The sequence below is a fragment of the Wolffia australiana genome, chromosome 11 (assembly GCF_029677425.1).
Source record: "Wolffia australiana isolate 7733 chromosome 11, ASM2967742v1".
NCBI classification, from domain to species: Eukaryota; Viridiplantae; Streptophyta; class Magnoliopsida; order Alismatales; family Araceae; genus Wolffia; species Wolffia australiana.
The window spans coordinates 8,154,261-8,298,439 of NC_135845.1; the positions used below are offsets into that span (position 1 = coordinate 8,154,261).

The 144,179-nt window shown below is 41.7% G+C and overlaps 6 protein-coding genes and 2 long non-coding RNA genes across 16 annotated transcripts; 6 read left to right on the forward strand and 2 right to left on the reverse strand.

The window, feature by feature from the left end:
• The first annotated feature begins 44,359 nt into the window (after positions 1-44,359).
• Positions 44,360-47,211, forward strand: LOC144709844 (cytochrome P450 85A-like). Of its 2 annotated transcripts, none has more exons than XM_078583494.1 (8): positions 44,360-44,602; positions 44,674-44,995; positions 45,081-45,230; positions 45,740-45,988; positions 46,057-46,143; positions 46,512-46,697; positions 46,773-46,897; positions 46,980-47,211. In XM_078583494.1, exons 1-8 carry the CDS (start codon positions 44,409-44,411, stop codon positions 47,065-47,067), a joined length of 1,401 nt encoding a protein of 466 aa, XP_078439620.1. In that variant the 5' UTR covers positions 44,360-44,408; the 3' UTR covers positions 47,068-47,211. The 2 variants fall into 2 exon arrangements, with proteins under 2 accessions (XP_078439620.1, XP_078439621.1); XM_078583495.1 differs by having other exon boundaries at positions 46,773-46,891.
• Positions 47,212-47,683: 472 nt separating this feature from the next.
• Positions 47,684-53,842, forward strand: LOC144709872 (uncharacterized). Of its 6 annotated transcripts, none has more exons than XR_013583126.1 (5): positions 47,684-48,079; positions 49,096-49,157; positions 49,217-49,334; positions 49,828-51,788; positions 53,577-53,842. It is a non-coding gene; the product is annotated as an uncharacterized LOC144709872 (long non-coding RNA). The 6 variants fall into 6 exon arrangements; XR_013583127.1 differs by having other exon boundaries at positions 51,625-51,788; XR_013583128.1 differs by having other exon boundaries at positions 47,685-48,079; positions 48,910-49,157; positions 49,234-49,334.
• A 19,982-nt stretch (positions 53,843-73,824) lies between these two features.
• Positions 73,825-76,434, forward strand: LOC144709420 (uncharacterized). Its single transcript, XR_013583023.1, has 3 exons — positions 73,825-74,250; positions 75,740-76,117; positions 76,202-76,434. It is a non-coding gene; the product is annotated as an uncharacterized LOC144709420 (long non-coding RNA).
• Positions 76,435-79,038: 2,604 nt separating this feature from the next.
• LOC144709231 (la-related protein 6A-like) lies at positions 79,039-83,865 on the forward strand. The gene is made up of 10 exons (XM_078582699.1): positions 79,039-79,342; positions 79,452-79,533; positions 80,442-80,539; positions 81,751-81,825; positions 82,521-82,600; positions 82,698-82,764; positions 82,862-82,909; positions 83,000-83,068; positions 83,431-83,544; positions 83,624-83,865. Exons 1-10 carry the CDS (start codon positions 79,103-79,105, stop codon positions 83,777-83,779), a joined length of 1,029 nt encoding a protein of 342 aa, XP_078438825.1. The 5' UTR covers positions 79,039-79,102; the 3' UTR covers positions 83,780-83,865.
• A 263-nt stretch (positions 83,866-84,128) lies between these two features.
• On the forward strand, positions 84,129-88,095 carry TRANS11 (translocase 11). Of its 3 annotated transcripts, none has more exons than XM_078582697.1 (8): positions 84,134-84,365; positions 84,440-84,514; positions 84,596-84,831; positions 85,799-86,246; positions 86,336-86,400; positions 86,544-86,737; positions 87,219-87,427; positions 87,735-88,095. In XM_078582697.1, exons 1-8 carry the CDS (start codon positions 84,249-84,251, stop codon positions 87,915-87,917), a joined length of 1,527 nt encoding a protein of 508 aa, XP_078438823.1. In that variant the 5' UTR covers positions 84,134-84,248; the 3' UTR covers positions 87,918-88,095. The 3 variants fall into 3 exon arrangements, with proteins under 3 accessions (XP_078438824.1, XP_078438823.1, XP_078438822.1); XM_078582696.1 differs by having other exon boundaries at positions 84,150-84,365; positions 84,437-84,514; XM_078582698.1 differs by lacking the exon at positions 84,440-84,514 and having other exon boundaries at positions 84,129-84,365.
• A 7,764-nt stretch (positions 88,096-95,859) lies between these two features.
• On the reverse strand, positions 95,860-96,515 carry LOC144709415 (uncharacterized). Its single transcript, XM_078582966.1, has one exon. The coding sequence runs from the start codon at positions 96,417-96,419 to the stop codon at positions 96,027-96,029; it is 393 nt and encodes a 130-aa protein (XP_078439092.1). The 5' UTR covers positions 96,420-96,515; the 3' UTR covers positions 95,860-96,026.
• A 13,607-nt stretch (positions 96,516-110,122) lies between these two features.
• Positions 110,123-111,915, reverse strand: LOC144709706 (polyphenol oxidase I, chloroplastic-like). The gene has a single exon (XM_078583325.1). The coding sequence runs from the start codon at positions 111,913-111,915 to the stop codon at positions 110,257-110,259; it is 1,659 nt and encodes a 552-aa protein (XP_078439451.1). The 3' UTR covers positions 110,123-110,256.
• A 17,158-nt stretch (positions 111,916-129,073) lies between these two features.
• LOC144709061 (polyphenol oxidase I, chloroplastic-like) lies at positions 129,074-130,720 on the forward strand. Its single transcript, XM_078582465.1, has one exon. The coding sequence runs from the start codon at positions 129,074-129,076 to the stop codon at positions 130,718-130,720; it is 1,647 nt and encodes a 548-aa protein (XP_078438591.1).
• The last annotated feature ends 13,459 nt before the right edge of the window (positions 130,721-144,179 follow it).

A 144,179-nucleotide genomic window follows, 5' to 3' on the forward strand; every position in this document is an offset into this window, starting at 1 on the left:
AAGATTTAAAGGAATTTTTGGACATTTTCACCTCAATTTATAGGGGCCACCAGTCAATTGGAAGAGTGGGAACACAGCAAACTACCAAACAAATTCAGCCGCAAAATCCTCAGGAATGAGCACTTAGGGCCATTTAAAAGTCACCTCAAATTTCCATTTTTAGGCATTTTCCAAAAAATTTATTGCCATTCTCTCAATTTTTGATGATTGGATTGATCCTCAGCCATTCGATCATCTGATCGTCAAGATGAGATCGATTTCAACCAGTGGGTCTTCTTCTTCAAATTTGACAAAGTGCTGTTCTGGCCATCTGGTGTAGTTCCTTTACATTCGGATTGGTCGTGGACTGTCGGATCGATGTGCTCCTTGATTTGCAGAAAAATACAAAAGAAGATGAGGTAAGTTTACCTCTCAAAATCCTAATTCGATGGCTCTAATGCAGCCATGTGACACAGTTTTGCAACTGAAGCTGGTTCCATATGGAAAAAATTTGAAAATTTTCAGTCATAAAAAGCAGGGCATATGATAGCGTTTGAAATATTGCACATGCGCGCCCCTTAATTCTCAATTACACACACACATATGCGCACATGTGTGCCCACGTGTGCCCGTGAGTGCCACCTGTGATCCTTGTGTACTTACATGGCCCACCGTGTAGGTACACCTGCCACACCAGCCTTTTGGTTACTGAACCCCTTTTTTGCGAATTTAACCTGAAAAAACACTTAGAAAATATTCAATAAATTCAGTAGAAATTTCAAAATTCAAAATTAAAGACCTTTTGATTTAAAACTCCTTTTTATTTTAAGTTTTACCAAACTAAATATTGTTTTAAAAATCTATTTTTTTGTTGAATCATGAAACCTAAAAATATCATCATTTGAATGTAGAGAATGTATCTTTAAGGGTTTTATCTAATTTTGGTTAAAATTACTGAAAATTAATTAGAACATGCATAAATTTTCTTAACCTCTCTCTAAAATGCATGAAATACAGATGAAGTATCAGGCTTATTTGCGTGTTATCAATTTTGTAAAAAATATTCAGCTGGCACTACTACAAACTCAACGTTATCCCCAAGATGGGTTTGCCCAGCACAATCTTCTGTTCACAATATCAAGAACAGTGTCTAATACTGCATGTTGCCTGACTTTTCTAAAGTGACTCTCAAAATCTTAGCCAACTAAGTATCAACCATTACAGAAATCTGATTTATGGTAGTCTAGTTGTTACTCTCTTTGCTCCAACACATACTTCTAGCTTTCTTTATTGGTGTGCAACCTTTTGACCTCCAAGACTATGACGATTAGATTGTGATTGTAAGCCAATTTGGACTGTTTGTACTGCCCCCTCTATGGGATCCATATCTACTTGTCCAGGCCTCAATGTCAGGCTTCCTAGATAGTCATTTTTGTTGGCTCCTATGGTCCTGAAAGGTTTGGTTGGTGGCAACAAAAAGGAAGGCAATGGTCTCACACAACAGGCAGTGGCTATGCTATCTCTTTCTTGTTGTGAGCTTGTCTCAGTGATCTTTTTTTCCATCACTGCTCAAGTCGGAGAGCCCTCCTCTGCGTCAACTTGTCATGCCCCTAATCTCTAGATGGATTTTGATGGTGGTGACAGAAGCCGAGGTCTTGGCCATGTCTTGAAAGCTTTGTTTTGACCTTCACATTGAATCATATCAAGTATTGGAGACCCTTTCAACATTTTTACCTACAATACGATGATGTTTGGATCCCTATATTCCAGAATTATGAGATTATACTCTTGAGCCTTCCAAAGGAATTTACCATATCCTTTAGTGTCGACCAACTTCTATAAGCCAATGGGAAACTACGCACTTTCACCACAACCACCATTTTCTTCTTCCCTTTAGTTCTATCGATAGGAAGGACCCTATCCATCGTCTCTCTATTATTTAGAGAACTTTAATGTCCATTCATGCACAACAACACATGCTTCCATGGATACTCCTCAAAGGAGTATGGTGCTGGTGGGTAGTCTGCCCAATTCAGTCTACCTCAATGCCAGACATTCCTTCCATAAGCCTTTTTAGATCTGCTCAACCTCTAGGGGGCCCAAGGTGACTTCCACTACCAAGCCTTTCAAGAGGTGGCTATTTCATAATACCTTCTCTCACCCAACTACCACGCTCTCTTGTTGTCTTGGGTCTGGGATCTATTGCCTCCTACTGCACATGGAGCCCTTGTGATCGCAATTAAACTAAAATTAGCCAACTCTATTGGGCATTAATCAGCGCCCCCACCGCAGGAATGCGATAGAGGGGGCATAGGAATTGAGGCACACCCCTTCTTCACTTGTCCTTTTATGAGGAAATGGCCCATTTAGGGGCCCATTTCTCTCATAAATGGGTGTTCACCTCCTTTTAACTCTAATCTGAATTACAGCCCTCAAGGGTTTTTCTGTTGTTTACTCTTATTTTCTCTTCCTCTTTTCTCTTCTCTCTATTTCTCTCTTGTTTATTGTCTTAATCACTCGTACATGGTGGTTACTCACTTGGCTTGGGAGTTCAAGTAGAAGTTGCCCAAATGCACCACACGAGAAGTCAGTGCCCTGACAAAGAGCCTTGGACGTTGGCGTCAGGCTGATAACGTAAGGAGGTTCTTATTACCCATCTCTATATGTGGACATAGTTATTCTGTACGAGTTAATTTTACATTTTTACCGTAGCATCTTGGGTCTGGTTTTATACCATCCGGTCATTTTCTTTAAAAAGTGGTATTAGAGTTATTTAGTTGTTTTCTCATTTTTGAAATGGCATCATCTTCATTTCGTTTTGAAGCGGAGAAGCTAGAAAGTTCATCTAACTTTACCTTGTGGTAGTAGCAAGCATACGATCTGTTGATTTATTAGGATTTGACGTCGACCTTAGGCGGACTGAAGCCTAATAATGTTACAGTAGGTGATTGGCACAAGTATGAGTAGACGGCCGCAAGCACCACTAGGTCTTGTATTCGATAGTGATCTTTATCATGTTCTCGGTTACAAGTATCCTACAACAATTTGGGATAAGTTGGTAAAGCGCTTTGCATCAAAGTCGATGATGAGTAAGTTGGTATTAAAGAGACGATTGTTCGGGCTACATATGGCTGAAGGTGCTGATTTATCTATTCATATTGATAATGAGTTAATTATATATTTGATCAAGATTAAGGAGGTGCTCTATAACAAGAACAAAGTGATATTTCTGCTTATTTCACCTCTTGAGACGTGATCACCTCATGACGACCTTGTTGCATGGAAGCAAAGCACCAGGTCTTGAGGAGGTTATTACAACCTTGATGGAGTATTATTATGGAAGAAAGGATCTGAAGATACACATGGCAAGGCACTCTACGTGAAGGATGGGAATGAACATGGAAGGCAAGAGGAGAAGGGGAAGTCGCGAGAGCTGAACCCTCAGTCCAAGTCTCAGACCAATTGATTGAAGACTGTGACATGTCACAAGTGTAATGAGCAAGGACATTTGATGATAGATCATCCAAAGTTGAAGAATGGGAAGATAGATGTTGGTGAGACGAGCATTGCTAATGTTGGGAGGGTTGAGGTAGATAGTGATGGAGACGTCTACTCTGCCTTGGTCTTCGCTGATGAATTCGTACACTCTTGGATTCTTGATACTAGTTGCTCTTATAGTTTATGTGCTCATGCTGATTGGTTTCACTCATATGCGAATGCTTTAGAAGTCATTTCTATGAAGAACAATGCTCCTTGTAGGGTCGTTGATGTTGGAATGGTGAGGATCCAAATGCTTGATGGAGCAATCAGAGTATTGGAAAATGTGCAGCACGTGCTGGGCTACGGCAGAATTTAATTTCTCTTTGCTATTTGAAGGCAAATGGCTGTGGCTGCACATTCAAGGCTACGGACTGAATATTGAAATTTTGCAAGGGAGCACTCATTGTGTGGAAGGGGACACGTATAGGAGCCAATATTTACAAGCTTCAAGGGAGCACTGTGATAGGTGGAGTTGTAGTTCCTACATCACATGAGCCAATGATGGACGGCACAACTCTTGTGACACTTGCGCATGGGCCATATGAGTGAGATGGGTATGCAGAAACTACATGCACGAAGATTACTACCTGGGCTGAGATATTGCAAATTGGATTTGGATGGAGGTGGAGAATGTGAAAATTCCGCCCAATTCAATTGACCATGGAGGATTGACTAATGATGTCGCTGAGAATTGTCAGAGCATTGCTGTCATGTAGGCGAGGTGTGAGACGAAGCTGCATGCACGTCTTGTTAATTATGGGACTGTTTCTTTGTTTTCACAAGGGGAAGAACCAACACAAGAAACAAAGATGGTTTCGAGTGATATCTATCCAATGACGCGCATCCATGGACAAGAACCAAGTACGGGAGTTGGTGGAGCTTCCTCATGGAAGTGAGCTATCGAATGCAAGTGGGTGTTTAAGAAGAAGGTTGATGCAGGACGGACGTGGTCGACGTCCTGCGGCGGGAGCGTGGGTCCGTTCGTCCGGCTCGGGGATGATCATCTTGGACTGCATGTCCCGCTTGTCGGTGGGTGTCTTGGAAAGGTCCTGTTCGGGGCCTCAATCCGTAGAAGCCGAGGGTGACCGTTCTCCACTCGGTCAACTCCCACGTGGTCATCGTAGAGGCATTGGTGGGCCTAACGACCGGTGGGCGGATAGCTTCAGCCGGCCGGATGACGAATACGGCTGCGAATGATACATCGACTTATGGCAGCCGAGGGGCGCGGCGTGGCGAGGCGGCGCGGGGGACGGCGAGGCGGTGCGGGGGGCAGCAAGGCGGTGCGGGGGGCAGCAAGGCGGCGTGGGGCGTGCGCGGCGCAGCGCGCGCGGCGTGGTGGGGTGGGGTGGCGGCAGGGGCGCTGCGCGGCGGCGCGGCGGCGGCGTCCGTGGCGGACGGCTGCCCTGCACGGCGGGCAACTGCCCGCAAGGCGGGCTGCCCGTGCAAGGGCGGCTGCCCGTCTGGCGGCGGCGCCCGTGTGAGGGCGGCGCCCTGCGTGCGGCAGGCTACTGTGCGCGGCGAAGCTCTCCGCGCGACGGGCGGTGGCTCTGCGAGGTGGGGGCAGCCCTGTGGGCAGGCGACGGGCTTGCGACCGGGATCCCGGCGGCGGCGGCGCTGGCGGCGGCCGCCTAGGATTCCGTGGGGTGAGGCTGACGGAACAGGAGGGGGGGGGGGCGGAACGGGATGGGCGGCCAAGTCGTCCCCGTTCCGTTCCACCCTACACTCTCTCGTCCTCTTTTCTCTCTTCTTCTCTCACGGAAATGGGACGGGATTTCTTTCTTTTCCAAAAATTCAAAATGGACTTCTTCTTGCTCTTACCCTGGGGGTCCTATATATAGGCCTCTTGGGTTACAAAGGAAAAACCCTAAGCGAAAACAGGAAATTTTAACCTAGACTTAGAAAAACAAAAAAATAACTAGATAACTTGAGGGCTACGCCATCAAAGGTGCCACTTTCTGATGCAGAGAAGCCATCATACAAAGCACAACTAGTGGAAAAGGTCTTTGCTTAGAAACAAGGAGTTTATTGTAATGAGGTATTCTCACCTGTAGTGAAACATACATCTATTTGCATCGCGTAACCCATTTTAGCGTATGAGAACATGGAGTTGGAGAAATTGGATGTGAAGACGACATTCCTTCATGGTGATTTGGAGGAAGTGATCTACACATAACAACCTGAATGCTTCATTATACCGGGGGTAGAGAACCTTTGTGCATGTTGAGGAAGTCCTAGTATGGGCTGAACTAGTCCTCAAGATAGTGGTGCAATAAGTTCTCATATATAGTGTGTATTGGCTTTTCGAGGTGCCAATTTGATTTTTGTGTCTATATGAGGATGTGTGATGATGGTTATCCTGTATATTTGATGCTCTATGTAGATGATATGTTCATTGTTTCAAAGAATTTACATGAGATCGTACGGTTGAAGACATTGTTGAGTAGGGAATTTGAAATGAAGGATCTTGGAGTTGCAAAGAAGATCATTGGAATGAAGATTTATAGAGATTATGTGGAGGGTACTCTATGGTTGACTCAAAGGAGCTACTTGAGAAGATTGTTGACCTGTTTGTCATGAGGAATGCTAAAGCAGTGAATGCTCCTTCGGCTAAGAGATTCAGGTTATCTGTTTCTAAGAGACCTGAAGCCGATGAAGACATCACTGAAATGAAGCCAATTCCCTATGCAAGTATTGTTGGTTCTCTCATGTACGTTTTGGTTTGTACAAGGTTGGATATTGCTCGCACAATTGGACTGGTGAGCAGGTTTAAGAGAAATCTGGAAGAGGAGCATTGGAGTGCGATGAAATGGATTCTTTGATATTTGAAGGGCACAATTGATATGGGAATTCTCTTCGATAAAGGGAATTCACTTTAAGTACGTGGTTATGTTGGTGCTGATTTCGCATGTGACATCAATAATTGAAGATCTACGACTGTTAGTACATTTACGATGGCAGTGGACCTATGAGATGGAAGTCGACGCCATAGTCGACTGTTGCATTCTCTATGACAGAGGCAGAGTACATGGCACCACCTGAAGCTACAAAGGAAGCTTTGTGATTGAATGAGTTTTTAATGAACTCGGTATTTCCAAAGGCGGATTTCCTCCGGTATGCGACAGTTAGAGTTCCATTTGCTTGGCAAAGAATAAGGTCTATCATGCACGATCAAAGCACATTGATGTGCAGTATCACAAGATCTGGGAGCTGTTAAGTTATGATGTGACTATTCTTCTAAAGGTGCACATGGAGGCAAATGCAGCTGATATTTTGATGAAGATCCCTCATGACACAGAAGTTTTAGCATTGTTTGGACTTGGTGCATGTTGCAGATAAATTGATGGAGGTGGAGCGTCTGCGACTTGGAAAGCGATGGGGACACCTAGCTTGACTGGGGTGTCTGCCAAGGTGGAGTTTGTTGGGGATTTGTCCAGGCCCCCACTGTGGGAATGCGGGAGAGGGGGGGGTTGACTAATCAAATCCCCCTCTAAGAGAGGGCATGAGAATCGAGCCACGCCCCTTTTTCTATTTTCCTTTTTATGAGGAAATGGCACATTTATCTCTTATTTAAAGGGGAATTCACCCCCATTGAACCCTAATCTCAAGTACAATTGTTAAGGGTTTTTTTATTGTTTATTCTTCATGTCTCTTCCTCTTTCTCCTCTCTCTCTCTCATGTGTTTATTGTTTTAATCAATCCTTGGTGGTTACTTCCTTGGCTTAAGAGTACAATCAGGAGTTGTCCAACTACACCACACAAGAAGCCAGAGCCTTGCACCGAGAGCCTTGGACATTGGTGTCACGTCAGTAACGAAAGGAGGTTCTTGTTATCCATCTTTATGCCTCAACATAGTTATTTTTTCTAAGTTGATTCTGCATTTCTACAGTACAATATTGGGTTTGGATTTATTCCATCTGGTCATTTTATTCAACAAACTCTTCCGCAACAAAGGCAGATTATTCGCTTTGTATATGCATACCCTTATTTTTTTTGCTCCTTAAATGCTTGGTGGAAGAAAAGTCATCTAGAGCCCCCTAGAGGTAGGAGATACACAAAAGCTCATGGAAGGATTGTTTGACTTTGGGGTAGTGTGAATTGGGGAGTCTAGACACCAGTACCATACTCCTTTGAGTGGTATCCATACCAGCATATGTTATATTCTGTGGCTGGACATCATAAATTTCCAAAAATTGTAGAGTTACAATGGCCTAGGGTCTTCCTACTAGTAGGACCAACGTGCGGAAACGGTGACAGACATGGTTACAGTGTGCGGCATCCCATTGGCTTATAGAAGTTAGTTGACACTAGTGGATACGATGAATTCCTTTAGGAGGCTCAAGGGTATAATCTTGACGGGTCTAGAATATGGGGATCAAACAAAGTCATACTGGCGTTTGCAATGTTGGAAGGGTCTCCAATACCTTATGGTGTCAAGGTGGAAAATATGTTTTCAAAATATGGTCAGGACCTTGACTTCTGATACTACCATCAAACTCCACTTGCAGGTTAGGGGCATGACAGGTGAGGTAGAGGAGGGCTCCACCACTCGAGAGTTGATGGAATGGAAAATTATCAAGACAATATCACCACAATAAGGAAATAGCACTTCTGCTGATCACAATGCGAGAGTGGTGCCTTATTTTTTGAGAACAGTGTCCAAACTTTTTGGGGACAATATGGCTGGACAACACTGATCGTCTACATAGCAATGACATTAAAACATGTACGAGTTGAGACAGATCCCATAGAGGGCATTACAAAAACTCGACCTTCTGAGGAGATGTGTGGAGAGTGGGCACGCGACCCATTAGAGCTGACGAAAAATTTTGGCAAGTTAAGGGGCTCAATCACAGGTAGAGGAAAAGGGGAGCATGGTGGAGTTTGCAGGAGAAACCCACCCAAGACCGCAATAAAAACAACCAGCAATCGAGTTCATGTATCGATGTTGTTGGAGTAGCAACCACTACCACTCTTCCCAATTTCTTCTTCCTCTTTCTAGATCTATAAGTTCCCAAAAATTCGAGGCAGTATGACACATGAGCGTGGGTCGTCTATCTATTGTCGGCGGCTTGTGGGCATTCATTGATGGAGATTTTGGATGATTATTCACTTCTTATGAAGTTGACCGTTGACTGATCGAATAGGTATGACGCAAGAGAGGTTACCTGGAGATAGAAAGATTTGAGTGGGAGAGAAAAAGAGGGAGAGACCAGTAAAGAGACAGAAACATTAGAAGAGGAAAAATATGATAGAGAGTGAGAGAGAGAAATAGCAAGGAAGGATGCAGTAGAGGGGGAATAAGAGAGAGAGATATAGCTGAGATGGAGACTAGGAGCCTTAGGGAGAAATAAACATTGGGATTTCTTGGTCGTTGCACACAATCTTGAAAGAGAAGAAAACGGAAGAAAGAGGAGAGAAAGAAAGAAGAAGAAGAGTAAGAATACCAGTTAGAATCATTTTATTGCCGCAAAGATTACCGTAACATTGCTTGGAAATTTATACTGTATGTAGGTAGCTAAAAATTGTAACTACAGTAACATATATATCTGTTGTAATGTTTTACAAAAAATATATATATTCGAATTACAGTTTTTAATCTTGACCATTATAACGCTTTGGGTTTACCGATCACAACTGTTGATCGATGCCATAAAGCCTTACATTGTAACGGATATATGTATTTAATCTCGACAGTTATAATACCTTGGATTCATCTATCACATCTGTTGATCTGTTCCGTGGACCCATCATCTGTAATGGATGTGTGAGATGTAATCCCGAACGTTATATCTATCTAACGTGTGATCGTGATCATCTATGTTTAATCCTATTCTATATTTGAACTTGTATTTAATCCTATTGCTAAGTCTCTAACGAGTATATAATATTTATTTAATCTACTATCTAATCTTGATTAAGTTCCTAACATAAGATCGCCAAGTGTTGAATCTTCAGTGTTTGACTTGGCAACTCAGCGAGTTGAACTGCTCTTTACACCCCCGGCAAGATCATCGCCGTTGAAGATGACGTTGAGCTTGGATCTAAGAAAAAGAAAATGATTTCTAGCAAGAGGTTTTGTTAGTGAGTGAGCTAACTGATTATCACTAATGGAACTCTTAGAGATTTGGCTGCCACTTGTTCACGAATAAAGTGATAATCAATTTCTATGTATATCATCCTGGCATGAAACACAAGATTGACAACCAGATATGTGGCACCAACATTGTCAAATCACAATGTTAGTACAGATGCAGAATTGATTTTGAGTTCTTTAAGAAGTGACTGAATCCATAAAATTTCAGCAGTTGCATTGGCAACTGCTTTGTACTCTGCTTCGGTACTTGATCTGGCCACCATAGACTGTTTCTTTGAGCTCCATGAAACTAATTTCTTTCCAATATAAATCAGATAGCCTCCGATGGATCATCGATCTTCTCTATCCCCTGCCCAATCGGAATCATTAAATGCATTGATGTTACGGTCAGAATTTTTATGAATAAGTAATCTATGTAGAATACTGCCTTTTAGATATCGAAGAAAATGTTTAAGAAAGCCCCAGTCCCTAGAATCAGGTAAATGCATCTTTTGGCATGCTTTGTTTACAACAAAGGTGATATTTGATCTTGTAAGTGTAAGATAGACGAGACCTCCAACTATTTGTGTGTATAAAGTATCTCTTGATGGATCTCTTTGTTTGTCTTCGACTCTAGTTGTCGAAGTCATAGGAATAGGTGTTGACATTTGGTTTAGAATTTTCCATATTTGATTTCTTGAGTATAGACAAAAGATATCTGGATTAAGTAAGGACAAAACCATTTGGATGTTGAACTAATTCTATTCCAAGAAAATATTTTGCTGGTCCTAAATCTCGTATTCCAAATTCTTTATCCAATTCATACACAATGTGATTAATATTGTTAATATAAGGAGACATAATCAAAATATCATCAACATATATTAAAATAAACATCGGATTTCTATCATTTATCAAAAATAGAGACGTATCTGTTTTGGATCCAATGAAACCAAAAGATTGAAGCGAAGAAGATTATTTATGAAACCATGCTCTAGGTGATTGTTTTAAACCATATTTCATTTTCTAAGTAAACAAAAAAAACCAGCATGTGAAGAATCTTTGAAACCAGGAGGTTGTTTCATATAGATCTTGTCTTCTAGCTTCCCTTGAAGATATGCATTTGATACGTCTAGTCAATGAACTTTCCAGCTTTTACTAATGGCTAATGACAGAAGTAACCTTAGTGTAGTCTGTTTGATCATAGGAGTAAAAGTTTCTGTGAAATCAAACCCTTCTTTCTGAGTAAATCCTTAAGCTACTAATCTAGCCTTGTATCGATCTATAGTCCCATCAGGTTTGTATTTTAATTTACAAACCTATTTACACCCAATAACAAGAAGATTTTCATTTCTTAGAACTAAGGTCCAAGTATTGCTCTAAATGAGAGCATTATATTCAACTCTCATCGGTTGCATCAAATTATTATCTTAGGATGCTTCAGTGTACGTTGATGGTTAACTGTATTCTAAACTAGATAGTAACCACATTGGAACTGGATGTTCTATTACTGAGAAAGCTAAGAGATTCCTATCATGATTATAAATATCACTAAGTTTTCTCACTTCAAAAGGTTCTCCTGGCTCAGGCCTATGATCAAGAGTACTAGACAGATCTTAATATTAGAATTAGTTGATTTTATATTTGTTTCTGTCACAATAACTACTTAGCACTGATGTCAACACATGGTTGACCTTGTTTGTTCTGTGCTAAATTTTCCATGGGTAAATGATGTATGTTATTATCATCCATTACTGAATTATGTTCAGTAGTTGATGATAAAAAAACATTAGTTTAATCTAGAATAGGAATATTGGTTGATAATCTTGGGCATGATGTCATCTCTTCAGTCAACTAGCCACCAACCTTTCTCTTTCAATCTTTATTCTCTTTCCACTGACCTTTCTCCTTCTACCGTATTTCCTTGCTCAATCTTCTCTTTATCATTTGCCTTTCTCTCTCGCGTCATCCCTCTTTTCTATGAATGTTTCTCCCCTGCTTTCTCTCTATCTATAATACTGTCTATCTCTCTCTCTCTGTTCTGTAGTCACTCTCACCGTATCTGATGTAAAGAATGTAAGAAGCTTTTCTCACTCACTTAGAAAGAGAAAGTCAACACGGTGGAAAAGAAAGAAAACACTTCTCGTCTTGATTTATCATTGGTCTACACAAGATTTATACAGCTCATGTGGCTGCCACCATGGCAGACCTCATAAGCATGCGGAACAAAAAAATAAATTATTCCAAATATATTTCCTCTCGATGACTTCCATCTCGAAGCGTATTTACTTTCTAAACTCAGAGTCTTGCTCTGAGCTCAATGAACTTTGGTTTCCTAGAGGCTCCATAAAGAAATCTGCCAGCTGCTCCTCTATACAAACATGTTCCAACTCGACCCATTTTTCTTCTAAACAGGATCCGATGAAATGAAATTGCGTGTCTATGTGTTTTGAGCGACTATGAAACACACACTTTCTGCTCAGAGTAATCACAAACTTGTTGTCCACCATTATCTTTACCTTTATTTGGGGCTGGTTTGTTAACTCTCCAATGAGTCATGCAAGCCAAAATCTTTGGCAAGTAGTTCCAAAGACATCTATATACTCTGCTCACATGAAGATAGAGAAACTTTTCTTTGCTTTTGTGGTCCCCAACTAACAAGAACTTGACCAAAAAAGAATGCCATACCTGTAGTATCCTTCCAGTCATCCTCGTCACCTGCATGAGCACTATCACTCTAACCTTCAGCTCACCTTCCCCTTCCTTATAGCGTAGTACAAGGTCCATAGTGGCTTTTATATTTTCTCAAGATCCTCTTCCCTACTCCTAAGTGATCGAAGCTTGGGGAATCCATATATCTGCTCACACTACAAGCTTGGGGAATTCCGTGGTTCTCTCTCCTATGTCTAAATCAGTTGACCAGGGGCAATGCTAAATCACTGTATTTGCCAACCTATGGGCGTCGATGTTGCATCGATGCCACCACAAAGACAAGATCGACGGGTCACAGACTGCCCTTTTCAACCTACTTCTCTCTACTCATAACTCGCGCCTGCTATTTGGAATCGACAAAGATCATGCTAGAGAGCATCTCATCTAGAAGGTACATCATCCTCCACTCATTTGTTATATCACTTCTTGTTGTATATGTTCGATTTCACCCCACCGCACTCAGGCTAGAGTTTGGTGAGAGGATAAAGATAACTACGAAGTTGAGCATCTAAGTGGTATGGGTCAAGCTTGTCCATTCTGTGCAAGCCCCTATGGATTTATTCTGTTTGGTGCCGTCGACGCTGTTGTCCCTCCAACGCGGATTATGAGGCCACCGTCGTTGTCACCAGACATCCCCTTTTGAGCTTGAAGTTTGGCACAGGTCGTCGAGTTGGGGCCTACAAGTACATCCACGTAGGACCTTCATTTTGTAGTTACATCCACGTAGGACCTTCATTTTGTAGTTACATCCACGTAGGACCTTAATTTTGTAGTTACATCCCCATAGGTATTTTGACTCGTCGGATGACGTCGTTGACTGCAATTGATGCCGCTATCTAGGTAAATGAGCATCATCTCCGTACCAACTGGACGAGCTCCTAGACAACCTGCAACATTAAATTGGTATAAGAGCCAGGTTGTGGTCACTCACAGCACGTCTCTGTACCGCATCACCATCATTTCCATTTCATCATTTCTTTTGAAAACCATCTAGGTAACCCGAGGACTAGATATGGCCATAGAGATGCGATCGAGCCGAAGGGCACCACAAGGAGGTTCGACCTCCCTATGAGGCAACGACCCGTTGTCTGAGGAGAGAGGCAACCCTATGCCCCTCTCAGAACCCCTTCCTACGAAACCAGAAGACGACGCATCACCTCTCCCTTCAGAACCCAGACAGATCACACCCACCAACGAGGGTGCCGCCGGATCGTCCAGTTCACGTGGCCACACTCGCGCCCACCAAGGACACCCCTGATTATGCCATAGCTCCCCAAAGTTACTAGGTGTATCGTCACCCAGAGACAATTAGGAGAGAGCGACGACTCGTCGCCTACACGGGAAAGATCCCGCGGAGAAGCCCACACCTTGGGCCCCTACCGCACATGGCCGAGGAGCAGGTCGTAGCCGAGGAAGATACCACCAGAAGCATCAACTCTGAGAGGACTCATCTTAAGAGCATATCTCCGCACACTGACTATCGTCACCAAACGCGTGAGGCTACTTCTCGCACGCCCCGCTGTACATCCAGAACTGGCGCCTGTGGCTCTAGAATGAGCCCCCACCCGCCTCGGGTTGCGGGACACCCAGAGGGTATGAGGAGCCCATATGACGGTGACAAGTACTTTGATCATGGCCGAAGGCAAGACAAGGAACATTGAAATCAACATCACCTAACACCCCAAAAGCGACCCACATGACAGCCATACTTGGGATAGATGATACCCATGGGACGACTACGACCGTGGGTATGAGGCAGGTCTACCGGCCCACCAAGACAAACCAGTCTAACACTACAACCGTGTGTACGAGGCCGACTTGACCTACCGACCCCCTATGACGATCATGTCCAGGAGTACAGGCAAGGATACGAGACCGACCTAACAGCCCACTGAGATGACCACGCCTTGCACTACAAGCATGGGTACCACACTGACCTATCGGCCCGCCGAGAGACCACGTTCAGCCCTACGACTGTAGGAACGAGGCCGACCTATCGGCCCCATGAGACGACTACGTCCGACACCAATACCCCAGTATGGGGAACCTGATGAGGTTCCCCAATACCCGCTGTGCGCAATACAAGGTGTTCGTGCATCGTATGATGGTGACCCCCGACGTTGGGCTGACCACGACTGCTACCTAACCCCACCTTGATGACACGCCGGCCTACGTCATGGAGACTACCCGGTGCCCGAGCGGCTTCTAGATGGCTATGGGCGATGACTAGAGGAATATCGTGCCCCGATTCAGAAGAGTGTTCAAGCCAATGTCGTCGTCTTTGAAGGTCGAGGAAGCCAACGGAGTTCATCGACTAGGAGTCAAACATGAACTCCTTTTTTTGTTGGTACCGCATGGATGACGAGTTGTGCATCGAGTATGCGGAGATGAGACTTGGGCATCTTTTTCTTCATTTGAAATTACATCACTTGGAATAGAAATTTCATTATCAACCACATGATTGGAAATATCAACACATTTGCTTGTATCAGATTGAACTAAATCTTCTTCATAGTAGTCATCATCTGATTCTTCATATGAATATGGTTTAGCAAAACAAATCTCCATTTTTATCTTGTTCATTTTCCTTATGAAATAAAATTTCTCAATGTCACTACATTCTTCGAACAATTTCGGCAATAAAGAATTAACATCATGTAAAAAGTTCATAATCTTTTCATGATACTCTCCTTTCTCGTAAATGTCTATTTCAGGAACTATATTTCTAACCATATTATGAAGTACTGTCATTCTGAAAATACATTTATATTTAAATTACTCGTTGTACTTTTTAAATACTCTATTAAATATTGATCACTTTCATACGAGTCATCAAGTTGCGAATTTTTTTTAATTGATGCATACTCATTATGCCTACTTTTAGAATATTCATGCATTTGGCTAGTATGAAAAGATTGAAGATGGTGACAATAAGAAGTTTTGCGATTTTCAGAATCACCAAGCACATTAATAAAATTTTGTCGAGAGGAATGAAAATTAACATGAAAAGGTTCACTTAAATGTAGATCAAAATTTCTTTAATGTATCCTCTCATCAAATTCATAAGTTCTATTAGGAAGATTTGAATTCATAATATGCTATGTAACACAAAATTACAAAAAGACATCTACGAGATATCTTCAGCATGAGGAAAAAATTTCGTACTGGGAATGATGATTTCCTTGTCCTTTGATACCTAATAACCTGATAAGCCAAAAATAGTGGTAGAAATTACACAGTTTTTAGCCCTTGTCGTTGTGAATTTTGGCTTATGCAATAAAATTTATAAGAACTCCACTTAAGACGTATAGTGATAAGTACGAGTGTCGTCCAAGGGAAGCGAGTAAGAAATTCAATTCGATGATCTTTTTGGTGTTTTAATCCTAATTGGAGTGAGTTTGATCTTCAATGAAGATCAACTCACCCTAATTAGAAGAGGAGTTTAGAAACGGGGGTAGAAGAGGTGAGATGAGTAGAAGAATTATGGAACTCTAAATTGGCTTCTTTGATCCTAATGAAAGGATCCAAGAGGTCAATTAGAGAGGTTAAAAGGGAATTTTTAATTTGAGTTTGGGTTGTTTTTGTTACTTTGGTAATTCAGAACTGAAATGGGGTAATTCAATCTCCTAAGAATTAAAACTAATTTTTTTAGAGTTTTTCTTTGGGAATGCAATTGAATGCCTGGGTAAATCCCTCAATTTCTCCTCTCAATCCTAATCAGGGCTTGTACATGCCGCTCAAGCCAAGCGATTTAGAAGTTCAGATCAGAACAGAGAAGAAGAAACAAACAACTTATCCAATTTCATTCAAAATGCATCAAAGTTCAAATACAATGAAGGGGAAAAAGTACCAAAAAGATTGATCCAGGCTGGGGCTCCTCTCTGTCTTGCAGCTGTGATAGAGAACCATCAAGAATGACCCCCCTTCTCGAAATTTGGCTTTTATACCCAAGTAAAATGGAAAATATGACCATTTTACCCCTAATTAGTAATTCATTAATTTATATCAAAATAGGCTTGATATCAATGATCCAACCATATAAATAGAAAGAGGGGGTCATTACGAGAAAATGCATAAAAAAATCATCTCAATCGGAGTTCTGGATCAAAAGTTATGAATAAATGAATTTAGACCAATGTTAGCCATTGGATTAATTCATTTATTCATTTATTTATTTCTCCTAACCGCAGGCTGACGTGTCGCTATTCTATTGGCAGCGACTTTTCAAATTCTCTAGGCAGGTGCTCTCCTGTTGCGCCACGTACCCCTGGCGAAAAAAAGAAAACCAAAACGAATATCAAAAGTCGGGATTTGCGTACATATTGATATGCACCTTTGCGTGCGTCTGAACTTGTAAGCTCCCACTGAGAATTTGACACGTCACCGCCTGTGCGTATGGTTAGCATGCATCGCACGGTCGGTAATCTTACCGCAACGGGCCTCTATCACTGATCGCCGTCAGATTTTCATCTGGCGGTCATGATGAGGCCACGTCGTGGCTCCAAGAAATCACCCTGACATTTACGCATAACACTTTGGCAAAATAAATATTTGCCATCCGACGCCGCCCAAAAATATTTACAGATGTACCCCTTTGCGCATTCTCTCTCCTCCGCTTTTCTCTAAAATATTAAAACAATTAATAATATATTTGCAATAAAACCCTGTACGATATTAAATTACATGTTTACGCCTGCATTGGCGACAGAGAGCTGTTTTCAGGGTCTTTTTGCAATGAAAGTTTGCAAATCGGCCCTTTAATGTTCAGAAATTATAAAAAATTTTGTTTTTCTTATAAATATACCTTTTTTCCTTGAAATAAATACATTTCCTCTTCAAATAAATCTCAGAAAAATCGTAAAAATTCGTAAAAAATTCTATAAAATTCATTGATTCATCCCATGCTGATAAATGTCCAAATTAAATATTAAATTTGCCATTTTCATTCAAAAATAGCTATTTCAAGCTTCAATAAATCCTTTAAAATTCATAGAATTAACAGAAAATTAGGGAAAAATCAGAAATCACTTGAAAACACTATTTTCATGTAAATATATGATAACAACCCCATTTTAAGCTTTTTAAATGCATAAAATTGTGCTAATAACATGAAATAAAGACAAAAATTAGGGTGTTATCATAACCCTTAGAAGATACTAGAATATGACAAAAAAATTACTAGAAAGGAAATAAATCCCTATTGGCCACCGTTCCCCGGCGATGGCTGTAGAGTGATAATCTCAATTATATGGTTTTAATTCGCCATTTGGAATTGAGATTATTCAATAAAAATATTTTTTAACATACTTAAGAATACGTAGTTTGTGATGCGTACGGATCACCTCCAAAGGGAGTGATGATTAACGAATTACTTTCTTATACCAGGGATGATGGACAAGAGGATCGATGAAAGCAAGATTTGAGGACGTGAGGTAGTGATATCAATAAAAGATACGTAATTATAAGCTCATTGAACTTAAAGAAAAGAGTAAGTGACTGTGATGGATATGGCAATGAACGATAGTATGAACAAGGATAGTGGTTGGATTTGGAGTGGTACGATGGCAAGGATGGAGAGATGAGAAACGAGAGTGAAATGAGAGTGCAAGTTTCATGATAAATCCTAATTGTGTTAACTATAGTGATGTGAAAGAGAAAATGTAAGGCAAAGACGCTTACCTTAGATTCTTACGTTCTGCCAGGATCACGGCAATTTACGAGTGCCGGTAAGCTCCCCCTCTTCTCCAATGCTTCTTCCCACACACTCAGGGCACCAAGAATACTCTTGATGGATCTCAAAACTCACTATCTTTCAATCAGCCCACAAAAGTAGCAAGCAAGTTCAAGATGAATTTCACAATGATCCATGCGATCTATTTATAGGTAAAAGGATATGGATAGAAAGAGGAGGGGAAGACGAAGCAACGCTCAAAGTTTCAGCCCAATCGGAGTGGTAGATCAAAAGTTATGGCCGTTTGAAGTTGAAGCAATCCTAGCCTTTATTTCTTCTCTCTCCTCGTCAATGTCATCGGTTTCGTGCCTGTTAAGAAGTCAACACACTTGGTATTCTGTGGCTTTTTATATTCCGTGTCTGTTCATATTATGTGGCTTCTCATATTCCATGCCATGTGTACAAGACAAAAGGACAAAAAATGAAGGAAAAATCACTTTCTCGACGTTGACGTGGCGGCGCGTCAGCGCGCCACATCACCGTAAGCCATAAAAAACCAAAATCCTTAAAATTTCATATTCAATAAAATAAAATGCCACAAAATATGTATAAATATATATTTTGACTAAGAAAATCATATCTTTCCAAATTTAGTGTCACAGTATTCTAGAAAAATCATATTTTGTGTCAAATATTATATTCATTTAGAATCTATTGTTAGAAAAATCCCAAAAATACATAAAATTCAGAAATTTTTTCTAAAATAATTAAATCATTTTAAGCTTGATAACATGCAATTATGAGTAATTTACTGCACAAAAAACATCTAAATATAATCATATAATGCACTAAAAAATGCATGTTATCATAGAGGTCGACGGAGCCTTTCACATAATGGAGCATATGGAGCATCTGATGGAAATATATGTGGCCGGCAAGCCAATCACACATTCCACATCTCGTTCCATATTCATTAATAGAACATATTCATTATAGTGCATGTGTGATGCGTATAATGAAGTCCATGAATACATGATCGGACTTAGTGAATTATGATGAGATTGTAATGCGGAGATCACTAGTCTTTAAGCATGTGTTCTAAACATTCGTATTCGAAGGATACAAGAGAAGGACATCGAAGTATCCGGATAGAATAGCACTATCTAGCCTCATTCATATGATGAGTATGGCCGATCCCGTAGCCATTAGTGTGGCGACATTAAGGATAGATAGTGGGTGCTCTTTAGTGGAAAGAGTTCACTAAATTGATCCGTACGAATCACTGAATGGTATTATACGGAACTGTCAATCAGGTTGATTCACGTCACGGTTGTGTAAGTGGTCCTTAGACCTGAGACACCAAAGACGTCTTATGGACGGATGGTTGTACTTTGGCTATGGCCAACGAGTCTCTAATCATGGTATTCTAAACGATCTTAGTTCGGGTGCATCAAGAAGTACACGAAGGTGATTGAGTGGTCAAGATGGGATCGTCCACCCTCGGTATAAGAGGTGACAGCTCAAGGAAGACGATGCAATGAAGTCCTTGGCCAAGGCAGTAAAATATTAGAGAAGAGTTCTCCGATGATTTCCGAATGCATCAGTACTAACTCGGATGACCGATTAGGGTTTGACAGTTGACCATACCCTAAGTCGTCCAAGGAGCGTCAAGTGGATGAGGGATTATACATACACGATGACCGATGATGAACAGGTTCCATGAGTGAGTCGATGCACACTCCTTTATATCGTCTAGGACACGAGGTGTAGCTTGGCACCCCACGTGTCAGAGTCTCGACCTATCGATTGGGTTAAATCGATTCGACATTAATTAATCTATATGATGATATAGTTAATTAATTTGGAAGGCCAATAAAGGTTATTAGGCCGCTGGAGTCGTTAACTAGACTAATACATGGGCCTAGAGGGTCACACGCAAATAGTCTTTTGGACGTTGGAAGATATACTTAAGTTTTGGGAGGTTTTATGAAAAATACCCACTTAGTATAAATACGGGAAGGCCCTGAACAAAATTCACCCAGGCCAGAATTGTTCAGGGGCTCTTCCCCTTCTTCTCCACTCTTCCCACACTCCCTCTCCATCCCTGATGTGATCGGGACGACCTAACGATGCCGACGGAGATAGAACGGGGCTCGTCTACGAGAAGGAGGAGATCTGATACACCGAGGACCATGTGGATACGTCTAGAGGCTGCACACTTGAGCAGCTCGACTTGTCTCGCTCCAAGAATGAAGAAATCATGAATAAGATTCGTGCAAAGGTACACCGATTCAATGGTTTTTGTCGATGCCGTTCGATTCGCAAACGTCTTCCGCTGTGCATCTTTTTGATTTGTTCATCCATCTCAAGGCCTCTAGAACCCAACAGCATCCAAGCGACGAGGTCACAACCCACACTACTCACGTTGCTTCTTGAGCCACGCTGGCCCAGACTACCCCATCCATGACTGCTCGGGCCTTGCCACCTTAGTGGGATGTGCCCAACCCGAGCACCCGTAGATCGTCATCCTCTTGCATTTGCCTAGCATGCTTTGCCCTTGCATCATCATCAACAACATCTTCATACTAGAACCATGAATCTACATGCATTGTACAAGCAGGCTACGGACATGCATCGCCGACCCCGAGTGTTCGATGTGGGAGATCAAATGATGGTGATATTCAGGCCGGAGAGTTATTCTCCCAGGTTGACTACACCACTAAATGTTTGTAGTGCTGGCCCGTTCTCGATCCTCCAATGAGTGGGCGATCACGCCTATGTCGTAAAAGTCCTTCCTTCATGGGGGACCAGCTACATGTTTAACATGGCAGACCTAGCTCTTTACCGAGCCCTTCTCCCCCCTTGGACTCAAGCTTTCTAAACCCCTTCAGTGTGAGTAAGTTTCCCACAACCACTCCCACGATGATATCGCCCGATTGGCACGAGTCATTTGATCCTATAGTGCAAGGGGTAATTAGCAATGCAGGGGATGAGGTATCGCGAAGGCTTTTGGTGCATTGGTAGGGACGTGCAGGTGCAAGTGCCGGTGACTCTTGCATCGTGGAGGGCGAGTTATGCCACCTACGATCAGGTCTTCTTCCACCGCCACTGCTAGCTACCCCAAACCGTTGGAGCCGAGTTCTTCCAGCTCCTTGAGGATTGATGGAGCATGTCAGCTTGCTCCCACAAAGATGTCTTTGCCACTGCCATTCTCATCATCGACGGCCCGGCGGCTAGCGTTCCACGCAACCGGCATGCCAAGGCACCAATGAAGACACCCATATTTGAATATCCCAGGTGAAATCACGCTTGTATTTTTTATCGCTTTTTGATTTCTTTTCGCCCTCTTCATTTCGTTGCGTTTGTGTTTTAAGTCTCATCTAGTCGTCTTTATCGTGTCTTAATGTGTCCATCTTGTCATGTGCCCCTACCCTTTTTATGTTTTTCTTTTTCTTTTATTTGGTTGTAATTGGGGCCCCTTATATAAGGGCCCCTTAATGGACCATTTTTCCCCTTCCCCCCCTTTATGGACCACTCTAGGGCCCACTTGGCTCCCCCTTTATAAGGGAAGGGGTGGCACCTTAGGAAAGACAGACCAGGCATTATCGAGTAGAATTGTTTATTGTTGCTTGGACTCACAAAGAAAAATGGAAGGAGACAACAAGGCAAGGAACGCGAAGGTCAGGGAGAAGAGGAAACGGGAAGAAGAGGAAGCAAAGTCTAAAAGTAGGGAACCTCGCGCATCGCGGCATCTCTCCACCAGGTCATCCCAAAATCGTGTGGTTCTCTCTCTTACATCTGAATAAATCGACCACAGGCATCGCTGAATTGTCGTCTTTGTCAACATATGGGTGTCAATCCTACATCAACACCGCCACAAAGAGAAGATCGACAGGTCACAGCCCACCCTGTGTGACTGCCTATGCTAGTGGGAGGTTGTGGTATTGGACCCGACCACTTCTAGTCGATTGACTTCTTCCTTGGCAAAACTTCATCTGATTGCGACGCTAGACGTGGACAATGTCGCTATCGGTTGACACAACTCTCAAGATGTGTGACCCACGCCAAGGTGAACTTACGCTGTGATGTTTCTAGATACCTGATAACACCCTAAATTCGGTCTTTATTTCATGTTATTAGAATGATTTATGCATTTAAAAGGCTTAAATTTGGGTTGTTATCATATATTTACACAAAAATAATGCTTCCAAGTAATTTCTTATTTTTCCCTAATTTTCTGTCAATTATATGAATTTTTAAGGATTTATTGAAGCTCGAAATAATTATTTTTGGATGAAAATGGCACATTAAAAAGTTTATTTCGACATTTATCAACATGGAAATTAATCAGGGAATTTTCTAGAATTTTATAGAATTTTTTACAAATTTTTAGGAATTTTCTGGGATTTATTTCAAGAAGAAATGCATTTATTCTATGAAAAAGGGCATATTTATAGGAGAAAAAATGTATTTATGCAATTTCTAGACTTTTCGGGGCCTTTTTGCAACGTTTCGTTGCAAAAAGACACTGAAAACAGCTCTCTGTCGCCACGGCAGGCGTAAAGATCCTATTTAAAATCATTCAGGGTTTTATTGCAATTTTTAATATATATTTTTAATGTTTTAGGAGAAATCGGAGGAGAGAGAGTGCGCCAGGGGCATATACGCAATTACTTTTGGGCGGCATCCAAAAGCAATTCCAGGCTTTTTAAGGACTTTTCTGCAAAAAGGAGGATTCAAAATGCGCCAGCCAATGAGAGAGCGACACGTCATTGTGTGTTTAAAAACGAAACTAATAAATAAATCAATTTTAAATCCAATGGATTAAATTGGTTTAAAATTGATTTATTAATAAATTTTGATCCTGAAGTCCGATTGAGATGATTTTTTTATGGATTTGTTCGTCTTGATCCCCTCTTTCTATCTGTTGGTTAGATCATTCAGATCTAGCCTACATTGATAGATAAATATTAAGTACTAAACGGGGGTAAAATGGTGATTTTTACCCTATAACCTAAGTATAAAAGCTGAATTTCGAGAGGGGGAGCTCATTCTGGAGGGTGCTTCATCACAGCTGCAAGACAGAGAGGAGTCCCAGCCTGGATCAACAGTTTTGGTTTTTTTTTCTTTCATTGTATTCAAACTTTTGTGCATTTTGAATGAAATAGGTTAAGTTGTTTGTTTCTTCATCTCCATTCTAGTCTGAACTTCTAAATCGCTTGGCTTGAGCGGCATGTACAAGCCCTGATTAGGATTGAGAGGAGAAATTGAGGAATTTTACCTGGGCATTCAACTGCATTACAAAAGAAAATTATAAAAAAATTTAGTTTTAATTTTTAGAAGTCTCAATTTACCCCATTTTAGTTCTGAATTATCAATCTGAAAAATCAACCCAACTCATTTTAAGAACCCTCTTTCAACCTCTCTAAATGATTTCTTGGATCCTTTAATTAGGATCAAAGAAGGAAATTTAGAGCTCTTAATTCTTCTAATCTTCCCATCTCTCCTACCCCCCTCTCTAAATTCTCACATAATTAGGGTGACTTGATCCTCATTGAAGATCAAATTCACTCTAATTAGGATCTAAAACACCAAAAATTAAATCAAATTGAAATTCCTACTTGCCTCCCTTGGACGACACTCATACTTATCACTATACATATTAAGTAGAGTTTTATAAATTTTATTGCATAAGCCAAAAATTCACAACGACAAGGGCTAAAGATTTGCGTAATTTTCACCCCTATTTTCGGCTTATCAATACCTCAAAGGGGCAACCCCAACGGTCTAACCTAGAGGGCTCGCTGACCACCAAGGACCTGATCTGACGACGTGGTGCTCATGTGTCCATGCCTAGTCTCCCGTCACATGGACGTTTGTTGGGCTTCTAGAGTTGTTCATGGATGTCAGCAGGAGTCTGACAAATGGGGTGATACTATTAGCGTTAGGGTTGCCTTTCGGCGCTGTGGATGACTGCGTTGACCACAACAGGCACCCTCCCCAGACCGTCCTCGGCACTACCACTCATTTGTGCACTGCCTGATAGCCTACACGCGTCGAGGTCCGCATCTGCTTGCACATCACCTAGTGGCCCTGCTGCCACCACCCTACATCCATGGACTACACAGCCAGTCGCTATCCTTGACGCCGCTAACGAGCGCTAGTCCCCTCCCGCTCTGGCCTACCTCTGTACACAATAGTGCCGTTAAGCCTCCACCGTACGCTGGTGCCGTTTCGTATTGCACATCTAGCAGTTCGACCCCTCACCTCGCATCTCCGCCAACTGCTCGTGCCCAACCGCTGGTTGAGGCACGTTGATCCCTCTCTGGCTCCTCTCTACCCGTAACCCATACCGGATTTTGCAATCAACAAAGATTGTGATAGGGAGCATCTCACCAATGAGGTACATTGTCCTCCGCTCACTTCTTATATTACTTCTTGTTGTATACATTCTATTGCAGCCCATCGCACTCGGGCTATAGTTAGGTGAGAGGATTGAGATAACTCCAAAGTTGAGCGCCTTACCGGTATGGGTCAAGCCCATCAGTTACGTGTGATCCCCTATGGATTAATTTCGTTCAGTGTTGTAAACATTGTCATCTCTCCAACGAGGGTCAAGAGGCAATTGTTGCTGTCACCTAAGATCCCCTTCGAAGCTCGGAGTCCGGCACACCTCATCGAGTCGTGGCCTACAAATACGTCCATGTAGGTCCTTCATTTTGTAGTTACATCCCCGTACGGATTTTACTCGTCAGACAACATCATTGACGATGTTTGACACCACTATCTAGGTAACCAAGCATCATCTCGGTACTGATCGGACGGCGTCGTAGACGACCTCTGACATCGTTCATGTTCCTCACAGTTTCCCACGTCTTTTTCCTAGTTTTTTGTATCTAATTGGGCAAGTATATCATTAGTAAGCATAACTTGAAGAGCAAATAGAGCTTTTCAATCTGTTTCCTTTCCACTGTAGCACCACTAATGGCGTCCTAGAGCCTATGCGCCTCTAGCAACATCGCCATCCTCATTGACCAAAAAGGATAGTTGGTCTCTGTCCAAATTGGGAATGAAATTGGCATTGATGACTCTGTTGCCACTCTTCCAGTTCCAATGGCAGTGGCTTCCTAGTCCACGAAGAACCTGGATGCAGGCTTTGACGAGTTATGTGCTCTCCTCAACATCTTTCCAAGTTTTCTTGATCTTAACTGTAGCTCTGATAGAAACTTACTGAAAGAACACAAGAAGATAATGCAAGAAGCCTTTCTTGCTCACTCGAAAGAGAAATTCAAGACACTGGAAAAGAAAGCAAACACTTCTCATCTTGATTTATCATTGGTCCACACAGAATTTATACAGCTCATGTGACTGCCACCGTCGCAGACCACATAAGCATCAGTTAGTATGAATCCCCTACATGTGATCATCTTAGCCGTCCATTCAGAAAGAGGAAAAAATGGAAGTAACAAACGCGGAAAAAAAAATGAATTCTTCCAACAATCTTTATTCTAGATTACTTCCATCATTTCTCATTGGAGTTAAGTGCCTACCACTGTGCCAAAAGCTTTAGCCATTAGTAGGGGCGCTCCTTCTTCTCTTTAACTTTATCAAGGTAGGGTGTTGACTCCCAACATTCCTCCCTTCAACACCCACTGCTGCTGCTAGCCTGCACACGCAGTTACGCCACACGTGGAATTTGCCTTGCACAACGTGTCCCCGCTAGGATTTGAACCAATTACCTGGGCTCTGATACCACTTGTTGGAGTTAAGCACCAACACCTATGCCAAAGCTATAGCCATTAGCAAGGGCGCTATTTCTCTTAAACTTATCAATGCAGGTTGTTGATTCCCAACGTAGTATGTATATACTTCTCTTAAACTTATGAATGCTGGCTGTTGATTCCCAACGTAGTATATATATATATATATATTAAGTTCACCCTCTTTGTATATCTGTCTCTCTACTACGTTCACTCTTGCCCTATCTCTTTTTCCCTCCACTGTGTTCTCTCTCTCTATGTTGTGCTCTCCCTCACCTTATCTCTGTCTTCCTCTATCTCTTTCCTAGTAATGCTCTCTCCCCCTTTCGTCCTCGCTACATCTCTCGCAATCGCACTCTCTGTTCAGATTTTCTCTTCTTTCTCTATCACACTCTCTTCTCTCTCTACCGTGCTGTCTCTTTCCCTCTCTCCATCTTTCTTTCTCTACATGTAATTCTCTCCCTTAATCATCTCTATCTCCAATTCTTTCTCTCAAACTACTTTCTTTCTAGATCTCTTTCTTCCCTATTTTTATTACTCCCTCGTAATCTCTATCTCTCTCTCTCGCTTGCTCTCTCTCTCACTCTCTCTCCCGCTATTATTGTTGGCTTCAAAAGAGTGAATGAGGGTTATATGGGAGAAGCTAAGATCACTCAGGAATGGAAGAGACTTTGATTCAGATGAAATTTGAATAAGAAAAATGAACGAAAATCGGTGGACATTCAAACTTACTCACTTGTTCAAAACATCAAACAGTTCACGGACATTTATAAGCCCTGATATTTTGTTACAAAGAAACAGACATCTACACATCAGTCCACATAGCCCAATTAGAGTTGAAATAATTCTAGCTTGCATGAGCAGTTCACAACCATTCATCTTGATCGAACGAACCACAAAAAAACCCTAAAATAACAAACTAAAAGAAAGTCATTAAGTTTGTTCGAAATCTCGGCCGATCTTTCTTTCTCAATCATCATAATCACTGCTTCCTTCAATCTCTTCCTTGTCCTGATTGTTCGGATTTAGAGCTTTTAGACCCATCTTCTCACCAAACTCAGTAATTTTTAGTCTTCCACGAGCTTTTTTGAAAATTTCAACTATCTGTTTTTCAGTTCCTACATGCTTCAGTACCATGCTGCCATCTTATAAACATTATATGATAAAGTGATATCATGTTTCAATATGTTTTGTGAAATTTTGATAAAGCGCATTCTTTCTTAACTCAATTGCTGATTTATTATTGTAACATGTATCTACTGTTTTGGGAAATTCTCCTCTGAGTTCTCCTAACAATCTACTTAGCCATATTCCTTGACATGTAGGTGAAGTAAGAGCAATGTACTCAGCTTCACAAGAGGACCATGCTTCAACCTTCTGTTTACTACTTCCCTAGCTTATGGCTTTTGAACCTATAAAGAAAATCTGCCTTGATGTACTTTCTAGATCATTGATGTCTCCAGAAAAATCACTTTCACTAATAACCAACCAATTTTACTGACTTCTGCCCTTCAACATACTCTAGACCAAAATGCATAGTACCTTTCACATATCTCAATATTATTTTTACTTCCATCATATAATTTTTAGTCGGCTCCTCCATAAATCTGATAACATGTCCCACACTGTACAACAAATCAGGGCAAATGTGAGTTAAGTAACTCAAGCTTCCAATGACTTTTCTGAATGCAGTAACATTCTCCTCTAATCGTTGATCATTCTTGAAAGTCAAAAGAGCTTCCATTGGAGTCTATGAGGGATTACAATCCTACATATTCAAAAGTTCAAGAATTTTTAAACCATACCTCATCTGCTTCAAAGTAATCCGCAGGTGTTCTTGACTTACTTCAATACCAAGATAAGAGGGCAATACTCACTTCGAATTCTTTCATCATTTGTTGGTTGAAAAATTTTATCACATCATTACTGGACCTTGTACTGATCATATCATCCACACATATCCCTGCAAGTAAATAGAATTTCTTTTAATGCTTCTGATATACTATATATTCTAATTTACTTTTCTTAAACCCAAGAGATTGTAAAGCTTTGTCAAATCAGAAATACCAGACTCGAGGTTCCTGTCTAAGACCATAGAGAGTCTTCTTCAGCTTCAGAACATATTCTTCCTTTCTCTGTGTAACAAGAACTTTAGGTTGCTTTACATAGATCTCCTACTTAATTTCTCCATTTAAGAAAGCAGACTTTACATCAAGATGATTTATACTCCAATTTTCTTCAGCTGCTAAAGCAATCATTAATCTGATAGTCTCAATTCGAGCAACTGGAGCAAAAATTTCATCAAAATCAATACCAGGCTTCTCAGAATAACCCTTGACCACCAATTGGGCATTATGCCTGACGACTTCTCCACTGCTATTCTTCTTGACTCAGAAAACCCATTCCCGTGTATCATTTTTCATAATTACTTCCTTTTCTTCCTTCATAGCATTCACCTAGACTCCTTCTCTTTGAGCTTCACTATACGTGGTAAATCTTCACACATCACAAAACAATCTTCAGCTGGTGCTTCTATGGGAGCTGTCCTGTTGACAGATTTCTTCGAGAGACCTCATTCTTTCAGGTCTGTTGGGAATAGACTCTAAAGAATCCTGACCAAGATCTCTATTGGCAGAATTTTCTGATAAAACTTCAGGTTTGTCAGAAATGGATTCATCTCTGAAAACACTTTGCTCTAATGAGTTTGGCAACAATAACTCATCTCCTCTTCTTAATGCTTACTCATTTTCAAGCTTCAAGTACTTTCTTCTACAAATATCACAACCCTGCTCATGATTATTTTCCTTTTGATGGGATCATATCATCTGTAAGCTTTACTTCCAATTTCATAACCTATAAAGACCATGGGCTGACTTCTTTCTTCTAGTTTCTTCAGATGGCCAGTCGCATTCTTCCCATATGCAAGTGCTTCGAACACGCTTAGGTGTTCTATGTTGGGCTTTCTTCCAGTCCATCTTTCATATGGATTCATCTTTTCCAAACTTTTAGTGGACAATCTGTTTAGTACATAAACACATGTTCTAACTGCTTCTGCTCAGAGCTCCAAGGGCAAATTCTTCTCTTTGATCATGCTTCTTACGAATGACATAGTCATGCAGTTTCTCCTTTCAACTAGTCCATTGTGCTCGGGAGTATATGGAGAAGTCAATTGCCTCTTTATTCCACAGATGTCGCAGAAATGTTTGAATTCTTGTGATAAGATTTCTCCTCCCCTGTTCTTTTTGAAACACTTGATCTTCTGATCTTTCTCATTATTCTACCAATGCCCTAAAAGTCTTGAAAGCAGAAAATGCATCTGAATTCGCTTTTAACATGGAAACCCACTTGAACTTTGAAACATCATAAACTATTAGCAGAAAAAACTTGTTACCTCCAGCTGATGTTGGAGATATTGGCCCTGAAATATCTGCATAGACAAGCTCAGAGGCTTCCTTGTGATGGTATAGCCTGAGATTGGAAATGTTTTTCCGACCTGTTTTTTTGATGATACAACTTTTGCAAGACTTGTGTGAAATGTTTATAGCAGGTAATCCATCCACTATTTTATCTTTTGACATCAAATTTAGAGTATGAAAACTTATGATAGAATCTTTTGTGCCATAGCCGTGTTAACTTGTTAGATTCAGCATTAAAATAGCAAGATTCAACAACATTCAACTTAATCATATAAAGCTTCCCTACTTATTTTTAAACATTTACAAGTAGAATTTCGGAGGCATTATGAATGAGAAGTGTGCCATCCTTCATACACACTTCACACCCATTTTCATCAAACTGACCATGACTGAGTATATTTACCTTCAATGTTGGACTATACAACACATTCTCCAGTTTCACAATGTCTCCATTTGAATATTCTGCTTCAATTGTTTTCTTTCCTTCATACCTGATTACTAAACCATCTCCAAACCTGACTAAGCCACTTTATTTGAATCAGGATAAGCAAAAAATGTTTTGTTACCTGTCATGTGAGATGTGGCACCTGTGTCAAGGTACCATAAGCCTAAGACTGAAGATTCACCACATAGTCCTTGAAGAAGGACATCTTCATCTTCATCAGAGATGGCATTTAGAAGAGCTGAATCCTCTTTCTCCTCTTCTGTTGAATTCATCTTTTCTTCATTCCATTCCCTCTTATTGTCTGAAAGTCATTCAGATTTGAAATGGCTGAATTTCTAGCAGTTGTGGAACTTGATCTTTGATTTGTCAAATGGTTTTTTGACATACTCATTGGAAGAATTAGAGGAATTTCTGCATTAACTTCTTCCTGCTCCTCTTCCTCTTCCTCTTCCACTTTGACTCATCTTCCTTCTCTTGCTGATTGACCAGGATCATTTTTCTTCCTCCTTGCCTTTGCCTACATCAAAAGATCTTTCTCCTTCTCTATTGATTCACATTTATTGAGCCTTATCTCATTAACTTTGAGAGACCCAATAACTGCTCTCATGGTCATAGTATTAAAATCACCAAATTGTTCAAGATATAATGTCAAAGAATCATACTTTGATGGTGTAGCTCTAAGAAGCTTGCCCACCACTTTTCTCTCCGGAAGTCTTTCTCCAAAACTCCTCTATTATCCCAGAACTTGTAAATCTGAGGGAAAATTCTGCTACACTTTCCTCCTTCATTGAGAGGTTCTCAAACATTCTTCTAAATCCCTGTATGCTGGATTGTATTACCCTTTACTCTCCAAGATTTCCCAGTTCTCTTTAGCTGCCTTCTTGACATCCTACTGATCTATTGCATCATCTGAAATAGCTGAGAGAATAATGGAAAGAGCTTGATGATCTTTCTTTAACTACATCTCCTCGCCTATGAATACTTCCCATAGTCCATAGGCTTCAAGGTGCACTTCCATCCTCCTAGCCCAGTGTCTATAATTCGTATTAAACAAAATTAGTAGAGGTGACAGACCTTTTGAAATCTTCAGTGTCAGCTTCAACAATAGCTTGCTTCTATGTAGCCACCATTGTCTCTCCTCTCCTCGTCATCTCCTCAGGTCTCAGAGATCACAAAGCTCTGATACCACTTGTTGGCTTTAGAAGAGTGAATGAGGGACCTATGGGAGAAGCCAAGATCACTCAGAAATGGAAGACTTGGATTCAGATGAAATTGGAAAAATAAAAATGAATGAAAGTCACTGGACATTCGGACTTAATCACTTGTTCAAAACATCAAACGATTCACGGGCATTTATAAGCCCCGATATTTTGTTGCAAAGAAACAGGCATTTACACGTCACTCCACATAGCCCAATTAGAGTTGAAATAACTCTATCTTGCAGAGCAATTCACAACCATTTGTCTGGATCAAACAGTCCACAAAGAATAACCCTAAAACAACAAACTAAAAGAAATCGGTTAAACTCATTAGAAATCTCGGCCAATCTTTCTATGCCGATCATAAGGATCACTACGTCCTTCAATTGTGCACTGTGTACAGCATGCACCCTCTCTCCCAAATCGCTGTCCCGCCTGCTCCCTCGCACAATCATTCTTGCTCTCCCTATCGTGCCCTCTTTCATTCAAGCGCCTGATCAATCTCAATCATACTTCTTTCTCTCTTCTTCTCTCTCCCTCTCTCTCCGTATCGCATGCTCTCTTTCTCTTGTGGGGTCTTTATCGATGTCTTCTCTCTCTCTCTTTATCACGCGTTCTCTCTCCCCCTCTTTCTCAAATGCACTTTCATTCACCCAATCCCTCACTCAAACAGGTTTTTTTCCCTTATCGCTCCCAGTCTAAAACTTACCTATATCTCTATTTTTCACTCCCTCTCAGCTGCATCCTCAATGGATATTTATCTCTCTCACTCTCTATCATATTTTCCTTCTCTATCATCTCTGCCTCTTTACTGCGCTCACCTCTTTTTCTGGCCTACTCGAATCTTTCTATCACCAGGTAGCCTCTCACTGGTCACACCTATTCGACCAATCAAGGGTCAACTTTATAAGCCTAAAATTGGTATGCAAGTATGTCAATGTTTGGTCTTTTAGACATTATCAATAAAATTTATAAATTTCCCTTAATCACTAAATACTAGCTATAGAGCAAGCAAGGGGTTGAACCACATAGAGGCAATCTGCAAGAATTATGTTTAATTCAAGAATGAATTAATTTTGCATTTAATATACTTTAATAATGTTTAATTCTATTTATAGTTAATCAAAATTAAGTAGAAACTTAATTTTGATATTAATATTTTTGGTCAAGATACTTTTGGTAGAATAATATTGATTATTTTATCGGACCAATTCGGATTTCCAATATTCAAAGTAGACTAACTTATGAAAACAACTTTTATGGCTTGAAATTTGGGAATTAATGAGGAAGAAAGGGATTTTTAAAATTAGACTTGAATATGACCAAATGTTTTTATGAAATTTTAGATTTCTGTAATTTAGATGTTTAGTAGAATTTTCCAATACTCAATTTTGAAATCTAGAGAGAGATAATAGCGATCTTACCTAGAGAGATAAAGTAGATGAATTTGGGGGAAAATGGATTAGAGAAGAAATTCGACCCTAATTTTAAGATCTAAGATCCAAAATGGGATACGAATCAATGTAGAAAAAGTTATTAACAACCATATCTTGAATCAAAAAATCAAAATGCAATACTAATTTCATTTCAAATCAACTTCAAGGGCACATACATTTTGCCCATGCCATGGCATTTTAGAATCTTTCAAGAAGAATTTCAAAAAGGAAATTAGAAACTTACAACTTTCAATGATGAATCAGGATATGTCGACTTCCAAAGCAACTCTTGTGTCCTTCACGGACAAATCCTTGGGGAGCGCTTCAAAAAGTAATTTTCCCCTTCTTCCCTGTGTCTATTTAAAATCCCAACCGTATGAATCGTAGAGGGGAAAAGACAAACATGCCCTCAAAATTTGGGCGCAATCCAACGGCTAGATGTCAAGATATCGCAGATTAAATAGAGCTTAATCCTCGCCATTGGATCATTTGATTATTTTAAAAAGATGGCTTTTTTCTTATTGGCTGATGACTTTTCCTTGTTTTCTCACCCTTGGATAGCATTCTGACATGTCTTTGCGCTTCCACAGGCTGCAATCATTGCAAAATGATGCTGCATTTGAACATCTAACAAAACGCCACGTCACCCTTGTCAGTGCCCTTTCGAATAAAAAAAATAAAGAGGTAAGCTTACCGAATTTTTAAATATAAACAGAGTCGATTTCCACTTGCACTTAATGCACGCATCGAATTGACTGCCACATGTATTAAATACAGCACGAATCCGCTTTTTTATATAAATGCACGTGGTGTCTGTTAGCCGTGTGCAATCAATGCACGGGGCTAACCGTCTGTGGGTACGAGGTATATTCTAATTTTTTTAAAAATGCATGCGGCGATCGATTCTCCGCGTGCATTTATTGCACTAAAAAATTACTAAGATAAAAAAAACAAAACTTAACTTTTTCTCGTCGCCGGCATCGGCTGTTCCTTCCAAAAAAATGATTTGCTCATAATGGCGTCGCGCTTTGCAATTTCATAATGAGCCAATAAAGGGCTCATTGAAGGCATCCAATCATTTGTCCAAAATGTATTGGCGAATGATGTGGATGCCACAAAATTCATTAAATAAGCCTTTTAAAAAATTAAATAATCGTAAAAAATATTCTTTTACTTCTAGATTCATTTCTTGGCTAAATAATGGTCAGAAAATTATTAAAAATATGAACAAATTCCATAAAATTAGTAAAAGACCTTAGCAACCTCTAGCCAAGTATTTATGCCCTGTATAAAATATTTCTTCAATGCACTAAGGTTAAATTTCATGTAAAAATACTAAAAACTTAGAAACAATAAAAAATCAAAGTGTAAGTCGTTTATCTCCATTTATATATTTTGATAACATGCAAATATGGCCATCAAAACACATTTATAAATGATAACATTTAAAATTGCATTATCCAGATTTAATACCTGTATAGAGATAACAAACTTCAGCTACACATTAATCGAATAACATACAAGCTTAGAGAAAAACCATGTTTATAATCATTAGCCGAGGTCTAGTTTCGGATCAGTGTTATGAATGTTCAGTCCCTATGAGGAGATCTTTCGATTTCTAGGGCCATATATGGCGTTCAAAACTAGAAGGAATCGACAAAAACACAACAAAGAATATGTCGAAGGGGGGGGGCGTTGACTCGGCAAAATACTTGAAGGCCGGTCGGTCTCTCCATTTGGCCACGATCGGTGAGCTAGTTGAGACTGGTCTTTGGTGTTAGTCTGTTCCCATCAATGAGCGATTTGGCCTAGTAATACAGGCGATTCCCTTTAAGAAAGGGTGGTGGCCCATTTAATGGGGCGCCGCACATTTAATATTGGCACCATGTTTAATGTTGGGCCACATTTATGTAGGTTGTATCACATTGATGTGCAATGCATAACATATAGTACGAGCTGCTGAAAAGTTAAATAATTCCCTATAGATTTGGCAGTCATAGTATTTGATATCAGGATATGCGCATGTTGGTTTTGATGCCTTGCTTTGTCCATGGAAAACACGTTCAATGGATGCGGAAGCAAGTCGATTGATTCACAATCGATGTTTAAAATGAATGATCGAATGTACCTTGTGGGGAAATCATTCCACCCTTAACTTTGCCGCTCTGAGATCCTTCTGAAGTCATTCACACGTCCGACCTCTAGAAGTATCCACGCAATCACTCGATGCTTGGATCTCCACGTCTTCTTCATCAACTTTTCTTGAAAATCTTGAAGATCTCCTCACCATGAAGGCATTCTTCCTTGAATGAGTCGAGAAGATAGTGGAGAAAGGGTGCGACTCTCAAGTTAGGTTTGCATGGGTGCTTCAAATGAGACCCCTTTTCGTCTTTATATTTTACTTATGGTTTTTCTCTAAAACCCTACACAGTAATATATATCTACCAATGCCCTTATGACCTTGTGCGCGTGACTCTCTAGGGCCATGTATCATTCTAGTTAATAACTTTAGTGGCCAATAACATTTATTGACCAACCTGATTAATTAAATAAAGGTCGACTTAACCCAATCGACAGGTTAAGTTTCCAGCCCGTGGGTGACAAGCTGCACCTCGTGCTCTAGAAGATACCGAGTAGTATTGAACCTCTCATGAAACTTTTACAGTTATTAGTTACTGTATACATATAATCCATCATCCATGCGAGACTCTCGGATGACTAAGGGTATGGTTTATCATGAAACCCTAATCCATCATTCAATTATTATTGATGGATAACGGAGATCATTGGAGAATGCCTTCTCCAATATCATCACTACCCTGCCCAGGGATTCTTCTATATCGTCTTTCTTGAGTCAGTCATGACCATGATACCATTAATCTAGAAATCAACACCAGAAAATGCAATGAAAGACTCCAAGAACTTTTTCCTCTATATGCTCAGCTGTGGATGGAAGACTCCAGAATGGTCGTAGAGAAAAGAAAAAAGGGTTTAAGTACCGTGGGTGAAAGGGTAAAGTCAATTTCCCTTTTGCCCTTGGTCGTCCCTTCATTACAAGAGTTCTAGAAAATTTCTAGTAATTTCCACCATTGGATTGAAAGTAGATAAAGTGCACAACCCACCATCAAAATGTGAGCTTGAGCCAACAGTGGAGTTGCGAGATATGAGGGTTCGAAGTGGGCTGTCTCCACATCTCATCATTTCTCTCTCCTCTGCCTCCTCGTGTTCTGTGCTCGTTTTGGCTTTTCTTTCTCCAAATTTTCCAATCTCCTGCTGAAACCTATTATCTAGAATATTTAGACCCAAATAAGCCTTTTGACAAATATAGAAATATATTCTGATAACAAAAAGTTCTGGAAGAATACCCAAAGAAAATCAGAAAAATCATATACTCACCAAATTAACTTCATTTTGATTTAGTGCTCAATAAGTGGTTATAATGCAGATAAATGATAATTCCATAAGAGAATATGCATTTAGATCACTTTAATACCCCCGAATAACACACATTTAAATCATTTTACCACTGAATTTGTGAGTTATCATACTCCCACGCTTGAATCATTGCTAGTCCCTAGCAATGGCGTGCATGAAATCGTTACCATACCATTTGATATCATTTCATTGTTACACCTTGCATCTTTAGGAGATGGGACTTGGAATTCTAGAGCCATGAAACTCATCCTCGATCGCACATAGTAACCTTTAAGGGTGTCCCCCTTAACAATTAGAGTTTTCACTCCTCAACAAGTCTTCCAAGCCCACAATGACAATGCACTTCCTCTCTCGTCTCCAACCCCAATTACCATCCTTAAGTACCAATGTTTGGCCTTGAGATACTCATGCCTTGATCATTACTCATGCTTAATATCTCTCAGTAAGCTTCCTCTTTTGTGAAATAGCAGGGTGCCATTCTTCTTCTATTGAGTACCCGTGCAGGGTGAAGCGATAGAGATGAAGTGGATGCAATTGCTATGGGTGTCATAGGAAATCTATTCTACTATAATAGGAATTGGGGTACCCTTCAGGTTGATGACTGGCTGAAAAGAGAGTGAGAAATAAGAGAGAGAGTGAGAGACAAGAGGGGGCTTGCGTATCCTTCCCGCTCTGCATATTCAACCCACTCCGCGATATCGTCCTCGAACCCTAGGTCTTCTAACTATTTTTTTCTTAATTTCTTCTACAATCACGAAGAGGATAGCAGCCATGGCGACCTCCATGGCCTCTTTGATTCCTCTTTGTCAGGGATTGGGGAACACGAAGATGGAAATCGTCGCTAGAGTTGGCAAAAGACATTATCGAGGAGGATCGGGGACAAGAGTGGCGTCGTATCTTGAGAGGAACACCAGTTCGATCAGCAATAAGGGCAAGGTCGGGATGATATGGCTGATTCATGTAAGTTTAGACAATGGGTGGGTAAGAAGTGCAGCGTCAATGAATCCCGTGTCGTTCTTCCAGGGAATCGATTTTCTCGAGTTAAAGAAACGTGGGCAAGACCTTTGATCTTCTCCATTAAAAAATGAAGCCACCCTTTTCATGTATATGTGGATGGGGTCAAATGTCTTGTTGAATTGTTGTGAATTATTGATTCAATGTGAGAGATGTCTCACTTATTCTCTCTGATACTGATTGGATGAGAGCCTAAACCAAATTTTCACATATGCATCATTCGTTATTCATTTTTTCTTTCTTGGGTAGGAATTACAGGACTGTGGTGCATTGGGACTTCCTTGGTTGTAGTTGTCCAATCATCTTTCTGAGCGGTTCCACCTGACTAACGTTTACATAGATATATGTGAAACTATGAATAACTCTCTCTCACACGGTTAGCCCATTATATTTTCCTATTTTTACATCTTTCTGGACTCTTTTTCTTGGGCCTTTCTTTCCTTCATCTATCCGTTAGTTTAAATCCCCAAGTTAAATTAACAGGTTCTTTTTGCTGCCGTGATCTTGAACAAAGTGCCACTTATCGAATTCATTAGAAGGAAATCATGAATGGTGATTTTTTTCTATTTGGCGCCGGATAGGTAAGAAGTGAAGTGCCAACGAATCCCGTGCGTTCTTCGAGTTCCAGGAGCGACGAGGTCGGGTGATTGTCTTTCATCTTTTTTCCTTGGTTATTTATTTTGATTTTTTTTCATCTTTATAAAGGACCCGGCAGAAAAATTGTGTTTTTTTCAGTTTCGGGTGAGAAGAACGTCATAGTTATTTGGAATCCTCTGCAAGATTCAAGACGAAGTGACACTTATCAAATTCATTTGAAGGAAATCATGAATAGTGATTTTATCTATCAACAATCTCTCTATTCCCCGCGTTGTGAATCTTTTGTCAGATCAAATGTCCTCCTGCTCGAGTTGTGTGGTGATTTTGTGTAAATTCATGAGGTTTAGATGAGGTGATGATAAAGTGATTGTGATGTAGGATGACTAGAGGAGACGGGACGGGTTGTTGCATGATGATTAGAGGAAACAGGGTGGGATGACAACAGGTATAGGATATTGGACAACTAAGGAACGGGTAGGATAAAACCAGACCACAAATCACTCGATCGATTCTGAAGAATTAAATCTGATGAAAGATTGATGGTGCAGCCCTTTCCTCATCAAGGGAGGGATTAGTGTCTTCAACCACCGTGGCAAAAACAAAGCAACGCGTTCAATAAATCCAGATGGCGATCGCTAGAAGATTGAAAGGCCTATTCAACTAGTCGCTTGAAGATTCAAAATCCAAATCAAATCCGACGGCGGTGGACAAACACTCGAAGAATACTGGATGAAGAACACAATCACCAAAGAGTGGAGAGAGTACCATGGCCCTAGAGTAGTGCGTCGTGGCGATGCGAGAGATTCTTGACGCGTCATTGATGCTGGCGATTGACGTGCGCTTTGACATGATGTCGCGGATCCATTTGTATGCGCGGCGGCAAGTGGCTGCGAGGGTGGCAGGGGGTACAGCAGGGGGTACAGCAGGGGGCACTGCAGGTGTGGGCGGGCGGTCAGGAGCGCAGTGGGCATAGGCGTCCGGGGCGCGACAGGCACGGGCAGCCGGGGGCGCGGGCGGCCAGGCGCTCGGCGGGCACGGGTGACCAGGCGCTTGGCGGGCACGAGTGACCAGGCGCTCGGCGGCACGGGCGACCGAGCCCACGCTGGGCGTGGGCAGCGAGGCGTGCGCCAAGCGCGGGCAGCCGGGGTGTAGGGCGGCCGCCAAGGGTGAGGACGGCTGAGGGCACGGACTGCACGGGCAGTTGCCTGCGTGGGCATCGGTCTGCGCACGCGACTTGGCTGCGCGGACTAGCGTCCTACACAGGCAGCTTGTTTGCGTGGGCAGCCGGCTTGTGTGGGCGGCGATCTGCGCGGGCGACTTGCCTGCGTGGACGGGCGGCCTGCACAGGCAACTTGCATGCGCACACGGCGATCTGAGAGGGCGGTTGTCTGCGTGAAGAGGGGCAGCGGTGGCAACGACGAGTGGCATCAGTGGGAACCCGAGTAGGGAGAGAGTTAGAGCAAATATTCCAAGAAAAATAAAACTTCAATTCTTGAAAATAGATTCACCAAGTGTATCGTGCAACATTGGCCTACATATAGGCCTTGGACGAATGAGAAAATACGGGAAATAAGATTAAATAGACGACATGTTATCGTGTCAAGTCAAAGGGCAGTTTTGGGTCTGACATTGACGACATGCCATGAGGAGTGACGTGTTGTATGTAAGTGGAGACGAGTCTGATGCTGGCGGGTTGACTTGGTTGTTATCAGGGTGGTTCTAAAGTTGATGCTGGCGACGAGTCAGGATGCGGGACGTCTCGAATGACGGTGGTGGCGCGTCCAAAGATGGTGCGTTGACGCCATCACCACCAGATTGATAATCTATCATTTATTTCTCCCCAGCATTAGGGTGACCTTATATAAACTGCGCATGAAATTTTGATGAATGAAAAAATCAGAAGAAGTTATGTGATAAAATCCCTAAATCTCCTTAAAAAAACTCTTTCTGATGTTACTAAATTGCAATAAAATTAACAGGTAGATACTATTCACTAGATCATTGTATAGAATACTATTCAGTAGATCAATGATATTTTATTTCGCTTTTTGTTGAGACAGTCAAACGAGCATTGAGAGCGGGCCCCCCCAGTAATAATCACATAAATTTGTATCTGGAAGATTAATAATGAACGAACATAAGACTATCTGAGACTTCATCACCCTCGCCATATTCTTTGGGTATCACAGTTAATGAAACATCTTTCCTCTGCGGAGCGATGAAACATTTAGAGACAACCAGACAAAGGCTATAGGAAAAAGGCCCTATTGTTCAGTGTCACGCGGTCAAATTCCGAGGTAACACGACAAATGCTCGATTCTGGCGCATGCTCGCCCAAATGCTTGGAGCACAACACTTAGAAATCTTGATGATGTAACACATCGTGCCGGGGTCGAACGACTCATGTTACATAACAAGGAGAGGAGGGCTGATCGGTCAAGCGGCAGCACATGGCGGCCACGTAGGTAATGGTGATGGGGTGTGAAGACGAATAGTGGCTATGTCACTACGCCGTTGACCAGTAGGACATTAAAATAACTTAGAGTAGTAAGAACTGAATATGTATCTATACTCGTTATGAGAAATAGAGATTCAGGATTGAATATAGGAAAACATAGAAGACTAGGATTAAATCTAGTTAGGATTAAATATAGTTAGGAGAAATCTAGTGGACAGGATTAAATCTAGATAGGATAATCGAACCGTTACAGAACAACGGTCAAAATTAAATCTGAAAAGAGAAGTTACAGATCTCAATTTGTAACTTCTCTTTTCTAACCGTTTACTACTTATCTATAGTGTATAAATACAAACAAATGTGTAGCTAATCTCACTAATGAGGAAAACACGATCTTGTCTATTGTCTCTTGTGGCCTGTGCGATCTCTGCTTCTCTTCTCTTCTATCTCTGTTCTTCTTCTTCTATTTGACGTAGGACGACTACGGGGTAGGCGAGGAAGGGTGGGACGACAGGACTAGGGGTAGGATAGGCGTGAGGGATAAAACAATCCACAGAAATTCACGGTCGGGTCCGGACTTTAAAACCGATGAAAATCTGGTGGTGCAGCTCCGACCCTTATCGAGGGCGGGAGTACTATCTTCCCCCACCGCGACGATGCCTAAGCACCAAAATCAATACGTCGAATTCGCGTCCCGAGGAAACACTCGAGAGGTAGGTTGAAGAAGCAGAGAATCGAAACCAATTCAGATTTCGACGAATGTGGAAACTTCCCGAGAAAACACTGGACGGAGAACACGTTAACACCAAAGAGTTCAGGCGTACCTCAGCACCGCAGTGCATGAAGAGGTTGCGGGCAATTCTGAACGTGACAAGGCTGGGCGAATCCGGGCGTTGAGCGGCCCACTAGACGAGGACGAGGCTGGGCATTCCGGGCGTTGAACGGCCCTGGTTAAGTGCGGTTGTCATGGGCGCAGCGTCAAGCATGGGCGAACACCCGTGCGCGCTTCGCGCGCACGGCTTGAAGCGCCGACAGCATCCGGACAGGGGCAGCCGGAGTGCGGTCTCGGGCGGCCCTAGAGAAGGCTGTCGGGGCAGGCGAGGGCGGTGCACGGGCGAAGCGCTGGCGAAGCGCGGGCGGCGCGGCGCGGCGCGGGCGGCGCGGGCGGCGCGGCGGCGCGGCGGCGCGCGGCGCGGGCGGCGCGGCGGCGCGGCGGCGCGGGCGGCGCGCGGCGGGCGGCGCGGCGCGGGCGGCGCGGCGGCGCGGGCGGCGCGGCGGCGCGGGCGGCGCGGCGGCGCGGGCGGCGCGGGCGGCGCGGGCGGCAGCGGCGCGGGCGGCGCGGGCGGCGCGGGCGGCGCGGGCGGCGCGGGCGGCGCTGGCGAAGCGCGGCGCGCGGCGGCGGGCGGCGCGGCGGCGCGCGGCGCGGGCGGCGGGCGGCGCGGCGGCGCGGGCGGCGCGGGCGAAGCGCGGCGGCGCGGGCGACCGCGGGCGCGACGCGCGGCGGCGGCGGCGGGCGCGGCGCGCGCGCGGCGGAGCGCGGGCAAAGCGCGGGCAAAGCGCGGGCAAAGCGCGGGCAAAGCGCGGGCAAAGCGCGGGCGAAGCGCGGGCGAAGCGCGGGCAAAGCGCGGGCAAAGCGCGGGCAAAGCGCGGGCAAAGCGCGGGCAAAGCGCGGGCAAAGCGCGGGCGGCGCGAGCGGCGCGGGCAAAGCGCGGGCAAAGCGCGGGCAAAGCGCGGGCAAAGCGCGGGCAAAGCGCGGGCGAAGCGCGGGCGGCGCGTGGGCAGTCTGGGTGGCCCCCTTGGAGAGAAAGAGAGAGGAGAGAATGGAGAGAAAGAGAGAGAAGAGAAAGAGAGAGGAGAGGGGAGGTCGACGTCGCAAGGCCGCAGCAGTGGGGGCAGCGGCGGCGGCGACGGCGACGGCGACTAGGGTTTGGAAGGTGGAAAATAGGGGAGGCTGGGCAATCCTCCAAGAATAGTTAAACAAAAACTCAATTCTTGAATTATGATTGCCTAATGTTTCTTGAAAACAATGGCCTATATATAGGCCTTGGAGGAAAGAGAAAATGACGAGAAAATAAAGACGAGAAAATAAAGACGTGCGCCGTGTCACGCCAAAGGGCAGTTGTGGATCTGCCTTTGGCGTCGTGTCATGACGCGCGTAGGGACGTGCGTGGGTGGAGACGTGCTTGTTGACGGTTGTGGCATGTTGACTTCGGTTGACTCCGGTTGACCGTGGTGACGCGTTTGATGCTGAAGTGTTGGCGTCCTCGCCATCACTATTTCCCTACTCTTCTTGAGTAATCATCACAAGGTGAACCTCGGCTATGATTTGCTACATGCGTCGGCGGTGCAGAGCGGCAGCTATATATCCTGCGGCGGCATGTCATCCGGCGATCGCCTCCCTTGAAGCTACTCTAAGAGATTATAGCGGTGGGCGTAGGGCGGCTACAGCAAGGTATACTGGGAGACGGAGGTAGGCATCGGCGATGACGATTCATCTTGCGGCAGCGTGTACTTGGAGGTGGTGAAGTGGCACAGCGGGTCGTCCGGCAATTGCTCTCCTCAAAACTACTCTAGAGAACGCTAAGCGCGCGTTCGGGTGTGTAGCCACGGCAGCGGGCTTTAAGGCGAGCGTCCTGGCGAGGACGGTGACAGCATAGCTAGGCGCGATGATGGGCTTGGAGGTGAGCGCAGCGTCGAGGACGATGGTGCAACTAGGCACGGTGGCGGGCTCAGAGGCGAGCGTAGTGACGAGGTCGATGGCAGCGCAGCTAGGCATGACGACCGGCTCGCACCTGAGCGCGGTGGCACGAATGGCCACGTCGCATGTAGACGCGGCGATGGAATTGATGGCAAGCACAGTGACAAGGTCACCAGTGCAACTCGGCATGGTGACGAGCTCAGAGGCGCGCGCAAGGGACGAGGACGATGGCGGCACGGCGACACGTCATGGTGATAAGGCTGGCGGCTGCAGCTGCGGAGGCTACATGGCTGCGTGATTGCACGGCTGCACAACTGCATGACTATGCGACGATGCGTGCTGCCTGGCTGCACAGCTGCGGTTGTGCGGCTACACGATTGTGGCAGAGTGGCCGCGCGGTTCCGCGGCTGCGTAGCTACACAGCTGCGGCTGCGGCTGTGAGGCTACGGCTGCAGCTGTGCGGCTTCGTGGCTGCGGTTGCGCCCCCTATGGCTGCGCGGCTGCGTGGCTGCGTGGTTGCACTGATGTGACTGTGCAGTAGGGCCTGCTCGGCTACCCGGTTGCCCGGCTGCCCAGCTGCGCTGCTGCGTGGCAGTGGTAGACGGCTGTAGCCTGCTCCGGCGACTCCGGCCGGCTCCGGCGGCTGTGGCCACTTCTCGAGGGTGCGAGCGCTGCTCGCGGCTGCGGCCACTGCTCGCGGCAGCGGCTGCGGGGCTGCGGCCTGGTATGGTGACGGCAGAAGCCCGTCGATCCGGCGCCGGCGTGAACAACCCGCGGACGGTGCCGGGGTGGGCAGCGAAGGCGGCTGTGCCGGGGAAGGTAGCGGCGCCGGCGAAGGCAGCGCCGGTGGTCCGGCGAACTCATGACCAAACCCTAGTTTCCCTCCCCCCCCCCTCGAAGGGCAATTTCGTAATCCTTTCAAATTCTAAAACTAATAAAAAACATATAAAAAACCAGAAAAATACCCAATGGACTACATCTTGACTTTCCTTTCTTTACTTGGCTCTTCTGTTTCTACGATGGACACCCCTCCCCTCCTATATGGGAAATATGGGCCCTGCCCCTTACAAAAAATGGAAGAAGGCCCAAAAGTTAAAAGAGGGGGCCAATTTAGGAAAATAAAATACACATACAGATGCATGAGAAAACGAACATTGAAGCTACGTCTTCAAGGCTGGATGGCCCCCATTAGTAGGTCAACGCAAGTTTTCTTGGACCACCAGATCCTAAACCCATTGCTTAAGGATCATGAAGTTTGATGAGTTGAAGAGTTTCTCCGCATTCAACTGGGACGATGAAATCTCATTTCAACTACAAATAGAAATACTATTAGCTATGACATCATATCCACGAAGGCATATGGTGCTAGGCGTAAGCTTGCCCATGCTACAGGAGAAGGTCCACAGTAAACTCCCAACACGTGATTTATCAAAGGAGAGAGAGATATATATAGTATAGAAATGAAGAGAGACGAAGGAGATGGCCAACTGCTTGATAGAGACTACCAGAGGAAAACACTAATAGTTGATCCAAAGAAAGGTCAACCCAAAAGGCTTAAAGAGGAAAGGAGAAGATGCAGTATGAGAGGGGGAACATACCCCTTAAGGATCATGGGCATGTTCGCACTTAGAAAAGACGTGTTAAAAATAATTTGGTTGATACCCTTGTTTAATAGGGCAATGGGGTACCTGTTGCTTGAATAGTGAGATACCCCCATCAATTCACATGGCCGGCTATAAGATACTGTTAGCTAGTCAAGTGGACGAGGTTATTATAGAGAAATGTCAAACTAGTTTTTTATGGGTTGAACTATTCTCGGGTCCGGTTGATAGATTTAGAAGGTCCAAGATTTTGGATTCCGATCTTCATATTTAAATTCCTCGGTTCTTTTTTTTCTCCCACTTTCCATCTCTTCGGCCTTTTTATAAGCCTCGAGTAGGCGTCGGACAGGAGAGCCTATAGATTGCAGAAGGTCATGGAGGAGGACTTGGGATGGGTCTTTGCTGGAATGCTGGGATTAATATTCGTCTGCGTCTTCCTTGTGAGACGGAACGAGCTCATGTTCAGAGATAAAGGCCTGCCGCCTGGAAGCATGGGATGGCCGCTGTTCGGGGAGACAATTGAGTTCCTGAGACAGGGATGTAACTTTTCGAAGATCCGCAGCTCTCGGTCGCTCTCTTGTTCTTGTTCACTCTCTCTCTTTATCGCTCTATCGTAAGGCATAACTTATTCTCTTGTAGGCATGGAAGTCTCTTCAAAACCAATGTTCTTCGGTGCGCGCTTGTTGTCTCAATGGATCCACAGGTAAACAAGTTCATTTTGATGAACGAAAGGAAGGGCCTGGTTCCTGGCTATCCCCAATCGATGTTGGATTTTGCGGGGACGGGGGCCCTTCCCGCTATGCATGGCGATCTCCACAAATTCATGAGAGGAATTCTGCTCTCTCTCTTCGGCCCTAGCGCGATCAGAGAGCAGCTCCTCCCGAAGGTTGACTCCTTCATGCAGTCTTATCTGGATGGATTGAGTGGCCATATCGTTGATATTCAGGAGAAGGCGGGCGAGGTTGGTCGGCTTATTTCTTAATCCTTCGTTTCTGCATAGGGATTTTTGAACATTCACTGTGTTTCCCGCCGTCGGTATTCTTCAGATGACGTTTCGTCTACCCCTGAAACTATTCGCCGGGATCGAGACTGGGCAGGCTGCCAACATCTTAGTTAACGAGTTTCGTAAACTTGTTCGTGGCGGTTGCTCTCTACCCATCAATATTCGGGGAACAAGCTACCACCGTGCGCTCCTAGCAAGTGCTCTCTCTCTCTCTCTCTCTCATTCAGACCTTATCTCTCTCTTTCTCTCTCTCACGCTCTCTCTCTCTTTCTCTCTCTCTCTCTCATTCAGACCCTATCTCTCTCTTTCTCTCTCTCACGCTCTCTCTCTCTTTCTCTCTCTCTCTCTCTTTCTCTCTAGCTCTCTCGCTCTCTCTCTCTTTCTCTCTCTCACGCTCTCTCTCTCTTTCTCTCTCTCACGCTCTCTCTCTCTTCCCCTCTCTCTCTCTCTTTCTTTCGCTCTTTCTCTCTCGCTCTCGCGCTCTCTCTATCTCTCTCTCATGCTCTCTCTCTCTCTCTTTCTCTCTCTCTCTCTTACGCTCTATCTCTCTTCCTCTCATTCTCTCTATCGCTCTCCCTCTCTCCCTCTTGCTCTCTCTCAATATCTCACTCTCTCTCTCCCTCCCTCTCCCTTTCCCTCCTTCCTCTCTTATGGACCCTCATGGGCAATCATGCTAATCAGACCACGACTTCCGATTTACAGGCGAAAGGGAAAATAGTGAGCATCTTTGAAGATATTCTACGAGAAAGAAGGTCTTGCGCCTGCGACGGAAAAGATATATTGGACGCATTGCTCCACGGTGATGAGAAGGCACAACGCCAAATCACGAACGAACAGATCATCGGTTTGCTTATTACGATCATATTCGCGGGCCATGATACCGTCACTGCGGCATCGATGATGGCTTTTAAATATCTCCACAATCATCCAAGAGCTCTTCAAGAAGCCAGAGTGAGATGCTAAGATGGATCCGGTCGTAAGAAAACCAGACGCTAATTTGTTTCTCAATCGGTCCGCAGGAAGAGCACTTGGAAATCAGGAAAAGAAAGTCGAGTGGCGAGGCTATTAATTGGGAGGATTACAAGTCTATGACCTTCACTCGAGGGGTAAGAACTGTTTCTCTCCATTGGTTATGCTCGACGAGGTAGTGTGGTATAGTTTTTCAAACCAGAAAAGAATCGCTGCTTTCTTTAATAGGTTCTTCGACTGAATCTTCTTTGATATAACCCTCGATCTCCTTCAGTTTCATTCAACGTTGACTGCTGCATAGACTAAAAGATCGGGTACACAGGATGACGATTAAAGGAGGAAAGAACATTCCTCTTATCCTCTTCTACCTCCCTCGTCGAATGGGACCTTGATATTCAGCGTTTCTGGAAACTTTAAGAACTGCTCCATGGAAAATATGCAGCTATTCTCTGCATAACGATGCGTTATCGATTTAGAAGTTTCATGGGTTCGCTGATCGTTGTAGGTAATTTTGGAAACCTTGAGACTCGCGTCCATAATCCCCGGAGTTCTGAGAAAGACGACAGAGAATCAAGAGATCAATGGGTTCACCATTCCACGAGGGTGGAAAGTCTACGTCTGCACAAGGGAATATAACTACGATCCTGTTCAGTACCACGAACCTCTCGCTTTTGATCCATGGAGATGGCAGGTGGTTGCCTTGTTTTTCTGAGTCAGGGTTCCCATTAACTGATACCTGACGTCTTCTCTATCGTGTGTATAATAGGATAAGAGCTTGGAGACACATCAGTTCTTCACGTTGTTTGGCGGAGGCACCAGGCTATGTCCAGGGAAGGAGTTAGGAATTGTGCAAATTTCTATGTTCCTTCACTACTTCCTGACAAGGTACAGGTGAGCTCCCTCCTCCATTTTAAAATTATTCTTGTTTGTAGTATCACCTCGCCGGTTAAAGGTCTTATTCTCCTTGTGACAGGTGCGAAGAAGTCGGAGACCAAAAGATTGTGCAGTATTTGAAAGTTGAAGCTCCCAAAGGTCTCCGTTTTAGAGTTTCAGACATCTAATGACATTCTACTGTGTGTATGTGTATGGGGTTTGTGAGACAGTGGTAAGCACTTGTGTAGTATCGTCGACGCTTCACTGAGAAATAATACTCAGAGTAATTTGTATCTAAAATATTAATAATGAACCAACATCTGAGCCTTCATCACCGTCGCCACCTTCTCAGGGCATCACAGTTAATAAAACATCTTTTCTTCTACGGAGAGAAAAGATTTAGAGACAACGAAACAAAGGCTGCAGGCAAAAGCCCCTATTGTTCAGTGTCATGCGGTCAAATTCCGAGGTAGGACAAATGCTCGAATGTGGCGCATGCTAGGATCAATGCTTGGAGCACAACACTTAACAGTCTTCATCTCTTGCGCAATAGCTTAAGTACACATAGAAGGGGTTAGAGGTTAGGGAAGATGGTGGGGAAGCAGCCCCATCACGGAATAGGTTCAATGAATTAATATCATCAAGATGTTGCATTGTAGTACTTGGCAGGTTCGGGAGGTTTCTGATGAACTCTAGGGTTTTTTCTCACTCCTAACTTTGTAATGGCATTTTCATAAATATGACGAAAACTCAAAGAAACACTAAAAAATAGGAAAGCTATTGATAAGCTGATTTTTTGGGTTATTAAGATGCCTTAATTACTGTCATTGTTCCATTCAGATTATGCAACTCAATTTATAAATTTGCCGCAATACTTAGATGTATAGTGTGAATAGCGGTTGCTCCAGAGAATCCCGTGGGTAAGAAATGCAGCGTCAATGAATCCCGTGCCATTGTTTCGGAAAATAAATTTTCTCAGGTTTAAGAAGCGTGGGCAAGGCCTTCGGTCTTGGATCCGAGTCGACACCGCCCCCGGCAGCTCGCAAGCCATGGAGGTGGACAAATTCGCCTCCTCTGCTGGAAGGATACGCGGAGCGGGAAGGATATGCGGAGCAGGATGCGATCTGCCCACGCGAGATGCTGCTTGCAGCGACGAACATGAGGATCGAATTTAGAGTGCTGGACGGATTTCTCGCTGCGGTGAGTAATCTTCTTCTAGACCCAATCATACGGGAAGATTTGTTTGATCGATCGATCAAAATGGGAATGTTTGATCGATCAGAGAACTGGGTCTGATCGAGGCGGTCGATCAATCAGATCGTTCAAGTGGGAATGTTTGATCAATCAGAGAACTGGGTTTGATCGACGTAGTGAGTTGATCAAATGGGCACGGATCGTTCAAGTGGGAATGTTTGACCAATCAGAGAACTGGGTTTGATCGAGGTGGTCGATTGATCAAATGGGCATGGATCGATCACATGGGAATATGTTAGACTAATCGGAGAAATGGGTTCGATCGACGTAGTGAGTTGATCAAATGGGCACGGATCGATCAGATGGGAACGTTAGATTAATCGGAGAACTGAGTTTGATCGAGGTAGTGAATTGATCAAATCGGAATAATTTAGATTAATCCGATAACTGGGTTCGATCGAGGTAGTGAATTGATCAAATGGACAGGGATCGATCAAATGGGAATACGTTAGATTAATCGGAGAACTGGGTTCGATCGAGGTGGTGTATTGATCAAATGGGCAGAGATCTATCATATGAGAAGGTTAGATAAATCAAATAACTGGGTTCGATCGTAGTAGTAGATTGATCATATCGGCACGGATCGTTCAACTGGGAATGTTAGATTAATCGGAGAACTGGGTTGGATAAAGGCAGGGATCGACCAAATGGGAATATGTTAGATTATTCGGAGAACTGGGTTCGACCGAGAAAGCCAATGGATCAAATGGGAAAAATGGACGAGATTGATGATTGATGGGTTGAAAGTTGATGGAGATTATGTCGTTATCGTTCAGGCTGGGGTTGGGAGGGAGCAGTGTTCTTCGTTGTGGGGTGATCAGGGAAGGCAGCAGCAGAGTTGGGAAGATGGGACGGGTTGGTGAATTTGTCCAGCACAGTTGTGAAGATGCGGCGATGCGATCTGCGTGCGCGAGATCTTCGGCTTCTGGATCATCTCTTTGTTTATCAGTCCACTATTCTAGGTCGCCAGAACGCGATCGTCGTCAATCTGGAGCAGATTAGATGCATCATCACCGCCGATGAGGTCTTTCTTAACTCTCTTGATAGTTATGTGCTTCAGTATGTCGTGGAGCTTCAAAAAAGGCTCGTTGTGCCTCCAGTGGATGCCTTCAGCGGCGCGACGTCGCCTGATTATATTCCGTTTGAGTTTCGCGCGTTGGAGGTAGCGCTTGAGGCGGCTTGCACTTTTCTTGAAACCCAGGTTTGCACTTTATCCGCTAGTTTTTGTTTTAAAAAATCAATCATTGGAGGTGGAGTTTGCCCTAGCAGATGAAAATTGGGATGTGTAGACCACTTCAATTCATGAATTAATGAAAAGTTTAAACCCTCCCTGTGCTTGATTTGTCTAGCCAACCGTCGGTTCCCATCTCGCGTTATGTTATTTATTTATAATGCAGGATGATTAACTGTAGGCACTATAACTCTAGGCTTTTAGATGATTAGTTTTTGGATTTTGTTGTCATAAATTAATTTCAAATTTAGCACGAAAGCTTACTCTTCTCCATTAGAAAACGAGGCCACCCTTTTCATGTATATGTGGAAGGGATCAAATGTCTTGATGAATTGTTGTGAATTACTGATCCACTGTGCATAGATGTCTCACTTATTTTCTCTGATACTGATTGGATTAAAGCCTAAACCAATTTTGCACATATGCATCATTCTTTATTCATTTTTTTTTCTTTCTTGGGTAGGAATTACAGGACTGTAGTGCATTGAAACTTCCTTGGGGGTAGTTGGCCAATCATCTTTCTGAGCGGTTCCACCCGACTAACGTTTACATAGATATATGTGAAACTATGAATAACTCTCTCTCCCACGGTTAGCCCATTATATTTTCCTATTTTTACGTCATATCCATCACGATCACTCACTCTTCTCTTTAAGTCAATTTAACTTATAAATTACGTAATTTTTATTGATGTCACTAGCTAACATCCTTGAATCTTGTTTTCGTCAATCTTCTCATCAATCATCACTAGTATACGAAAATAATTCCATAATCGTCATTCCTTGTGGAAAAAATCCGTACTCATCACTTGCTAAGTATTTTCAAGTATGGTTAAATATATTTTTATTGAATAATCTCAATTACCAAAGACAAATTTTAACCCTAAAATTGAGATTCTCAATCGGTGCCATTGCTGGGGAATGGTAGCCATTAAGGATTTAATTTCTTTATTTTATTTTGGTAATTTTATTTTTATTACTAATTGTGATCAAAATAGTGCAATCAGCTCCAAGAGACTGACAAAGACATGAAGAAAAGGTACAACTCTTAAACTCTATATTTTCTTTAGTTTAACACCTCATCATGAATGGTAGACGATCACAGAGACAAAATGAGAATGAAAGTGAAGGAAATAAAGGACAGGATTTGAATAATCAAAACAACCACCCTGAGAATTGTGTTATAAACGAAGGAAATAGATGATGTAGATTAAACAAATTTTCTGTTCCTTAAGGATATGAGCCTCTTACTAAGATTTATGCACCTATCAATGAGGGTTCAAACTTCAAAATTGATCATCATATGATTCAGTCGCTCCCTAATTTCCATGGTTTATCTCAAGAAGAGCCATATAAGCATTTGGAAGAATTCACTTTCGTAATGTTACGAATGAAGTTCTTAAAATGTGGTTATTTCCGTTTAGTCTTAGAGATAAAGCTAGAAGTTGGTTTACATCTCTCTCTCTCTCAGAATTTTGATTCATGGAAAGAGATGGAAATTGCATTCCTAAAAAAATTCTACTCCCTTGGAAAAACAAATTTATATCGACGAGCAATAAGAGAATTTTGTCAAGGGCCAGACAAATCCTTAGGAGAAGCATGGGAAAGGCTAAAAGAATTAACTAGAAAATGTCCACACCATGGCATAGAACAATGGGAGATAGTACAAACATTTTATGCAAGATAACAAGATCAAGATCGGAAGATGATCGACGCAGCTAGTGGAGGTACCTTTATGCATAAATATTTAGATGAGGCATTAGACATTTGGGAAACACTAGCTGAAAATGGTGCATACTACGCTGCTTTAATCATAATGGGAGACATGCAAATCCTAAAAGGGGAGGGATGATTGACGTGAATGCAGTTGAACTTGAGTTACGTATTGATCAATTAGTTAAAATCGTGTCTGACCTAACTAGTCGATTAGATACGATAGGCATTCACGAGGAACCTCGACCATATCAAATTGAGATGACATTATGCCATCATTGCTCTAGTGTCGATCCCGTAGAGGTAGATTGTCCTTTACATGAAAAGGTTATGGCTATTGATCGACCGAGAATGAATAGACCTATGGGTCAAAATTCTTGGAATCCTAGGGATAATACATACAACCAACCTAACATCCAAAGGCCATCTTATCCATCTAACCCATCATCTTTCCAACAACAAGAGCAACGGAATTTCTATCCGCATGGTCCACAGAACTCTTTTCAGCCTAACACTAACTCTAACCCATCTTATGATGAACTGTATAGAAATGTGCAGGAAAAACAAGATAAGATGGAACAAATGCAAGCTCAAATGTTTGGAATGATACAAGAGTTTAAAAAAGAGATGGAGCGGATGCAAGAAGCGCAAGCGGCAAAGCCGGATTATAAGGGTAAATTGGACAATAATGGTCCCCGCAACCATGAACAAGGTCAACTCCCAACTCAACCTGAAATTAATCCTAGAAATTTACATTATATCGACAATAATATTTCTAATGAAAATCATCATGAAACCATGCATGCTATCTCTAAGCTAAGAAGTGGTAAAATTCTTCCTGATATTTCTGAAAAAGTAAAAGTAGAAGAATATCATGAAGATGTAGAGGATAACCAGGAAGAACCTGATCCTAAGGATCATGTGCCATCCATTCCCTTTCTCGATGCCTTGATAACTTCAAAGATAAAACCGAATGCACATGATGAGCAACTTTTAGAAATTTTTAAGCAAGTTACAATTAAAATTCCTTTGACATAAGCAATTCAACATATTCCCTCTTATGCTAAATTTTTGAAAAATCTGTGTCCACCTAGTAGAAAGCAAAAGCGTATCCAATTATCCATAAATGTGAGCTCTATTTTACAAAACCTTCCTGAAAAACGTAGAGATCCTAGAGCTCTTTTGATCAAGTGCGAGATAGGGGAATGGTTTTCTTCAAATCTCCACTTGACTCAGGAGCAAGTGTTAACATTTTGCCAAAGCCTTATATGATAAATTTCAGTTTGGAGATTTAGAACCGAGCTTTTTAGAACTGCAATTAGTGGATGTGTCTATTAGGCGACCTCATGGATTATTGGAAGATGTAGTAGTTAAAATAGAGCATTGTTATTTTCCTGTAGATTTCACAGTGGCTGATATGAAGGTTACTAAAGATCTTAGGAATGCTCCTATAATCTTAGGGCGACCTTTCTTAGCTACAGCTAGGGCAAACACAGATTGGAAAAAGTGGTTTTTGAACTAAAAATTGGAAAAGAGAATATTGAAATGAACATGTATAGGCTAATGAAATATCCAGAAAAAGCTTGTGAAGATATTTGCTTGATTGATTCTCATTATGATTTTGATATTATGTGTTCTTCATTTCATGATTTTGAAGATGATTTTGAGCTAAATGTTTGTGCTATTGATTCAAAAATTGATTTGAAACCTTTACCATCTACCTTGAAATATGCATTTCTAGGAGACAACAAAGATTTTCCTGTTATTATATCACCATCATTATCATCGCATCAAGAAAGTAAACTACTAACCATGCTTTGAAGTTATAAATCTGCTATAGGTTGGTGTATTTCAGATATTAAGGGAATTAGTACATCTGTATGTCTTCATAGAATCTTTACGGAAGATAATGGTAAGCCTAATAGAGAGTGTCAATGAAAATTAAATCCTATCATGCAAGAGGTAGTTAGAAAAGAAATTTTGAAATGGTTAGAAGCAGGATTTATCTATTCTATTTCAGATAGTCCATGGGTTAGTCCGGTGCAGGTTGGTCCTAAGAAAACTGGGATAACCGTGACCAAGAATGAGCAAGGGGAAGAGATCCAAACTAGATTACCAACTAGCTGGAGGATATGAATCGATTATCGGAAGCTGAATGCGGTAACAAAGAAAGATCACTATCCCTTGCCCTTTCTTTATCAAATCTTAGAAAAATTAGCAGGACAAAATTATCTGTTTTCTTGAGGGATATTCAGGATATAATCAAATTGAAATTCATCCTAAGGACCTAGAGAAAACTACTTTTAGATGCCCCTTTGGGACATTTGCATTTAGTAGAATGCCATTTGGATTATGTAACGCCCCTGCCACATTTCAATGATGCATGAGTGCCCTATTTTCAGATTTAATCAATGACTTTTTAGAGGTTTTTATTGATGACTTCTCTGTTTTTGGTCAAGATTTTGATTCATGTTTCTCTAATTTGGAAAATGTATTGCAGATATGTGTGGAGAAAAAGATAGTGCTCAGTTGGGAAAGTCCCATTTCATGGTTCAAGAGGGAATAGTTTTGGGACATCTAGTCATCAACCGTGGACTCGAAGTGGACAAGGCCAAAGTGGAAGCGATCCAGAACCTTCCACTTCCAACCAACACATAGGCTAAGAGGATTCCTTGGCCACATAGGCTTCTATAGACGATTTATTAAAGATTTTGCTAAGTTGTCTAAACCGTTGGCCAATTTATAAGTTAAAGATGTGATTTTCGAAAATAACGATGCAGGGAAGAATAATTTCATTCATATTAAGGAGGCTCTAGTGTAAGCACCGATTCTAAAAGCACCAGACTAGAGTCTTCCCTTTGAGCTGATGTGGGATGCTTTCGACTTCGTGGTGGCTGCAGTCCTTGGTCAACGTATCGAAAAGAAGCCGGTGGCATCTATTACGCTAGCAAAACCTTAGTAGATGTCCAGTTAAACTACATTACAACTGAAAAGGAATTCCTAGATATTGTTTTTGCCTTAGATAAATTTAGATCTTATTTACTAGGAAGTAAAATAGTTATCTTTTCTGATCATGCTGCTATTAGATATTGAATGAATAAGAAAGAAGCTAAACCTAGGTTAATTAGATGGATTTTATCAATGCAAAAATTTGATCAAAATTAAAGATAGACGTGGATCTGAAAACTTTGTTGCTGATCATTTATCTAGATTACACGTCGACACTTCAACCGTTATATCTGAAAATTTTCCAGATGGACACATACTTAGGGTTAGCACTAAAAGAATCCATTGGTTTGCACACAGAGATAATTATCTCATTTCAAGAAGAACCCCTGATGATTGGAACGAACAAGAGAAAAAGATATTCCTTAGAGAAGTTCAGTTTTATTTTTGGGAGGATCCTGAACTTTTTCACCTAAGTGTAGACCAAATATTAAGAAGATGTGTGCCCTAAGAAGAACATAGAAGTATCTTAGAATTTTTGCATTCATCTTGTTGTGATGGATATTTCTCTTCTAAGATTACAGCATCTAAAGTGCTTCAATGTGGTTTCTTTTGGCCAACTTTATTTAGAGATTCCTTTGAGTTTTGTAAGAATTGCTTAAAATTTCAATCGATGGTAAATCTTAAGAAGAATGATGCTATACCACTCAAACCTATTATTGAAATAGAATTATTTGATTTGTGGGGCATAGATTTCATCGGACCTTTTCCACCATCACATGGGCAAGAATATATTCTGATGGTGGTTGATTATGTGTCTAAGAAGCAATTCCCACGAGGACAAGATATCATAAAGTCGTACTTAAATTTTTAACTCAGACTATATTCTCCCATTTTGGATGCCCTAGGGCAATCATTAGTGATGGTGGATCGCATTTCAATAACTCACATTTCAGGTCCCTCCTCAAGAAGTATGGGGTCCATCATAAGATGAAATCAAACAGATCCTTAAAAAGATCGTATGGCCGGATGGTAAGGATTGGAGCGAAAGATTACCCGATGCATTATGAGCTTATAGGAAAGCCTATAAGGGACCCGTTTGGATGTCCCCTTATAGACTCATATTTGTAAAGGCATGCCATCTTCTTGTTGAGATTCAACATCGAGCTTATTGGGCAATTAGAAAATTGAATCTTGCTATGGAAGATGTAGGGAAAAAATTGCATGCTAAAACTCCAAGAATCCAAGAATTGCAAGAACTAAGAAATGATGGTAAGAAAATTCTGTAATTTACAAATCTAAAATGAAAGCCTTTCACAATAGCAAGTTAAACAGAAGAAATATTTATGAAAATAAAAAAGGATGGCTTTACAATTCTCGATTAAAATTGTTTCTAAGAAAGCTTAGGAGCAGATGGGACGGTCCATTTATCATTATTAAACTTTTTGATTGTGGAGCTGTTTTGATTTCATATCCAAAGACAGTTAGACAGTTCAAGGTGAATGGATAAAGGCTAAAACCATACTTGGAGTTAGAACCCCAACCTATGGAAGCAATGATAGACCTTGAACTAGGGGTTTAGTCTTGCATTAGTATATTTTGTTTCGTACCTAGATTTGCTGCTTTCAATTTTTTCCTTTACTTTACTTATTTTCCATTTGATCTCTTTTAACTATATTTAAAGATAATTTTGAGTTTTTAGGAGAATAAAACACGGAAGCAACCATATCATGCACAAGGATCCACGGCAAGATAGTGACATCGAAAGCACAAGAATCACAGTAAGACTATCCTCTTCCTTATATTTTTTCTTTTCTTGCATTAGGGACAATGCATATTTTAAGTACGGGGAGGGGAACTTTGGTTCAAAAAATATTTTTATTCCTTACATCTTTTGAAGTTGGGGGGTAGCATATAATGGTATGAATTTAATCATGCCCATCTTGAAGAATCAGTCACCCCGTGTCTCAACAACATGAGTATAGAAGTTACGCTCCTGTAGTGGATCAAATACATCTCTTAATGGTATGAACCATGGTCTAGATGCATGTGTTTTTCCCATGATATTCATCCATAGAAATAACATTTTGACCATCAAAAAATGACATCTGAAAATCAGAAGTATCAACACAAGCATTGTCATCTTCATTTTCAAAATATTATTTTCCTTCATGTGAGTTAATATCATTTCTATAGGATTCATCCGTTTGAAAAAAAAAAGGCAGCCTAAACATGGATATGAGAAATATTATCAAAAGGGCACAAAATATCTTCATCAAAATATACTTTTGTTGAACATATATAATTTTAGGAAGTTTTGTCCATAGACGGAACATCTGCAAGTAGAATTTGAACATTCAAAGTTTCAACAAAAGGATATGAAATAGTTTCATTTGAAAAACTTCTTCTTCATTTTAAATTATATCATTTGGAATAGAAATTTCATTATTAACAACATGACTAGAAATCTCAACAAATTTTCTTGTATTAAATTCAACCAAATCTTCTTCAAAGTAGTCCCCATCTGATTCTTCATAATTAAATGAATATGGTATGTCAAAACACATCTTCATTTTTATCTTGTTCATTTTTCTTATGAAATAAAATTTCACAATGTCACTAATTTCTTCAAACAATCTCGGCAATAAAGAATTGACATCTTGTCAAATTTTCATAATTTTTTTATAGTATTCTCTTTTCTCGTAAATCTCAATTTCAGCAAAAATATTTCTAACCATATTATGAAGTACTCTCATTCTGAAAATACATTTATATTTAAATTCCTCGATTTACTTTTTAAAATACTCTATTAAATATTGATCACTTTCATGTGAATCATCAAGTTGTGAAATTTTATTTTGCATAATCATTATGCATACTTTTAGAATATTCATGCATTTGGCTGTTATGACAAGATTGAAGATGATGAGGATAAGAAGTTTCATGATTTTCAAAACTAGGGACATTAATAAAATTTTGTCGAGAGGAATGAAAATCAGCATGAAATGGTTCACGTAGATCAAAATTGCTTTCATATATCCTCTCATGAAATTCATAAGTTCAATTAGGAAGATTTGATATCATAATATGCTATCTAACACAATTACAAAAAGACATCTAGGAGTTATTTTCAGCATTAGAAAAAAATTTCATACCTGAGAATGATGATTTCCTCGTCCTTATCATACTTAATAACCCTTGGAAGATATTAGTGTATAAAAAAATACTACAAAGAAAATAAATCCCTAATCATCTTTCCCTGTGGAGACGATCTGTACTCATCACTAACTAAGTATTTTCAAGTACGGTTAAATATATATTTTTTTATTGAATAATCTGAATTACCAATGACAAATTTTAACCCTAAAATTGATATTATCAAGCGCTCAAAACGGTAGAAGTTTCGTCTTAGCACCGAGGCAAAGTATTGGTCCTAAATTGCCCACTAACTGGGGTAGGGACTCGAGGTGCGATGTCCCTAACTAGGCATGGAAGTAAGTCAACCTCGGCTTCATAAGGATGCTCATCATGGTAGTGACCACATTGGGTCGAAGATCCACTATGTCAGGATCGTATACTTGATCCTCATCATCATAGGGATAAGTTTGTGCATAAGGGGAAGTGTACAGGGATGGATATACAACATGGATTGGCTCGTACGGTCACCGTGAGAGTCATAATGGAACTCACTTCTATAATATCCTATTGGAGAGGTTGCCTCCTCTCGGGGTGGTTAACTCGCCTTGGGATAGTACGAAGGACTATCTTGGGGATAGTATCTATCATCATGGTCTCGCTGTGGGATATATCGGCCGGGTGGTGAAGACCGACGTGTCGATGACTCCCATAGTTGTTGATGAGACACACTAGGTAAACTATATTTTCTATGAGAAGAATTTCTAACAGTTAGAGTAGGTACCTCGAACGTGGCAAGATCAGATGGTGTGTTCTGATAATGCTGACCAAAGAAATCCTGCGGTGGAGGATTAGGAATTTGAAGATCATACTCATGATCCTTGTAACAATATCCGTCACCTATGGTGGACCGTGTCGAGCCACGTGTTCGAGGCATACTCTGGTCGATTATCTCGTTAAGTGTTCAATGAATGGTCCTATATGATCCTATATGATGAAATGATGAGATAGTGAAATAATATGATGTGTGTATGCAATGAATTTCAAGATATGAAATTCACGATGTAAATGAAAATCCAATTAAAATATCCAACCAAGCGTGTAAGTGAAAGCTAACACAAACTGGCTCTGATACCAATATGATGTAACACGAAAGCAACCCAAGAATGGATTTCTTGAAGAACGGCTTCAAGAACGTCTAAGGGGTGTCAATGATGGTTCCTCCACGGAGATTTGATGTGGCTTGGATCTGCAGTGGACGTACTCCACGATCTACTCTAGGAAAGCGATAAAATCTCCCATAGGGAAGATAGGTGGGAGGCAAAAAATGAAGAAACCTATCAAATTCAAATTCAACTCCAAAGTGTCCTTGTGGGCATGCCGGACTTTATATAGGGTCGAAGGCATGCCCAATCAGCTATAATGAGAAGGAACCATCTCTTGACGGGTGGCTTTCCCAAAACAACAGAATGATGAACAGTTCAAAAGGACGAGACCCAGAACACAGAAAGGCCTGTCCTTAATTTGAAAAGAAATTACATTCAAAATAAACAAGAAAATAAAAAATGCTTGTTGACGTGTCGTTAAGCAGAGTGCCTAAATGACGGGTTGTGGGCATCAGCTTGTGTTGCTATATGAGGTTGCTGACGTCTTTCCGTGTCGGTGGCAAGATGGTCCCCCATCACGATGGTCGAAGCAGATTCTCTTCGCGGCCATCGTCGACAATTGGCCCTCGGTGCCTTGCCATGTGTCGATCTCCCCTCAGTTGTTGTCGCCAACTGTTTCCTTGGTGCTTTGCCATTGGTTGACCTCCTTGCCGTATGTTCATTTCTCTGAGCACGACCGATCCGGGTCGGTAGCGGTGGGTTCCTAGGCGCCATCAATGGTAACGGACTAGCGGACGGTCTTGGTAGCAAGTTGCCTCCAAAGCGCCCTTCTTCCAGTGAATTTTTCAGTCTGCTTGGTACAATTCTTCTGAAACTATCGCAAGATTGTAGTAATGCTTGTGTTCTATGTAGAGAACTAATTCACCCGTCGCCTAGCCAATGGAATGCTTCTCTAAATAATCTACATTACCATAATGTATGTACAAATTGACGGTGGACGTTGATCAAACACCTCCCGTGAAGATCCTGCCAAGTAAAACCTTGTTATGTGTGGATTGTTTACCGTCCTGCTCTCTCACACCCGGAACAAAGGTGGACTGGTGGTTTGGGGTTCTTGACCCTATCATTGACGAATCATACAAGACTTACTCAGTGCATGATATTGCACCCACAAGTTATCCGTTCTCCTTATCCTTTTCAGTTTAAGTGTTGATTATTTCTTCCAGTCATGATTCGTGAATGCTCCGCTGCCTAGAGAGAATTGGAATGTGAATTTAGAATAGCCACCAATTACTATGGTAGTTAATTTTCTTTAAAGGTACTTGATCCGTTCGTACTCATCAACGGTGCGGATGTTTACGGACGGTGACATTCCCTACCTCGTCAACCTCAAGCTGAACACCCGGATTAGTGGGAACTTGGTCCTGTCAAAACCCGTAATGTTTTGTCCAATTTAGCTGCATCTCGCATCATCTGATGATTAACGTACTTGCTCCTTATTTCTTAAACTTACGCATCATTTCACATCTTCATTTAGACGTAGGACGGCTACGGAATGGACGACTAAGGAATGGACGACTAAGAAAAGAGCGACTGAGGAGATGGATGGGTTGACGATGGGTAAAGGGTGATAGACGGGTTTGTAAGGAGAGATAAAACAGTCCACAAAAAGTCACACGGTTGGATTCGGACTTTAAAATTGATGAAATTTGGTGGTGCAGCTCCGACCCTTATCGAGGGCGGGAGTATTGTCTTCCCCCTCCGCGACGATGCCTAAGCACCGAAATCAATACCCGAATTTGCGTCGCGAGGAAACACTCGAGAAAGAGGGAGAAGAAGTAGAAAATCTATACCAAATCTAATTCTGACGGTGGTGGAAACTTCTCGAGAAAACACTGAACGGAGAACACTTCGACACCAAAGAGTTCAGGCGTACCTCGGCACCGTAGTGCGTGAAGAGGTTGCGGGGAATTCATATCGTGACGAGACTTGGTGAATCCGGGCATTGAGTGGCCCACTGGACGAGGAAGATTCTGGGCGTTCCGGGCGTTGAACGACCCTGGTAGTGAGTAGATGTCGTTGTCGTAGAGTCAGGCGTAGGCGACTACCCGCGCGCGGGGTGCGCGGAGTGCGACAGAGCGCACCCGGAGCACGCGTAGCGCGTGTGGCTCGAAGCGTCGGACGGCGTCGACGACGACCGATGGCCTGGGGTGCTCTAGGCGACGGTCTAGGACGTGGCTTGGGTGACCCTGGCAGGGGCGGCCTTAGGCGGGCCTGCGGCTGCCCTGTTGGGCAACCTTGGCGGGGCTGCCTGAGGGCGGCCCTGGGCGTTCTTGGGCGGCCTTGGCGGGGCTACCAGGGGCGGCCAAGGGCTGCCCTGTTGGGGCGGCCTGGGGGCGTCCCTGGGCGGCCTTGGCGGGGCTGCCTGGGGCGGCCTAGGGCGGCCTGGGGCGGCCTGGGGCGGCCTGGGGCTGCCCTGTTGGGCGGCCTTGGCGGGGCTTCCTGAGGGCAGCCCTGGGCGTTCTTGGGCGGCCCTAGCGGGGCTACCAGGGGCGGCCAAGGGCTGCCCTATTGGGGCGGCCTGGGGGCGTCCTTGGGCAGCCTTGGCGGGGCTGCCTGGGGGCGACTGGGGGACGTCCTTGGGTGGCCTTGGCGGGGCTGCCTAGGGGCGTCCCTGGGCGGCCCTGGCGGGGCTGCCTGGGCAGCCTTGGGTGACCTTGGCTGGGGCGGCCTGGGCGGCCCTAGCGGGACTGCTTGGGCGGCCTTGGGTGAGAGAGAGGGAGAGAGGGAGAGAGAGAACGAGAGAGAGTAAGAGAGAAAGCGGATGGAGAGAGAGGAAGGAGAGAGGATGGTAGGCCGACGTCGCGAGGCAGCTAGCGGCGGCAACGGCGGCGGCGGTGGCGGTGGCGCCGGCGGTGGTGACAGCTAGGGTTAAGAGGGATAGGGGAGGCTGGGCAGTCCTCCAAGAAGAGTTAAACAAAACTCAATTCTTGAAATTATGACTGCCTAAGAGTTTCTTGAAAACAATGGCCTTTATATAGGCCTTGGAGGAAAGAGAAATTGACAAGAAAGTAAAGATGTGCGCCGTGTCACGCCAAAGGGCAGTTGTGGATCTGCCTTTGGCGTCATGTCATGACGCGCGTAGAGACGTGCGCGGGTGGAGACCCTGCTTGTTGGCGGTTGTGGCCTGTCGGCTTTAGTGTTGCCTTTGGTTGAACGTGGCGGGTTGACTTCGGTTGACTCCAATTGATCGTGGTCCATAGCAGGTGTGTTGACTTTGGTTGACCGTGGTGACGCGTTCATCGATGATATATTGGCGTCCTCGCCATCACATTTTGTGTTTTGTGACCGACACCTTTTGTTCTGTAACATGATCCAAACAATTCGCATCCATCATGTTACATCAGAGTAGCTCAATTTCATGGTCCACATTCCCCCTGGGGGCCAACTTCCTTGGGAATTCCGTGGGCATCACCGTGTCAAACTCTCGTAATACGTCCACTACTGGTCCCAATAGTCCAGCTGCGGCAGCAGCAAAGTTATTGTCATCAATGTCACCCCAACTATGTGCAGCCAAATGGGCTGTTGTACACCTCTGCCTTCCACCATTTTTTGGGGTTGTTGGCCCTCATATGGTGACGAGGAATGTCTTTTCCCTTTTCCTTAAGCCATCCTTGATTTGCATCGCGGATGAGGGTGGTGTTCTGAGGTTACTGGACCCCTTGGTTTCTCACAAAACAACTGAGATCCCTCGAGATCAGTACGATTGGCCTAAATTTGATGAGGTTAAATGCAAGTTTAGGTGTGTCGTTTTGATTTCAGTCTATGCAATAAATTTATAGCATTCCCTTTTTCAAAATATTTAAATTTTAGGAAGATAAATAGGTCAAACCATAAGGAGGCACTTCTCAAGAGTTTTTATTCTAATCACTATAAATTAAATCAAGGATGATTTATTTGCATTTATTAGTTTTAATTGTGTTGGATTTTATTTTGTAATTATTCTAAAGTAAGCAGAAGCTTACTAAGAATCCTACTACTTTCAGTCAAGGCACTCTAGAACGGATAACTTTGTTTCTTGTGTCCGAGTAATTAAAATTTTCGAGATAAGAATCAAGATGATTTATCAAAAAACTTTATGTATTAAAATTTTGAATTTATAAGATAGAAAGAGATTTTAAAATTGGGATTGAAGATGGATGAATCTTTCAATGAAATTTTCTATTTAGGTATTTTAAATGTTAAATTTAATTTTAAAATAAATAATTTCTATATCTAGAGAGAGAAAGAATGTGAATTAACCTAGAGAGAAAAAGTGGAAATTGGGGGAAATGAACTAAAGATAAAATTTGGCTGTAATCTAGGGATCTTAGATGCAATATGCCATGAGAATCAATCTAGATATAATCATTCAAAATCATATCCAGAATAAGATTCAAATTTCAATGCATCTAATCATTCAAAATCATTCAAACTCTAACTCTCTCCTCCTCAATCAGCAATTTTGTCATAACGTTTGCTATAGAGCTTGGATTGAGCTGATTTTTGTTTCATTTGATTTGGAAGGCCTCCCTCTATAGGAATCCACCACAAAAACATCACAAATGGAGTTCTATACCTCTGATTTGAGGTCATTGAATCCTTTAGGTATTTTTTCTAAAAAAATTTTAATTTGCAAAATTTTCCAGATTCGGATGAGATAAATAGATCGAATGTATACTTATGTTGTTTGCCTTAAGGAGATGCATAGATATATATATTTTTTCTCTCATGAATTTTTTTCAGCTAGTTTTTTAAATAAAAACTCCAAATTATGGTAAAGGAAATTTGCAGCCCACAATCCGATGTGGTCTGTCGAGTCACAAGGGTCGCCCGCTTTACATAGCTGCCACGTCGATGGCCATGTCAACATGGCTGCCAACCCCCCAGCCTAGCTGGTGGGGAAACAAGAATCCGCTGATGTTCTAGTGGACCCCATTTCTACCACTTCAATAGTCAGATGCGCCTTGGCGTCGGGTCCAATAGCTTGGATGCATCTGACAGTTAACCCAAAACAAAAAAAAAACAAAAAGAATAAAAATAAAAAAAACAGAAAAGAGACGTGATGGTGCTCCGACAGCATTAAATGTTTCGGGACCATGATCAATGAGTCCATCTAGACCATCAGATCAATGAGTCCATAAATGCACCATTTTCTTCGGAAGCGATGACCTAGTGATGGCGTAGCCCTCAGTTATCTAGGTATTTTCTTTCCTCTAATATCTAGTTTAATTCCTAGGTTTAGCTAAATTTTCATGTTAAAATAAAGTATGTACTAGTGGGCTTAAGAGGGGACCCTTTCCTAATGGGTTCCCCCTCTTATGATCCCTCCTTAGGGACCATTACCTTCCCTACATAAGGGACGGAGAGGCCCCCGTTCTACCCTAAGTCTAGTTGAATTTTTGGAAAAGAAGGTCCTATCCCGTTCTGTTTTGGGACAAAAGAGAAAGAGGGTGAGAGAGAGTTGGGCGGAATGGAACGGGGCCGATCTGGCCGCCCGTCCCGTTCCACCCCCCCCTCCTGTTCCGTCGGCCTCAGCCAACGAAACCCTAGGCGGCCGCAGCCGCCGCAGCGCCGCCGCAACGCGCCGCGCGCAGCGCGCCGCCGGGAATCTGGGTCTCAGACCCATCGCCGCCCATGGGGCCGCCGCCACGCACGAAGCGCCGCCGCGCGACACAGCCGCCGCCGCAGGGGCGCCGCCGCAAGGCACAGCCGCCGCAAGGTGCAACCGCCACAGGCGCAGCCGCTGCAGCGCGCAGCCGCCGCAAGGGCAGCCCGCCACAAGGCAGCACCGCCGCCACGGCCGCCGCCGCGCGCACCCGCGCCACCTCGCCGCCGCGCCCCGCGCCGCCTCGCCGCGGCCCACGCCGTCAGCTGTTGTAAGCCGTTGTATCGTTCGCCACCGTATTCGCTATCCGGCCGGCTGAACCTATCCGCCCACCGGTCGTCAGGCCCACCAATGCCTCTACGACGACCCCGTGGGCATTGACCAGGTCGAGAACGGTGACCCTCGGCTTCTACAAATTGAGGCCCCACGCAGGACCCTTCCAGGACACCCACCGACAAGGCGGGCATGCCACCCAAGATGCACATCCCCGAGAGGGACGAGCGGACCGCACGCTTTCGCCACAAGACGTCGACCGCGTCCGTCCTGCATCAATCTGGTATCAGAGCCTAACTGTGGTTGCTCACGAATGCACAAAGGGCTTGACGAAGCTCGTCGCCCTTCGAGTCCGATGCTAATGGAGGAGAGCTGCCGTTGCCATAGTCGTTGCTGCTAACAACGCCCGCAGGCAAAGCTGCCAGGGAATGCAACCTGCTGCGATGGAGGCCGCCGCGAAAGACGTAGTCGCCTCATCCGATGCCGCCATTGCTGTGCTGTAAAGCGTAGCCGCCGACAGCTACAAAGGCAGACACTATCGCACGAGGCCTTCACTCCACCAAGACCTCTTCAAGTCCGCCACAGGTTATCCATCTTCCACAAACTCGACGGAGTTGAGTTCTCCAAGAGGGGGCGAGTTGATGGCGTAGCCCTCAGTTATCTAGGTATTTTCTTTCCTCTAATATCTAGTTTAATTCCTAGGTTTAGCTAAATTTTCATGTTAAAATAAAGTATGTACTAGTGGGCTTAAGAGGGGACCCTTTCCTAATGGGTTCCCCCTCTTATGATCCCTCCTTAGGGACCATTACCTTCCCTACATAAGGGACGGAGAGGCCCCCGTTCTACCCTAAGTCTAGTTGAATTTTTGGAAAAGAAGGTCCCATCCCGTTCTGTTTTGGGAGAAAAGAGAAAGAGGGTGAGAGAGAGTTGGGCGGAATGGAACGGGGCCGATCTGGCTGCCCGTCCCGTTCCACCCCCCCCTCCTGTTCCGTCGGCCTCAGCCGACGAAACCCTAGGCGGCCGTAGCCGCCGCAGCCGCCGCAGCCGCCGCCGCAGCGCGCCGCCGCCGGGAATCTGGGTCTCCAGACCCATCGCCACCCACGGCCGCCCGCCTCGCGAGCCGCCGCCACGCACGAAGCGCCGCCACGTGCAGCTGCCCGCCGCAGGGGCGCCGCCGCAGGCAGCCGCCCTTGCAGCGCGCAGCCGCCGCAAGGGCAGCCCGCCGCAGGGGCAGCAACGCCGCCACGGGCCGCCGCCGCCGCGCCCCGCGCCACCTCGCCACGCCCCGCGCCGCCTCGCCGCGGCCCACGCCGTCAGCTGTTGTAAGCCGTTGTATCGTTCGCCACCGTATTCGCTATCCGGCCGGCTGAACCTATCCGCCCACCGGTCGTCAGGCCCACCAATGCCTCTACGACGACCCCGTGGGCATTGACCAGGTCGAGAACGGGGACCCTCGGCTTCTACAAATTGAGGCCCCGCAGGACCCTTCCAGGACACCCACCGACAAGGCGGGCATGCCACCCAAGATGCACATCCCCGAGAGGGACGAGCGGACCGCACGCTTTCGCCACAAGACGTCGACCGCGTCCGTCCTGCATCAATCTGGTATCAGAGCCTAACTGTGGTTGCTCACGAATGCACAAAGGGCTTGACGAAGCTCGTCGCCCTTCGAGTCCGATGCTAATGGAGGAGAGCTGCCGTTGCCATAGTCGTTGCTGCTAACAACGCCCGCAGGCAAAGCTGCCAGGGAATGCAACCTGCTGCGATGGAGGCCGCCGCGAAAGACGTAGTCGCCTCATCCGATGCCGCCATTGCTGTGCTGTAAAGCGTAGCCGCCGACAGCTACAAAGGCAGACACTATCGCACGAGGCCTTCACTCCACCAAGACCTCTTCAAGTCCGCCACAGGTTATCCATCTTCCACAAACTCGACGGAGTTGAGTTCTCCAAGAGGGGGCGAGTTGATGGCGTAGCCCTCAGTTATCTAGGTATTTTCTTTCCTCTAATATCTAGTTTAATTCCTAGGTTTAGCTAAATTTTCATGTTAAAATAAAGTATGTACTAGTGGGCTTAAGAGGGGACCCTTTCCTAATGGGTTCCCCCTCTTATGATCCCTCCTTAGGGACCATTACCTTCCCTACATAAGGGACGGAGAGGCCCCCGTTCTACCCTAAGTCTAGTTGAATTTTTGGAAAAGAAGGTCCCATCCCGTTCTGTTTTGGGAGAAAAGAGAAAGAGGGTGAGAGAGAGTTGGGCGGAATGGAACGGGGCCGATCTGGCTGCCCGTCCCGTTCCACCCCCCCCTCCTGTTCCGTCGGCCTCAGCCGACGAAACCCTAGGCGGCCGTAGCCGCCGCAGCCGCCGCAGCGCGCGCGCCGGGAATCTGGGTCTCCAGACCATCGCCACCCACGGGCCGCCCGCCGCTGGAGCCGCCGCCACGCACGCAGCGCCGCCGCTGCGGTGCAGCTGCCCGCCGCAAGGGCGCCGCCGCAGGCACAGCCGCCTTGCAGCGCAGCCGCCGCAAGGGCAGCCCGCCGCAGGGGCAGCAACGCCGCCACGGGCCGCCGCCGCCAGCGCACTCGCCACTCGCCGCCGCGCCCCGCGCCGCCTCGCCGCGGCCCACGCCGTCAGCTGTTGTAAGCCGTTGTATCGTTCGCCACCGTATTCGCTATCCGGCCGGCTGAACCTATCCGCCCACCGGTCGTCAGGCCCACCAATGCCTCTACGACGACCCCGTGGGCATTGACCAGGTCGAGAACGGTGACCCTCGGCTTCTACGAATTGAGGCCCCGCGCAGGACCCTTCCGGGACACCCACCGACAAGGCGGGCGTGCCGCCCAAGATGCACGTCCCCGAGAGGGACGAGCGGACCGCACGCTTCCGCCGCAGGACGTCGATCGCGTCCGTCCTGCATCACATTTGCCCTTTAGCGGTAGTAGATGGATATGATACTCAAAGTTGTACTAAAGTAGGAGAGACTCACCTTAGTGCCCCACATGCTACTTTGACTTCCTCTCCCCCTAGTTCCTCTTGGCCTATATCCTCAAGCTCCACACAACCTTCTCTTCATCATCCATCCCCATGCCCTTTAACCCCATCATCTGTTGTCATTATCCATTACCTTCTTACACCTTCCCCACCTTGTCCTCCCTCTCCTTGACGTCCGCCATCGTCCACCACACTTACCCCTCATCACCCATCTCCCAGCCAACCAACTCCTTCCTCTAGCCGCCTAACCTCCCTCACCTCTTGCCATTCCCACCATCCATTTTCCCACTCACGCCTAGTCATTGATCCACATCCCCACCTTCTCGACATTTTTTTTTACCCATAACCCACCCACTTGACATACCTACCACGCCCTTCCCCACCCACCCAACCCAGCCACTCTACTTGATCCCACCCACCCCATATACCACTTGCTATGGAGGAATGCTTGACTAAACGTTAAGCCTCTCTCCGTAGTGATGACCTATGTGGGAACACTATTGGACATGCTTCCATGGGCGAGGAGAAGGACGATGTCTCCATATCTAAGGACTCAAATACAGACATCTCACCACCTCTTGGGCATCACTCAGATACACCTTACACTTCTTGCATGTATAACAACGAATCTAGGGTGCGCAACGTGAGCTGATAGTTCTATGATTCCAAGTCTCATTTGGAATTGTCGAGTGATAGGTAACCCTCTTACCCAATCTCACCTCCTATCACTCATCAATAGGCACAAACTAAGAATAGTTGGGCTCATTGAACCGATGACTACCCCAGATAGGGCACACTTTATGATAAGGAAACTCAGAATGGATCACTCTACTACCACTCCTCCAATAAGATATGGCTATTTTGGGCACGAGACTATTCGTTTGGAGCACATGGATGAAGGAACCCTGTATGTCACCTTCGTCGTTCAGCCCTCCTTGATGCCTTACATTCTCATGGTAGTCTATGCATTAGTTCCCTATGGGAGGAACTAATCCAGCATTTACACATCCATCCGCGTTTCGTTGATCTCCCCTGGTTTATAGCAGGGATTTCAACTACGTACGAGCAGTCAATGAATGCCAGGGAGGTTGGGCGCCTAGATTGAGATCCATGCAAGCGTTCAACGTCTTTCTTCATTAGGCTTCACTAGTGGAGCCCCCTCACTATAGGTGAGAGATGGACATGGTGCAATGAGCACCAAGCAAACATGTGTATGTATGAATGACTTGACTGCTACTTCACAAAGCACTACTACAATGCAATATTATTATCGACCTTTTGTGGCGATATCACTCTGATCATTGACCAATTCTCCTTCTCCTGGATACATGTATTCACGTCCGCACGCCGCCTTTCTGATTCCAAACTATGTGGCTAGAACATGAAGCTTTTCAAATCTTTATGTGTCACCACTGGCATGGGGTGATCTCTACGTCGCCCATGGATAACCTCAATTACAGACTGAGGAACCTCAAGTTACACCCTAAATGGTGGAATAGACATGTATTTGGGGACATGCACACACCGTTCGAAGAACTCAAGGCAGTGTTTTTAGCTATCTAGCGATAGCTATAGGATGCTTGGATAGATGAAGCGGCAGAGCGCAAGCTTAGGCGTAGTGAATAGCTCAAGGATGCCACATGATGATAGGATATTTTCTACCTATAGATATCATGTATCCAAAGGCTACAAGGAGACAAAAACACATGTTTCTTTCATGCCTCTATTGGTCACAGAGTTCATCCTAATTATGCAACCCAATTAGGGATGCATAATCAAGACCCAGCCGAGCTAGCGACACACAAGGTCACATACTATAGTACACTCCTTGTTTTACAATCGACTACTACGAGTAAGGATTTACTAGATTCCATTCCCCACATGGTAATCGACCAAGACAATGTCCTACTCACAACCCTTCCTACACCATCACAGGTAAAGGACGTGGTCTTCTCCTTTTGTTAGAATAAGGCCCAGGACCGCATGGGTTTTCTATAGAGTTCTACATATCATGTTGGGATATAGTAGGCATGGAGTTTGTTCTTCCTATCAAGGAGATGTTTACGCTTTACCTTTTGGCTCTTCGTAGCATGTTGGGATATAGTAAAGTCCTACCTAGAAGTTGGAAATCCATTTTTTTTGCGCTTATTCTAAAAGTGGACACTTCAGCTTCTTTTAGAGACTTTAGCCCTGTTAGTCTTTGTAATGTATGCTTTAAAGTTGCATCCAAGATCATTACAAATCGATTCACAATCTTCCTTGATAGACTTATCTCACCTGAATAGTGTGGTTGATGGCGCACTCCATCAAAATTCATCAACGATGTAATCCGCGCCACGTGCCCTCGATGTTGAAGATTGGGTGAAGTAGCTCGAGTTATCATTTCTGTTTTTTTCATCTCTCTCTCTCTCTCGTGTTTTTGCATTTCCCCCTCTCGCTTCGTCGTGTTTTGTCGCATTCGCGATGAGTTTTGTCCGTCCACCATCTTACCGTCAAGGGGGAGGGGCCTTCCTTTGACCCTCTTCCCCTTGTCTCTCTCCCTTTCTTTCCCCATTTCCTTCATTTCCCCTTTGTTTTCTTATGTTCTTTCTTTGTTTGTAATGGGGGGAACCCATTTATAAGGGCTCCCCTAATGGACTCCCTTCATGGCCCATTAGGGGCCCATCCCTTCCCCCTTTATAAGGGAAAGGGTGGGCGCCCTAATCCCTTAGACCAGGAATTGAGAGTTTGTCATTTTTCTGTTCTTGGTCTCAACCCCCCCCCCCTCCTTCTCTAGAGAGAAATCAATAAAGGGGGGAGGGGGGGGATGAGAGGATCCTGCCGGATCCGCCTGGGAATGGAAGCTATCAGAAGGAGGTAAGGGAAGGAATCTACAATCCCTCCTCCCTCGCCCCTTCAACTCTTCCTACCTGGCCCCCCCCTTTGGCCGTGTAAATTCCCAATCCCCCAAATTCACGCTCGACGACTTAATTCTGCATTCGGGAAGGTGATTGACTGAAAGGGGGAGGGGGGAACGAGCCAGGATTGCCCCTTTGGCTCCCCCCCTCAAAGCCCTCCTGTCTGATTCTCACTTCTGGGGAGAAATTTCTGAACTACGGGGCTCTTGGCAAGCTTTCGCATCCCTGCGACTACTGGTCAACGGCCGCCCACCGTAGCCACCTTATTGTCGTTATGTCGAGGGAGTGCAACTCCCCGCGGTACTGATGATTTGGGGCAGCCATTAGAAATTTTCCCCATGGCCTAAGAGAACTACGAAGGGGATATCCATCATCGGGACTGTCCAGAGGCTAGAAAGTCCAAGTCCTGCCATCGTTTGGTGAATTTTGCCAAAATCAATCTGGTCGTGATCTCTCTGGTCAGCCGACTGGACTTGTTGGCCGGATTTTCTTGCTCGGCAAAATACTCGCTGTGAACTCTGAAGATCGGATTGTTCAGACAGGATACTTGATCTTGGTCTTGACCAGGAGTCGCCCGGATCAAGAGTCCCTTCAATTGGTCCACCGGTTGTGAGACGCTCTTGACCCAGGAACTGCCTTGGACGAGAAGACAGCTGACCCAGGACCTATTGATCGCCAATCCCTTGTCCAGGATTGGACTTGGACGGGAACACCCTGACTGAGGACTACCTCTGGACCCATCCTCGGCGCTGAGGCGACAACCCTGCTCCCATCAACCGCCTGCTTGTGACGGTTTGGCCCGTCTCCGGCTACTGAACCTTACCAAGATTTTCTACCACGCACTGTGAAGGGTCAATGCCACTCGCACCTGTTACTCGATCCGTCGAAGTTGACTAGTGCCTTTAGCTCCAACGGTTCCTACAGAGTTTCTCGAGTTACAACACCTCGATCGACGCTCCACCGTCTCCTCTCATCTGCCCCTTTACATACGCTCTAGCACCATCACATCGCTCGTTGAGCCGCCGTACGCTCTCCAGCGCCTCTCTGCCCCTCCCACTTTGACCGCCGCCGACGTCGACGAAATTCTATGCCACGAGCCACACCGACGAGGTACGACGTACTCCCCGTTGCTCGTTTAATTTCCGCTTGTAGTATAGTTTCGTCTCGACTCCACCGCGCTCGGGTTAGGTAGGTGAGAGAGGTATTGAGAGAAAACTAAGACGTCTTTGAGTGTCTTACCGGTACGGACTCGACCGTCCGTTACGTGCGAGCCCTAGGGATTGATTCCATTTGGCCATAGTCACCTTCGTCACTCCAACGAGGTTCGAGAGGCCACCATCTGCGTCACCCGGCAACCCGTCCAAGCTTGGACGTCGGTGCCTCCCTTGAGTCAGAGCCTGCACGAATGACACGTAGGACATTCATCGCATCGTAGTTACATCGACCCGTTAGGGTTTTGTTCTGCCAGACGATGACATCGTCGACATTCGATACCATCATCCATTATCGGCACTGAGCCATCATACTCGATATCGACCAGACGACGTCCCCGCCAACGTCCAACACCAGTGGTTTTGTCGAGAGTCGACAGATCTAGGACAGTTTCATGCTCGTTCACGAGTTAGCCCAATCACTAGACACTCATATTTGGGACTCAAATATCATCATCAAACTAGCTATGGAGAAGGCTTTTATCGAGTCAAGTGGAGTTTCCTTACCAAAGTGTTACGTCACTTTGGGTTCACGGATGCACTCATCGCTCTTGTAGATGCCTGCATTAGAGAGAATCATTTATCTCTTTTGGTAGATAAACTCCACAGGCTTTTCCACAGCCACGAGAGGTCTATGGCAAGGTGATCCCATCTCACCCACCCTTTTCATATTGGTGGAAGATGTCTTTAGCCGTACGCTCACAAGAGCGATCGCCCGCGTCCTCATCCAACCATATTTTATGAAAAAGGGATGCATGATCATCTCGCACTCTCAATTTGTAGATGATAACATCCTTTTCCTCAATGGTTATAAAAACTCCGTTAAGGAACTTATGAGTGTCCTCATTGCGTATGAGCGCGCTTCTAGCCAACTATTCAATGCCTCAAAGAGCAGCTTTATCGTTGGTCTGTCCACCAATGTAAAGCGCTTCAGATTATCGAACACTAGTCCATGTACTTACGAGGATATCTCCCTTTCGATTATCTCAGATGCCCTATCTTTCTTGGACCCACTAGGCATCATTATTTTGATGCTTCGCTGGCCAAGTTGAGATAGAAACTAGATGGATGGAAACTTATTTTTCTATCCCTTGGGAGATGCATCCAACTTATTCGACATGTCCTCATGAGCATCCCCCTACATACCCTTATGGTCCACTCACTATTGCTCACAGTCCTCCACTCGGTGGAGCGACTCTGCACACATTTCTTATTGTCCGATCACCTCGTGGGAGATAGTTGCTACCCCTAAATTTCTTGGGAGAAAGCTTGTCGACCGATGGACAAGAGGGAACTAGGGATCAGACGCCTTCAAGACGTCTAAGGCATGCTTTAGAAGAAGCTCATGTGGCGTATGCGTACTATGCACTCCCCATTGGGGAATTTCATCTCAGCCAAGTATGGCGAATGGACTTGTAGAGAGATGGATATCTAGGGCCATTGCAGACGGTAGAGTTGGCAGCAACACTAGCTAGCGATAACCAAGGTCACATGTTGCCATGTCGGGCACGGTGAGATTAGCCCCTAGTATGATACATGGATAGCTAATGCGCCCTTAGGTTGTCATCCACACTTTGAGCCTCATAGCCTTCGATTGACCATGGCATAGCTGCTCATGAGCAACACGCGTCAACTTTGGGAGCAGCATGGCCTCCCCTTAGACATGTTACCCTAGACCTAGAGTACTCTCATCAGTACCACTCATGATCATCATATTTGGATGCTTACCCTCGATGGGTCCTTCTCCTACTGATCTTTATAAGAGCATTTTCGCAAGAAATCCCCCACCTAGCACACGGTTCGCCGCATTTGGCGTCCGGTGATCATCGCTCACGTCTCCTTTTTTCTTTTGGAGACTCATGTATCGTGGCCTCCCAACTGATGATTGAGTGACTCGTATCGATCATTGCCTCAATTTGCATTGTCATTTTTGCCCCACATCTCCCCAAGCTGAGACTATGGAGCACCTTTTCTTCCATAGTGAAACAACCCTAAACTATTGGTGCCAAATTACACATCATTGATGCCCAGTACTATGTACCCCTTCTACTCTAGCACTGTTAGAGTGTTTTGGCAAGTTTTTCTCTCGCCAATGCACTCTCAGCAAAGCCCATTCCTTCACGTCATCATAGCTTACTTACTATGGGAGATCTAGAAAGGGAAATTTTCATCTTGATAACATTCAAATATGAGCTAAATAAATGCTAATTGCCTCACATTTATTGGGTTTTAATGCTCTAAAACACTAATTTTTAATGCATGTTATCATGATTTTATGTTAAAAGAAGAATTTCCTTAAAATTCAAGTTTAATAATACATATAATAAATAATTAGGTCAATTTAAAAATTTTAATGGTTTTAAAATGATGATTAGGACAATTTAAATGAATTTAATTGACCTATTTCTATAAATAAAAATAAGCTAAAAATTTTTTTTTATTAAAACTGGCTTTTAGTGGGCCGATTTGAGAGCTAATAGTTTTCTTTAAAAAGCGCAACGCGTATGAAAGGATGCACCGCACGCAGTGAGGCGTAAGCGAATCAGAAGTGCCGTTTGTGCCTTCGGTGTGCGACACGCATGCACGAAATTTCGTGTGTGTCGCGCACAGAGTATAGCCACATAAAGGCCCGAGGAGCCAATCCCGTCGCGTTGTACGCTCTGCGTACAAGAAGAAGAAAATAAAAATAACAGAATCGGAAGAACAAGTTCTTCTGATTCTGCGGCGATAAAAAGCGATAAAGGAAGATTATTCCGGCGTTCTTGATTTTTTAAGCTGAAGGAAGGATCGCCTAGCCTCCCTCAAGACTAAAGAATCAGCACGTGCGATTCGAAGACCGATTGGGGCAGGAATTCGGCCCATCCGTCGCCGCCGTTTTTCATCGAGTTCAAGCCAAAATCAGTGGAAAAACTTGGCGTTCATTGTTCGGGATTGGCTCAGATTGATTCCCTGATAGCTCCTGGTACCTCTAGGTTTATTCCTGTTTGATTTTTGCACTTTATTTCATACTTGATTTTCTGAAATTCGCATTCCGTTTATGTTCGTCGTCGTTTTTTTATGTTCTGATTTTAATCATTTTAGCTCGTGAATTTTAGTTTGATTTCAAATCAATTATCCTAGATCGATTGTCCCTATCCTATTTTGAATCACATTTGTTCCTTAAAATCATAAAATCCATGCTCATGCTGCTGAAAATTCAGCGAATCGTGAATCAGATTCACGATTCGCAATCATAGGATATTTTTGCAATTCCGAATTAATCAGGGTTAAATAAAATATAATAATAAAAAAAATTCTTCTTAACATTCTAAATCCGTGAGAAATCAATCAAATAAGATACAAATCACTAGAAAATATTACCTTAGGCCTTCTAGCCTATGAGAAATTTGAATACATCCTTATAAAAAGACTGGTAATAACTATTGTGACAGATTTCTTCTCTAAATCATTTTCAATTGACTAAAAAGAAATTTTAAAAAAAAATATTCAAGCTGCATCAAGTATTCAGGTTAAACAAACGCGTTAAGCACACTTCAAGCAAACTGTTGATCTAGATATTTGTTACACTGACATCCTAAGAATCTAAGATCCATTGGATACTTAAACAACCTAGTAGGGGATTAGTTAGTAATTCTTGTCAAGGATTGCTAACTAATCATAAAATCTATTAAAAGTAAAAAAAATCATAGCTATTAAAACTTGAGTGCTAATCCCTAATTTGAGGAAAACTGAACTTTCCTATCGCCTCCCTAGGGTTCGACCCCTTACTCAAGCATTAAGGGACATAAAAATTTTAGCGATTAAGCTCAAAAAATCCCTAAATAACGACATATATACACGCATTTTTTAGCTTATCATTTGGCGCCGTTGCCGGGAAGGCAACAAAGCGTGCAACGCGATGGGATTGGCTCCGCGGGACTTTATGTGGCTATACTCTGCGCGCGACACGCACGAAATGGTGTGCGTGTGTGTCGCGCACCGAAGGTGTGAAAAACCCTTCTGATTCGCTTATGCCCCCCTGCGTGCGGTGCGTTCTTTCGTGCGTTCTGCGGGTTTTAAAAGAAACTGTTAGCACTCAAAACAGCCCACTAAGGGCCGGTTTAAATAAAAAAGGTTTTTTTAATTTTTTATTAAAAGAACACATAAAATAAATTGTAAAAATCATTTCTAAATGCATAAAAAAAACTAGTTTGTTCATTTCAAAAAGACCTTTAATTTTTAGCTTCTTTTTATTTATAGAAATAGGTCAATTAAAATCATTTAAATTGTTCTAATCATCATTCTAAACCATTTAAATGTGTAAATTGACCCAAATATTGATTAAAGGTGTTATTTAACTTGAAATTCAAGGAATTTATTATTTTAACCTAAAATCATGATAACATGCGCTACAAAATAAATGTTTTATGCATTAAATGCCCAAAAAAATGATGAAATTAACACTTTCTCAACTCTTATTAGCATGTTATCACATCTCATTTGCAAGGACCCAAATGCGACCACCGGATATCATGTGACGAGTCAAGTAGCGGATACGACACAACCACCATCTCATTCTGCCATGTGCCTGCAGCTCAGCCCTTGTGTGTGATCTCCTTCATACTTGGGGCATTACGGTGACCCTCACCTCCATCACTATTCGACTACAACTTGTCTACTTGCATCCACCACCAATTGGCAACCTCAAGTTGAATGTGAATGGTGCCGCAAAAAGGAACCCAGGACTAGCTGGAGGGAGTGGTATCCTCTGTGGTCACACAAGGAGAATTCTCTTTGCCTTCTCCTCCTTTTATGGTATCCAAACTAACGCATCAGCCAAGGCTATGGTGATATGTGATGGTTGACTCCTCTGCAATGAATGAAACCTTCACAATATCGTTGTAGAATCGAAATCAAAAGTGTTAGTTGACATGTTTCATGTAGGTTTTTGCTCCTAGCGGCTGTTGCAGCGCGTATGGGAGGACATCATGTGGTGCTACCCTCGTTTGACTAGTGTTCATCACTAGTTGTGCGAAGACAACCAGAAAGGAGATGCCCTTGCCAACCACATGGTATGCAGCCTGCATCCTTACAGCCTGCATTTGTGCAGCCTTTAATCACAAAGCCTTCTCTGTGGTTCGAACCCTTATTCACCAATTTACATTAGTAATAATTGAATTCTGTTTAATTATAAATATTACTGCATGTCTTGAAATTACACATCGACTAGGTTAATTGCCTAAATTTTGACTTATTAGTGACAGTGGTACATGAGGTGATGCTAGGTGATGATAGGTTCAGATGACGATGGATGTTGATGATGGATAGGGGTGCTACATGATCTACCTAAATATGTTGAAGTGAATGTAAGGCAAGAGTCAAACCTTATATCCCTATACTCTATCAAGATCAAGCCATCTTCCCGATGCACATCAGCCTCCCTACTTCTCTATTCACCCTCTCCAAGCACTAAAGACACCAAGAACAACCTTGATGGACATTGAAAACTTTACTTTCTTTCAATCTGTCTCTCTAGGAGGAAGTGAGCTTAACTATGTTTTTTTCTAGGGTTTGGGAGGTCAATTTATATATCCATGGATGAATAGAGGACATAAAGAAGAAACTGCCCTTAAAATTACAGCTTAATCAGAGTTTTGGATCATTAGATATCAAGCCCGAAAATTGGATGATTCCTACCTAATGATTTGATCCAACGATTTTTCTCTCCTCGTTCCCATTGACATTGTCATGTCATTCAATTAAGATTTCATCTTGTCATGACATTCACTGCGATGATTGGCTCAGATTCATCCTCATCATCCACGACCTATGGTCCTTGTTATGCTAAGTGTTGCCTCTCGAAAATGACAACATCAAAAGATAACAGTTCTATATTATAATATTCATTTTAATAAGTATGTCGTAGTTGACGTGGTGACGCATCAGTGTGTGCAACATGAGGCCGCTCCCTTTTAAGAGCCACTGATAGGATGACTCAGGTGTGCCACATGTACATGTGCTGCCATGTGTCTCATGACATGCCGGACATGCTGCAACTTTTGACTAGTTCAACTGTTAAAATTGTTATTTTGGTAAATTTGAGCATTGGCCTTCATGTAGCATTTATCGCAAAAAGCTCATCCTTTTTTGATTGGGGCACGCCTTCTAGCGAGAATAAAATTAAGAGAGATAAAGCATTAGTCGTACATGCCATTATGGCATCCGTATTGCGATGCCATAACAGTTTATGTCAATGATTGGCTGACGCCAATCATTAACCTTAACCATTGGTTGGTCGCCATTGGATTTGTCGAACAGCAACAGGTGGCATTGCGCAAAGAAAATTAAAATAATATTTTGAAATTCATGTTAATATAATGTTGAAATTTTAATGGAAAATCATATTTTGACTCAGAAATTATTTTCTTTCAGAAAATGTTGTCAAAAAATTTGTAAAAATGCGTAGAAATGCATAAAAAAATCAAAATATCATTCTAAAATAAATTTAATCATTTTAACCTGATAATATGCACATATAATCAACTTAATGAGAATAAACATGTAAATATGTTCTGATTAGGCAACAAAAAATGCATGTTATCAGTAATTTAGTGTTGTGATTTTCAGATAGTTTGATGTTCATCTTGATTGTTCTTAATAATATTTAGAAGAGATATTTAAAGGAGAGGAATCATTGTATTCAGATCTTGTCCTAATTCATCAAGTCATTTTGTGAATGCAGAGACTTCATTATAAACATCACAATATTAAGATTTGTTTTATTTAAATTAAATGATGACATGGAAGTTTTATTTGGTTTAACGACATCATAATATCCATCAAAACTTCCGTTATATTTTTATAAATTGAAAAGCCATAATATTTTATGTTTGCCTTTTTATCAATTGATGAGATGAGCATGAAAGCATGAAACATTATTATACTGAAGAAGTTTATTAAAATACATAGCATTTGATGGAATCATATGGATTTTTAGGTTCTATCCGAATTAATTATGAACAAAAAATAAAGTTAGCTTCATCCATATAGAATGAAAAGTGCATGTTGCGATACACTAGCCCAAATATTATATTGTCGTGATGTGACAATACACACGTTTGAAGATGTCATCCTTGCATTATCTTCATCGTCTACTCACTATTGTCTTTGTAAACCTACAGCCATTTCTCTAAAGCCCTCCCTTCCGCAGATGAATGATGAGTTACCATCATAATCATCATCATCATAATTACAAAAAAATTGTGATAGATGTATGATGATAATGAGTTCTAATCATCTTCACCATCATCACCGCCTCCACCACCTTCATCATCAACATCGCCACCAGCACCATCACCATCAGCAGCAGCATCACCATCATCATCATGATCACGATTACTATTATCATCATAAGCATCACCTCCGGCACCAGCATCATCACCGTTTTCTACTCCTGATATGACCCAAACCCTAAAACATATGATTTTACTATGTTAGGAAAGGGAATTCGTACATGAAAGAGATATCATAATCACACTGAATCATAACTTTTAACTATTAAAATTGTAAACCCAATGAAAGACCAAATAATCTGCTTTTAAGTAATGCCATGACATTTAAATCTCAACCATGGACAAGTCTATTCATCCACATCTCCAATGCCCATGTATCATTTAATGGCATTATAAAAGATGTAAGATTGGCCGATCTTTTGTAATATTCTGTGATGGTCTCGCCAGCTGCCTTCTCCAAGGCCCACTATAAAAGCTAGAGCAGAGGGACAATGAACTTTGTGGCGGTGTTTTTGAAGCGCCGTCGCCGCCTTTTTCTCTCGGTTTCCGGGAGATGGAAGGCCAGCCGGAGCTCGGCGGAGATCGATCTGCCCATTTCGAGTCTTTTGAAATCATGGGTTTGGATTACAACTCGAAACCCATCGAGATTTCGTCGGTTCTTCTTTCTTCTGGCGATAGTTCTGTTCTTGCAACCTCCTTGGATGCCCAAGAATCTAAAGAAATCGTTCCAGAGATTACCCCTGTTCGACCATCGTCTCCTGCGACGGATATTATGCAAAAGATTGTGCGCCAGGTGAATGATCTTCGTTTTTATATTCCATTTTTTTTCTTTTTTTTTCCCATTTGTTGAATAACATTTGATGGTCCTTTGTTGATGTCGATTTATTTTCATGGATTTGCAGGTGGAATACTACTTTAGCGACGAAAACTTGCCCACTGACAAGTTCATGTTGAAGTATGTGAAGAAGAACAAAGAGGGATACGGTAAGCCTCCGCGGTATTTATTCCTTTTGCTAGTTTCATATGTATTCTTTTTTTTCCAAGTGGAAGATTGAGTGGTCATGAGGAAGAAGGTTTGATGATGGATGAATGGATGTTGGGAGACGATGAAGACCGCAGCATGATGATAATCTCACCATGGGTGGATGCTAGAATGATTTATTTTCTTACTCATCTGAGTCTTCTGAATTCATGTTTTCATGAATTTCATCGAATAGAATGCTGGAAAATGATGAAACTGATGAGATGAAGCAGGTACTTACGACAGAAAATTTCAAGATAGAAGTTTTCTTGGTTCTTCCGAAGAACCCGCCTGTGCCGGACTTCTGGTTTTCTATCATGATCATGAAAACTAGTTGCTATCCATGGCGCTGCTGGTTCTTGGTTGTGCCGGGCTCCTAGCTTGATTCTGTGTGACTAATCAATGACTTCAATCTGATTCATCTTTCAAGTGGTATTTATACCATTTTCGTCTCTTTCACGAGCTTCTATCTTGATCCTGGCATACTGCTCAAGGATTTCTATCTGGCCAATCCTCAATTTTTTCTGTGTGAACCGTTTCTGCTAACTATGAAGTTGATTTCTTTTCCGTCATTGAGAAATGTCTCCTACCTTGATTCTGAGTGACTAATCAGTGCCTTCTACCTGATTTTTCCTCTCTTTTGTTGGATCCAAACCTAAACCCTTCTAGGGATTTGTCTGTCATTTCAGCCCTGTAATTGTGCTGAGCCCCTAAGTTGATTCTTAGTGACTGATAAATGGCCTCTGTCTTATTCATCCTCTGTTTTTCAAGAATCGAACCCCAGAATTTTTTATACTTCCAGATTTTGCATGCATAAAGACATGGTTTATCTTTTTTTGGGGTTTTGGGCTGAACTGATTTTTCTTCCCAGTCCCCATTGGGGTGATCGCATCTTTCCGGAGAATGAAGAAGCTAGTTGAAGATGATGATGCACTCATAGCCGCCGCCCTTCGGACGTCATCCCAACTGGTGAGATCTCCTCCGGTGACATGTGACTAGTTGCGGCTGCCGCTTCGTCCATTAGGGTTCTGCAGGACTGGGGTGGGGTGGTCGGGTGGTCAGGCCGGCTGGGCCATCGACCGGACCCATAGTGGACCGGACCCATAATACGATTAACTGGATCAAATATTCGTCATGTATGACTATGTACGTGCATCAATTTTAATTGAACCAACCAGATATGGTAATCTGACAAAACTAGAGGGCCACATCAGATATGAAAACGATATTGTCGGTCCCGTAAAACTTGATAGCTTCTTGTTGGGCTCTCTGGGTCAGGTCGGTTCTTAGTGGTCTCTTAATAAGACTAATTGCATCAAATATTTGTCATATGTTGTTATATACAGCTATCAAGTTTTACGGGACCGACAATATTGTTTTCATATCTGATGTGGCCCTCTAGTTTTGTCAGATTGCCATATCTGGTTGGTTCAGTTAAAATTGATGCACGTACATAGTCATACATGACGAATATTTGACCCAGTTAATCGTATTATGAGGCCACTAATGCTCGACCCACCCTAGAGGGCAGGTCAGGGGCTGGGCTGACCTGGGGTCAGGTCGGCCTAACCAACCTGACTATTGGGCTAATTAACCTGATGCCCAACCTACGTTGTGGGTCGGGTCAGAATGCTACCGCATATGACTAATTGCATCAAATATTACTAATATATTCTTTATATACATCAATTCTTTATGGAATTACCTGATCTGGTAATCTGATCCAACCAACGAGCCTAGCTGACCCAAATGAAAAATTGGGCTTTCTGGGCCGACGAGGCCATGTATTTTGCCCTGACCTGCTGGCTCGGCTGAGCCAGTATGGCCGTTTATTCATTTGGGTCTCACAATAGAACTAATTCCATCAAATATTAATAATAAATTATAATGTGCACATGTCAATTCTTTCAGGACTGGTGTGATCCGCTAATCTGACCCAACCTGCCAAACAAAATGAGTAATTGGGCTTACTGGGCAACCAAGTCAGGTGCTGGGCCCTGAGCTGGCCAACCTTGTAAGCCCACTTATTTATTTGGGTCTGGTGTGTTGGGGGGTTGGTTCGGGTCAGATCAACCGATTCCAGACAGCTCAATTAGGGGTTGGCTGACCAGACCTGTTTGTAGAATCGTCGCCTCTGGTCACTTGATGATATCATGTATGTTTTTCGCCCAACTATGCAGGTTGTCAGCAAGGAGGGGAAGAGAGTAAAACGATTGCACCCACTTCCTCCGCCAGCAGAACCAGAAGACAGAAGGGTAATTTAGTTTTTCGTTTTTTACATTTTATGTTACTTTCTCCCTTTTTGACCTGTAGCTTGGCTCTGGGAATAAATAAGTACTACACTCCTTTTATCGTTTTAAAATTTAATTTGGCTCTGAAAATAGACGGTTGTCATTATTATCTTTCCTTTTTAAACTGTTATTGGCCCTGAGAATAGATAAGTATTATTCTCCTCTGATTTGTACTTTTTCCTGAGAATTACTCTTATCATTTTATCTCCTCTTTTCATTTTAGATTGAAATTTGGTTATCTGAATAGGCGCCGTCATTATCTTTCCTTTTTAAACTGTTTATCTCCTCTTATTGTTTTTATTTGTAATTTGTTTCTCAAAATAGGCGGCTGTCATTAATATCTTTCCTTTTTAATTGCTATTTAGCGATGGTAATAGATAATTATTCTTCTCCTCGTATTTTTTCTAATTTTTTGGCTGTTATTACTTTGTTTCCTTTTCAACTGTAATTTAGCCATGAGAATAGATAATTATTATTCTCTTCTTATTTAAAATTGTAATCTGGCTCTGATGATAGAGCATATTTCGTTATTTTATTCTCGTTTCAAATTGTGATTGGCTCTGAAAATGGATAGATATTACTTTTATTTTCTTCCTATTTTAAAAAAAATAGCAAATACCTTTAATTTTGTTCTGAAAAGGATGGGTGTTCTTCCACAGCCGTGCACAGTTGTGGTGGAAAACCTTCCTTTGGACTGCTCTGAGGAGAGCCTCCAACCGACATTTGGAGCATCTGGCCAGTAAGACTCTACGATCGCCGAAATTACAAGTGTATCCTGCATTTCATCTTCTTCAATAAAACTCATGGGAGGAGTTTTTTGGGTATTTTTCTTGAAGGATCCAGCGCATCTCCATCCGCCACCCTGGCAGCACTCAAGAAGAGGACTCCAAAATCAGCTCAAAGGTTCTTTTTTTCCTCTAAAAAAGGAAAAATAAGAAAACAAGAAAAATATACCCATTTATTATTACCGAAATTTCTAATACTCTATGTCGTTCCTCAGTTGCACGCGCTCGTCGAGTACACGACACCTGCTGCTGCTGAGCATGCGGTAAGTATTTAGAAACTTTTTATTCTTATTTTAATTTATGAGTTAAAAATATCTAGTAGGGAAATATCTTTCTCTTGCCGGTGTGCCCAGGTGGCCTCTCTCAACGATGAGAAGAATTGGCGCAGCGGCCTTCGTGTGGAGCTCCTTCTCAAGCGAATGGTATTTTCTTTTTTAATTTTTTATTCTGAGGCTCGGGGACGGTTGACGGCCAGTCATCCGTCCCCTCCCGTCTGTCTCGGCAAGGTTCACAGAACCAGACGAGACGATTATTTCGCCCCGGTACGAAAAATCATCCCGTCTAAAACCTTAGACATTGGACGAGAAAGAAATTCGTCTTCTGGACGAAGGACAGGACGAATGTACTAAAATTCCATTTTACAATGTTTTTCTTGAGTTTTAGAACATCTATGATTCGGAGCGTCTATCTTTTTCCGTTCCTGGACGAGACGAAAACCGTCCCAAAGTGTCTTACATCCCGGTCTCGGACAATTGGGCACCTTACTGATGGCCTTGGTCTGCAGGGAAGGCTTGGGCTCGTGCCGAGAGCGCGCCGGCCCGGACCATCGGGCCATGAAGCGCAACCCGGCGGGGACAACGTGCCGGGCCTGGATGCGGCGGAGGCGGCGGGGCCAGAGGTAGAGGCTGACGTCACAGATTTCTCTCTTTCTGTATGGTCTAGGCGTGGGCCCACCAGACTAATGGGCCAGTCTGCAGGCCCAGCAAGGGAGGAGGAAAGCGCGCGGGAAGGGCGGCCCAAGAAGCCACCAGCCGGTGGGCCCCACCAAGGCCCCCCCGGTGGGGCCCAGGATGCCCGACGGGACACGTGGCTTCACCATGGGCCGCGGCAAGGCCTTGCTCCCCGCCCCATAAAATATCTTCTTTTTCCCCATATTGTATGTACACTCATCTGTACAGCGCCTCGGTGATGACGAAATATCTTCGCGGTTCGAACTGTACGTAACGGCCGGTCGAATGTGTAACGGTTGATCCCGAGCGACCCGTCCCGTCCGAGACATTCTCTTGCCCTGTCTTATGTCTGGGATAAGGCAGTGCATTAGGCCTCTCATAATTTGACACGTGGCAAGCACGTATCGGGGAAATCTCACGCGGAGATGACGAAAAGCAGACAGGCAGATGGATGAACGGATAACCAAAAGAACGGCCTTCATTCGTTAACCGTCATTCGTAAATTGGGTTAAGTACTTTTCAAGGTTGGAACGAATGACGGATTGATCCGTCCGATCCGTCCGATCTAACTGTGGCTTCGCCTATAAATAAGGCCTTCTCTCACACTCTGCTAGCTCTTCGTTCTTCCGTCGTTTTCTGTTGTTCTTCGTCGATGCGGCTTCTGCGGAGTTCTTCCCCGACGGTGTTCATGGCTTGGAGAGGTATTTCGATTTCTTCGCACTCTGCTTCATCCGCGGTAGCAATCCTCAGGCGATCTCCCCGAGTCAAGGTATAGCTGCTCAAATCGCGCTTTTCTCCCTACTTTCCGGCATTTAGGTTAGTTGCATTCTGTTGTTGCAGCAGTGCTGGCGCTTTCGCCTTGATCGTCGCGGCTCCGGCGGCCTGTTGATCGTGAGATCGGCTGATTTTGGTGATGATGTGCGCGCTGACCGTGTGATATTTTCTTTCTGATCATTTTTCTGCGGCTTTCGTAATTTTGCGATTTTGATGATTTTTTAGGATTTCGGCGGTGTGGCTCCCTCGTTTCATGATGTGTACGGCGAAATGGCTGACGGCCGGCCTCTTGTGATGTCATCTTCTAGCGAGGGAGAGGAGAGTGATGCGGAGATTGTTTTTGATCCGAATTTGGATTTGGAGATGTCTGCGAGTAAGGACGGCAGGGAATCGCCCAAAACCGCGCTTGCTGTGGCGGCGCATCGGATTGCGGCTTTGAGAGGTGGCCGGAGGAGAGATGGGTACTGCGCTCTGAGCTACATTACTCTAAAAGTGTTGAATTTTGTTTCGAAATCTGTTGTGATTACTGTTGCATGGTTGACATGACTGAAACCGGGTGCATTAATTAAATGTAGAAGTTTTAGGCATGTTTATTTTAATGAAATCTTGATAATTTTTTTAATGTGGATCCTTTGATCTGTCTTAGTCCACTTCTGTCCATATTTTAGTTGGTCGATCACAAATAAGTAGAATAATTGATCGTCATTTGTGTGGGGCCATGAATATCTTTGACCCATTACACGAGTCAAGTTCTTGATTCGGGAAAGTTCTTCTCTGTCAGAAATGCATTTTGTTGACGAGGATTATCTTATTTGTTTTTCTTTTAGGCAGCATTTTCCGTTTCTCACTTTAATGTATTTTCTGTTACTCATTTGTGGCATATATTGTTTCGTGCTACAATCATAAGATGCCCAGTGATTATCTAGCAAATTAAGGACATTTTGATATTTCCGTCTCTCATATCTTTCTTTCAATAGATGTTACTCCGTTGAGATAACAGCCAAGAATGAAGAATTATGATATACTCCTCTGGATGTATATCAGGATGTGACTTGTCCGTCCCTTCCTCGTGTCCCCCTCTCGGACGCAGCAAACCCAATCTTCCTCAGTCACCTCACTGGATTTTCAGCTGGCTTGTCTCGTAATAGATCATTGTCTCGTCTCTAATTGGTCTCTCCTGGACTGGCTCGTCTGATGACTGATCCCGGTCTCATCTCTGATTGGTCTCTCCATGACCCCAATGATCATACAGCCTTCACTGGACTTCCAGCCATTACATCCCTGATCAATCCCCACCATCTTTGATTGATCCCTCTTCCTCCTCTAAGAAAACTCCTTCCTGAAAATAAATCTCAATCAAGGATCTTATAAATTTGCATTTTCCATTTTTATGAGGATTTTGCCTAATAGCACTTCTTAAACCTGCAGGATTATGACTGGGGTCTGGCTCAACGTGGCACTATTCTCCTTCTTGGCTGTGATTCTTTTATTTGTGGATTGGTGTTCCTGGCGGATTGTTAGACTGCCGCTTGAGCCGTTTTACTTCTCACGGCCTTTCTGTCTTTCAGCTGCATTTACGACTCTGACGGGTTACCTTTATGTTCCCCTCGCTCGTTGGGCGACGATCCATCACTTACAAAGTAAAAGGCCCAAGATGGGCCTACCAAAAAGAGAACCCCCTTCAATGGGTGGGCTTTTCTTCATTCCCATCAGTCTTTTAGTTTCAGGAATAACCACTCAGTTCTCTTCAGCTGAGGTTTTTGGTGCTGGGGTAATCACTTTGGTGTTTCTTGTGATTGGATTGCTTGAGGATGTGCTATCCATTGACGAGAAAAAGAGTCATTGGTTATCTGGATGCATTAAGTTCACGTTGCAGGTGAAAAAATAAACTGGCCAAAGGTATATAGTTTCCTTGCTTTATTTCTGTCAATAACTTTTACCATAGATTTTGTTTTCTTGTGACAGATCGCTGCTGGCACTTGCTTCTCTCTTTGGTTTTCCTTCTCAGAAACATCATCGTGTTATAACATGTATGCTCCTGTGGTCAATGTTTCCATTAGTAATTGTGTCACCATGCATATTAATCATGTCATTTTATGTGGACACGTTTCCATTAGACTTTAGATTGAATCCTCTATTCTTTTGCTGACTATTTTTTATATACTTGATGAAGGAAATTCTTGGTCCCCCTTCCTCAACCTCTTGGGTTGGTGTACCTGGGAAAGCTCTATTTGCCTCTCACAGCGTTTTGTTTCCTTTCCATGGGAAACGGAGTTAATTTGACTGATAGCCTCGATGGTGTTGCTGGAGGAATAAGTGCACTGGCTTTCATAGGGATGTCTATTGCTGTCCTTCCTGTTAATCCAGGTACATATCCCATGTTTACAATTCATTTTTTCCTTAAACTCTGTGCGTAAACTTTGAAACTTTATTTCATGCAAATGTGCTAGGATTGACAGACGATGATGAATTCTTCATTGCCATCGTCATCCATGGGACAGTTAGGACAATGACAATGGCCAAAGTTTCAGCAACAGATGGATGAGGATGATGATGACAATGGCTATTTGTCATCCTCATCATCATCGTCCACTCGTCATCGCTTTCATGGACGCCAAACCCTACCCCCAAATAGGACTGATAGATGATAACAATCATCGCCATCATCCCCATGTTCTGTCGCTGCCATCCATTTTACGGCAGCGGCTGTTGTATCAAATCGTCCTCATCATCAATGTATCAAACTAATGATGCCTAGAAACTGTATTATGATAACACACCGCCATCATTATTGTGTATATTAGACCCTACAATTGTCTGCGTTTAAAATATATATATTTATTTTCAGAGCTCTCAATTTTTGGAGCCTCGATGGCCGGTGCGTGTGCTGGTTTTCTTGTACACAATCGTTTTGAAGCATCTGTTTCCATGGGGCACAGTGGTTCCTCAGCGCTGGGTGGAGCACTTGCTGCCATGGCAGCCTCTTCTGGAATGTTCTTCCCTTTATTAATTTGCTCTGCTGCCCTCCTCTTGGAGTTATTTTGTGCGGTAGTGCAGGTAATGTCTCAGCAAGGTTTATTTTTTATTTTTCTCACGAACGATTTATAATGTTAATTTTTACTTCTCTAAAATATTTTTTTTCCATGTTGGTTAAAGTAATTAGTTGGGTTCAGCCTGATCCTGATCGATCAATGGGATCAGAGTTAGATCTGTCAGTTTTGGTTGGATCAAATCTTTTGTTAGACTGTATGGATCGGTTTGATCGATCGGGATTACAGTGGAGCATCGCGCAAGACTCTGTCAATCCGATCACGAATATTTGATTCATGGACCTGCACTCTTAATTTACTTTCTCTATGCACAGGTTTTCTGCTGCGTTGCCTCGAAGATATTCTCTGGAGCTGGGGGTAAATTTGTCAAAACGGTCCCTTTTCATCAGATCCTGAAGTGTTTTGGTTTTGGCGAGAGCGCAATAGTTGCTTGGTTTTACGTCGTCTCTTCAATCTTTTGCATGCTTGCCGGGTATGTGGGTCTCTGCATAGCCTGAATTTTGTTATCTTTTTGAGATTTTTGATTTTTATACCTTGTAAATATCAAGGCTTCTTCTTTGATGAGCCATATTAGGAGAATCAGGCATAATGGCCCAATTTCAATTATCTTAAAAATGTATATATATTTGACATGATATGTTTTGATCTTATCAAACATAAGGTGTCTTGCTTGCCTCTGAGGTTTTTGAATATTCATTTTGTGACTGTATATCTATTTGACATGATCTATTTTGATCTTATCGAACATAGGGCGTCTTTCTTGCGTCTGATCTTTTGATTTAATCTTGTGAATATCCATTTTGATTCTTTGACTTGCTATATCAGCAGAATCTATTATTGTTTTTATAAAAAATACGTTTTATGTTACTAACAAAAAATGACCTAAATTATAATGCATAAACAATGTCTCAATACATATATGAATGAATCTCCATTTTGCTTCCTAGACGTATGTTCTACCTTAATAAGTCCCCATGTCATATTTTTGACCAAGGTAATTTCATTTATGATGTTATTAGGTATTAGTTCATATCATGGATCCAACATTAAAATGATTGTGGACACTTTTCTTGATAGTTTTATAATGCGGGGATAAATATGATGACATATAATATTCTTAAATTCAGAAAAAAACTGTGATATTAAATAAAACGGATGTTGATATAACCAAACATTTTTCAGTGATTCTTGGTCCATAGATTAAATTATTGATAAATTGAGTCACAAATTTAGGTTTCAATGACAGAAATTTTGGCCAAGATCTAACATACCATTATAATATGAAGACATTAACGACTAACTATAGTTTCTAAAACCCAATTTTAATTCTGACATAGTGGGACGATTCTATATGAATTTTATAATTTTACCAGGTCTTGACATAAGTTGGCAAAGGATAAATATGTTGGGAAAAGTTGAAGTACCTTAGATCACATAAGTTATGATACCTAACTTTGAAAATTCATCAAAATCATCTTATTATAAATTTAGAAGTATGACAAGATTTGTGTTATTCAGACACTAAAATTTTACAGAACGCGTTGGATAAATTTGCCATAATCTATCCACAAAACTTCAATGATTATAAGGTGTGGAAATACAGGTGGTTGAATTTCCTAGCTACATGGGCTGAATATCTCCATTAATTAACAAAATACAATTTACTAGTACTGCAATTTAATTATTGGAGGTTTCCATAGATGATAAGTCTGATGCCTACAAGTTCAAAAGTGTTTTCCATTTAAGAATTGGTCATCTTTTGCTTGGGCCGCGATCCCATAGTTTAATCTTGATTGGCTTACATTTACTGATGTTGAATTGGTCACAAGCTTCAGCTCTCAAGCTTCAGCTCTTTAATGGGTCGAATTGTGTTGCTGGTCTTGCTTGAGAGCTGAAGCTTGAAGGCTGTAGCTGTGGGTCCTCTTTCTGCCTGATGACTGATGACACCCAAATTATTCAGTTATTTCTAGGGAATTTACATATTTTTCTGTATTAGAAATAATAATTATTCATGTTTTAAAGCTTACAAATGATTTAATTTATTTTGAGAGTGATATTATGATTTTTTGTGATTTAATGGTTTTAAGGATATTTCTGACAATATATTTATAATGAAATTACTTTAATGATTTAAAATATATATTCTTATGGAATTTTGGACATTAAATTCATTAATATACTGATTTTCTAAGTCAGAAAAAAATAAATTATATTTTACAACTTTGGATTTGTTTTATAAATATTAGTTAATTTATGTACGGTCGTAAAATTGTGCCTGCCACATGTGCCCATTCGATTTGATCAAGTCTCAACTAATCAAGAGTTTTGGCATAATTAACGGATCTAGTCATTGCAAAAATGTGTCATTATGGCATTGATGAAGTGATTTTATTGATCTTGTCTTCATTTTAGTATAAATTCTCATTTCATACATTTTTTATGGTGTAAGCTTTAAACCACTATTTTTAATGAAACTTCTACCTAATTTTTGAAGGCCATACATTCTTGTTTTGAACATGTTTCAAAATTTATTCTTGCGCAAGTGGGTGTTAAGTTAAACATTCATCACCTTAAATTATTCTAACCTCCGTCACTGAGACTTGGAAGAGTTATCGACAAAAAATGTCTTCATATTTTTTCTCTTTCTCTCCAAAGTTCTGCGTGTCACACTCGTAGATCTAGAATAAATGGAACATTTGATAAAGTTAGGTAAAATGGGTTTGAATATCCGATGAAGGCAAAAATGAATTCATCAACAATAAAAGAAAAGGCATCCTTTATAGGAGGGAGGATGAAAATAAAGATATATGATGTGGGAAAAAACAAGTCCAGAAGTGAATAAGACAAATACTTATCCTGCTAAACCTAGCACATCCTAGAGGTGATATAAAATCCTAATCATTCATTTTAAGACATCAGATAGTTACATCCATAGTAAAATAAATGACCATCAGTGTTACTAATTTATGTTGACTCCTCGTCATTGGTTTCATACCATTAAGCACAATATTTGATCCTGGCCAATAGATTTGTCTTCCTATTCCATGTTTAATCCTAAGTTGTATGTGTCCCTATTCAAGAGTTAATCTGATCCCCTATATGTGAGACATATAATAGGTTGGAATATGCCCAAACAAATCAATGACTAGAAATGCCCAAAATTCAAATAGTCATAACTTCTGATCCCATGGGTATTTTTGGATCAAATGGCCATCTTTTATTTCTCTTTCCATGACCAATGGTTGATCCTATTAATAGATCCCAAGATTAGGCTCTTCTTGTACTTCATTTTGCCTTTCTCCATGTGGGAGACCTTGTGAAACAAAGGTGTATGAGTGCCATTTTAGAGTTTTTCCTCTTCCAAAAGTGAGTTTCTTCCCTCTCTCTATCTATCTTCGTGTCCACTGCAACACGCCAAGGCACTGGGCACATTATACAGGTCCATGAAGGGAGATTAATGCTTGGGAGAATCACCAAAGAAATAGGTAAGTCCAAAACATTTAATTAGGAATTTTATTCCATTTCCCCCATCTTTCTATCTATTCCACATTCTCATATCACTTCACTCTCTGTTATAAGTAATTAAACCCTATGAGTAGGGATAAATGGCTTATACCACCCATTACTAATTAGGGTTTTCATAGGAAATCCCTAATTAGGGTTTCTTAATCATATCTATTCATTTCTCTTATCCCATCCTCACTCCACAATTTTAATACGATCCTAATCTCTGTTATAAGTTCATCATTCATATGATTAAGAATTAAGAACTTATACATATAAATTAATATAATTAAAATCACAATATATATCTATTATCTCTTCTTTCCACGCTCTCTCATTACTTTGTTCTAAATATCAATCTTAATCACAAAGCCTTCTTTGTGGTTCGACCTCTTACTCACCAATTTATGTCAGTAATAAGTGAACTAGGGTTAATTAAAAATATGATTGCATAAGTCTCGAAGTTACACATCGACTAGGTTAACCACCTAAAATTTGAAATATCCGTGTACTATTAAATTCCTTTAAAAAATCATTGAACAAGAAAATGATAGAAAAAATATTAAATATATGGCTAGGATGAGTTAACCTACTACTCATATCCACATCATTAGTATAGATGTGGAAAATAGCTACCAGATTGTGGAACTGATTTGGCCAAGTCATGGGCTCCTACTTATGGAGCCTTGAATTCCTCCTGTGGTACATGGCATTGATTCAGATTATTCCTTTCTTACTTTTGGTTTTATACATTCTCATTAAATATACATAAGCCTTTGAATTAACTCAAACTTAACTCGGATGTGAGATATAATAACTACATAAGTCAAGTAGTCAAATAAGTTTTATGAAGTGAGTTAGGGTTGGTCCCGAAACATGAATAGTGAAGAAAATTAGTGAAATTAGGACTTTATTAGTTATTTAAATATTTACTACCATTCTTTAACCATATTGAAAGCATACTTTTAAGACTGTTGCATATTGATTTCTTAAATTTTACTATATCATGAAAATTTTGATTGATCATTCCAGATGCACTAAAATATTTTTATCAATTATTTTGAAGAATTAGGCAGAACTTTCCACTTTAAGCACATAACAAAACATGGAAGTCCCTACAAAATGTACATTTAATAATAACTTTATAGGCATATGAGGAAGCTAGCTTTTGAGTAATATAATAATAGACTGTACTTTATATATATAGTCTCATTTGTTTTATCTCATCACATAACAAACATGCACATGTTCTGGAATTTTATATTTTTCTCTACACCTGGAATATGCTTCAACCAACTAATTATAGAATTTTCTGATTTTTTTTAAAAATATTTATATGGATTGTATTGACACATTGATCATGTACTAAGGGGAATCCTATCAATAAAGTTAGGATGTCCCAATTTTTTCCCACCTTTTTTAATTTTGAAATATTCTCATTTTCATATGAACTTTTGGAAACCAAGTGGACAATATTTGAATGAAAAAATAATATTTCGTTTTTAAAAAACTTTTAAGTAAGAAATAGAGGCTAATAACTGGGGTATGTCATTCGGAATAACAAAGCAATAGATAAAAGGTTGAGTTATGCCAGATAATTTTCCAGGTCATGTTCTCTTTGAACTAGACATTGGATTACTTTTAGAATTCAATAGAGACAAGATTCCTAAATGATTCCTAAATTATTTACAATTTATGCACAATAAAATTTTCATAACTGACATGCAAAGATTAATCTTTAAGGACATTTTAATAAAATTCTTTAATTTTTTGATAAATATTCAAAGTAATTTATGACTAAATAGAATCTGTGATTAAGAAAAATAAGTCCTCAGTCAACTAGTTGACTGATTGTAAATGAAGATATAATAGTAAGTCTAGTGAAAAAAGGCTACTTAGTTTGACCATATGGTTAAAAAGACAACTTGTATTTTATGTGATATGACGATAAACATATTCTCTAACATTGTTCAAATATTTGTCTCAATTTGACCTCATTTGATTGGTTTAATAACTATCAAATTCCTACTAGCTTCGTTGTGGTGTTTAAGGCTGAATTTATTGATGATTTACTAAAGATTAGTTACATGAAGATATTAATATCCGACAGTGATATCTTGATTTAAATTATGTAGTAAAAATACCTGAAAGCTTCGGATATTTTAAAGCTAAAAGTACAAGTGTTATTGTTTCATATTGTTGGACTGTTGAAAATTACTATTATGTCCATTCAGATTTCTAAGTCCAAATAAACAGTTTTGGCCCTAATTTCAAACTCTGTTTCTCCTTGCCCTTTGAAATCGCAGTCCAAAGCTAGAGAGAGCATTTGATTCGTGAAGAAAGTTTCAAGCAGATTTTCAACATTCCTAATGTGATGTTTTTTCTAACATCATTCCAAGTCCATAGAACTTTAATTCGTGGTTTGTGCTGCAGGGTGATCCAAGATTCAGAGGAAAGAAGGCTGGTCCCAAAATTTCATGCATCCTCAAGCTTGTGATAAGTTTGACATCTTTAATATAAATTTTACATTCATTTTGACATTTTCTCTAATTTATGAATAGTTTCTGACATCTTATGAATCCATTGGAATTAGAATAGGATCTTTTGGACGCATTTTGAAAGAGTTAAAGGGTTTGAGCTTTGGATGAGGAGGAATTAGATGCTCATCTAAGAACAACAAAAGATTGACCTATGGAGATTTATTTTATTTGATGTTGAATATGTTGTGTGATATTAGAGTTTTTCATAATTGTATTAAGAAACCATTTCGGTTGAGGCATCTTATTTGGTGGAGGAATGAATAATATATTTTAGTTTTAAACACCATAGTTCAAACACAAATCATGGAATTTCATCCAAAAAGAAGCATGGAGGAATGGATGACTTGCTCCACGGAAGTCATAGTTATATTTTAAATTTTTTTATCTTTGAAGTAATAAATTTCTGATCAAAAAATATTCCCTGTTGAAATACTTGAAATTAAGCCTTGTGTTGAATATTAATTGAGGAGTGGTTAAACTAAATGTTCTGAGGATAATATATTGTTCAAAAATAAATCATTTTTTGCTACATTTTGTGGTCAGTCAGGTTAAGGCTTTGGGGGCCAAGTTGAAGTAGGTCAAGCGACACCATTACGTGGAAGACTTGGGGAGTTGAGGATTATGGAGCTTCATCGACTTTTTTCTTTTTGGTATCCTTTTTCAGCCCTATTTCCAAGTGGATTGCTTGGGGAGATTCACACAAACATGGTTAGGACACATAATCACTTCGACACGGATACCTCCAAGAAGCATTAAGGACTAGCGTAAGCTGTCAAAAAAAAACTAATCGCGTCTCCCCTTTCTGTTATCTCATTTCCTAGTTAGAAAACTCCTAGGTTAATTAGTTATATATATAACTAGAGAATCTAATTCAACCCCCTCTTAGATTATACCGTAGCCAATTAAACTAACATCATTTTGTTTTCAGTAAATGATTTTAAATGCATGTTATCAAGGTTAAGTTATAAAATCTGTTGTTACAATCATATAATGAATTTTAGATGGTTGTTTTGGTATTTTATGGAAGTTTTGAACCATTGAATCAGGTGATTTTGGTAATTAAATTCTGATATAAAGCATGGAATTTCATGGCTTTGGAATCATGTGTGACTACATTAATAAGCCGTGAAAAAATAATATTTTACAGTACTTTTTGTCATTAGAATTTTAGTAATTAAAAATGAAACTTGGAGACCAGGTGAGAAGATTAATTTACTTATCTTCCTTTCCTTATAAAAAAATTAGGCTCATAAAAAGCTAACAGAAAATTCTGACTATGCCATGACACTTTTGGGATTTGACACATTAACATTCTCTAGAATCAGATGTTTATAAATGATAGATAATTTCCGCTCAATTAAATTATTTAAATCATATTAATCACTCATTAAACTATTTCATATAGACTTTTAGTATTACCAGGACCCGCATAGTAGTTTCATATTCATATTCAAAATTTAAGGATCGCTAACACTTGAAATATTGCCAAAAAGTTAAATAAAGAATGTCATCTTGGATTATATTATCCTCTGATCTTCCTTGTGCATCTACATTTTATCTTTATCTTAAGATGACGAATTACCATATTATCATAATTTACATCTAGTTTGCTTCCATGAAAAAAAATTATGTATCCTGTAAGACAATAATCATGAATTAATGGATCATAGTAGGGAACTAAATATATACTTTGGTTACTACTGTAGACTTGAAATCTTGTCCACACTGGAGAAGCAAAAAATTTAATCAACCATGATAATGAGCTATACCCTCAGAGGATTAGAAATAGCATGCTTTCTTCAAATGGTTGCATTAATTTTTCCTGACTGACAAGGATTCACCGCTCAATAACATATCATGACTTTGCTTCACAAGATAAAGTAAGTCTTGGCGGCTACATGATATAGTATAAAAAAAATAAACTTCACCAACTTTGAGAATGTAAGGACCGCAGTTTCATCTTAGGCTAGTTTTTCTTTGTTTTGCTTCAATCACCTCTGGATGTGTTATGTCCCCTACTGGACGTTTTGTTTCGGCCTCCCGCCTACAAAATGGGCTTTTTTCTCTCTTTATAAAAAAAACATGTCACAAGACTTTGATTTGGGTTTTTTTATTAATTGGACAGGCACAATGAGAGATTGTCCCTCCACACGGGAACTTTACGATTCAGGAAAAACGTTGCGCATTACTGTCAGTTAATTCCCAAACTCGTTTACTCATTTGCCTTGTTTATCCATTAGCCTTTTAAACTGAGACTATTAAAAATACCCAGCTTGAGTTTGATTGAATACTAATCTTGTTCCGCTTTCCCTAAATTTCATAAACAAATAACATCAGCCAAATTACCAGGCCATGAAGTGACAGACATCTTTTATCATCTCTTATAGTCCACATAGAAAAGAGTCAACCCAATTCCAAATATTTCCCAAGGCCTAGTTTAGGCATTGTAACATGAAGCTTAAAACTCGAAGTTTTAAATAGATAAACCGAGAAACAGAACACAAAACGAGAAGAACATACCAAAGATACTATATCAACACAGACCCCAGTGGCTGCCTTCACTTACGCGTAGTTGCACATTCCATAGAGGCATTTGCTTGGTTTCCTGCAACGCCGGTTACAAGCACCGCAGTGGCTGCTACTGAACAGTGTGTTAACACACTTTCCTCCACAGCACGCTTGCCCATATCTACACCAGTTACCGCAACGCCCACAGTTGAACATATCATTCTTGAGATTGACGCAGTGCCTTTGACAACAGTCTCTTCCTGGGCTTCCAAAAGCTAAGCATAATCTCGGAAATCTCTCGCATGTCATACGTCCTCCGTTATTCGGCGGCCTTCGTAGGAGTAAATCTCTCATCTCTTCCTCTGTTTCTTTGGGTTGAGCTATGGAGATTGCTACTACACTAAGAATCAAAGAAGCAAGGAGAAAGAATGAAGCAACTCTTCCCATACTTGTAGAGAAGATGCAACAGAGACTCGAAGACTTAGATCTTGCGTTGAAGGAACTCAGCCAGCATGATTTTCTTATAGTGCAACGTTATCAAAGTTAGGCGTGTGGGAGGAAATTCTGGAAATTTTAGTCAAAGATTTATAAGTTGAAGTTAGGTTTTTGCAGGTAGGGATAGTCAACGGCATGCCGTGCACGTTCACATAGACTTGAAGTCTTTTCTGCGTTTGTGGGAGAGACTTGGGCAAGCGTTTCAATGCGGCACTGTACTGTTTCACATGAGCGGCTCACAAAGCATCTTTTTCATTGTCAACATTCCCACTACATTTGGGAATTTAACTACATGAATGATTTATTTGGCAATGTAGAGTGATATAAGATTAGGTTGAGGGGATTGAAGACAAGCATGAAGACCAAAAGGAAATCTGAAGTCTTCTTTGCGGTTTAATTACCAGTTTTCTGTTTGTGCGTGGACTGCAGAGTTGGGCAGAGTAGTCGTTCAACAAATGAGGTATTGTATGGCACAATTCTATTTAAGGTTGAGGGCAGCTTTCCGTGGTGGGGTGAGGTTGGCAGAACCAACATGCAGATGATTAAATGGCCTATTTAGCCTATTTAATCCGTTTTTAGTTTTTTTAATTAAGCCCATTAGGCCACTAACTAATTAAATGCCCCCCTCCCCGCCGCCCTCCTCCTCCCCGCCGCTCTCTCTCCCGCCCCCGCCGCCCCGCCGCCCTTCTCTCCGCCCCTCCTCCGCCCGCAGCCCCCCTTCCCCCTCCGGCGGCCGCGCCCCACCCCCCCTCCCCGCCCCTCCCCCCACCCCCACCCCTCCGCCGCCCTCCTCTGCCCGCGGCCCCTCCCCCATCTCCTCCCCGCCGCCCTCCTCTGCCCGCGCCCCCTTCTGCCACGCCGCCCGCTCCCCTCCCTTCCGCCCTCCACCCCCCGCCCACCTCCCCCAGTACCAACTTCTCCGGCGCGGCTGCGACGCCGTCTGGGCGACGCCGTCATTGTAATTTTAATTATTAATTAATACTTACATTAATAATTAAACATAGTAATTAGCACTTATATTAAGAATTAAACACACTTATTTATTTTCCAAATGGCATTTCACAGTCTTAAAAATACTTCAAAACGTGAGAATTGAGTGCGTGCGAAAATTCGCACACTCGGTGCGAATTTTGGCACCGCACTTCACCATGTCTACTTTCTCAACAGACAGTTATTCCTCTGCTCTGCATTCCAATGCCAGACCCTCTGGCCTCCACTCTACCAATATCAGATGCCAAATTCCAGATCATGACAAAAATGGATGGTAAGAACCCACAATGGAGCATCCTGATAAACATCCAATGAAGGAGATGAATGGAGAAGAATTGACCCTATTAAGCCTTTCGACCTCAGGGGCAGGTTGAGGATCAGCTTAACCTGGCCAACAGGCTGCGCCTAAGGTCAAGTCATGCCAAAAAGAATCAATTATAACCTGGATTAATTGAGATATGTTTTACATGATAATCTATTACAAGGTCCGAGTTAAAATTTGCATTTTTCAAACGAAAAGTAACCGAATTAGTTATAAATATGGAACCTTAAATTTAGGGAAGTAAATTTGATATAGAACCATATTAAATGATTTATGGTATATTATAAAAAGTTCTGTGTGCCTCTATTAATAAATTTGAAACTTTTATTAACAATTATGTGTACCTGAGAGTTCCATTTACATAAAATGTCAAACAAGACAATGTGAAGTAACATGGAAGACAAAAGTCTCAGTAATAGACATATATAAAATTTCCATCTAGGACAAATTGTTTGAGTGGTAAGCAGTTTTACTGTCAGGCCAAAATATCCAAACCATACTTGCATGTGGGCTCGTTTATATTTCAAGTTAACCAGTATAAATCAGTTTAATAAAAAAGTGCTGCTTAATCCAATTTATGTTACTCTTAGTCGTATTTTTAAATTAGAAAATATTTGTAAATATATTCATTGCACCTATAAAGAGTTCCTATCATAGTTTAATGCTTAAAGTAATGATGTTAAAAATGATTCACTATGGATACTTCAGAAATATTTGAATAAGTTTTATTCACAGAACAAATAACCTAAATTTAAGAAGTATGAAACAAAAATACAATCTAAGTCTCACAGATTATATATCTCATCATAACGAACTTGAATGAAATTTAGGTTAAATTTTAATTATGTCAAATCGCATTAGAAATTTAATTCTGAATTAAATTATGAGCTTATATGTGTGTGAAAAATATCATTTATATACTATTCAAAATTGCCTCATAAATCAAGGGATCATTCTTTAAATAATTATGTGATATAAAAATTTTATTTTGATATTATAAAAAAGTGGTTTATTGAAAAGTAATGGTTGTAATTGCCACATAAATGATGCCTTAACATGTTCAATATATTCAATAAATGGTAACTAAATAAGAAATGTGATATTTTAAAAACATATAAAATTAATCCGATAAATTGAAACTAACACCATTATGGGTCATATGGAAGTACGGTTATTTATGAAATCAACATAGTTCACAGAGAAGGTTGATATAATAAAATACCTAATTGATAAGTAATGAAATACATATTTACAAGAGATAAGTGTACATAATAATATTTTCAATTTAAATCTTCAAAAAAAAACATAAATATGAGTCTATTTTGAATAAAATACTTTTGAATTTTTTTATATTTTAGAAATGATTTTCGCTATTAGAAAAGAAATATATTGTGGACACTAAAAACATATATACAATTAAATGCCTTTTTTAAAAAAAATATATATCAGATTAAAATAAATTTATCTTTTAAAATATTATATCACATAACTATGAAGAATGTGAGAAAGATCTCGTGTTCCCTTTATACTTAATGGTTTGCTAATGTGTAACTACAACAATCTCAACTCAAGCGCTTAAATGAATAATGTCAGTCCAATTGTGTTACTGATAGAGGTTATTACCTAAAATATGTAATTTTTTTTTGTATTGTGTTTTTTGGAAAACATTATGTTAAAATAAACTATATGGAATGTGAAATGTGATAACTTTATGACCTTAAATACACAAAGGTTTATAAAAATTATACAGAACCATGTTCTGATGTGTAAGGGATTGTTATTTCATTAGTGATGTACAAAAGAGAGTGAAATATACAAAAACATCATAAAATATATAATTAATCATGCTATCTTCTAATCCATTTAGCTGAAAAGTTTAATAAGGATTCCCCAACAACGTGGCCCCAACATCCCTTCCTATGACATTCAGTTCTGATGTGTTCCGCCACATGTTTATAAACAATTATATTGACAATTTCCCTTATATGTCCTTAAAACTATCCTAAAATAATTTCCTTCTTCATTCAACATTCTTATATCAAATTTTGGAACTTTAAATGGGCTAATTAACCTATTTTAATAAAAAAACTAATTGTGAAAGTAAATATATTTTAATATAATTTTAACCCTTAATTTTATAAAAATAATAAATTGACTGATTCCACAAAATTGTATCTTAGTTTAATTTTTTGAAAACTAGAAGCTCCTTAAGCTGGTCAGTATGACTCAAAATTAAAAAATTACAATTTTTTATCTGACCTTTACATCTAGACTGAATTTCATACAATTTTATCCAACTTTTTAATTCCAATATGGACTTAATTTCAGACATCATGAGTAAAATAAATTAATTATTAAAACAGATACCAAGATCGTAGATCCTTAATATGAGTTTTCTACAAGTTAGCATATAATTATAAATGAAATAAAATAAAAAATGTTAAATATCATAATTCTTATAAATATAAAGATGTGTAGGAAAGTATGTTCGATTTAACAATAAAATAATCATAACTATCATTAAAACAAGTTTTATATTTATTTATCTAATACTATCGTCAGTCAAGCACCACTTACGTGCTTCAAGTGATAAGGAAAAGGGCACTGAACTAGCCAATGTCCATCCTCGGCTCTCCTGATCAATACGCGAGAGGGCGAGCAGGACCCAAACGGAGAACTGGATCCCTAGTACGACTCTGGCACCCGCTCTGTTCCCTAGCGCTCGGCGACCCGCTAGCATAATAATAAAATAATCATAACTATCTGGATACCCAACGAGGACTATCATGCAGACGAGGAAATCACAAAAGGGTACGAGTCATCCGACCCCCGGGTCGGGTACATCTAGATAGTGGATGTCGGTACGACTCCGGCACCCGCTCTGCGGCCTAGCGCTCGGTGACCCGCTAGCATCGTCGCCGACCGCCCACACACTAGTGGGATGCTTGTTCCACCTGACGTTGCATCGCAGGTTAACCCTGCGCCTGTCCCGCGGAGGACAGCACCGATGGCCGACACGACACTACGAACATCGGTCTTCTTCACATTTGTTCGGATCAACGACAAAGCATGTAAGTTGACGGTGGATAGTGGTAGTTGCGTCAATGCCATATCGGATGCGATGGTCGCCCGACTAGGGTTGGCGACCATGCCTCAACCTATGACTCGTGAACCTCGTTAGAGAGGACAAAGGCGACTACGACGCCGAACAGAGTCAATACGTAGGGGTCTGCACGTAACAAACGGGCTCGTCCGTACCGGTAAAGACACTCAATTGTTCTCGTAGTTCTCTCAATTTCCTCTCTCACCTATCTTGCCCAAGCGCGCTGGAGGCAGATGGAAAGTATACAACAACGGATAACGTAACGAGCGGCAGAGGATGAAGTCGGGTGCTGTTGGTACGGACGCGGGCTGGGTAGTGCGGAGGGACGTACAGGAGAAGGGTTGGACGTCTCTTTACTGGCTGTAGTGCAGGAGCAGATGGATGAAGGGGGCCGAAGAGAGGCCGACAGTAGAGGAGCGCACCCATGGGACGTTGCGACCCCGATGACCTCTCCAAGGGCGCGATCAATTCAAAGAATCAGGGCGCCGAGGAGAACATCGGTCGGGTCTGTGCTGCGTCGTCAGCGACCGATACGGGCACTCGACCCAGGATGACCCGAGGCAGGACTGGCCACGCATGCCGAGTCAACATGTTGCGGCAAGTTCCGGTCGGTTGTCAGTATGTACTGGTCAATAGGACCAAGGCGAGGCAATCGCTGGGTTCTGTGCCAGGCCGATGTCGAAGCTGCAAGGTAGTGGACCGTCCCAGGCCGGACCGTCCATATAACACCTGGGGCTGGCTGTCAACACCCGCGTGGTCAGTAGTGGGGTCGGCCGTAGAGTTGCACTCCTGATCCTGAGCTGTGGCATGGGGGGGGAGAAGACCTGTCGTGCAGGCTCAACGAAACCCGAAGGGGTGGGGGGGTGGTCTCGGAGCGTCAGCGGCCCCAGTCGCAGGGCAACAGGTCAGCGGTGCACAACTGCAGATTGGAATCACTCCAACGCTGACGTCGCGGTCGGCACAATCTACTGCATGGGTGGAGGTGCAATCGATCTGCCAAGCTGTGGCCAAGGGAGGGGGAGGGAAGCACTGAGGAGGTGGCGGAGGCTTCTCCTTCTCCCAACCGGTCGCCTCTTCTTCGCCCCTTCTTCTTCTTGGGGAAGGGGTGAGACCTGTTCCTTTCAAAACAATGCAACACGAGAAGAAAATCAACAAATATTGGGCTATCCTAGGGCGCCATCCTTCCCTTATAAAGTGGGGGAGTAAATGGGCCCTAGGAGGTCCATAAAAAGGGGGGGGGGGTAAATAGGCCATTAAGGGGGCCCTTATAAGATGCCCCCATACAACCAAATAGGGAACATAGCGGTTAGAGGAAAGGGCATCCATCACAAAATGAATTTAAACGACACATGCGCAAGGAAAATGATGGGTGCAAATTGAAAACGATGGACGAACATGAGAAAACAGAGTGATACCAAGAAAGCTAGAACGAACGGGAATGTGCTTTCACCTGGGATATTTGAACCCGGGCGCCTTGGCGCAGCGGTCGGGTTGAACGCAAACCGGCGGTGGTGCTGATTACAATGACGGTGTCTCTGAAGACTTCTCTGGGGACTCCACTGCTGTACGCCATCAATCTTCTCGGGGTCGGAAGAACTCGACTTTGACAAGTTTGGAAAATTAAATGACAGTGGCTGGAGAAGATCCGGCCGGAGGCGTGGTAGCTCTGTCTCCATGATCCATGTGTCGTCCGCACCTATCCGTCCCTGCCAGCGCACCAAGAACGTTCACGATACCTCATCCCATGCATAGTTACTTAGCTCTTGTAGTATACCATCGACTGCCTTGTGCCAACCGTGTATTACACCCATTAGTTTGATCATTATGATGTCTTCTCCTATCATTCTATTTCACCATCACCCATTGACATCCACTCACGTCCATTCACCCATTTCATCATACTATTTTTTTACTCATTTTCTACATCCATCGTCACTTCTTGTTTTCACCTATCTCACACACACATTCCCATTTGATATATCCACTTCCTCCAACCTATTCATCATAGTACTATTCATATAATCCTTATAATATAATAATGATCACCCTCTCACAATATTGGATTAATCACATCAGAATCCCTTATTTTACACATATATCCTCTCATACCTCTTGGATAATCATTTAGGAGTATTAAAACCTAATATAGGTCCCCTGTGGAGATGACGCTTGCTCCACCAATTAGTCAAATTATTTCACGAGTAAAGGTTTATAAATTTTATTGATTAAATTCAAATCCATAAATGCCAAAATCGCCCTTTTGAGTTCATCAACGACATAACCTTGGTCCACTCCAGTCTCTACACCATCATCTGTCTCATGGTGGTGAGAAAGAGGGAATATGAGGGAAGGTGGATCTAGATAAGAGTTGTGTGGTTCCCTCAAACTGTGATTATCAAAAATACCATGCTACTTAATAATAATTTCATGTATCTTATGTGCTTATTTACATTGAAATAATCATAACTCCATGTGATTAATGGTTAAAATCATGTATTTCCCTTTTAGAATTAATTTCCATTTTTTATTGATTTTATGGTGTTTTAACATAGTTCTCTGACATTAATGAATAATTAATTTAATGAGTCTTAAAATATTTATTTATATTTCTTTAAATATTTTAAAGGGATTTTTATATATTTAAAAATGATTTTATGTATTTCCCAATAATATGGAATTTGATGAACTTAAATTCATAAAGAGAATAATTTTATAATTTGGAAATTATAACTTTGAATTTATTTAAATGTTTTAATGGTTTAATTGAATTTTCATTTATTAGAGGTGTGTGCCATGCTGGAAATCAGCCATAAAAGTTGGAGGAGACATAGTTGGATGGCTCAGATTTCTCCAAATTGGAATGATGATATCTAATGATCTAGAAGGATTTTTCAGACTAAAAGTTTGAGGGTGGTACACACCATCTTGGATCTGTAAATAGAAACCCCCGTCCTTGTAAAAAATTACCCTTGGATTGTATTCTTAATTACATTTAGCAGAGTGATCTGCTGATTCAAATTTTTGTTCGGTCGACTCTTGCACTCCAAGAGTGAAGGATTGGAGTGACATTCAGATCAAGACACGTGATGAAAAGTACCACTCTGCCCATTGGGCATGTGGCAATGCGGTAAGTGTGATCAGCATCTTTTCCAACTCACATATTCATCCTTTTTCCTCATTTATCATTAGCAGTAGCCAAGGTTTCTACTTGGATACATACTACCTTCAACTCCGCCGCTTGTCAACGCATTTCTGCCATCATCTCAGTCACAACCAGTGCTATATCTCTCTCATCCATTCCAGTCCACTCACATCCATTGTCGTCTATCATCATCTAATGCTCCCAACGTACTCGCAAAGGCACTTAAATAATTTTTTTTATTTTTAATATAAATTATACTAAAATTCTCAAAATTATTCAATCAAATTTGGATAAATTAGGTTAATTACGCAAATTATTTTTGAATCATCTTGAAATTGTTAAGAATTTAATTTTTCTAGTTTGTTTTATTAATTTAGGTTAATTATTGAGTTACAAATTAAAGAACTAAAAAATATAAATGAAAGCTAAAACTCACCTATTCAATACTTTCTCTCTGTGGATTTGATCCTTACTGTATGCCAGCAAGAAAGTTATAAGCTTTGGTGTATAAACAAAAATCCTTAAATGACTAATTCTACCATAATTTCTGGTTCACCACCCTTACCCAATTTGATCCTTATATAATTTAGGGTTCTTAAATAAACTCCGGGATTTTTCATGCATACTATAATGCCTAAGAACCTTATGCATGTGAACCCAAATGATATAGTTAACATCAAGATAATCTTCCAATAGCCACATAATATTTTAATGGCCATTAAAATTGAACCACTAAAAATAAAATATGATTTTTTGAAAAATCACATACTGATTTAACCAAAATCATCAGTCCAGCTCTTGACATGCTAGGTGCCAGAACACATTCTTTCTTGAACGTAATTGAATTATGATACCCACACACATTCTTCATTCTCGTAGAATCATTAAATTGTGGTATATTTAAGGCTTAATGGGTTATCCTAGTATTGACTATAACATCCAGAAATCATCTGTGAATTCTTTTACCAATATTTATATATTCTTTGGAAAAAAATTCATGGAACTTCTACAAAAACGTTTCTCCTCCAATATCAAGGGGAAATTATCCCTCTTGATTACATAATCACCTCTGTGAGCTTAACATTACATCAAAGCTAATAATGTTTTGTCATTCACTAGTTACTCAAGCGTTGTGGTAGAAAAATAGCCATTCATCAAATAAATATACGTGATGTTTCACATCTAAGGACCAGTTACAAAATTTTGTCATGAAAAAATTATATTTATCAAAAAACTAAATCATGTAGGGATTCAACGATGACCAGTTCAGTACGAGATATTTCTGTAAAGATCGTTTCTCTCCTTAGTATCTGCACACCAATGGTCACACGATAAAAAATCTTCATCACATGAGTAATAAATGATGCTATTTTAAGTAGAATTTGGATGTCCATGTGTAGTATCCTAGAGGCAGAAACAAATAGCATAACGACTTAATGAATGATCATTCTCCATACAAAAATCTAACTTTAATCTCATAATAGGATAATGCATTTATGTATGTGAATGAAAATGATTATAAGCTGCATTAGAAAATTTTCATGATATGTAGTTTTTTTATGTGGCATATAAGCTTCCGTCTGTACTTACTAAGAAATCAAGGCTTTATGTAATGTTATATTCAAGTAAACAATGACTTATGAATTTTTTGATAAAATGGTTCACTTTTAGGTTTGGTATTGTACTTGTTATGAAAGTATAAAGTGTATATCTTCATGTTTCTTCTCCATTTTTTAAATGTTAAGATTCATGGATCATTGAAGTTTCAGAAATCTTGAAATTTGAGATGTCTACTACCTCACAATGCTCTGTGGAACTACTACTTGTAGAAAGTCATTTAAGTAATATAAATTATATAATAGTCTTGTGTGGATGATAAAACTTTTAGGCATTCATCAATTATTTATAATGTGATGCTATGTTTTTTTATTTTTCATTTTTTATTTTTTTCCTTTATATGTTGATTCCATCTGAACATTACTTTAACTTTGATGATGGTATTTAGCAGGGTGGTGAAATAATAGTCGTAGAGGCTGAAGATTTCCGATGCAGAGATTCTTTATTCCCTTCCTTTCAAGTATATACACCGCTAGCTATATCATGGAACTTACAATGACTCATTTACAACTTCACCTAATTGGAATTTTTTTAATATCCATGGATAAATTCATCAAAGTTACAGAGAGTCATCAATTATGAACACAACCAAACATCTCATTACACGATTTTAGGGTATTAGGAACTATTATCATTTATATAGTTTGATATATATTGGGGTTCCATCGGATGATTAGATATAAATTTTCCAAAGTATTTATATGAGCAATGTGAGTCTCTTACATAGAAGATCAATAGGTGTAATAGTTACAGATTCATCAATATAACATGTGATATTCGAGCATCGTATAGAACAGAAATGTTGTATGGATATACATAACAAACATGGTGAGCTATAGAACACAGATAATGGTTTGGTAGTTTATTAAGCTAGTAATTATATCACGGTATGTGGAGTTAAGACGTTTGATGGGTTAAATATATACAATACGTGAATATATTGAACATATGTGAAATTGAGAAATGATTAAATATTACTTTATCATTAAAAGATGGATTTAAAATGGAATTAATCACAAAACCTTTATACTTTTGACATCATAATTAATGAATAATAAAAATAATGAAAGTGTCGTATATTCACTCTCAATTTCACATACATTTAAAATATTCATTTCCATAGGCTTCACTATGTTTATACATGAATATATCTCTCTATACACCCATCGATCTTTTTGACTCCATGCACTATCTTATAATCATTAAGATAAAAAACAAATAATAAATGTGAAAATATTTTAAGCTATTAAATTTATCAAATAATAATAAATTTATATTATTAAATAACTTCAAAAATAAAAATATTTGTAAAAGTTATTTTCAGTTAGAAAGATACTAAAGAAGAGTGTAAATAATCCATAATCAAAAGTGATGACAGGTTACTCTATCAGCATCTGATATCAAAACATATAAATTATCCATGATTCAAAATGTTGGCAGGTTATGATATCAATATCAGAAGCTAGAATTAAACATTTCTAGTTTTATATGTTGGACCAGCTTTCATTGTGCATCAATGCATGGTAATGTAATCTTTAATGCATGATTTATTACTTGCTATAAATATTATCATGCATATAATAATCACTCAAACTAGAGCAGTCACTGTGATCATAAACAGGTGAATCATATCAATTGGCATGAATGATCAGATACTATCAATCTGGTCCATTCAGGTCCGACTGGATCTGATTCTTGACCCCTACAATGACCTATTTTCATAATAATGACCTTTACTACTCACATTTGGGGATGAGTCTTTTAAAATTTTAAAATTCATAAAAATTAGTTGATCTAGAATTCCCCTATTCACACGTCGGATGGTTACTTAAATGAAGACATGATGTTTTTATTGATTGATAGGAATTTTTAATCCTCAAACTAGTCAGGATTTGCACGGAATTTGTGATTTTACATCGAAATAACACACCCTCTGAGTGATTATATGGAATCACCTATTGAAATTCGAACCTAAAAAATATCAAGACTCAGTGCAATAGTATCAGGATTCCAACAACATTCTAGTGTTGTAAGTATCTCTGATGAAGCTAAAGTAGAGATGAGATAATTGTAGACATAAAATTAAAGGGGTGTATGTGAAATGACAAATGTAGTTATTTCTAAACTAATTAGTTTTGGTGTAAAAGTTTAAATCATTTGTAATTTATATAATGCTATTAAAAGTGGATGAAAAAATAAAGTGCCTTAGCGGCTTGGGCACGTAACTATTGATTATAATCAGAAGTAATGCTGCACTAACAGAAGAGGAGAGATATTTGGAATGAATACCACAATCAAGCCGCTCTTCAGGCCCCGAACTTCGCCTGGCTTCCTTACTAGTAGCCAGCACCTTCACTCCAGGTTACAACCTTCAGAGGCACAACTTTTAGGAGCTAAGAAGCGATCAGAGAAGCTTTTAAATAACCAAACAATAATTTTTAGTTTTATGTTCTAATATACAATTTTCAAATTTTTAGATGTCAAAAATTGTTTATTTTAAATATTCAAATAATAATTTATAATTTGGGATGAAGTATTTTAATTTTTTTTAATACATACTTTTTCACATCATAAATATAAATATCACTAATATATCCAGTTTCCATACGCACTTTCAAATAATGAGTTCTTATAGTTTCAGACTGCATAAACTACACCAGTCATACACATTAATTAAAATTTCAGTTGTAAAGTTAAATAACTAAATAAAGATATTCTAATTTTTCAAGGGGTTAATTAAAATTAACTCATAAATAAGTAATCTAAATACTTAAATAGCACCAAATATATATAAATTTATTGTATATTATTTGAATACATAAACCTCAACTGCAATTCAAAAGTTCAAATATCCAACTTTCGTTTAAAATAACTATAACTATAATTTCAGAGTTATTTAATCTACGTGCAGTTATATGAGAAAACTGTGGATATTTATATGTAAAAATTATGTCTTATAACTCAAATATTTAAGAACAAATAAAATATTTTTAAAGTAATATATTGATATCAAATTTAAATGATGAATAAACTCAGTAATTAATATCACAATTACAGTTTATAATTATTTAAATTAAATTTCCATATTTGCATTGGTCCATTTAAGAAGCTGAATATGATATTAAATATCTAGAATCCAAAAAAACAACTGAAAATGATTGAATATAATTATCATCAGACTCAAACAATGAACTTCATCTCATACATCATAATCAATTAAAAAATTCAATATCATTTGACTCATAGTTTTTTGTTTAAAGTTGACCAAATTTACAAGATTTGGTTTAATTATTTTTTACATCAGAAATTAAATTATGCTATTAATGAAAATTTTGACAATGATTTGTATCAGGATTTTAAATTACCTATGAAGTGGAAAAAATTGTCCTCGTTCAGAAATAAGAGGAAGAATAAGAAGAACAAGAAAGTTGAAAGAGGAAAACTAGAAAGAGAGAGAGAGGAGAGAAAGGGATTTGGTTAAGGTCATCATATTACCCTATAATCGAACCAATACATGTGGGTTTGTATTTATATTAATATGTGGTAGTTAGTTATCTACATCTTAATCCTAGCCACTACAACAAACCTTACAACTTTATCAAGATGAAATCCTACAGTGTAATCATGTCTGTCTATGTTTGATCATATCTATGCGTAATCTATATTTCATCCTAGCTATCTCATCTCATAACGAGTACAAGGGGTACGTGTTAACTTCATACTAGCTAATCTTAAAAATAGATCTTATTGGTCAACATTCAGCTCATCGCTGTCTTGGCTGATGATGCTATTCAAAGTTTTTGACTCATATATATGAAGTAACATAAATAAGCATACTAAATTTATATTTTACAATCAAACCAGGCTTAAAAAAATCCTCTTTAAGGGTCTATCTGTTTCTAATTGGCCAATTGATTGGGTCGAATGGACAACAGATCAATCACTTAGATCCACACCACATATTTTGTCAGTGGTAGCTGATCTGTATAACGCTTGTTGTATACCATACGTTTTGTCGTCATAAATGCTCATTTTAATGAAAAGAAATGCAGGTGAAAATTTAACGCATGGAAGTTGGTGGTCGCTTGCAACCTACCGCGTCGTCCCATCAGAAAATATAAACTACATAACATATTTTGTCTCTCACTCTTTCTGAAAATTTTAGTTAGTATGTCAATTGTAATTGTGCATGCAAGTTTAAGGTTGTTCTGGATCTCGAAATGCTCATCGTTTATTCCAAAGAAGATTCCCAAATCTTTACAAACCCACTTCTCGAAACCAATACTGTAATATTCATTTATAGGAGCAGATCAAATGTCTTATAAACCACACAAATTGGTACCGTCATCATAAATGCTATCAAAACTGCACGGCGCGCACAAACCCTACCATAAACCACCAAATACCTTTTTACTTCTCTCTCTCTCTCTCTCTCTCTCCCATGATAATACCTGGGCAAACTGAAAAAAAAAGACGTGTCGTCGCTCTTTGAAAATGACTTCTCGATATGAATGTAATAATATCTGTATATAAGCACATCAAACCTAAAAATCAACAGAAATGATCTTCGCAGAACTTTCACAGCGAAATCGAAATTCCACACGCAACCAGCCCGTCACCTAAGAAACTCAATACGGACGCCATCAACCGTAATGAACGCTCCAGAACCGCCTCTGGGCACCAAAGAAACCCATATACTTTCATCTTCATCAGCTCCGAGATCTTCCAAAAGCTCCGAAATCCCAAGCTTCAACGTCGTCCCCTTCTTCCCCATCTTCCCTTCAGTCTCTCCTATTCTCCTCGCCCCGTGCGGAGTGTTAACAAACGACCCAGCAAACTCCCTCGCCAGAGGCCCAGCTATCTTCTCCTCCTCGGCACCCAAGTTAACGAACACGTCGAACTTAGCGTACACGTCGCGCTTCACGCGTATCCCCTCCACAACGATAATCTCCTCTTCTCTCTCCTTCTCTTCCTTCGACCGCCCACGCTTCGGACGATAAACCTCAAAGGTCACACTCGAGACGAGAGCTTGCTCTTTCTCCATCGCTGCTCTTCGCGATAGCAGAGAAACGCTCTTTCTCTTCCTTAAAGAGGCCGCCGAAGACGCCGTCGGCTTCGGCTTGGCGTTGAGCCAAGGCAGCGGGATCTTCTCATACTCGTACCCGAGCTTGTGGGCATCGAGCAAGTCCCGGACTTTAATTCTCACGAAACGGAGATTCTCGTCGTAGAAGGTGAAGGCGCTGTCTAGCCACGCGGGGTCTTCAAAGTCCGCGTCTTTCCCTTCTCTGAGCTCTTTCCAGATCGCCCACATTCTATCGACGTTGGAGTGGTGAGCGTAGAAGATAGGATCCCTCGCGGCAGCGTAGAACGCTCCCATATCCTCTTTAGCCGGGTTTCGCGGCGTCCCCAGCCAGGAATGAAGAGGATTGTGCGGACCGGCCTCCACTGTACCTGGCCCATCGCAGAAGCCCTCCTCGCCCGCGGTTAACTTACACCCCAGAAAGAGCTCCTTCTTCTTCGCCCCGGAGACGATCTGATTGTACATGAAGGCCAAGTTCCTTGCCACATCTTCCTCCGGCGGCCTGTCGCTCTCCTCGTCGTCGTAGTTTAAGTCCGCGATAGTAGGCGGGAGATGGGCTCTGTCTCGGTTGCCGTCGTAGAGCGTTCCGTTGAAGTAAACCCCCGGAATTTGCATTCCCTCTGGCGAGTCCCAGCTCCAGTAGGGTAAAGCAAAGGACTCGTCTCCGAGTAGTTTTCCGAGTATTCTTTCGTGGAAGAAGAGGTAGGCTCTGTGCCAGGGGAAGAAGAGCCATGAACGGTGGATCTTGAACAGCGAGGAGGAGTTCACTTGGTCGTAGGAGCCGGTGCAGTAGAGACAGTGGTTGTTCGCTTGGCTGAGGAAGCTGTGAGGGTGATCCGACGGCAGAGATTTCATCATGGCCACTGCCTTCTGGTACTTGGCGATGTAATTGGCGTCGAGATGGTGGACGGCTCGGCGAACGCGTTTCTGGGTCTGCGAGAGCTTGGAGAGATCGAAGTTGAAGAGTAGCTGGTCCTCGTCTCTGATTGGGGGGCAGCAGTATGTGGGGAGGTTGATTTCGTTGACTGTAACGTGGCAGGAGGAGAGATTAGCGGCGAGAGGGCGGGTGAGGAGAGAACCGCCATGGACGGAGCTTGAACGGAGCTCAAACTTGTCCTGGGAGAACCACAGTGCAATGAGGAGGCAAGCTGAGAGTAGAGCCAACGTTAGCTGGCGCCGTCTGAGCCCTGCCATTGACTCTGGCACGAGTTTAAGTTGCTCGTATGTGTGTTCTTTTATAGAGGGTCTCAAACGTGGGAGGAAGAAACCTACCATGGTAGAGTAATAGCCATGCCGATTAACGTGAGCATACGGGAATTGTTTGGCAGTCTTGTTGATGATAACGCGTCACCTACTTCTGTCCTTTTCCTACTTCCTGGACGTAATGGTTTGAGAGGACCATGGTCGAGGTGTAAGGTAACTTGAAACTAGTACGATTGAAGAAGAAGGGGGAATGGGGACGGAGGAGGGAGGAGGAAGTGGTAAAGGAAAACGAAAGACGGAAGAAGGAAGAGAAGGAAGAAGAAAGGAGGAGAGGAATGGACGATGAAAAAGTGATGGATTAAAATTTTTGAAAGAATGTTCTTCATAACTTTGGGTTCAATTTCTCTCCAGTTATTTAATATTATATTCCTCTGAAGAACTGTTTTCAAAAACTACTTTTTTAACTTTTATTTTAAGGAGTCTAGGTTGAAGTCTTCTCTATGCCTCCACAGCTCTTACAAAGGTAGTTCATGGAAGACAAGTAACAAATTTAAATTGTGATAACCAACTCGCAAGTAGTTCTGATCTATCACTGCATTGGCTCCTGCCAGATGTAGAATTATCTTCCTCTCAAGCCTCCAATACGCTCCCTGGTTTTCAGCCATAGTTTGTCGCAGGATCAAATTGTTCATAACTATTTAAGATGAATACGGTACACAAAAAGATAGACATATGGTTTGACCCTTAAGATCATCTGTCGTTGTGTCAATGAGTACATAGAGAGGTAATGAAAATTTTGATGTGTTTTCTAAGAAAAATGTTGGACGCGGAAGGGGGGGGGGGGAGTGAACGAGAGAGAGAGAGAGACAGAGAGAGAGAGAGACAGAGACAGAGACAGAGACAGAGACAGAGACAGAGACAGAGAGAGAGAGACAGAGCGACAGAGAGAGAGAGAGAGAGAGAGAGAGAGAGAGAGAGAGAGAGAGAGAGAGAGAGAGAGAGAGAGAGAGAGAGAGAGAGAGAGAGAGAGAGAGAGAGAGAGAGAGAGAGAGAGAGAGAATGGGAGAGAGAGAGAGAGAGAGAGAGAGAGAGAGAGAGAGAGAGAGAGAGAGAGAGAGAGAGAGAGAGAGAGAGAGAGAGAGAGAGAGAGAGAGAGAGAGAGAGAGAGAGAGAGAGAGAGAGAGAGAGAGAGAGAGAGAGAGAGAGAGAGAGAGAGAGAGAGAGAGAGAGAGAGCCAGAGAGAGAGATTGAGAGAGAGAGGGAGTTCGAGATAGAGAGGGACAGAGAGTAGGGATCGAGGATTCAAACTGATCGTTCTAATGTTAAAATTCTAACCCGTGAAGAGGGTGATCCTCACCGTTGGATCAAAATCTAACGAGTTTTATGTTTTAAGTGCAGAGCTTTAATCGTAGTCGTCGGATCTGAGGAGTTATAACGGCTGCAGTGGAGACACGATGGAGGAAGTGGGGGCCGCAACGGATACAACTTCCTTCTTTAGTTTTGTGTTTGTTTAAAAAAATGTCCTGTATGAGGACGGTGAATGTGCGCAGGTGTGTGAACATTTTCTTGGTGTTCATTCTTGTGGTTTTTGATTTATTCCTCTGTTAAGTGTGTTCTTGAGCTTCCTGTGACGCCTCAGATCGTTCCTTGAGAGCCTTTGTGCCTACAACCCGATCTTCGCATCGGGCATGGATCGATTTCTTTGAACTGGCCCAATGTTTGGATCGAATAATCAGATTCCATTTGATTTGAACGTCTTTTTGACTCAGATCAAATTGAAAGTTCAAATATGAAAACAAAAATTGATAACATTTTCGACTGCTTTTACCGCCGACCTGGGGAGTCTGGATTTGTGGAGTTCGAATACTGTGTTCGTGAATTTTGTGGAATATGAATATTGTGTCCGTGGATTCTAATATTCTTCATGGAGCTTGACAGGTATGCGAATCATTTGAGAGCCTCTTCTGCATTCTGTATTCTGCATTGTGCAATGCTATGTCCTTGCCGTCGTAGTCGCCCAACTCATTCCATATGAAAGTCTTATGAGGTACTCTAGCTGATGGTAAATGAGAATATTATCATCGCCCAGCTCATTCCGTATGAATATTATCATCTCAGGTGATGATAAATCAATGCAATGGAAGATAATTTGGTGGTTTGATTCACCATTGAAGCCGAAAAATCTAATATTCCCATGGAAGATCATTAATGAGTTCATTTCTGTAATTTAACTTGGAATTAATACAAATGTCAATACATGCTTTGAATTTTAATCTTGAATGAAATATCAGAGTTAAATATCGAATATAGCAGTTTAGAAAGTTTGAAAAAGGATGTTGTGTTGATTGCTATCAGAAATTTCTTCTTGTGTACACAGACATAAACCATCCAAATAAACCCATTATTTGGTTTCCATATTTATGACATCTGGATATCTACGAGAGAAAGCAAAACATTATCTATTCCTCCTCCAGCTGTTTTTCCTTGGTTTCCTTTTGATGCACCATCCATAGTTTATTTGTTTCCTTGGGGTTGGTCTTCAATTGATAAGGACAGTGGTATGTTTCTAATGTGTATGTCATGGATGGGTATTCTAGTTTAATAAGCCTTGTATTTCTTTATTTTCTGTAATTTTGGTTGTAATAAGTTTGATCAAACCCTTCACTTTCTGCATTATAAACACAGTTCTTAACAGCATTTTATCTCAGCATGTTTTGTTTTGTCCACACTTACCCTTTGTAATATCTGACCCAGTAACTGTTTTAGAACTGAAATTGCTTCTTCATGTTATCAGAGGAGATAATCTGCAGCTCTATATCCTGAGATGGATCAACCATAGAAAACTAGTTATGTTGATTCCTCAAACTAGTTTCTAAATCATCAGCTGAGAACCATTTCATGTTCAATTATTATGAAAATGCTCTCTCCCTATCTAGGCGACGGAAAGTGCATTTGAGAAAGGTGGAATGAGAGATATTTCAGGAGCATTTGAGGTCATTTAATATCTGCAACCCCTATTCAATTTAATCTCAGGATCTCGCCCTAGCTCGTAATCCATTACAGCGATTCTGTTGGAGAAAAGCTACACCCTAAAGACATTGTTGATTCGACTTAGACTTAGTAAAACATTTTGAATTGATTTGTTTCATCTTTTCATTCCAAATTTATTGCATGATTACCAGGAGAAATACATTCTATCAAGCCCCCATTTGATGACATGTAGACTCATTTCTTGGATATCCATCTGTTAGCAATGAGGAGACATCTGAACGCTCATCTACTGCCGGTTCACATTGTCAAGTTGAGCACGCACATGGTCAAACAAATCACAATGAACTAGATGATTTTATGCCAGGCAAGGGGACTGATCAAACACCCGAGGGGTCAACTACTGCAAGCAGGCACTATGCACCGAGGTACAAGGTATTCAAGTATTTCAGGAAGACACAAACTCACCAATACGTATGTAAGTTATGCATAAAGGTTGCTCCCCATAGCAAGGCCATCATCAATAGGAACAATCAGGAGAGCATAACATTTTTTGGAGGCATCTCGAGAAGTTTCATTGCACTATGAGTTGTAGGGATTACTGATGAAAAGGAAATCAGTTGCTGAACTATTACGTGGTGGACCGCGCACTGGGAAGGACTCTGGATGGACCGGGATTACCCTGAAGCTAGTAAAGTAGAGCTTGGGTGTTTCTTATGCATTGAGGACCTACCATGGAGCATAGCAGACAACAAGGGTTTTGTGTGATGGTCTCAGTTATGTGCTTAATTTGACATGCTTATCCCAAGTTTGAGAGTAGCAAAGGAGTCATCCACAGAAGTATATTGTAAAATGAAGAATCAGTTTGCCCAAGAACTCATTAATGTTGACCATGTCTCCCTATCTATTGATGCATGGACATCAAACAATGATATTTAAATACTTGGCATCAGTGTGCAGATTGATGCATAGTGGAAGTTGATGAAGCATGTATTGTCTATTTAGGAACTTGCCAACAATCATTCTGGGGAGAAAATGAGTGAAGTCGTCATGTTAGTGATCTAAGAATTCAAGCTCATGGCTAAGGTATATCGCGTGCCATTAATTCCAATATTCTTTTCTATATTGTAATATTTTTTGTTGTGTCACAGGTCACTGCAATTACAACTTATAATGTCTCATGCAACGGTAGAATGATCAGAGTATTGGGCGACCGTAGTGGATATGAATATGTGATTCACACAGGCCTGTCATGTTCCCCATTTTACACAAATCATTAACCTAATTGTCCAAGCAGGGTGGCAAAGCTTTGAATTTGAGAGCAAGCGTTGTTAGAGGAGGACGATATTGACATGACTCAGTACGTTCAAATGAGAAAGGCATCTGGTATAGATGCTAATTCTATCTCTCTATGGAAAGCCATGTCACAAGTTAGAGACTTAATAACTATGATTCGGGAGATATGTGCAACCCTCAGCATTCGAAATTGCAACAAATTGCCCCTCGACATGCTAGCAAGGTGGAATTCCACCCATGACATGTTAGAAACAGTGGTGGAGAAGAGGCGGGCCTTGTTCACTATGGCCCTCCTCCTCTCTCCGCAACAACGAAACCTTCACATTGCTGATGACAATTGGGACGTGCTCATCGAGTTCATCAAGATTTTGAAGCCATTTGTACAGGTCACACACTCATCCACAACGACGACCGAGTTGACAATACCTATAGTTGTAAGTGTTGTTACGTTGTTGAATGCCCACTAGAGAGATCACTTTGTACTTTGAAAACTATACTGGGAGCAAGACAGAAGTGGTGTGTATTTCACTCTTGGCTGCTATAAACCAAATGGTGACAAAATTGTCAAAATATACAGTTATGCTTAAGTGCAACATAGTCGTAAATGTTGCCACTATTCGGTAATCATCAGTGAAATTAGCATCCATGGATCCATTACGACACTCAGTCGTCTTGAGCTATGTGCGCCATACACTTAAAATAGTGGCAGAACGAGGACTTGAAAGTCCATGCTAAATTGGTAGGACAGAAGCATTACCGATGCCAAGCCTCCCCATTGATATTTTCTCCCAAGGATTAAAGCTCTACATGATGCATGATTCAGATCATGGGTCTGCATGTTCTATGAATGAGTTAGAAGACTACATTTCTGCTTCTTTCTTTCCCACAACAGACACATTATCATGATGGAAGGAAACTAGGGAATGAAATTTCCCTGGATTGCCGAAGATAGTGAAATAGTTTCTATCGGTTCGCCAACCTCTACCCCAGTAGAGAGTCTGTTCTTCGTTGGTGGGGTCGTCGTCACATACAACAAACAAAACTGAACGTGGAAAGCATTGAGGTTTTGACAAATACGAGGTGTTGGATGGGGCCATAAAAAACCAAAGAGAGGGAGCGAAATAGTAATACCAACAAAGATTTAAGGGACAATGAACTTCCACTATCATGGTAAACTATCAAATCTTTGTAATGCCTTTCTATCTATTTTACGATCATTAATTCATCTCATTCTTACAGAGTTTCAATCTTTGATTAGTGTTGTAGGAGAGCATGGAGCAAAGGAACCACATAGAAGAACGGGGTTGGTTGATTACTAGGCAATGTTTTGAGAATGAAAAATACAATAACCCTTTCCTGAGCTAAATAAAATTTTTGTCCTCATTCGCACTATCATTAATTGAACAATTTACTTATATGCATATTGTTCTTCTATCGCAATGACGCCACCATGTGAGGTCCTCTCATTTGGTCCCATCACATCGTATCATCCGGTGACAGCACGCCATCTTGTCGGCACATAGTAATGATGTTGTCTCGACCAGGGACATCAACCGTCCGCGTGGCCGACGACATGACCTCCATGTGATGTCCTCTCATTCGATCCCACCACACCGGCTCGTCCGGTCGCGGTATGTCATCTCATTCGCTCACAGCACACTATCTCAGTCTTGACCAGGGACGTCATCCATCCACGTAGCTGGCGATGTAACTGCTATGTGACATCCTCTCATTCAGTCCCATCACATCATCTCGTCTGGTCACGACACATTGTCTCATCAGCATACGGTAATGACTTTGTCTCGACAAGAGACGTCACTCGTCTGTGTGGTTGGCGACGTCACTCATCCTCTCATTCGGTCCCATCACGTCGTTTTGCCCGGTCATGGCACATCATCTTGTCCGCATAGGGTAACGACACTGTCTAGACCGGGGATATTGCCTGTCAGGATGGCCCGCAACATTGCCACCATGTGACGACTTCTAACTAGAAATAATTTCCATAATAATGGCTAAATTATAATTCCTACTTCCAAACTTATGCCTCTATATTTCAAAATAATTTATCATATTTTATGTACCTCATTATATAAAAGTTTTGGAAAGTAAGAGTTCCACTATACAGTCTTCTTTAAAAAAACAATCCAAAATTTTGCATTTCTATTTTATTGCCCAATTGTTCGATTTTTTTCAAACTGTTCGAACAATTAACGAACAAAATAAATCCGTGGAATGATTTGTTTGAACTTTTCAGATTGAATAATTTTCCCACTATTTGAATCTCCAGCTTTGTCTCCTTAATACCCCCCCTCAAGACCATGGTTGGAGCAACCATTGGTTTTGTTAGAGAAGTCGTATAAAGGAGGGAGACTCAGACAATAGACTGCTACGTGAAATGCAGCGGTTAGAAGGCAATTGGATGCTCAACCCACTCATAGGACTCATTGCCCATGGCCATGTTCTATCGGATGGCACTGTGCTTGAAGAAGTCAGGCTCGACGCCGCAGTAGAATCCGTCATTGATGGTGTCGCCACCGCCTAGGACAGGGCCTCTGGTATTGGGGACGCCTTCCCCGGAGACAAAGGCCTATGCAAGGGGATCCTGGCAGTCGGCTTTGTAGAGAGCAGCCAGGAAGCCTTCCTAGGTCGTGAGGTTGGGAACCTTGTGCGGGACACCACCCCTCTCTAATTACGTCTCCTAGGTCCCCTATCCTCTTTGCCTTCTTCTCCAACGGGTTCCACACCATTATGTCAGGAAGGCTGTCCTTCCTTGCGACCTCCGACTCAAATGTGATTGAATCGCCTTGCTCTCCAACAGGTTGTCTAGATAGTCCAAAGTCTCCAGCCCTTCCACCCGCAGCTCACTGATGTTTGACACTAATAAGTAGGTGTGGTATACAAACGTTGGCGAAGGCGCCAACCTGGCGGAGGAGCTTGATAGCAGCATAGGTCTTCTCGACGGTGTTGAGATTTCTTGGCCGTTGCAAAAAATCTTGAAAGAGGAAGATGGAAGAAAGAGGAGAGAAAGAAAGAAGAAGAAGACTCAGAAGAATATCAATTAGAATCGTTGTATTCCTGCAAAGATTATCGTAACATTGGTTGGAAATTTATACTGTATATAGGAAGCTAAAAATAGTAGCTACTGGAACGTATATATCCGTTTTAACGATTTACAACGAATATATAAATTCGAATTACTGTTTTTAATCTGGAGCGTTATAATGCCTCGGGTGCACCGATCATAACCATTGTTCGGTGCCATATACTCTTACATTGTAACATATATATGTATTTAATCTTGACCGTTATAATACCTTGGGTGCACCTCACATCCGCTGATCGGTGCTACGGACCCATCATATATAACAGGTGTGTGAGATCTAATCCTGACCGTTATAACTATCTAACATTTAATCCTGACCATCTATGTTTAATCCTATCTTATATTTGAACTTATATTTAATCATATTTCTAAGTCTCTAATGAGTATATAATATCTGTTTAATTTTACTATCTTATCTTGATTAACTTCCTAACAGAAGATCGCCAAGTGTTGAATCTTCAGTGTTTAACTTGGCGACTCGGCAAGTTGAACTCCTCTTTCCCCCCCCCTCCCCCCCCCCCCCCCCATATAGTTCCTGATCGTCCCGGATATGGACGACGGACGAGACGGGACAAATTTTGTCTTTTCCTATGTCCATTGTAATATTCAGGGATGAAGGACGAGAAAGTTTTTATCCAACAGTAAAAAAACTGTCCTGTCCAAAAATCTTGGGACAGTATTTCATCCCGTCCAGAAAAAAACCGTTCATCCTCCATCTCAGATGAAAAACAAAAAAATAATAATTTTTAATATTCTGAACATTTTGTCTCCCGCGTTCAAAAGTCAAAAGTCAAACCCTAGGTATACAAACCAGTGGTCCTTTTGGAAGTTGGAAATAAGAAGAAGATGACCCCCCTCAAAGGCGCAGGACGATCCTCTAGAAAGGGTTCAGCCAAACTCCAGGTATCAACTATCGTGAAACATATAGCACGGTTTTTAAACTCTTCGAATTCTTCTATCTCTTGCTGCCAGTAAACATTGGCACATCCATCAACTAGATATTTCTAATGCATTTCTTCACGGCAATTTATCTGAGGTTATTTACATGCGTCAACCCACTGGCTTCGTATCAGCTCAATATCCAAATAATGTCTGTCATTTACGCAAGTCACTTTATGGTTTAAAACAAGCACCTCGAGCTTGGTTTCAAAAATTAAGTCAATTTTTTGTCTACTCATGGTTTCATAGGTTCACGTACTGACCCTTCATTATTTTTCAATTTTTTTAATAAAACACCACAATATATTCTCGTTTATGTTGATAACATTCTAATACTAAGTCCTAACAAATCTATATCTCAAATAATTTCAGAGCATAGTAATAAGTTTGCAGTTTGGGATATTGGGTCAGCCATGAGCTTCCTCGGCATCCATATGCGACGAAACAAGGAAGCTCTGTCTCTTTTCCAAGAAGTCTATGCCATTAAAATTCTTAAAATGTCAAAAATGGCTACGTGCAAACCAGTCAACACTCCTTGTGTGGTTTCGGATTCGAACAAGCAGGAAACAAAATCACAGTTTAATTGTCATAATACTCTCTACAGAAAAATTTTGGGAGGCCTGCAATACTTAACACTCACTCAAATTGATATCATTGTTGCGGTAAATAAAGCATGTCAACATATGCATGATCCAAACATCTACTACATTACATCAAAGGTACCTTTAATTTCTCTCTTCAATTTTACAATGACTCACCAGATACATTGCATGTCTTTAGTGATGCAGACTAGGTCGATGACCTTTCAGACCAACAGTCAACCATTGGCTATTTGATTGATTTAGGACATAATCTTGTAAGTTGGGCACCCAAGAAACAAACTAGTGTGGCTCATTCTAGTACAGAAGCGGAGTACAAGGCAATGGCCAATGCCACTGCCAAACTTATATGATTAAAATCTCTTCTTCATGAATTAAACATTGATCTAACTTTGCCTTCCATATTATGGTGTGGTGCGACAATCTTGGCGCTACCTATCTTAGTAAAAATGCTGTATTTCATGCTCGTATTGAGCATATTGAAATCGATTATCATTTTATTCGTGATTACGTTTCACAAGGCTTAGTGCAGGTATGTTTTATCTCCACACATGATCAACTTGCTGATCTGACCAAGCATTTAGCAGGTGCACATTTCTGTCTCTTGCAACCAAACTCAACCTTAAACCAGGCATAAGTTTGGGGGGGGGCTGTTAAAGATACATATCTTCAGTCAGAGGATGTGCGCCATAACTACTTCCCCGCCACCTGACTTCAAGTGTCACTTACCATAACGTATCATTAAACCACACAATAATGACAGTGCCGACAGACCTTATTCAAATTCCTTTAGTTAAACTTTATAACCCAAGAACATCCGTTCCTATAAATTCCAAAGTGAACTCAATGTTCGGTGTACAAAAACATTCTCTGCATTGTTCAGTTTGGGGTTCTCTTCCCTTCATCTTCCTTGTCATTCACATTTTCTATCACATCCATACTTGTGTTTATTTAATATTTTTTCCGAGATCCCAAAAATGCGATACATTGATTCCGTCATATGCTCTTACAAAGAGTTACGCATGGCTTTTTGCTAAGAACCTACAGTGGAGAATGAATGAGTGTGCACCAAAGCAAGATGGAAAATGGGAGAGAGCGAATAAATTGGTCTGACGTAAAGATGATAATTTGTTGCCAAGCGCCACCACTATGTACAGTGGACTTCCTTTGTCAGGTTACATTAAATGCAACGACAACATTAAATGTCTTTTTTTCAATTGGTATACTGTAAAATTCTCATCACCAACGATTGTCCGGGGATATTAACGGTTAATTAATTACGCTCCTTCCCATGACACCCATTAATTAATTTGTCTTGAGGATTCATAAGTAATGAATTCAGCGTAGTAGCAATCTTAGATGCAGTAGTTCCATTGGTTATGAAACTAATCACTCTAGTTAGGTGACATTAAATGCCTCGATAGTTGAATATGATTTCACTCCCAAATGACGATGCTCCTTCTCTTCTCCAATTCTGCTTTTAAATATTTGTCTGACGTAATTGATTGCCAGTTAATTTAATATATAAGTAAATAATATATTTCAATATAATAAAACAAAATTAATGTGTAGGAAATTTTAAAAATTATCCATCATTTTTTTAATATAGTATTTTCTTAAATCATATTTTTTTGCGGTCTGAAGCGTAACTAAGGGTCATAACCTGGATAGTAGCGGGGGTAAGTTAAACATTCATTACCTTAAATTATTCTAACCTCCGTCACTGAGACTTGGAAGAGTTATCGACAAAAAAATGCCTTCATCTTTTTTTTCTCTTTCTCTCCAAAGTTCTGCATGTCACACTCGTAGATCTAGAATAAATGGAACATTTGATAAAGTTACGTACAATTGGTTGGAATATCTGATGAAGGCAAAAAGGCTCACCCCAAGGACTTGTAGAAAATGAATTCATCAACAATAAAAGAAAAGGCATCCTTTATAGGAGGGAGGATGCAAATAAAAATATATGATGTGGGAAAAAACAAGTCCAAAAGTGAATAAGACAAATACAGTATCCTGCTAAACCTAGCACATCCTAGAGACGATATAAAATCCTAAGCATTCATTTTAAGACATCAGATGGTTACATCCATAGAAAAATAAATGACCATTAGTGTTACTAATTTATGTTGACTCCTAGTCATTGGTTTCATACCATTAAGCACAATATTTGATCCTGGCCAATAGATTTGTCTTCTTATTCCATGTTTAATCCTAAGTTGTATGTGTCCCTATTCAAGAGTTAATCTGATCCGCTATATGTGAGACATATAATAGGTTGGAGTATGCATTCATATCTTAGATAGGTTTGGTGTTGGTTGAATAAATTGTATCCTATTGGTTGATGCGAGTTGAGGTTGTGTCTGTGTTCACATTGGTTGATGATGAAAGAGAGATATTATGACCTACAACTCATTGGTCATTTGTTCCACTCCTCCTTCATAAATCTCCTATATGCTCAGCCACGGATCATGGTTGAGTTTGTCTTGTCTTCAAGTAAACATGTTCTTAGGCAGTAACTTTGTCGCCACAAGCTGGTTGTCACTTCAAGCAAACTGAATGTTGTCCCTTAGCCATAACTCTGTCACAAAAAATGGAAATCAGCTATTACATATTTTATTCGGGAGTGAAATGCTTTCAAGGCAGAAAAAATAGGCAGGGACAAAAATAACACAATGAGATATTAGTGATTTCTTGACATGAAGATAAATTTCTCATGGCAAAGGCTAAATTCAATTTATTTGGCCATTGCAGTGGAAAATGCTTTCAGTTAGGCTTCGGTGCCTAATATTGCCCTTGAAGTATCTAAGAAGATGCTTTAATGAAATCCAAATGTATTCATTTAGAGCATGCATTTTTTCACACTCCATGACAACTTCATAGGTAAACTCAGGTTTCATGATTGTGACATATTGAAAAGCTCTTACAAGACTTTGCCTTATGGCTTCATTATTTGAATTTCGATGTTTACTAGAGACAACAGCTGAACTGGAGATGTATAATGGACGGTTTAGTGTTTTACATGAATCCATGTCATCCTTGTTCATGATGGATTAAATTTATTTTCATTATGAAATAAAATATATATGTATTCGTGAGAAATTAATTCAACTCCAAGGAAATGATGTTCTTTTCCGAGTTTTTGAATTGCAAAATATGGTTGAATAAACAATAAAACTCGTTGAATGAGATCAAATTTAGACCAAAGTAAATATACTGGAAACTCATAGTTAGGATTAAAAGGTACGGATTTGTCAGTTTTGGAACAGAAAATTTCAATTTATTGAAGTTCAGTTGCGAGCTTGTGAAACCAAGCTCTTGGTGCATGTTTAAGTAGATACATCGTTGATGAAGGTCTGCAAACATGATTAGTTTATCCTGAAAGTCTTGATGTTTTTCTCCTAACTCACTGTAAAGAACTTAATTAAAACATCTAACAGATTCATGTGGCATTGATGACTACGCACTATCGAATAGAATAATTGTATCGGAATGCTTTTCTGCAACGCGGTTTCATGTTTCACAAAAATTGATATTTTTTCACTAAACCCTTCTCCTAGAAAGTTTCCTTTACGTCTACCTATGGTTCCATCTGTTTCAGCCTTTATTCTGGTATCCTCCTTGAATTTGAAATTTTCCTCTCATAGTAAATTCTCCATATCCATTGTTATCATTTGATGTATATGCTAGGGTGTTAGCAGAAAAAGGAACATCGAATGATTCAGATTAAACTTTTCATGATGATTTTTATTTCATGATGCATCTATGTTGAAAGCATATTGAGGATGGGATAATAATATAAGTGTTCCTTCACTTAGATATTCTCCTGCTGCAGGTAATTGCTCAGATTGATCATTTAACATCTCCATATGTTCATCCGATAGCATGTTACATTTTCTGGATTCATAAGTCAACTTTGCAGACGCATAATTCTTCATCTCCTTCGGAAAGCAAAGAGCCTCTAACGCATCCCTAGATTTTCTTTTGAATTGTCTCTTTGACCAACTGATAAGAAAAAGGATTCAAGAATACTGAATTCATGAATTCAAGAACTTCTTTATCCATATTCCGAGTTAGATTCGATGTTCCCACTTTCATCGATTCTAGATAGCGGAGGCGGTTTACCATTAAAAAAACTCATGAATTAAAAACCATTCCGAATCGGAGTGATCGTTCTTTAACATAACAGATAGTGGTCACCATATGATTTTATGGGCATGACTACATTACTGAATGACTTGAATAATCTGATTCGGAGAGACAAGAAGATATAATCTTAAACTTGAACTAAAAAGTGGGTAACTGATGATAGTCATAATCATATGGATATAACCATAGGTAATCAACCGTCGGATTCATATGTGAAACTTTAAACACGCTAGCAGTATTTGATCCAGTATTTCCATTGGTTATGACAAAAAATACATGAGATCACTGATATTGAATACCTCAATAGTAGCATTAAGTGCAACATGCGATGTGGCTATCTTGGGTGCCTTGTGGCCACGCCGCATCCCACAAAAGGCTTGTGGGGATGTAATGCATTCATCGCCACGTCCCACAATGGGCTTGTGGGGATACAGTGCATCCATAGGGTATTAATATTATAATAATGTAATGTTAGTGCAGATATAATGATTTAGACTAAAATATTCTAGTAAGTATTATTATATTGACACGATAGCAAAATATTATTTAGTATGTAACATCACAATTATGCCAGCCCACCGCTCGTCGGGAGATATGCGGTGCAGGGTGCATGCGCAGAAACTGATATTGGACCCAACTATAAGTATTAAATTTATGAAAATAAAATATTGATATTTTACTATCATGGTCTCCCTCTTCGATTTGTCCATCTTTCTTTTCTTTTTCAGTTCTAGCTTTCTCTTCTTCTCTCTCTCCTTATGTCTCTCTATGTTGTTCTCGGATCTTTCTCTTTCACTCCTGATCTTTTCCTGTCTGTCTCGCGATCTCTCTTTTGACTCATCATCCCTTTATTTCTTTTTACTGGTCTATCTTTATTTTTTTCTTACTTGTTGTCTCCATTTTACCTTTCTCTATCTCTCTCTCTCGTGCTCTCTCTCTCTCTCTGGCTCTCCCTGTCTCTCAAGCTCTCTCTCTCTCTCGCTCTTTATCTCTCTCTGTCGCTCTCTCTCTCTCTCGCTCTCGTTCTCTCTTTCTCTCTCTCTCTCTGTCTCTCGCGCCTTCTCTCTATCGCTCTCTCTGTATCTCCCGCCCTGTCTCCCGCGCTCTCTCTCTCGCTCTCTCTCTCTCTCTCCCTCTCTCTCTCTCTCTCTCTCTCTCTCTCTCGCTCGCTCTCTCTCTCCCTCTCTCTCTCGTTCTCTCTCTCTCCCTCTCGCTCTCTCGCTCTCTCTCTCTCTCTCTCTCTCTCTCTCTCGCTCTCGCTCTCTCTATCTCTCTCTCGCTCTCTCGCTCTCTCTCCCTCTCTCTCGCTCTCTCGCTCTCTCGCTCTCTCGCTCTCTCGCTCTCTCTCTCTTTCCCTCGCTCCCTCTCGCTCTCTCGCCTCTCTCACTCTCTCGCTCTCACTCTGTCTCCCTCTCTCTCTCTCTCGCTCTCTCTTTCTTTCGCTCTCTCTCTCTCTGTTGCTCTCTCTCTTGCTCTCTTTCTCTCACTCGCTCTCTCTCTTTCTCTCTCTCTCTCTCATCCTCTCGCTCTCTGGCTTTCTCTTAGTGAAGGTCGTGCGGTCCGATTTTTTCGGTCAGCGTGCGATTTTTTCGATCGCACATCGATGTGCGGTCCGAATTTGTGCGACGAAATCGGATCGCACATCGCACAAAATTGGACAAAAGATTTGCGAGAAAAACGGGTAGATGGATCAAACGGTCGAGCCCTTCCAGGATACTGCTGTAGCTGCGTACTCAAGAGAGGGAAGGAAGAATGAGCGGAGAGAGAAAAGTGAGCCAGCGAGAGAAGATACACTGGGAGAGAGACAAGAGTGAGAGAAAGCGAGAAAGAGGATGAGAGAGTTGACCGCGAGAAAAGGATAAGAGAGAGCGAGAGAGAAAGAGGAAGAGAGAGGAACGACCCAGAGAGAGAAGAGCGCGAGAGATTGGAGCGTGGTCCGACTGTCTTAAACGATATAAACAGAGAGGAAGAGAGAGAGAGAGAAGAGTTCTAGAGAGAATCAGAGAAAGAGGGAGAGAGAGTAACGAGAGAAGAACGCCAGAGGCCCGGAGAGGCAGAGTGCGAGAGAAAGAGAAGAGCGATGGAGTGAGTAACGAGAGAGAGAGAATAGTTTGAGAGAAAGAGAGAGGAACGGGAGAGCGAGAGAAGAGCGCCAGAGAGAAAGAGAAGAGTGATAGAGAGAGGAACGAGAGAAAGAGAGAAGAGCACCAGAGAGAAAGAGAAGAGCGATCGAGATAGTAACGAGAGAGAGAGAAGAGCGTGAGAGAGGAGAACGATGAAGGAGGTAATCTAGAAGGAATCTGTTAAAAGAAACAAGTGTTTTCCTTTCTTTTTCTGTGTGAGTGAGAAGGGGCTCTTGTGTTGTCATCTGGAGTTCTATCCAACAAACGACAGAGAGAGAACGAGGAACGACAGAGAGAGAAGAGCGTGAGAGAGGAGAACGACAGAGAGAGAAGAGCGCGCTAGAGAAAGAGGGAGAGGGAGGAACGAGAGCGAGAGAGAGGAGAGCAAGGAACGGGAGAAAAGACAGCCAGGGAGAGAGGAACGAGAGAGACAAGAGAACGAATAAAAAACCGGACCACAAACCGCACAATCGCATCGCACAGGCCCTTGGCCGATGTGCAGTGCGATTTAATATTACACTGTCCGATGTGCGGTCCAAAACTCGAACCGGACCGCACATCGGCCTAAAATCGCACTGGTCGCACCGAAGGACCATCCCTCTCTCTCTCTTCCTCTCTTTCTCTCTCTCTCGTTCTCTCGCTCTCTCTCTCTTTCTCGCTCTCTCGCTCTCTCTCTCTCTTCCTCTCTCCTTCTCTCCCTTTCTCGCTCGCTCTTTCTTTCGCTCTCTCGTTCTCACTCTCTCTCTCCCTCTCTCTATATCGTTCTCTCGCTCTCTTTTTCTCTCACGCTCTCTCCCTCTCGCTCTATCGCTCTCTCGCTCTCTTTTTCTCTCTCCCTCTCTCTTTCTTTCTCACTCTCGCTCTCTCGCTCGCTTTCTCTCTCTCTCCCTCTCTCTTTCTTTCTCACTCTCGCTCTCTCTCGCTTTCTCTCTCTCTCCCTCTCTCTCGCTCTCACTCTCTCTCTCTCTCTCGCTCTCTCTCTCGCTCTCACTCTCTCTCTCTCTCTCTCTCTCTCTCTCTCTCTCTCTCTCTCTCTCGCTCTCCCCTCACTCTTTCTTTCTCTCTCTCTCTCGCTCTCCCCCTCACTCATTCTCTCTCTCTCTTTCGCTCTTTCTCTCGCTATCTCTCTCTCTCTCCCTCTCTTTCTCGGTCTCTCGCTCTCTCTTTTGCTCTCTCTCTCTCTCTCTTTTGCTCTCTCTCCCTCTCTCTCGCTCTCTTACCGTCTCTCTTGCTCTCTCTCCATCTCTCTCGTGTAAGGATCACCTTAGAGAAGTAAGAGAAATAGAAGAAGAAGAAGAAGAATGGAGATAGAAGAAAAGGAGAGATCGCACAAGCCAGATAGTATGGAAGATCGGGTAAACCATATTAATCTCATTAGCAATAGGTTTGTTTGTATTTATACGCGATAGATAAGTACTTAACGGATAGAAATGAGAAGTTACAGATCTAGATTTGTACCTTCTTTTACAGATTTGATTTAATTGTTAGATCACTTCACGGTCATGTTATCCTATCTAAGATTTAATCCCGTCCACTAGATTTTTCTTAACTAGATTTAATCCTAGCCATCTATGCACTGACGATAATTATGTTGGGTGCAAGACGGTAAACGGCCGCCCACTGGGTATTCATTGTTGTGTAGACTCCGTATTTATTGGGATCCTTATGTCAAATAGCTGTGAGGGCTCTGACCACAAATTTAACCACGCTGGACGTGAAAGCGACAGGATAAGGTCGCGCAGTGCCCCTATGGTCCGAACGAGCCTACGCCAAGGGAAGCGATGACCCAGCTTGCCAATCTACAACGCACTTCCAATGAACGGCCTTCCACTGCGCCGCGTGGCATCTCCTCTGCTCTATACTTGACTTCCCCCCGACAAAGCCCTAACCCTTAGTCTCTATATGAAGAGCCCACGTACTTTGAAGGCAATAACTTACTTACTGCCAAGGCCATGGGGCGAATCAGGGAGCCCCACGGGGCGCCAGTTCTGCTCGTAGTTTCCTTCCTCCTCTCTGCGCTATGCTTCTCTCAGGCCAAGTCTGAACTCCGTTCAAGCGCTCTTCTTGGCGACCCTCTCTTGGCAAACTTATCCGCTTGTCACCATTCCTTCACCGATGCCAACCGGCCCGCCTACTGCTGCCCCCCAAGAAGAGACATTGACCAGAGACTCGTCCAATTCGATCTCTCCAAGCTGTCGCAGACCCAGAAACGCGTTCGCCGAGCCGTCCACCATCTCGACGCCGATTTCATCGCCAAGTACCAGAAGGCAGTGGCTATTATGAAATCTCTGCCCTCGGATCACCCCCACAGCTTCTTCCGCCAAGCGAACAACCACTGTCTCTACTGCACCGGCTCCTACGACCAAGTGAACTCCTCCTCCCTGTTCAAGATCCACCGCTCATGGCTCTTCTTCCCCTGGCACAGAGCCTTCCTCTTCTTCCACGAAAGAATTCTCGGAAAACTTATCGGAGACGAGACCTTTGCCTTACCCTACTGGAGCTGGGACACGCCGGAGGGAATGCAGATCCCGGAAATCTTCGCCAGAGGAGTACTTAGCGACGGCGAGAGAGACGAAGCCCATCTCCCCCCGACGATCGCCAATTTGAATTACAACAAAGAGGCGAGCGTCAGACCCTCCGACGAACAGGTGAAAGTGAACTTGGCATTCATGCACAAGCAGATGGTCTCTGGGGCGAAGAAGAGGGAGCTGTTCCTGGGTTGTAAGGTAACCGCGGGTGAAGAGGGCTTCTGCGACGGGCCTGGTACAGTGGAAGGGGCTCCGCATAACACCCTTCACTCCTGGGTCGGCAGCGGGGTTAACCCAGAGAGAGAGGACATGGGCGCGTTTTACTCCGCAGCGAAGGATCCAATCTTCTACGCTCATCACTCCAACATCGACAGGCTGTGGGAAGTATGGAAGGAGCTCAGAGAAGGGAAAGACGCGGACTTTGAAGAACACGCGTGGCTCGAGAGCGCCTTCACCTTCTACGACGAGAATCTCCGCTTCGTGAGAATCAAAGTCCGGGACTTGCTCGATACCCACAAGCTCGGGTACGAGTACGAGGAGATCCCTCTGCCTTGGGTCAACGCCAAGCCGAAGCCGACGGCGTCTTCGGCGGCCTCTATAAAAAAGAGAAAGAGCGGTTCTCTGCTATCGCGAAGAGCAGTGATGGAGAAAGAGCGAGCTCTCGTCTCGAGTGTGACTTTTGAGGTTTATCGTCCGAAGCGTGGGCGGTCGAAGGAAGAGAAGGAAAGAGAAGAGGAGATTATCGTTGTGGAGGGGATACGCGTGAAGCGCGACGTGTACGCTAAGTTCGACGTGTTCGTTAACTTGGGTGCCGAGGAGGAGAAGATAGCTGGGCCTCTGGTGAGGGAGTTTGCTGGGTCGTTTGTTAACACTCCGCATGGATCGAGGAGAATAGGAGAGACTGAAGGGAAGATGGGGAAGAAGGGGACGACGTTGAAGCTTGGGATTTCGGAGCTTCTGGATGATCTAGGAGCTGATGAAGATGAGAGTATATGGGTTTCTTTGGTGCCCAGAGGCGGTTCTGGAGTGTTCATGACGGTTGATGGCGTCCGTATTGAGTTTCTGAGGTGACGGACTGGTTTCTGGTGTTGCGTGTGGAATTTTGATTTCGCTGTGAAAGTTCTGCGAATATCATTTCTGTTGATTTTTAGGTTTGATGTGCTTATATACAGATATTATTACATTCATATCGAGAAGTCATTTTCAAAGAGCGACGACACGTCTTTTTTTCAGTTTGACCAGGTATTATCATGGGAGAGAGAGAGAGAGAAGGTAAAAAGGTATGTATAAGGAAGGGGAAGGTGAGCTGAAGGTTAGAGTGATAGTGCTCATGCAGGTGACGAGGATGACTGGAAGGATACTACAGGTATGGCATTCTTTTTTGGTCAAGTTCTTGTTAGTTGGGGACCACAAAAGCAAAGAAAAGTTTCTCTATCTTCATGTGAGCAGAGTATATAGATGTCTTTGGAACTACTTGCCAAAGATTTTGGCTTGCATGACTCATTGGAGAGTTAACAAACCAGCCCCAAATAAAGGTAAAGATAATGGTGGACAACAAGTTTGTGATTACTCTGAGCAGAAAGTGTGTGTTTCATAGTCGCTCAAAACACATAGACACGCAATTTCATTTCATCGGATCCTGTTTAGAAGAAAAATGGGTCGAGTTGGAACATGTTTGTATAGAGGAGCAGCTGGCAGATTTCTTTACGGAGCCTCTAGGAAACCAAAGTTCATTGAGCTCAGAGCAAGACTCTGAGTTTAGAAAGTAAATACGCTTTGAGATGGAAGTCATCGAGAAGAAATATATTTGGAATAATTTATTTTTTTGTTCCGCGTTTGTTACTTCCAATTTTTCCTCTTTCTGAATGGACGGCTCAGATGATCACATGCAGGTTATTCATACTAATCGATGCTTATGAGGTCTGCCATGGTGGCAGCCACATGAGCTGTATAAATCTTGTGTAGACCAATGATAAATCAAGACGAGAAGTGTTTTCTTTCTTTTCCACCGTGTTGACTTTCTCTTTCTGAGTGAGTGAGAAAAGCTTCTTACATTCTTTACATCAGATACGGTGAGAGTGACTACAGAACAGAGAGAGAGAGATAGACAGTATTATAGATAGAGAGAAAGCAGGGGAGAAACATTCATAGAAAAGAGGGATGACGCGAGAGAGAAAGGCAAATGATAAAGAGAAGATTGAGCAAGGAAATACGGTAGAAGGAGAAAGGTCAGTGGAAAGAGAATAAAGATAGAAAGAGAAAGGTTGGTGGCTAGTTGACCGAAGAGATGACATCATGCCCAAGATTATCATCCAATATTCCTATTCTAGATTAAACTAATGTTTTTTTATCATCAACTACTGAACATAATTCAGTAATGGATGATAATAACATACATCATTTACCCATGCAAAATTTAGCACAGAACAAACAAGGTCAACCATGTGTTGACATCAGTGCTAAGTAGTTATTGTGACAGAAACAAATATAAAATCAACTAATTCTAATATTAAGATCTGTCTAGTACTCTTGATCATAGGCCTGAGCCAGGAGAACCTTTTGAAGTGAGAAAACTTAGTGATATTTATAATCATGATAGGAATCTCTTAGCTTTCTCAGTAATAGAACATCCAGTTCCAATGTGGTTACTATCTAGTTTAGAATACAGTTAACCATCAACGTACACTGAAGCATCCTAAGATAATAATTTGATGCAACCGATGAGAGTTGAATATAATGCTCTCATTTAGAGCAAAACTTGGACCTTAGTTCTAAGAAATGAAAATCTTCTTGTTATTGGGTGTAAATAGGTTTGTAAATTAAAATACAAACCTGATGGGACTATAGATCGATACAAGGCTAGATTAGTAGCTTAAGGATTTACTCAGAAAGAAGGGTTTGATTTCACAGAAACTTTTACTCCTATGATCAAACAGACTACACTAAGGTTACTTCTGTCATTAGCCATTAGTAAAAGCTGGAAAGTTCATTGACTAGACGTATCAAATGCATATCTTCAGGGGAAGCTAGAAGACAAGATCTATATGGAACAACCTCCTGGTTTCAAAGATTCTTCACATGCTGGTTTTTTTTGTTTACTTAGAAAATGAAATATGGTTTAAAACAATCACCTAGAGCATGGTTTCATAAATAATCTTCTTCGCTTCAATCTTTTGGTTTCATTGGATCCAAAACAGATACGTCTCTATTTTTGATAAATGATGGAAATCCGATGTTTATTTTAATATATGTTGATGATATTTTGATTATGTCTCCTGATATTAACAATATTAATCACACTGTGTATGAATTGGATAAAGAATTTGCAATACGAGACTTAGGACCAGCAAAATATTTTCTTGGAATAGAATTAGTTCAACATCCAAATGGTTTTGTCCTTACTTAATCCAGATATCTTTTGTCTATACTCAAGAAATCAAATATGGAAAGTTCTAAACCAAATGTCAACACCTATTCCTATGACTTCGGCAACTAGAGTCGAAGACAAACAAAGAGATCCATCAAGAGATACTTTATACACACAAATAGTTGGAGGTCTCGTCTATCTTACACTTACAAGATCAAATATCACCTTTGTTGTAAACAAAGCATGCCAAAAGATGCATTTACCTGATTCTAGGGACTGGGGCTTTCTTAAACATTTTCTTCGATATCTAAAAGGCAGTATTCTACATAGATTACTTATTCATAAAAATTCTGACCGTAACATCAATGCATTTAATGATTCCGATTGGGCAGGGGATAGAGAAGATCGATGATCCATCGGAGGCTATCTGATTTATATTGGAAAGAAATTAGTTTCATGGAGCTCAAAGAAACAGTCTATGGTGGCCAGATCAAGTACCGAAGCAGAGTACAAAGCAGTTGCCAATGCAACTGCTGAAATTTTATGGATTCAGTCACTTCTTAAAGAACTCAAAATCAATTCTGCATCTGTACTAACATTGTGATTTGACAATGTTGGTGCCACATATCTGGTTGTCAATCCTGTGTTTCATGCCAGGATGATATACATAGAAATTGATTATCACTTTATTCGTGAACAAGTGGCAGCCAAATCTCTAAGAGTTCCATTAGTGATAATCAGTTAGCTCACTCACTAACAAAACCTCTTGCTAGAAATCGTTTTATTTTTCTTAGATCCAAGCTCAACGTCATCTTCAACGGCGATGATCTTGCCGGGGGTGTAAAGAGCAGTTCAACTCGCTGAGTTGCCAAGTCAAACACTGAAGATTCAACACTTGGCGATCTTATGTTAGGAACTTAATCAAGATTAGATTGTAGATTAAATAAATATTATATACTCGTTAGAGACTTAGCAATAGGATTAAATATAAGTTCAAATATAGAATAGGATTAAACATAGATGATCACGATCACACGTTAGATAGATATAACGTTCAGGATTACATCTCACACATCCATTACAGATGATGGGTCCACGGAACAGATCAACAGATGTGATAGATGAATCCAAGGTATTATAACTGTCGAGATTAAATACATATATCCGTTACAATTTAAGGCTATATGGCATCAATCAACGGTTGTGATCGGTAAACCCAAAGCGTTATAATGGTCAAGATTAAAAACTGTAATTTGAATTTATATATTTGTTGTAAAACGTTACAACAGATATATACGTTACTGTAGTTACAATTTTTAGCTACCTACATACAGTATAAATTTCCAAGCAATGTTACGGTAATCTTTGCGGCAATAAAATGATTCTAACTGGTATTCTTACTCTTCTTCTTCTTTCTTTCTCTCCTCTTTCTTCCGTTTTCTTCTCTTTCAAGATTGTGTGCAACGACCAAGAAATCCCAACATTTATTTCTCCCTAAGGCTCCTAGTCTCCATCTCAGCTATATCTCTCTCTCTTATTCGCCCTCTACTGCATCCTTCCTTGCTATTTCTCTCTCTCGCTCTCTATCATATTTTTCCTCCTCTAATGTTTCTGTCTCTTTACTGGTCTCTCCCTCTTTTTCTCTCCCACTCAAATCTTTCTATCTCCAGGTAACCTCTCTTGCGTCATACCTATTCGATCAGTCAACGGTCAACTTCATAAGAAGTGAATAATCATCCAAAATCTCCATCAATGAATGCCCACAAGCCGCCGACAATAGATAGACGACCCACGCTCATGTGTCATCCTGCCTCGAATTTTTGGGAACTTATAGATCTAGAAAGAGGAAGAAGAAATTGGGAAGAGTGGTAGTGGTTGCTATTCCAACAACATCGATACATGAACTCGATTGCTGGTTGTTTGTATTGCGGTCTTGGGTGGGTTTCTCCTGCAAATTCCACCATGCTCCCCTTTTCCTCTACCTGTGATTGAGCCCCTTAACTTGCCAAAATTTTTCGTCAGCTCTAATGGGTCGCGTGCCCACTCTCCACACATCTCCTCAGAAGGTGGAGTTTTTGTAATGCCCTCTATGGGATCTGTCTCAACTCGTACATGTTTTAATGTCATTGCTATGTAGACGATCAGTGTTGTCCAGCCATATTGTCCCCAAAAAGTTTGGACACTGTTCTCAAAAAATAAGGCACCACTCTCGCATTGTGATCAGCAGAAGTGCTATTTCCTTATTGTGGTGATATTGTCTTGATAATTTTCCATTCCATCAACTCTCGAGTGGTGGAGCCCTCCTCTACCTCACCTGTCATGCCCCTAACCTGCAAGTGGAGTTTGATGGTAGTATCAGAAGTCAAGGTCCTGACCATATTTTGAAAACATATTTTCCACCTTGACACCATAAGGTATTGGAGACCCTTCCAACATTGCAAACGCCAGTATGACTGTGTTTGATCCCCATATTCTAGACCCGTCAAGATTATACCCTTGAGCCTCCTAAAGGAATTCATCGTATCCACAAGTGTCAACTAACTTCTATAAACCAATGGGATGCCGCACACTGTAACCATGTCTGTCACCGTTTCCGCACGTTGGTCCTACTAGTAGGAAGACCCTAGGCCATTGTAACTCTACAATTTTTGGAAATTTATGATGTCCAGCCACAGAATATAACATATGCTGGTATGGATACCACTCAAAGGAGTATGGTACTGGTGTCTAGACTCCCCAATTCACACTACCCCAAAGTCAAACAATCCTTCCATGAGCTTTTGTGTATCTCCTACCTCTAGGGGGCTCTAGATGACTTTTCTTCCACCAAGCATTTAAGGAGCGAATAATCTGCCTTTGTTGCGGAAGAGTTTGTTGAATAAAATGACCAGATGGAATAAATCCAAACCCAATATTCTACTGTAGAAATGCACAATCAACTTGGAAAAAATAACTATGTTGAGGCATAAAGATGGATAACAAGAACCTCCTTACGTTACTGACGTGACACCAATGTCCAAGGCTCTCGGTGCAAGGCTCTGGCTTCTTGTGTGGTGTAGTTGGACAACTCCTGATTGTACTCTTAAGCCAAGGAAGTAACCACCAAGGATTGATTAAAACAATAAACACATGAGAGAGAGAGGAGAAAAGAGGAAGAGACAAGAAGAATAAACAATAAAAAAACCCTTAACAACTGTACTTGAGATTAGGCTTCAATGGGGGTGAATGCCCCTTTAAATAAGAGATAAATGTGCCATTTCCTCATAAAAAGGAAAATAGAAAAAGGGGCGTGGCTCGATTCTCATGCCCTCTCTTAGAGGGGGATTTGATTAGTCAACCCCCCCCTCTCCCGCATTCCCACAGTGGGGGCCTTGACAAATCCCCAACAAACTCCACCTTGGCAGACACCCTAGTCAAGCTAGGTGTCCCCATCGCTTTCCAAGTCGCAGACGCTCCACCTCCATCAATGTATCTGCAACATGCACCAAGTCCAAACAATGCTAAAACTTCTGTGTCATGAGGGATCTTCATCAAAATATCAGCTGCATTTGCCTCCATGTGCACCATTAGAAGAATAGTCACATCATAACTTAACAGCTCCCAGATCTTGTGATACTGCACATCAATGTGCTTTGATCGTGCATGATAGACCTTATTCTTTGCCAAGCAAATGGAACTCTAACTGTCGCATACCGGAGGAAATCCGCCTTTGGAAATACCGAGTTCATTAAAAAGTCATTCAATCACAAAGCTTCCTTTGTAGCTTCAGGTGGTGCCATGTACTCTGCCTCTGTCATAGAGAATGCAACAGTCGACTATGGCGTCGACTTCCATCTCATAGGTCCACTGCCATCGTAAATGTACTAACAGTCGTAGATCTTCAATTATTGATGTCACATGCGAAATCAGCACCAACATAACCACGTACTTAAAGTGAATTCCCTTTATCGAAGAGAATTCCCATATCAATTGTGCCCTTCAAATATCAAAGAATCCATTTCATCGCACTCCAATGCTCCTCTTCCAGATTTCTCTTAAACCTGCTCACCAGTCCAATTGTGCGAGCAATATCCAACCTTGTACAAACCAAAACGTACATGAGAGAACCAACGGTACTTGCATAGGGAATTGGCTTCATTTCAGTGATGTCTTCATCGGCTTCAGGTCTCTTAGAAACAGATAACCTGAATCGCTTAGCCGAAGGAGCATTCACTGCTTTAGCATTCCTCATGACAAACAGGTCAACAATCTTCTCAAGTAGCTCCTTTGAGTCAACCATAGAGTACCCTCCACATAATCTCTATAAATCTTCATTCCAATGATCTTCTTTGCAACTCCAAGATCCTTCATTTCAAATTCCCTACTCAACAATGTCTTCAACCGTACGATCTCATGTAAATTCTTTGAAACAATGAGCATATCATCTACATAGAGCATCAAATATACAGGATAACCATCATCACACATCCTCATATAGACACAAAAATCAAATTGGCACCTCGAAAAGCCAATACACACCATATATGAGAACTTATTGCACCACTATCTTGAGGACTAGTTCAGCCCATACTAGGACTTCCTCAACATGCACAAAGGTTCTCTACCCCCGGTATAATGAAGCATTCAGGTTGTTATGTGTACATCACTTCCTCCAAATCACCATGAAGGAATGTCGTCTTCACATCCAATTTCTCCAACTCCATATTCTCATACGCTAAAATGGGTTACGCGATGCAAATAGATGTATGTTTCACTACAGGTGAGAATACCTCATTACAATAAACTCCTTGTTTCTAAGCAAAGACCTTTTCCACTAGTTGTGCTTTGTATGATGGCTTCTCTACATTAGAAAGTGGCACCTTTGATGGCGTAGCCCTCAAGTTATCTAGTTATTTTTTTGTTTTTCTAAGTCTAGGTTAAAATTTCCTGTTTTCGCTTAGGGTTTTTCCTTTGTAACCCAAGAGGCCTATATATAGGACCCCCAGGGTAAGAGCAAGAAGAAGTCCATTTTGAATTTTTGGAAAAGAAAGAAATCCCGTCCCATTTCCGTGAGAGAAGAAGAGAGAAAAGAGGACGAGAGAGTGTAGGGCGGAACGGAACGGGGCCGACTTGGTCGCCCGTCCCGTTCCGCCCCCCCCCCCTCCTGTTCCGTCGGCCTCACCCGACGGAACCCTAGGCGGCCGCCGCCGCCGCCGGGATCCCGCTCGCAGGCCCGTCGCCTGCCCACGGGGCTGCCCCCACCTCGCAGAGCCACCACCCGTCGCGCGGGAGAGCCGCTCCCTCACACGGTGCCGCCACACGGCGCGCCGCCGGCCGCCGCCGGGGAAGCGCCGCGCCTTGCACGGGGCAGCTCCGCCTTGCGGGGCAGTTGCCCGCCGTGCAGGGCAGTTGACCGCCGCGCAGGGCAGCCGTCCGCCACACGGGACGCCGCCGCTGCCAGCGCTGCCGCCGCAGCGCCTGCCGCCGCGCGCCGCACCGCAGCGCCGCCGCCGCGCGCGCAGCGCCCGCCGCCGCGCGCTGCGCGCGCCGCAGCGCCTGCCGCCGCGCGCCGCCGCGCCGCAGCGCGCCTGCCGCTGCGCCGCCACCACGCCGCGCGCGCGCGCCGCCGCTTCACGCCGCTTCGTGCCGCCTCGCTGCCGCGCTGCCTCGCCACGCCGCGCCCCTCGGCTGCCATAAGCCGATGTATCATTCGCAGCCGTATTCGTCATCCGGCCGGCTGAACCTATCCGCTCACCGGTCGTCAGGCCCACCAATGCCTCTACGATGACCACGTGGGAGTTGACCGAGTGGAGAACGGTCACCCTCGGCTTTTACGGATTGAGGCCCCGCGCAGGACCTTTCCAAGACACCCACCGACAAGCGGGACATGCAGTCCAAGATGATCATCCCCGAGCCGGACGAACGGACCCACGCTCCCGCCGCAGGACGTCGACCACGTCCGTCCTGCATCAACCTTCTTCTTAAACACCCACTTGCATTCGATAGCTCACTTCCATGAGGAAGCTCCACCAACTCCCGTACTTGGTTCTTGTCCATGGATGCGCGTCATTGGATAGATATCACTCGAAACCATCTTTGTTTCTTGTGTTGGTTCTTCCCCTTGTGAAAACAAAGAAACAATCCCATAATTAACAAGACGTGCATGCAGCTTCTTCTCACACCTCGCCTGCATGACAGCAATGCTCTGACAATTCTCAGCGACATCATTAGTCAATCCTCCATGGTCAATTGAATTGGGCGGAATTTTCACATTCTCCACCTCCATCCAAATCCAATTTGCAATATCTCAGCCCAGGTAGTAGTCTTCGTGCATGTAGTTTCTGCATACCCATCTCACTCATATGGCCCATGCGCAAGTGTCACAAGAGTTGTGCCGTCCATCATTGGCTCATGTGATGTAGGAACTGCAACTTCACCTATCACAGTGCTCCCTTGAAGCTTGTAAATATTGGCTCCTATACGTGTCCCCTTCCACACAATGAGTGCTCCCTTGCAAAATTTCAATATTCAGTCCGTAGCCTTGAATGTGCAGCCACAGCCATTTGCCTTCAAATAACAAAGAGAAATTAAATTCTGCCGTAGCCCCAGCACGTGCTGCACATTTTCCAATACTCTGATTGCTCCATCAAGCATTTGGATCCTCACCATTCCAACATCAACGACCCTACAAGGAGCATTGTTCTTCATAGAAATGACTTCTAAAGCACTCTCATATGAGTGAAACCAATCAGCATGAGCACATAAACTATAAGAGCAACTAGTATCAAGAATCCACGAGTGTACGAATTCATCAGCGGAGACCAAGGCAGAGTAGACGTCTCCATCACTATCTACCTCAACCCTCCCAACATTAGCAATGCTCGTCTCACCAACATCTATCTTCCCATTCTTCAACTTTGGATGATCTATCATCAAATGTCCTTGCTCATTACACTTGTGACATGTCACAGTCTTCAATCAATTGGTCTGAGACTTTGACTGAGGGTTCAGCTCTCGCGACTTCCCCTTCTCCTCTTGCCTTCCATGTTCCTTCCCATCCTTCACGTAGAGTGCCTTGCCATGTGTATCTTCAGCTCCTTTCTTCCATAATAATACTCCATCAAGGTTGTAATAACCTCCTCAAGACCTGGTGCTTTGCTTCCATGCAACAAGGTCGTCATGAGGTGATCACGTCTCAAGAAGTGAAATAAGCAGAAATATCACTTTGTTCTTGCTATAGAGCACCTCCTTAATCTTGATCAAATATATAATTAACTCATTATCAATATGAATAGATAAATCAACACCTTCAGCCATATGTAGCCCGAACAATCGTCTCTTTAATACCAACTTACTCATCATCGACTTTGATGCCAAGCGCTTTACCAACTTATCCCAAATTGTTGTAGGATACTTGTAACCGAGAACATGATAAAGATCACTATCGAATACAAGACCTAGTGGTGCTTGCGGCCGTCTACTCATACTTGTGCCAATCACCTACTGTAACATTATTAGGCTTCAGTCCGCCTAAGGTCGACGTCAAATCCTAATAAATCAACAGATCGTATGCTTGCTACTACCACAAGGTAAAGTTAGATGAATTTTCTAGCTTCTCCGCTTCAAAACAAAATGAAGATGATGCCATTTCAAAAATGAGAAAACAACTAAATAAGTCTAATACCACTTTTTAAAGAAAATGACCGGATGGTATAAAACCAGACCCAAGATGCTACGGTAAAAATGTAAAATTAACTCGTACAGAATAACTATGTCCACATATAGAGACGGGTAATAAGAACCTCCTTACGTTATCAGCCTGACGCCAACGTCCAAGGCTCTTGGTCAGGGCACTGACTTCTCGTGTGGTGCATTTGGGCAACTTCTACTTGAACTCCCAAGCCAAGTGAGTAACCACCATGTACGAGTGATTAAGACAATAAACAAGAGAGAAATAGAGAGAAGAGAAAAGAGGAAGAGAAAATAAGAGTAAACAACAGAAAAACCCTTGAGGGCTGTAATTCAGATTAGAGTTAAAAGGAGGTGAACACCCATTTATGAGAGAAATGGGCCCCTAAATGGGCCATTTCCTCACAAAAGGACAAGTGAAGAAGGGGTGTGCCTCAATTCCTATGCCCCCTCTATCGCATTCCTGCGGTGGGGGCGCTGATTAATGCCCAATAGAGTTGGCTAATTTTAGTTTAATTGCGATCACAAGGGCTCCATGTGCAGTAGGAGGCAATAGATCCCAGACCCAAAGACAACAAGAGAGCGTGGTAGTTGGGTGAGAGAAGGTATTATGAAATAGCCACCTCTTGAAAGGCTTGGTAGTGGAAGTCACCTTGGGCCCCCTAGAGGTTGAGCAGATCTAAAAAGGCTTATGGAAGGAATGTCTGGCATTGAGGTAGACTGAATTGGGCAGACTAACCACCAGCACCATACTCCTTTGAGGAGTATCCATGGAAGCATGTGTTGTTGTGCATGAATGGACATTAAAGTTCTCTAAATAATAGAGAGACGATGGATAGGGTCCTTCCTATCGATAGAACTAAAGGGAAGAAGAAAATGGTGGTTGTGGTGAAAGTGAGTAGTTTCCCATTGGCTTATAGAAGTTGGTCGACACTAAAGGATATGGTAAATTCCTTTGGAAGGCTCAAGAGTATAATCTCATAATTCTGGAATATAGGGATCCAAACATCATCGTATTGTAGGTAAAAATGTTGAAAGGGTCTCCAATACTTGATATGATTCAATGTGAAGGTCAAAACAAAGCTTTCAAGACATGGCCAAGACCTCGGCTTCTGTCACCACCATCAAAATCCATCTAGAGATTAGGGGCATGACAAGTTGACGCAGAGGAGGGCTCTCCGACTTGAGCAGTGATGGAAAAAAAGATCACTGAGACAAGCTCACAACAAGAAAGAGATAGCATAGCCACTGCCTGTTGTGTGAGACCATTGCCTTCCTTTTTGTTGCCACCAACCAAACCTTTCAGGACCATAGGAGCCAACAAAAATGACTATCTAGGAAGCCTGACATTGAGGCCTGGACAAGTAGATATGGATCCCATAGAGGGCAGTACAAACAGTCCAAATTGGCTTACAATCACAATCTAATCGTCATAGTCTTGGAGGTCAAAAGGTTGCACACCGATAAAGAAAGCTAGAAGTATGTGTTGGAGCAAAAGAGAGTAACAACTAGACTACCATAAATCAGATTTCTGTAATGGTTGATACTTAGTTGGCTAAGATTTTGAGAGTCACTTTAGAAAAGTCAGGCAACATGCAGTATTAGACACTGTTCTTGATATTGTGAACAGAAGATTGTGCTGGGCAAACCCTTCTTGGGGATAACGTTGAGTTTGTAGTAGTGCCAGCTGAATATTTTTTACAAAATTGATAACACACAAATAAGCCTGATACTTCATCTGTATTTCATGCATTTTAGAGAGAGGTTAAGCAAATTTATGCATGTTCTAATTAATTTTCAGTAATTTTAACCAAAATTAGATAAAACCCTTAAAGATACATTCTCTACATTCAAATGATGATATTTTTAGGTTTCATGATTTAACAAAAAAATAGATTTTTAAAACAATATTTAGTTTGGTAAAACTTTTATATAAAAAGGAGTTTTAAATCAAAAGGTCTTTAATTTTGAATTTTGAAATTTCTACTGAATTTATTGAATATTTTCTAAGTGTTTTTTCAGGTTAAATTCGCAAAAAAGGGGGTCATTAACCAAAAGGCTGGTGTGGCAGGTGTACCTACACGGTGGGCCATGTAGGAATAAAAAGCACACTATTTGTTTCTATGTATTAATGTTTCTGTATCTTGGGGAAATAATTTATATTTCTATATTTTTATCATATAAATGATTTCAAATACCAAGTGCAAAGAAAAAAATATGAAAATAATCAAATACATAAGTTACCCCTTCATATGCAGAATGGAATATAAATTAGAAGCATTCTTTGACTCGTAATATGAAATTATGTTATTATAGTGGCATTATTGGACATCTTAGAAGATGAAAACATCACAGGGCCGAAAGGAGAGATCATGATTGAATTCATGAGTCACAAAGAATTTGGCATGCCAAGAATCTTGTATATATCTGTTCAATGTCAATAAGAACTAACCAATCTCTGACAAATCAAGAAGACAAGGAAAATCAACCGAGAATTCTCAAGCCTAGATCAAGAGCACAATGAGGTGGATAATTATGGAAAATCAGCAGTTTCTCCATGAAAAACAAGTAAACACACAAACTTTTCAAAAGAGGCACTGCCCCTCACCCTGCTAGGGAGTGGCTCCCTGAGAACCTAATTGAAGTTTTTTCAAGCAGGCACCACATCCAAAAAAGAGGATTTGTGCACTCAAGATATTAAAAGGAGAGAAATTATGCTAGAACATGCCCAATCTGGAATCATCCATCAAAACTTAAAGGATAACAAGGATACATAAATCCAGACTCCTAAATTAGATTCTGCTAAATGGTCAATCTTCAACATTGTTTTTGAAAAATAAGGCCAAAGGCAAAGTTTTGAGTTATCCCTTACATTTCCCTAACTAAACTTCCATTCAAATCAAACATCCCTAGATCATAGAAAATATGCTTCGGTGACACATTCTTATTAAAGTCAACAGCGCGTAACTCAAACCTACATATTTTTGGCAGTTTTACACATAGATGGCTGTTTTCATTAAATTGTCATCCTTTATTTATGTTTTCATTATCTAAGGTTGTAAATATTGGGGGAGAAAGAAGAAGCAAGGGTAATTTGGTTCCCAAGGATAATGTGTTGCCAAAGTTATAAGAGCATTACAGCACGGCCCAAATCATGATTCTCCTCCCTCTCCATGCCTCTCCCTATCCGTCCTTTCCTCAGGATAACATATAATTCATTTAATGACCTCAATAACTTGAGATCAGTGAAAATTTTCTCTTAACAATGCTTAGATGAAAAAATATCATTTTTTAGTATCTCAGGGGAACAAAAGAATTTTAAGCATCCTTGATTTTTCACTGTTTACAGTGTACATGAAATTTGATGAATCATGGGAATAAAAGAGATATATTATTTATCCTCACTAAGGTCTCAAACTCCAACGAGGGAAAACAAAATCAAGTTTCGGATTTACCTAGGGGAATTGAGTGAACGCACATTGAGAAATTGGACTG

Excerpts from the sequence above, each read along its gene's own strand:
- LOC144709061 (XM_078582465.1), top strand. The coding sequence starts at position 129,074 with ATGGGGCGAATCAGGGAGCCCCACGGGGCGCCAGTTCTGCTCGTAGTT.
- LOC144709706 (XM_078583325.1), bottom strand. The coding sequence starts at position 111,915 with ATGGCAGGGCTCAGACGGCGCCAGCTAACGTTGGCTCTACTCTCAGCT.
- LOC144709844 (XM_078583494.1), top strand. The coding sequence starts at position 44,409 with ATGGAGGAGGACTTGGGATGGGTCTTTGCTGGAATGCTGGGATTAATA. Across the intron at positions 45,231-45,739 it reads GCTACCACCGTGCGCTCCTA|GCGAAAGGGAAAATAGTGAG; the intron begins GCAAGTGCTCTC and ends TCCGATTTACAG. Across the intron at positions 46,144-46,511 it reads CTATGACCTTCACTCGAGGG|GTAATTTTGGAAACCTTGAG; the intron begins GTAAGAACTGTT and ends TGATCGTTGTAG.
- TRANS11 (XM_078582696.1), top strand. The coding sequence starts at position 84,249 with ATGCGGCTTCTGCGGAGTTCTTCCCCGACGGTGTTCATGGCTTGGAGA. Across the intron at positions 84,832-85,798 it reads GGTGGCCGGAGGAGAGATGG|GATTATGACTGGGGTCTGGC; the intron begins GTACTGCGCTCT and ends TTAAACCTGCAG. Across the intron at positions 86,401-86,543 it reads ACATCATCGTGTTATAACAT|GAAATTCTTGGTCCCCCTTC; the intron begins GTATGCTCCTGT and ends TACTTGATGAAG.
- LOC144709231 (XM_078582699.1), top strand. The coding sequence starts at position 79,103 with ATGGAAGGCCAGCCGGAGCTCGGCGGAGATCGATCTGCCCATTTCGAG. Across the intron at positions 82,765-82,861 it reads ACTCCAAAATCAGCTCAAAG|TTGCACGCGCTCGTCGAGTA; the intron begins GTTCTTTTTTTC and ends GTCGTTCCTCAG. Across the intron at positions 82,910-82,999 it reads CTGCTGCTGCTGAGCATGCG|GTGGCCTCTCTCAACGATGA; the intron begins GTAAGTATTTAG and ends CGGTGTGCCCAG.
- LOC144709415 (XM_078582966.1), bottom strand. The coding sequence starts at position 96,419 with ATGGGAAGAGTTGCTTCATTCTTTCTCCTTGCTTCTTTGATTCTTAGT.